The sequence below is a fragment of the Solanum dulcamara genome, chromosome 4 (genome assembly GCF_947179165.1).
Source record: "Solanum dulcamara chromosome 4, daSolDulc1.2, whole genome shotgun sequence".
Taxonomy (NCBI): domain Eukaryota; kingdom Viridiplantae; phylum Streptophyta; class Magnoliopsida; order Solanales; family Solanaceae; genus Solanum; species Solanum dulcamara.
In genome coordinates this window covers 20,076,176-20,199,515 of record NC_077240.1, presented here as the reverse complement: position 1 = coordinate 20,199,515, position 123,340 = coordinate 20,076,176, and the positions used below count along the sequence as shown (strand labels likewise).

General features: G+C 33.4%; 13 protein-coding genes and 1 pseudogene across 18 annotated transcripts; 11 read left to right on the top strand and 3 right to left on the bottom strand.

Annotated features, from left to right (window-relative positions):
* The first annotated feature begins 2,069 nt into the window (after nucleotides 1–2,069).
* Nucleotides 2,070–6,785, top strand: LOC129886848 (pentatricopeptide repeat-containing protein At4g02750-like). Of its 3 annotated transcripts, none has more exons than XM_055961723.1 (3): nucleotides 2,070–4,487; nucleotides 4,576–4,712; nucleotides 6,700–6,785. In XM_055961723.1, exon 1 carries the CDS (start codon nucleotides 2,331–2,333, stop codon nucleotides 4,350–4,352), a length of 2,022 nt encoding a protein of 673 aa, XP_055817698.1. In that variant the 5' UTR covers nucleotides 2,070–2,330; the 3' UTR covers nucleotides 4,353–4,487; nucleotides 4,576–4,712; nucleotides 6,700–6,785. The 3 variants fall into 3 exon arrangements, with proteins under 3 accessions (XP_055817698.1, XP_055817697.1, XP_055817696.1); XM_055961722.1 differs by lacking the exon at nucleotides 6,700–6,785 and adding an exon at nucleotides 6,309–6,396 and having other exon boundaries at nucleotides 4,599–4,712; XM_055961721.1 differs by lacking the exon at nucleotides 6,700–6,785 and adding an exon at nucleotides 6,309–6,396.
* On the top strand, nucleotides 6,518–7,376 carry LOC129886849 (uncharacterized). Its single transcript, XM_055961724.1, has one exon. It carries the CDS (start codon nucleotides 6,564–6,566, stop codon nucleotides 7,002–7,004), a length of 441 nt encoding a protein of 146 aa, XP_055817699.1. The 5' UTR covers nucleotides 6,518–6,563; the 3' UTR covers nucleotides 7,005–7,376.
* Nucleotides 7,377–11,504: 4,128 nt separating this feature from the next.
* On the top strand, nucleotides 11,505–13,437 carry LOC129884831 (F-box/kelch-repeat protein SKIP25-like). The gene is made up of 2 exons (XM_055959109.1): nucleotides 11,505–12,384; nucleotides 12,858–13,437. Exons 1-2 carry the CDS (start codon nucleotides 11,635–11,637, stop codon nucleotides 13,272–13,274), a joined length of 1,167 nt encoding a protein of 388 aa, XP_055815084.1. The 5' UTR covers nucleotides 11,505–11,634; the 3' UTR covers nucleotides 13,275–13,437.
* A 6,161-nt stretch (nucleotides 13,438–19,598) lies between these two features.
* LOC129886847 (uncharacterized) lies at nucleotides 19,599–26,536 on the top strand. The gene is made up of 5 exons (XM_055961719.1): nucleotides 19,599–19,816; nucleotides 19,900–19,949; nucleotides 20,220–20,325; nucleotides 20,423–20,481; nucleotides 26,207–26,536. The coding sequence occupies exons 1-5, from the start codon at nucleotides 19,709–19,711 to the stop codon at nucleotides 26,256–26,258; spliced, it is 375 nt and encodes a 124-aa protein (XP_055817694.1). The 5' UTR covers nucleotides 19,599–19,708; the 3' UTR covers nucleotides 26,259–26,536.
* A 462-nt stretch (nucleotides 26,537–26,998) lies between these two features.
* LOC129886846 (uncharacterized) lies at nucleotides 26,999–28,972 on the bottom strand. Its single transcript, XM_055961718.1, has 4 exons — nucleotides 28,834–28,972; nucleotides 28,118–28,244; nucleotides 27,973–28,045; nucleotides 26,999–27,362 (listed from the first exon to the last, which is right to left on the bottom strand). Exons 1-4 carry the CDS (start codon nucleotides 28,859–28,861, stop codon nucleotides 27,090–27,092), a joined length of 501 nt encoding a protein of 166 aa, XP_055817693.1. The 5' UTR covers nucleotides 28,862–28,972; the 3' UTR covers nucleotides 26,999–27,089.
* A 579-nt stretch (nucleotides 28,973–29,551) lies between these two features.
* On the top strand, nucleotides 29,552–38,375 carry LOC129886845 (DNA-directed RNA polymerases II, IV and V subunit 8B-like). Its single transcript, XM_055961717.1, has 5 exons — nucleotides 29,552–29,677; nucleotides 35,720–35,827; nucleotides 36,499–36,653; nucleotides 37,160–37,248; nucleotides 37,896–38,375. Exons 2-5 carry the CDS (start codon nucleotides 35,755–35,757, stop codon nucleotides 38,011–38,013), a joined length of 435 nt encoding a protein of 144 aa, XP_055817692.1. The 5' UTR covers nucleotides 29,552–29,677; nucleotides 35,720–35,754; the 3' UTR covers nucleotides 38,014–38,375.
* A 173-nt stretch (nucleotides 38,376–38,548) lies between these two features.
* LOC129884830 (BTB/POZ domain-containing protein At5g17580) lies at nucleotides 38,549–41,643 on the bottom strand. The gene is made up of 2 exons (XM_055959108.1): nucleotides 41,533–41,643; nucleotides 38,549–40,839 (listed from the first exon to the last, which is right to left on the bottom strand). The coding sequence occupies exon 2, from the start codon at nucleotides 40,121–40,123 to the stop codon at nucleotides 38,705–38,707; it is 1,419 nt and encodes a 472-aa protein (XP_055815083.1). The 5' UTR covers nucleotides 40,124–40,839; nucleotides 41,533–41,643; the 3' UTR covers nucleotides 38,549–38,704.
* Nucleotides 41,644–53,508: 11,865 nt separating this feature from the next.
* On the top strand, nucleotides 53,509–56,155 carry LOC129884080 (S-adenosyl-L-methionine:benzoic acid/salicylic acid carboxyl methyltransferase 3-like; annotated as a pseudogene).
* A 5,612-nt stretch (nucleotides 56,156–61,767) lies between these two features.
* Nucleotides 61,768–65,227, top strand: LOC129884829 (uncharacterized). Of its 3 annotated transcripts, XR_008765987.1 has the most exons (4): nucleotides 61,768–61,870; nucleotides 63,519–63,836; nucleotides 63,958–64,045; nucleotides 64,783–65,227. XR_008765987.1 is itself a non-coding variant. In XM_055959107.1 (3 exons), exon 2 carries the CDS (start codon nucleotides 63,536–63,538, stop codon nucleotides 63,794–63,796), a length of 261 nt encoding a protein of 86 aa, XP_055815082.1. In that variant the 5' UTR covers nucleotides 61,768–61,870; nucleotides 63,519–63,535; the 3' UTR covers nucleotides 63,797–63,836; nucleotides 64,783–65,227. The 3 variants fall into 3 exon arrangements, 2 of the variants coding, with proteins under 2 accessions (XP_055815082.1, XP_055815081.1); XM_055959107.1 differs by lacking the exon at nucleotides 63,958–64,045; XM_055959106.1 differs by lacking the exons at nucleotides 63,958–64,045; nucleotides 64,783–65,227 and having other exon boundaries at nucleotides 63,519–63,954.
* Nucleotides 65,228–66,089: 862 nt separating this feature from the next.
* LOC129884079 (pentatricopeptide repeat-containing protein At1g08070, chloroplastic-like) lies at nucleotides 66,090–67,598 on the top strand. Its single transcript, XM_055958446.1, has one exon. It carries the CDS (start codon nucleotides 66,090–66,092, stop codon nucleotides 67,596–67,598), a length of 1,509 nt encoding a protein of 502 aa, XP_055814421.1.
* Nucleotides 67,599–74,170: 6,572 nt separating this feature from the next.
* On the top strand, nucleotides 74,171–77,809 carry LOC129884828 (transcription factor bHLH91-like). Its single transcript, XM_055959105.1, has 5 exons — nucleotides 74,171–74,388; nucleotides 74,509–75,418; nucleotides 75,510–75,911; nucleotides 76,000–76,129; nucleotides 77,588–77,809. Exons 2-4 carry the CDS (start codon nucleotides 74,543–74,545, stop codon nucleotides 76,099–76,101), a joined length of 1,380 nt encoding a protein of 459 aa, XP_055815080.1. The 5' UTR covers nucleotides 74,171–74,388; nucleotides 74,509–74,542; the 3' UTR covers nucleotides 76,102–76,129; nucleotides 77,588–77,809.
* A 4,651-nt stretch (nucleotides 77,810–82,460) lies between these two features.
* On the top strand, nucleotides 82,461–84,933 carry LOC129884827 (transcription factor bHLH91-like). Its single transcript, XM_055959104.1, has 3 exons — nucleotides 82,461–83,338; nucleotides 83,956–84,375; nucleotides 84,709–84,933. Exons 1-3 carry the CDS (start codon nucleotides 82,598–82,600, stop codon nucleotides 84,793–84,795), a joined length of 1,248 nt encoding a protein of 415 aa, XP_055815079.1. The 5' UTR covers nucleotides 82,461–82,597; the 3' UTR covers nucleotides 84,796–84,933.
* A 5,472-nt stretch (nucleotides 84,934–90,405) lies between these two features.
* On the top strand, nucleotides 90,406–94,714 carry LOC129884826 (replication factor C subunit 3-like). Its single transcript, XM_055959103.1, has 12 exons — nucleotides 90,406–90,783; nucleotides 90,879–91,409; nucleotides 91,495–91,608; nucleotides 91,910–91,942; nucleotides 92,112–92,283; nucleotides 92,378–92,556; nucleotides 92,645–92,781; nucleotides 92,935–93,030; nucleotides 93,402–93,471; nucleotides 93,559–93,636; nucleotides 93,743–93,824; nucleotides 94,467–94,714. The coding sequence occupies exons 1-12, from the start codon at nucleotides 90,406–90,408 to the stop codon at nucleotides 94,553–94,555; spliced, it is 1,959 nt and encodes a 652-aa protein (XP_055815078.1). The 3' UTR covers nucleotides 94,556–94,714.
* Nucleotides 94,715–95,876: 1,162 nt separating this feature from the next.
* LOC129886843 (protein transport protein SEC23 C) lies at nucleotides 95,877–121,948 on the bottom strand. 2 transcript variants are annotated; one of them, XM_055961715.1, is made up of 13 exons: nucleotides 121,327–121,945; nucleotides 114,696–114,974; nucleotides 113,850–114,023; nucleotides 105,517–105,678; nucleotides 104,235–104,377; nucleotides 100,582–100,657; nucleotides 100,336–100,511; nucleotides 100,161–100,242; nucleotides 98,500–98,577; nucleotides 98,183–98,344; nucleotides 97,828–98,091; nucleotides 97,099–97,203; nucleotides 95,877–96,322 (listed from the first exon to the last, which is right to left on the bottom strand). In XM_055961715.1, the coding sequence occupies exons 1-13, from the start codon at nucleotides 121,774–121,776 to the stop codon at nucleotides 96,179–96,181; spliced, it is 2,295 nt and encodes a 764-aa protein (XP_055817690.1). In that variant the 5' UTR covers nucleotides 121,777–121,945; the 3' UTR covers nucleotides 95,877–96,178. The 2 variants fall into 2 exon arrangements, with proteins under 2 accessions (XP_055817690.1, XP_055817691.1); XM_055961716.1 differs by lacking the exons at nucleotides 97,828–98,091; nucleotides 98,183–98,344 and having other exon boundaries at nucleotides 121,327–121,948.
* Nucleotides 121,949–123,340: the final 1,392 nt, after the last annotated feature.

Below are 123,340 nucleotides of genomic sequence, written 5' to 3'. Positions count from 1 at the left end.
CAGCACAAAAAAGTAGAATACCTTGTTTGGTACACTTTTTCATTGCATGTATAACTAATGTAAGCATTAGTTATACACTCTATTGTGTATTATGACTTGCATTACTAATACCGTGGATTTTTAGATATTAATAATGCAAGGAGATTTAATGCTTGCATTATTATAATTAAACACTCAATTATCTCTCAAAACTACTTTTACATCTTTTCCATCATAATTATTGAGGATATTTTTGTAAATAAATATTTTTATGTAATACATGTTATTTTTAATATATTAAATCAAACAATGCATAAAAAATATTCTATATATAATTAATGTAATCATAACTAATACAAACATTATTAATATATTCTATTTAGTATTATTTTAATACACTCTACCGGACGATCCAACGTATACAGATATTCAAATGTTTGGAATTTTCTTCCGCCAGCATATTTTGAAATTTAAACCAAACTCTGATGTAAACCATTGCGTTACAAAGCGTGTAAATTTCTTAATAAGAGGACAAATATGAATTTCTCACAATATAAATTATTTAGTGATAATAAAAAAAAATTAGTAAAAATATTTATTATTATAAAAATCTAGCAGTAAATTGTATAGTTTCTTAAGTCTTAGCGACACAATTCCCTCTCTCTCATAACAGATTAAAAAATAAAATAAACAAATTAAAATGATGGGTCTCACTATAAACACACAACTCAAATAGGCATATCATCTATGAGTTGTGTACTTGCAGAGTCTTATATGTAGTAAAAAAATTGCAAGGAATCAAATGGTAAAAGCCTTTGAAATCAAGACTTTTTGTTTGTATATAGACTTACTTTTATATTTCATGAATTTCAACCTGAATAGAAAAAAGAATTTAATTCAAGATGTGAATAATTGAACGATATTGACAAATTTTGTCAATTTGAATTTAGCGAAATATTGTTAATAATTTAATAGAATAGGTAAAATGTAAATAGAATTAAGTCTGGTTAGCTCAATAAAACTTAAGAATAATTGGATGATAGAAATAAGTTTTCCAACAATACTTGTGAATAATTTTATAAGATACGTAGAATATGATTATACTAAATCTTGATAGTTCAACATTTTTCAGCAATTGAACAATATAAACAATTTTCCCTATTCAACGGAACTTTTGAATTTGTGAACAAGATAATTTTTTAAAATTTTATATGGTTTAGCAAGCATGTACTATATATTTATAATTATAGCTATACTTTAAAAACTTACATTTTATAACTAAACTTCACTTTTTTTTTAGTATTTCTCTCCTCTCTCATCTAATCTTGTTCGCCTTCTCCTATATCTCCCTCCTCTCACTCCCTCTCTTTTGTATTCTGTATGATACTACATAGCAGAGAGACATAATTCATTTATTTGCACTAATTGTATCTGTCAAATACAGGGAATAAATACATTAAAACGAAAAAAAGAAAAAAAAAGATACATGTATCAATTGTTTTAATATAATGCTTGTATCAACATACAATATTGTATCAGCCGGTATATATCAAATACAATCTGCATTCTTAGATTTTGGTATTACTAATGAATACAAGCGATACAAAAACTCGCTCGCTCGCCTTTTTCTTCTCTCTTCCAATCTCGATCGTGTTTCTCCTCTTGCTATAAATGGTAAATATCCAAACTATAGTTATATATTTTTAATTAAGCTCAAATTATAGTTTTTTTTGGGAAATTTTTCCAATTTTTTCCATCCCAACTTGGGAACAAGTGTACCAATAGTCACTTTGGTGGTCTAAAATCGGCTAGTCAGAAATTTAAAATTTAAAAGAGTAGTATAATAGAGAGAAATATTGAAAATACTTCTAAACTAGATACGAATTTAGTTTCATTCTCGAATTATTGACAATTTTAAAAATATCCATTTAGTTGGCTAACCATTTGTAATTTTAGTGAAATACACCTCTAAATTTTAAAAATATTTTAATTACGTCTCTCAATTTTTAATTAAAAGTCTCATATTTTTATAAGAATTTGAATTTGAGACCACTTATGATATTATATTTGCATATGGAAGATGTCTCTAAATTTAGTTAATACTTTTATCTCTTTAGAATACAAGGTCATAGAAATGGACCATTTCAAATGGTCACCTTGTGTAAACAATTCCCACGGGAATACTTTCGTACTCCTATTCTTTTGCAAGTGAGTTCACAAATTTCAAAATCTACCAGCAACAATTTGATTTCTACAATTAAAGCAGACATTTTTACTATAATATTTATCCTTGATGATAATTGAATATTAAACCCAAAAAGAAGAAGAAGAAGAAAATTTTATTCAGTATAATGTATAGACGGCTCAAATGGTTTTCACAAATTTGCTTTAGGAACACAAAATCTTATTTTTGGATTCGGTATGTGAGTTCAAGTGTAAACTCGTTGTTCAATTGGAACTCAAGAATTACTAGTTCTTTCAAGAAAGGTGATGTTGAGGGGGCACACAAACTGTTCGATGAAATGCCCCAAAAGAATGTAGTAACTTGGAACTGTATGATATCTGGGTATGTAAGAAATGGAATGATCCATGATGCTCAACTAGTGTTCGACACAATGCCGAGCAGAAATGTCGTTTCTTGGACAGCCTTGTTAAGTGGGTATGCGAAGAATGGGAATTTACAAGTGGCACGGCGTATGTTTGATGGAATGGACGATAAGAATGTAGTTTGCTGGAATTCAATGATCTCGGGGTACGTGAGCAATGGGAGAATAGAGGAAGGTAGAGCGTTGTTTGATGCAATGTCGATTAAGAATGATGTATCGTGTGCGATTATGATTGAAGGCTACTTCAAGTATGGGGATGTGAGTGAAGCTGAGAGGTTGTTTAGTGAAGCACCAGTGAAAAGTGTGGCACTTTGTAATGTTATGTTAGCAGGTTATGCTGAAATGGGGCGGACTGAGGATTCGTGTAAGTTATTTATGAGAATGGCTATGCGTGATGTGGCATCTTGGACTAGTATGATCACGTGTTTCTTAAGAGCCAGGGAGGTGGAGAAAGCTAGAAGGTTATTTGAGGACATGCCTGACAAGGATGTCGTGGCTTGGACTGCCATGATTAAAGGCTATTGTGAAAATAACAACGTGGAGGAGGCAGGAAAACTTTTTGCTGCAATGCCTCAAAAGGATATTATTGCATGGAATTCGATGCTAAGTGGTTATCTGCAAAATGGAAGACTGCAAGATGCTCTACATCTGTTTCATATGATGCCATGGCGGAACACAGTATCATGGAATTCGATGTTGTGGGGTTTCATACAACAAGATGATATAACTAGTGCTCGAGAGTTGTTTGAGCAGATGCCTAGAAAAGATGAAACCTCGTGGAACAGTATCATTTCCGGATATCAAAATGAGGAAGCTTTGGTTTTATATGTCCAGATGTTGCAAAACAATTACAAGCCAGATCAGATCACATTTTCCAATGTGGTCTCGTTATGTGGAGTTCTTGCTTTGTATGGTTGGGGAAGAGCTTTGCATGCCAGTGTAACTAAGAGTGGCTTTGAAAATGACACCATGATTATGAGTGCATTTATATCCATGTACTCTAGGTGTGGATTTATAAATGAAGCTTCCTCACTTTTCAGAAATATGAAAAAACCAGACACAATAGCATGGAATGCCATGATTGTAGCACAAGCATGTCATGGTTCGGTTAAGGAAGCCCTCGATATTTTCCCTTGTATGATTCAAGCTGGATATGAACCAGACCATGTAACTTTTCTTGGTGTCCTAACTGCTTGTGCTCATTCTGGATTAGTGGACGAGGGTTGGAGCTACTTTATATCAATGGAGAAAAGGTGGAGTATAATTCCAAAGGCTGAGCACTATAACTGCATGGTTGATCTCCTTGGGAGATCAGGGATGCTAGCTGAAGCCTTTGAACTTGTCAAACAAATTCCTCTTGATCTCCCTGCTCATGCTCGGGAGACATTACTTAGTTGTTGTAGAGTCCACGAAAATTTTGATCTAAGTGATCTTGTAGAGCAGAACCTTCTAAGCCTTCAGCCTTCTAATATTGGAATGTGTGTACTTCTATCAAATATGTATTCTGCAAGAGGAATGTGGAAAGATGCAGCTTGTGTGAGAGCACTACTTAAAAAGTATGATTTGAAGAAAGAATTGGCATGTAGCTGGATTGAGATAAATGGTTGTATTTCTCAGTTTGTCTCAAATGACAGATGCAATCCTAGAGCATTGGACATATACAAAGCCTTAGGAAGTCTTTCTGCACTGATTGAAGATAGTGGCACATTAGTTTATCGGGGATGTTATTCAAAATTCGGTTCTTCAGAAGAAAGTTATGTTCCCTAACATGTTTTCCCTTTATTCCAGTCTATAAAAGTTTCATATTAGAATTTTTGGTTCCCTCATGGTGAATCCCTCTGGGATTGGAAACTTACTCACTAAAATGCCCTTCAAAAAGATATTGTGAAGTCTCATCTAGAGGTGGGTTCTTCAAACATCTCTAAATTGAAGTTCTACGCTTGTGAATTTGTGCACATGCATCAACTTATATCTTCCCTTTCTTTGACAGATGTTGTTTGATATCTCTCACAGGTGCTAGCCCAGTATGTGCTTCTATAAAGACCTGAAACCTAATGCTTGACGAAAGTATTCCCGCGATAGCTAGATTTGGGTGCAATTATTGGTGATAGCTCCTTGTCTTGGAAGGTAAGTTCAAAATTAAGCAGTTCTGGATTTTATTTATGAGTGCTAGATGAGAATCTTGGATATAGTTGTACTTGACAGAACTGAAAATTGATTTAAGCTCTTGCAGACCAATAGGGATAAATTTTCCAATGCCCCGGTTTAGAGGAACTTTTGAACTGGATACTAGTAAGTTTTCACATACAAGGTAAGAGATGTAGGATAGGAATCATATACACTTATGAACTTAGTAAATTAAGCATGAATTAATACATAAAACATATGTATATGTATATATATGTGTGTGTGCGCTTATATATATTGACGCGCACTTACACACACAAATATACACATATAGAATCTTCATACATACACGTGTACACGTACTGAGAGCATATATTTATATACACACATATACATGTTTGGGTAGGGAAAATACATATTTTCCTCCTTAAACTTGTCCCAAAAAATTTCTTATAAACCTGAACTTTGCGGGCAACCCTTTACCTACCCGATCATGTTTGAAGAGAATCAGTTACCCCCTTGAGTGATGATGTGGCAGAAAAAGCACGTCATCCGATGTTGGAACATCAAACCATCGCTTAATCTTATTTAAGCTGGAACAATTTCATTCCATTTACACTTCATTAAAGATTAAGATGTTTGAATTTGAACACATATCTTGATTATTAAAATATTATCTCCAAATTTGAACAGTGAACAATTAAGACAGTTTATTTTTTCTCAACTCAAGAATGTGTAATTTATCTCTGTTTAAACAATAATAAATATAAAATTCTGTTTAAACAATAATAAATATAAAATTCCAACATACTTATAACTAAATGTTATATAAGCAAATATTTGGAGAAACCTTTAATATGTGGTGTTGTAAAAACTATTTGTTTGATGAAAAACAAATTCTAAAATATGTATGATTGCCATTTATTTACCTTGTTTTATTCCATAAATAAAAATTGACCTATTATATAGTCAAATCAAACAATTTAGATAGAAAAAGAAATAAAAAGAAGTATCATATTATTAAAAATATGCACATAGATAGAGGTTGATTATTTAGAGTAAAAAATAAACATGGATTTACAAAATCACCAGTCAATTTAGCGCCCTTTAAAATCATTTTAAAGGTAACACATTTAAAATCATAATTTTGAATAAGATATGTCATCATATGAATTGTAGACAAATTACATATTGTGGGGATTGAAAATCTAAACGCGAAATAAACATTGCTTGTGATAGGGGAGAAAATGTCTATAGTTTAAAATTGGAGGGAGAATTTGATTAAAAGGCAAAAGGAGAGGGACAAAAATGATTTTCACCCATAAAACATTTCTTCAAAGAACGAATATTTCATAGAATATTATTACAAACCAGCATTTATACCATTTTGGTAGGTTTTAAAGATTTTGTATTATTATTTTTCTATATATTTTGTACCATCAGTTGTTAATTTTTCTGTATTTTGTATTAATTTGATTAAAACAAATTGATGAGCATTATCATTTCATTTTTTTGTAAACAACCTTCCGCTTTAAACGCATTTCTTCTTTCCTGTCTGAAATTGTCCATCCTATTGTTTCTCATTTGCATCTCCAGGAAAACAGGTTAACCAAAAAAAAAGAAAAGAAAAAAGAGAGATCTTGATTGCATGATCTCCATTAGAGGAGGAGGAGGAGGTGGAGGAGGAAGAACCTGAATGAGAGAAAAATGATGACAATGAAAGAAAAGTAGAGAACATATTAGAGTAAGGGAGAGGAAAAGAAAGAAGAGAAGAAAAGAAACAACGGAAAGTAAGAAAGGCGAATCAATCCTTTTGTAGAGATATAAAAGGAGAAGATTTGACGTAGGACAATGGAGGAGAGGGTGGGGGATTTGAGGGTTCCTCTGATCTCTTCCTTGTTCTGTCTTTGTGTTTTAACTGGTGGCGTCCTCCTTGTTCTCTACCTTTTCGTGCCAGATTACTCTCAGCCATGGTTTGCTCCTGCAGGATTGATCTTGGTTGGTTCTCCTTACATATTTTGGCTCCTGACTTACATTTACACCTTCTTGAAACGCTGCTGTTTTGGCGACAGCAACATTGATGACAACTGCCAGATTTCAAGGCGTACCTCAAGAGCTGCTACGATGGGGAAACCTGGGGTTGCCAGGACTGATTCCAAGGCAAACTCTGCTACTTCTAATAACAATAACATCAATGATGGCAAACAATCAAGTAGCCATGGCCAACAAGATGGAGGAGATGCATCATCTGTTAACTCTGCAAAGGAAATTGAGATGCCTTTAGCCGTATGAATATCATTATAGAAATGATCACGCGGCATTATGCATGAGCTAAAGCATGAAAGAGAGATTTGGATTGCAGAGATATTATTAGTAATATATAATTGAAGGATTATGTCATCACTCAGGAGCTGTTTAAGGATGGCGAAGATTGCCCGCAAATGGTGAATGTAAGTAGAAATAGCAGAAAGAGATATTTAACTTGTCTTAGCATTTACAAAAAAATTGAACAAACAAAAAAAATTGCTCTTCTTTGTTTCCTAGGCAGCTGTTCTCTCTTATTTCCTATTATTTGTTCCCCTCTTCGCCTCCACCCCCAACTTTTCTCAATTTCTGTTGAAACTTCAATTTCAACTGAATACAGTATGAAAGATAAATTTAACATATAGCATATCTATACCTTCTTGTTTTACATATCTCAGATTCCTTGTTTGATCAGTCTATGTGGTTAATTACTATGAAGAATGTGAAGAATTAGAGTAGTATGGAGGAAAACATTTTTCAATTTTTCAATGTTTGGTTGGTCAGTTTTTTCCTAATGGAAGTATAAAAAACAAGTTTCACAAGTGACATTCCACGTTGATTGTGTCCTCCCCCATCCTCCAACACACCTCATCTTCACCTCATCCCCACCACAATCCCTATTCCCATCCCACCTGTCATAGTATTTATATAGATTCTATACAAATATTTTTAGAATAATATTTTTTACTTACATACTAAATACAATTAATATGCCTTTTCTATGATGGAAATTAGAAGTGGACTGAGAAAGCCTAGCTGGGGGAAATATGACCACCCACAGGTAGGGGTGTTCATGGTTCGGTTTGGATCGGTTATTGATTAAAACCATAACCAAATCAATTTAATCGGTTTTTAAATGTCTAAAACCATAACCAAACCAAGTAAAATAATAACCACCGGTTTGGTTATTATCGGTTCGGTTTGGTTCGATTATTTGATTTGTGACTAGTCGGGACAATTCAAATATTCTCTCCCTACATTCTTCAAATTTTTTATTAATGTCTTTTTTCCTCACGACCCACAAGAGCGAGCATTGCTGTATATTGAGGGAAAGACATGCTGATGGCAAATCAGGTGGACCAAACTTGCAATGCAGTTTAGATTTAAAAGAACAAGTCAAACAGAGGTTCTAAAATACAAACAACTTTGTCGATTAAAATGAAAAAATTACATATTTAAACTAAACTAACTAGAGAATCCATAATATAATCAAAAGTTGGGCTTGGATTGTTGGACTTGGACATATGCTGCTTAGTGCTTACGACTTATTAGAATTTAGAGTAGGGCTTGGATTGTTGGATTTGGACATATTTTTTTAAGACATGGGCCTTAAAAATAAGTAGATCAAAATTAAATTAATAATTAAAAGGTATAAAATATCTTTAATTATTTATGAAAAGCTAATATTATACATATAAATAATTATAAATTTTATATATATAATTATCGGTTTGGTTCGGTTATTTATTCGGTTATTTTTTACTATAACCATAACCAAACCAAATATTATCGGTTTTTCAAATTTAAAACCAAATCAAACCAAACCAAACCAAATGTCGGTTTTTTTATTCGGTTTAATTAAATTTTTGATTTGATTTTGATTTTAACCAAAATTGTGAACAGCCCTACCCACAGAATTGAAGCATTTGCTTGCAATTAATATTAGTGACACACCATGACAGCATTCCAAATTCAATCAAAAAGCCAAGCTCAGTATGAAATTAATTATTACTACCTTCATTGCCTACCCTTTTTTTTCTTTCTAATCTAATGGTGGTTTAGCTTTTAAAAAGGAAAGAATGATTTTAATAGTACTCAAATTTATATTTTCAAAAGTATAACTAATAAGGATAATTTAGTAAAATAAATAGTTTCTGTCTTTATGAAGAAGAATGTCAAGCAAAATAAAATGGGGAGGTAGGTGCCCTCTAAATTGACCACCCTAATTATTAAAGGACTATGATGACGGGGGCATGGCGGGTGGGGCAATACATGCGGTCTCTTTTTAACCAAGGAACAAAACAAGATATGTTACTTACTATATGTACGAATATACTATAAGTAGGGATTTTTCGAAGAAAGACAAAAGCAAGCGTGAACCTAAGCCAAGAGCCCACTTTAGATTCATGACATCTTCCACCCTCTGAATCAAAAAATTACCTACTGCCAATAAAAATATATACTACTATATTTACTAGAAAATATTTTAATGAAAAATAAATGATTACTTATTTTTTTAATGTTTCATAAATAAATACAAAATATTATTTGAAAAACTTTATATATAATTTAGATAACCATTATAAGGGTGGAGGTTGGGTGTTGGGAGTGGAAGTGGGGGTTTGATAGATGGAGTGTTAGTGAGAGAGACAAATGAACATACAATTGACAATATCTAGGCAACTTATTTTTCTCATTTAAATCACAAAAATTATTTTCATAAATATTTAAAAATCCTATTCTTCTAAAATTTCGAAATATCTTTACCAATGTATATGTCATACCTGAAAATTTAAGTTTATGTGGAGTAGATTTGTAAGTTGAAATTCAAAAGAATAAAATTATTATTTTTCGGCAAAAAAATTTCAAATGCACGTAACTGAAATTTTAATCAATTTTAACATGTATTTTAGTCATGTATGATACACATGAAAAATTAAAAGGGTGTTAAATGAGTTTATTAGATTTGTTGTTTTAATAAATCTGTAGTTGAAGTTTGTTTTTTATAATATATGTAACTTATGTTTTAAATTTTAGTTTATTTGGAGTACACTTAGGTGTTGAATTATGAAATTTTTTTAAAAATTGGGAAAACAAATTGACACATAATTGAAATTTTAAAAAAATTTAAGACGTGCTTCATAAGCGATTTTCAATTTCAAATGCGTATGTTTGAATATGAATATTGAAATTTAAGAAAAAATAATTTAAGAATGGAAAAACAAATTCAGACACACATAATTGGAATTTAAGAAAATTTTACAACGTCCTTCATAAGCGATTTTCAATTTCAAACGCGTATGTTGAATTGTTCCAAAAGTGAATAAGCTTATTCAATTTTTATTTTAAAAAAAATATAAAATTAAATGACGATCCAAAAAAATGTGGAACTAATTTTTCCAGATAAAGTAGATTTTTGACTATATTATGTATAAAATCTTGAGGTGTTTGTATCATGGATCTTCCTCATTTATGGAGAAGTTGCCCTCTGATAGCCGTTTAGCCTTTCTTTTAGATATTTTTCCATTTCAATTTTGTAAGCAATAAATACGTAAAGTTGTGCATTCATTAGAATGGGCAAAGTCCAACCGCCTACGTAACTCAAGTACTTCAATTATGACTTCAACTGCTAGCCAGCTAGGATGAATATGTCCTAGAAATTTTGAGATTTAAACTTTAAAAGAAAATTTGATGTAATTGTCGAATTTATTATCATGTAATTAGGAGATTATGATTTTAAGTTGTGAAAATATTCTTTTATAGAAATACAGAATAAGAATAAGGTTACGTACAATATACCTTACAATGACAAATCTAGAATTGTTAGAATGTGAGTGTACAAGAAGAAGGAAAAAATATATTTAGTAGAAATTGATCCCTAGTCTTCAAGATAAATAACTCAACATTCAACCAAATGCGTCATTTAGTGGTATTGTAGAATATAATAGGTGTCAATAGATAATAATAATAATAATAATAATAATAATAATAATAGGCATAATGCATAAATATGCTCTTTAACTAGGTCTCATTCCATATTTATGCCCTCCAACTTTGGGTGTGCACAAGTAGACACTTAAACTTGGATAAAACTGAACAAGTAGACACACGTGTTCTACGTGACATAATATACGTAGGATGCCATGTGGATTGCTTTGTAGGATGCCATGTAGGACGAATGTGTCTATTTGTTCAAGTTGTGGATGGTTAAAATGCCTACTTGTGCACTAATAAAGTTAGAGGTCATAGTTGCCAGCTGAAGCCAAGTTAAGAGTCATATTTATATTTATGTATTATGCCGATAATAATATTATAACAATTCTAGAAAAAATATGTATATAAATACCTAGTTTTACAAAGAGACCACGATTTTACGTGCTTCAATTTTTATAAATTCTCACCTGGACCTTTGTGATCCAGCCTTTCTCCAAATCCCACGCATAGCAAGAACTTTCGTGAATCAAGTTGTTCTTTAAACTTCTAAACTTTGACCGTAAATTCAGACATAGAAACTTTAAGTTTTTTAAAATAAAAATTATATATTTAAAAATGAGTAAATTCCTTAGATAATCACCCATATTTGAGAATTTAACCTATAATATCACTTTTATTTCTTTTAGTTCCACAATATCACCAACTATTCATATTTTCCTCAAAATATACTCATCTCTCCTAGTAAGATGTCATGTCACATTATTAAATTTAAAACATTAAAAAAAATCTATTAAATTTCTTTTGATTACTTCTAAAAATTTCAATTATGTGCCATGTAAATTGGGACGCATATTCCATTGTCTAGTCCCCTGAAAGGCTATATATGAACTTAAAAATGGCAAGCATTTGAAAACATGATCTTAAATCTTCGTGAGCTTAAAATAGATCTAGTACGCTAGCTGCCATGGAAGAAAACGCCTTAAAGTGCGTCAAAATTCAACAACACAATGAAGATCAAAACGACGAATCATCAATATTGATTCCTGGCTTGCCAAAGCACTTAGCTCATCTTTGTCTTTCCAATCTTCATCCTTCACTTCTTTATGGCGTTTGCAAATCATGGCGACGCCTCATTTACACCTCATCTTTTCCTCCTTTTTACTGTCTTTATGTTGTATGCTCTCGAAGTACTGTTACTTCGAGAGCATACAACAACAACCGTACTAGCACTAGTACTGTGGAGTTTTTCTGCTTAGATCCAATTTCATCTAAGTGGATTCCGTTACCAAATCCACCTACATCAGATCCGCCAATTTCTATACTACGCCATCATCCGTCTTTTATATCAAGGAGTCTTTCGATTCAATCGTTAACGGTTTCAGAACGAATGATTCTTATTGCAGCAACTACTCATAAATTTCTTCCAGCACTTGAACGTCCCTTGGGATTCGATCCGTCGTGTAATGAATGGTTTTTGGGCCCTAGGTTGTCTACGCCGCGGCGATGGTGCGGTTCGAGCTCTATAAATGAAAATGTGTATGTAGCAAGTGGTATGGGTTCAGCATATCATGGTGATGTAGCAAGGTCTTTAGAGAAATGGGATGTGAAGGAGAAGGCTGATCAATGGAAGTGGGAGAAATTGGAAGGGTTAAAAGATGGAAGCTTTTGTAGAGAATTTGTTGATGCTATTGGATATAGAGGGAAATTATGCATGGTAAACATCCATCATCTCATCTAAAAATTAAAACTTTTCTTTATTGAGTTAAGCACTTTAAAAAAAATCCTTTTTTTTCTCCCGTTATATTAAGTGGCAATGAGATTGTGTAATACCATTGTTACAACTTTTAACTAGGAATTTTGTTGAAGGTATTGCACAACTCTGTAGCCACTTATTAATTAACTGCTTTGATCAGTTGTCAAGTCAAAAGTTTCAAGTATATTGAAGATCTTTAGTTTAAAATCAATAAGTTTAAAAGATTTTCTTATTTCTTAAAACACCAAGTCAAACCAAGACATATAAATGATGCGCATGGCGTAATATTTAACTACATATATTTTACTATAATTTTCAACGAATAAAGGGTGTTCAATTGACTTTCCTTGAATCTTTGTGGTTCTGGCGCCATTGACTTTGATACTATTGAAGTTGATAATATCTTTTTACTAACTTAATTATATTTTGAACAGGTAAACATCAAAGGACATGCAGTAAAACAAGGCATAGTTTACGACGTAACAAAAGATGAGTGGAAAGAGATGCCAAAGGGAATGCTAGAAGGATGGAATGGGCCATCATCATCATCAACAACAATAAATGATGAAAGTGAGATGTACGTAGTGGATGAGACAAAGGGGTCATTGAGCAAATATGTATCAGAAATTGATCAATGGGAAGAGTTGATTGAATCTTGTGATGATTTGAAAGGAGCTGAGCAAATTACTGTTGGACGAGGACGAGTTTGTGCCATTTGTCGTGGTGGACGACTAATAGTTGTGGTGGATGTTTCAACAACGCCAGCTAAAGTAATTCGAGTCGTGAGTACTCCCCCGGAGATTGAGGCAATTGCTTTGCATATATTGCCAAGAATTAGTGTTTATGACTGATATATATGCATAATAATATTGATTGATTTGTTAGTAGTTACCTCCAATTATTTTTAAATTACTTGTAACATATATTTTTCATCGTACTACATAAATCTTAAACTCTATAAAAAAAAAATATTTCTTGAATCTACCACTATTGAGAAATTGCCTCAAACACCTCCCACTTTCCTGGTATCCTTTTACTTTTGGACACATAAGGATATGTTGTACACTATTAAAATATTACTACTTCTCTATTGGAAAATGTTAAATAATTATTTTTACAGATATTTTAATTGAAGATGAGAAAGTTTCACACTATTTTATTGAGATTCTTGTTTCTCGCTATGCATTTTTCGTCAGTGGATTAATCGGATCAATCTGTTTCAAATTTAGCAACATACATATAGCTAGCTATACCAAAAAGAAAAAGCTATACCAAAAAGATAACCCTGTTCTTTTTTTTCTTCTTCTTTTTTTTTGGTACATTGAAAAGAAGAAACTCTCAAGTGTTCCCTGCACGTATCAAATCAAAAACATATGTTTTAAGACAAAAGTTTTAGGAACTTTATCTCTTTTGATCTTTAGAGAAAACCTAGACATCCAAGCGATACTTTTGACACGAGTATATATTTATATATAAAAAATCATTAAAATAAAAATAAGTAGTATGTAAACGAATCCATAAGGTAAGAAATATAATGGGTTCATTGATAATAATAATTTTAAATATTAAATTCATAAAATTTAAATTTTAAATTTACTTATTTGCTGAATATATAAAAGGAATATGCACCAAGTGTAGTAGCTAGCACATACATACAATATTTTTTTAATAAGAAAAAGATGGAGTTTGTTATATATTTTTAGCACATGGGGAACACTTATTACATTTAGGGGTTGTTTGGTTCCTGATTAGAGTTAGTAATACATATATTAGTTATGCAGGATTTAATTATGTATATATTAGTAATACATAATTTAGTTATGCAGAATTTATTTATACAGGATTAAGTTATGTGAATTTAGTTATGCAGGATTAAGTTTATGTGCGGTTTAATAATTTCAGGTAGGTCAAGAACACAATAATATTTCTTCCAATTAAAAACAATACCAAAATTCAATCTTTATACAAATCAGTCAACCCCATCTGAAATTCTTTCTGAGATTAATCTCCAAATCAAACAAAAAAAAAACCACATCAAATTTGAGTGTACTCAAAGTTCAACTTATGCCTACAATTTGAAGAAAAAAAAAGCTTTAATGAGAATTAAATTTTTTTTGACTTAATTAAAGGGAAATCATGATGCCTGCAGGTTCGAGTTTAGTGAGACGTTGGCAGCTCTTATAGTGTCGGCGCCATTGCTGGAGGAGTCCTAGAAGGTTTGTGGCTTCACCGATGCATCAGTGGATAGCAATTTTCAGTGACTCGAGTTGGTGGGACAGCATATGTAGGCTTCTCCGGCGTTATAGTAGGCGTCGGAGTTGACCAAAGTTGCCGGCAGAATATTCTTATAAATTCTAAAAGATGTAGGTGTACTCAAAATAAAATTTTCAGTTTTTCCAATTTAGAATTTAAGTCAATAAAATTCAAATTGCAGAAAACTCCAAGAAATGTGTAGGGGTGATTTCTAAAAAGATGCAGAGTATATTTGATTGAGAGTGAGGGTAAAATTGTCAATTTGTATTTTTATTCAGGTATTAGTTATTCAGGTATAACTTATTCTATCTTCTACCCCGCATAAAATAATACATAGATTGACTCATAACTTATACATATATTAATTATGTGATTTTCTAATTTTCTAACTAAACATAATATTATGTGTGTTGAATTTTATACCTTACACAAAAATATTATCAAACATGATAAAATTTATACAATATTTTATATATAAATAAGTCAATTCTTATCTAGTAACCAAACGACTCCTTAGTGTCTTTTCAAGGTAAAGCATGCTCAACATTCAACAAACTTTAACCTCATGCTCAAAAAGTTTGTCACCTATATATAGCTACCTAGCTTTAATTTGCAGCAAGACCATTAAATTATTATATAAATATATTTGTACAAGTGCGCTCTCGAAGATAAATATTAACAAAAGCTGTGACCCTAAATTAAATCAACCAGGACCACCTAAAATTAAGTCAATATGTCATCATTCACAATTAAAAAAAGAAAGAAGAAGCAACATATTGAGAATATTAAGGAATTAATCAATGATTATATATATTAATCTATGTATACCAAACCACGATCTTTATAAAAACACATCATCACAAGGAATTCAAAGTGTTTTTTTAAATATATGTGGGGTTTTTGAATTTTGATCTAATAATATGACACAAACCAGCATAAAGTGCAACATATATAAACCTTAATCAATCGACTTTTCTTTTTGTCTCTTTCTTCCTTTTTTCCTTTGTAGTCTTTTTGAAAACCTAGTAATTAAAGTGGTATTAACAATAGAACTTAATTAACTATATATATATATATATATATATATATATATATATTAAAGTGGATCAAAATGGATTGAATAACGATTTATAGAACGGATCAAGACCCAATTCAATCTAATTTTTACTAAATTTTAATTATTTAATTATTCTTTTATAATATTTTAATACCTAATAGAATTATTTTATTCTTTATTATGGCTATATATAACATCTCAATTTTTTTAAAAAATTAAAATATTTTGACAAGATTTCTCTAGAACCAATTTGGATTATATATCAACCAAATTTTTAATGAATTAAAATAGTTTAAGCTAATAAATGAGCGAGTCAATAACTCATCCAAATTTAAATAAATTGAACAAATTAAATAAATTAAATTTGATTTTGCCGAACCTTTTACTGCCTAACAAATGCCAAGAAGATAACTGACACTGGCAGTGTGACAAAAAGGTAGTTGAAAAGCTAAACTTCATTCCTTATGAAACTTATATTGACAAAAACTTTTCCTATATCAACCACTCCATCATAATATTTAACTTATTTATTCTTCCTTATTAACCACTCTCACATATTATTATTAATAATAATAATAATTAATAAAATACATTGTTAAAGTTATCAGTTTTGAATTCCATCCAACTTTTTATCTGCATCTTTATTTTTAATCTATACTATATTAAAAGTATGAAAATCTTTAAAATATTGATTGGACTTTATTAGACTCTATTTTAAATAAAATTATCTTTTTCACTATTTTCTTCAAAATAAAAATCGAACTTAAGAGTACGAATTATTAGACTAGCCACTTAGCTGATTTAATTGTTTCCATGTTTTAGGAGTCTTTTTGTAGGATTTGTCCTAATTTTATATTCTAATTAGCATTAACTTTTTTGATGAAAAAGTTTTTTTTTATTGGAAAATACCTCCTCCATAAAATTATAAACAATGTCCAACTTAAAATAGAATAGTACATATATAAGACAACTTTAACAATAACCATGCGCAAAAGCACGAAGGTCCTTATAATGTTGATTGACATTTTTGTCTTTCATTAAAAAACTTCGCTTTAGATAAAATTATTTTTTCACCATTTTTTAATTATTATATTATTATTTTAATGATATCAAATATTAGCACTAATAAATATAGTAAAAATTGAATGGAAAAGAATTTCTTATTATGATTAAATTCCTGGAAAAACAATTCAACTAAAATCGACTTGATTCATAAAAAAAATAATCAAAAAAACTTCCAAAATAATAAGTAAAAAAGGGGGTTTAAAAACCTTCCCAAAAAAGAGGACAAAAAAACTTTCGAAAGATAAGCAAACAAGATCAACAAAAACGTCCAACAACCCCCTCCCCCCCCCCCCCCCGCCCCCCACACAAAAAAAAAAAGGCAAAAAATAAGCAAATAAATAAATAAACGTCCAACAAAGAAACCCCCCCCCCCCCAAAAAAAAAAAAAGGTAAAAATTTTCTACTAACAATTTAACTAATATTTAGGATTGAAATAACTAATTGAGTTTCTATTATTTAATGTAACATAAAGTTCTACAATTCAATACTAATTTCAATTGGACAATAACACTAAAACACATATTATCTTATATAAAGAGTAAACTTATATTCATGCCAAAGCAACGCATTTATACACCATGATTTTAGAGGTAATAATATGTTTCACCTTTTTTGTAAGATTATATTATCCTGTAATTTATATGCATGTTGATTGATAAACTTCTCTACATCTTTATTGACTTCATTTTTGATTTGTGTGTATGATACTTGGAAGGGATATGTGTTATTTAAAGATTAAAGAGGCTTTTGGAATACGACCCTACAAACTTTACAAAAAACATAGGCTTCCTCTATTTCTACATTTTCTTCTTATTTTGATTTTAATTCAAATAGCCTTTTTTGCATTCACCATCATCATTTTTTTTTGTCTTTCTATATTTGTTTTTTTAAGTTAATAGCTTTAAAGATTATATATAATTATATACATGATTAAAAATTGACAATGATTCTCCACTTTTGATATTTTCTCATGGTTTTCTTTCAGCTAAAATGTTTGATTGAAAATTAGAAGAAACAACCATATTGCCCCGAATGTAGCCGAAAAATCAAAGGTCTCTTTAATTTATTTTTTATTTATTTGAAAGAGATTCACAATTTTAAGAAATTTTTTAACCTTCATATATGAAATTCTCATAACTTAAATAGATATAATATTTATTTTACGTTAATTGTTTTTTAAAACAATTTTTTTCTTCTCATATATAATTTAATTGATTGACATGAGACACACGTACAAAAACACGTATACTAAACTAGTAGTAATATAAATGCACACCAAAGGTCACTGAAGCCACATGCAAATGCGTCCCATATTTAATATGTATAACTATGTATCAATAATGTATATATTCATTCATACACGTTGTTATACAATATTCACATCTGATTTTGCTTTACTTTGTTTTTAGTAAATTAAGTTCAACAAAATAGAAGATGTCTTGGTTTTTATATTAATACTAGAGGTAATTCAATTTTCTTAGTAATTTCTTCCTACCTTTTTCTGTTTTCACTTTTCAACGACTCATAATTAGAGTTATTTGAATACATGCTTTTACTTGCCAAATTTTCCAATTAATTTTAATTTTCTTTATATATCTAACAACTATATATGTACTCAAATAATTAAAGAAAGATGAAGAACGTCTGGTTGTTAAAAAAACATGTTTCTGATTGTACTTGGAAGATCAATAATAAATCTTAACAAAAACAAAAATCATAGAGAAGGAAGAAGTAAGAAAAAGAAAGATCATATCTTCCTCCCTTTTAACTTCTGGCCCAAGTACTTTTTCAGCATCTAGCCCAATAGAATAATTATAAATGGGCTTGTGTTCACAACGTGCCACTAAAGCCATTTGCACCATATTCTTGGTCTATTTGCTATCGGGGCAAGTTACATATTTGATTGATCAGCCATAGAATTATATTTGATTGTTCAAAGAATTGAACAAGGGAACATGCGGGTAAATAATTTGGGTCATGGGTTCAACTCGGATAAATAATTTAGATTGAATCCAATTTAGGTAAATACTTTGTCTAATGTTTCATGTAGTTTTCTGTAAAATTAACTTGAATTCATAATTTATTTAAGTTCGAGAGGATTATTAATGATCCGCTTATTCATTAGACGTGTCTAATTTTATTCTGGACTATATATGTAGCTCAAATATAGCAATGAGAAACTTTGTGAAATTTTTTATAATTTTCTTTATAATATAACCACAAAAAATATTATTAATTTAGTTTGATCATTAATAAATTAAAACGTCCTACATCACACAAATACAATTTTACCGTTGCATTAAAACTTTCCTTCATTGTCTAAAAACAATAATTTCTAAGAAATTTACAAACATATTCAACTACATTTTTCGTAACCGAATCAAATCAGACTAAAATTGAAAAAAAGGACAAATGAAGTAAAAGATCAATGCAAACATCGTTACTTAGTAGGCGCTTGACCATAAAATTTAGAGCTCAAATTTAAAGTTTTGATTTGAAATTTGAACAAAATTTCAAATTTGGTTTCAAATCAAAACTTGAAAATCCAAAATTTCGCCCAAAAAAATTTAAGAATTTTAAGTTGTAATTGTTTATGAACGGAATGCCCTCAAACTATTAAAAATGGTACAAAAATGTCAAACGTGTCGTCTATTTGTCTACTTGATCTATTTCAAATTTCAACATGTAGTTCCTCCATTAAACTAAATTTTAAAAGTAGTGATTTCAATTTTCATGGGTGAGTCAGAAAATTCCAATTCTTTGGAGGGATAAAATGACATCTCTCAAGAGTATGTGGGTCAATTTGATATTTGTCCAGAAAGTATGAATCTTGGATTTCTGAGCTCATAAGCTGTTATTAACCAAATCATTGAAATTACAGGTTTTCTAGAAGAAATTTTCACCTGGGCTATGGCTTCCATACACAATAACCAAAAATTTATACTTCTAATAATTTTTTCTCTACTTTTTCTGTCTTCTTCTCACACAGTACTTGCTAAGTCTCGTCGCCCAATCTCTGTAAGTTTTTTTTTCTTCTTATTAATCTTTTTCTTGTGGTTGATGTTACTCTTTATCTTTGTTTTGATATTGAATACAAACAGGATGCAGAGATCAGAGAGAAGAAACTCCAATGTTATGCAGACATCGAGAGGTACTTTCAAGTTTTAACCCACAAATATATGTTGAATGTTACAACTTCTCTTAATTTATAATAGACACAGAAAAAGATTCCTTTTTCTTCTCTACAATTTTGGTTTTGAGAGAGAAATAACCCACAAATCTTTGAATTTTGTGTTCTGGGTTAATAATTTTTGTTTTGAATTATGTGTATTCGATTTGAGACCCCAAATTGCACCTCTTCATGGAAGGAATTGTTAAAAGATTTTATTAATTTTTTGTATATTTCTTTGTCTTGGATAAGTGGGTTGTGGGGTCAGAAGTGCATCGCTACAGCAGTAGATAAGGAGAATTGTGCTCTACAATGCTTGTCACCAGTTTGTTATGAGCGCGTTTATCAAAGTGATCCTGTAAGAAGAATTTATTTGGATGTTTCTCCTGGTATGTTGAGATGTATATCTTTACATTCATAATCCTGAGTATATGTATCCGTGTGTTTTGAATTAGTTGGAGGAAGGGGAAAAAGATACTGTAAGGAGTCAAGAATACAAGTACTGCATGCACAAGTAAGAAGCCTATAACTTTTATATCGAATGACATATACGGTTGCTATTGTCTTTGTTAATTTGATGATTTAGTGTGAGAATTATGAGTTGTTAGAGAAAGTAGAATTCTTTGATATTTTGCGTATGAAACTCATTCCTGTCATGTTGTTACCTTCTGCCGTCTTCTCTCTTTTTTGGTTGTCATATTTGGTGATGCAATTTGAATCTGCAGTGTTGTCAAAGCTCAAAAGTAACTTTATATGCTTTTTGATGAGGATATAATCACAACTAGGACCTCTATTTACATATCAAAATATCCGTGGTCACCATGGGTTTGACTTTTCAGTATTGCTGCCACTACAAATGGCAGAATTTGTATGATGATACTGGTTAAGAGTTGCCAATGGGGCTTATTTCTATTTCGTAATTTCTTTTCCAAGTTCCCGATTATTTGGTTCAGGTGCAACTTCATTTGTCAAGCATTAGGACTTGGGATCAACTCTGTTTTGCAGTTGTTATTTCTAAGAGTGTTAGGTTGTCATTAATGTGATCCAAGATTTCTAAGAGCTACTATATAGCTTGCCCTATTTTAGGCCTGAGAGATCTGGTAGTTGTATTAATGAAGGTACCCTTCCATTTCCATTCTCTATTATTGATTCTGAAACCGGTGAGCTCCTCTGTATGAATTTTGTTCATTTTTCTCCGTTGATAAACAACATAAGCAACAAAATGAACGTTACAGAATCTGCCAACAGAGTAAGAATGCTTAACGCCGTTTGGACATTTCTTCTGGCCTTTCAATGGGTATTGTCTAAGACTAAAACTGATATGGCTTCTGATGCGTATCAACGGAAAGTTCTGAAAATATGTCATAAGATATAAAGTCCTTAGTGGTGGTATATACATTCAAGATGTTTTCTAGTTTTCCATAGCCTCGTAGTTGCTAGTGGGTGCTGCAGTTTATGGGGTCCATATATGTTACTTGGCCTTTTTTCTTTAAATCCATTTGCACTTGGTTTACTTGTGGAATTTCTAATGTGCTTCTGTGGGCCTATGTATACTATGGGTGTAAGAAAGCTGAGAATAATATTATTCTCATGTTGTGTTAGTGTTGCTACATAACCTTTCAGAGAGTCATAAAAGGTCGCTTTGGGCAAGTAGGTTAAGTTACAATTTGTTGCTATTGGTAGGATGGGTCCAATGGGATAAGGAAAAAATTGAGGAGGATGATAGACAGTCGTCTTCAAGGGTTTCATGAAGCATGTTCCTGATGTTAGCTTGGGTTGCAGAATATAACACTATAGTTAGTATACTCCTTAAAAGATAATTTTCAGCTTGAATTTGAAGGTGAATGTTGAAGTTTGTATACTCAATAGCCTTACAATTATTATATTCAGAGTGTTAACTTAAACTTGACAGTGAAGCAAAGGCTAACAATAGTACGAATTGCACGTTGTATTGATCCAGCAAAAAGACATTTTCATGACCAAGTTAAAGTTTATCATTTTCCTGCTCAAGTTGTTAACAAACACACATAGAAGTACAAATTAAGCTGAGCTCCTCAGGTTTAAGAAGATAATTTTTGTGAAAAGCAAATGTATTGACTTAGGTGATTGCACTAGAGTGGGATTCAAATTTCTTTTTTTTTTGATGAATGCTCTGGTTCTTTTAGATAATCTATGCAGAAAGTGGATTATTTCGTGTCATTTTTGAGAACTTCTATTTCGTTGAGTGATCAATAGGATTTAGACATGCCAAAGATTGGTAACAATCTGCATTCCAGCTTAAACACATATTAGAGGGTAGTTTTTCACATTATGGTAATTATCTGTACATTTATAATGGTTTCACCATCTGAATTTAGATAGATGTTAATCTCTTATAAAAAATCCACTTTAAGGGGTAGGGATGGTGGTGGTGTAGGATTGTTTTGAACTTTTAAGCAATTTCCACCATCTTCACAAGAACGTCAAAATCTTGCTTGTTAAATTAGTTTTTGTGTGTGTGGAGGGGGGGGGGGGGGGGCGTAGTTGTTGTTGTTTGTGTGTTCTTTTTTTTTTTGATAAGGTGTGTGTGCGCTTTCTTTATACTTACACTCAGATTAGAGACAAACATCAGGGACTACATACTACTGACTTGTCCCCACCAACCATGCTATATATTAACTTTTTAGTTCCTACATGCACCAATAATCTACCTTACGGCAATTAAGGAACCAACATGAAAAGCTTAAAAAGCTCTTGAAAACGTCGTGTCGAACAAGGAGTCAACACGCCTTTCTGAATAAATGGGTGATATATCCACTGAAACTTTCTTTTGTCTGCATGGATGCCTCAACAAAAGTTAGTTAACATTTCTTCCAACTAGTCAAAAGTATCTAAGCATATTATCGTTTTGTATAAACATTTTAGCTATTTGACTGCAAATTGAACTAGAGAAAGAATTGACAGTTTGACAGCATGAAGACTATTATCTCAATTTAGAATAATCCTATGCCCATTAGGAGTCACATAGGCGCCTCTGCCAGGTAAAATAGTCTTCCTTCGCCATCAAGAATTAACTTTATAAGAAGACTATTCATTGTCTTCTTCACACGGTTGCTTGCTTTGAAGAATAAATAATGAACATATATCAACCAGCCAAGTAATGATAATAAGTGAGATTAAGGTGCTATTTGGAACCCTAGTCAAAGTAGTTTGACTTGACTGTTTAAGACCTCAGAGGTTAATCCAGCTTGTGGGCTCCCATTGAGGACAATTAATCTTATTTTGGTCAAACAATGGTATTTTATAAAGGATGAAACTAATCGTCGCTATCAACACAAGGATGGCAACTTCCATGAAATACTTATATGAGGTGTAGTGCTTGCTGGCTTATTCCCCCCAGCCATGTCACCATCCATTACCGGTTATCATGCCTAGTTTGTGTTAGTTCCTACAAGCACTAGCAGACCTTACTGCAATTGAGTAGAACCAGCATCTAGGCCTATAATGACATATGGTTGTATAAACTCCATTGACAATGACTTTTTCACATTTTTGAGTGAAACATGGCTTTAATGATCATAAAACAGCTTCTTGAAAATAAGGACAAGTATATCAGCTGTCTTAAGCAACCAGCCAGCATGCATTAATAATCAGCATCCTCCGCAGTCAGGTGCAACTTTCCACTGCCTTCATTCACAAATTTCTTTTATCTGCAAATGAAAATTCCATTATAGCAAAACAGCATTATGGTGGTTGCTGGACTATCTACATAAGGATCAACCAGAGACGTATCCAGAATTTTGAGAGAATGGGTGCACTATTATGAAAAGATGGATCTAAGATATACATTTAATCAGTTTGACCTTAGGTTCTTAACATCTAGATCGGTTGAACTCATTGACTGTGTGCTATATCATCTAGTACTATTAGTTTTAAATTTTAACATACACATTTGGTTTAATTATATAAAAAATTTATAGTGCGAAAAAATTTAGTAATTTCCAATGGTCCACTTGAAAATTTTGAAAGATTAAAGCAAAAAAACAAAAGAAAAATTCATTGAAACGCCAAAAGTGTTATCGATAAGACGATAACCACTTGGAGATGTGTTACTCAATTTTAGAAAGAAAAAAACATAAATATAAAATATAAATTTCTAACCTCATTTAGGGAGGTGCACCCAATCATCATCACATTATGTGATACTTTGAACGTGGGTTCACACATCTATATTTAAGTATTTTTAAAAAAATATAACACTACTATATATGATTTAGGGAGGGGAGCATGGGTTTACGTGAACCCGCGGAACCCTCTAGATACGCCCCTGGGATCAACCTTCAGTTTGCATGTTATAGTGTTAGTTAATGGATTCACTGAACCCAACTATCAATTAAAAGATTCTGATACCCTTGTTGAAGTCATTCAGCCGATCCGTTAGGACTCAAGAAACCTCAAGTAAGATGCATAATATATTGTTCCTGCTATTGCCCCAAGGGCTTTTTGACTAGTGGTAAGAATTAAGATTGCAATACTTGATATGTAGGTTAGGCGCATGTCAGGGGTAGGAACCCCGTCGCAGGCAAAGGCCTCGTATTTAAGTGGATAGGGTAGAGGGTAAATTCTTTATCCACTGCATTTCAAACCGTGCACTATTGAACCTCAGGGATTTCGTAGTTATAAAAAAATGTGTTTTTCCCGCTGTAGAAGCTTCTTGGTATTCCTAAGCAATTTGTTCTTATCTGGGGGAAATAAGATTCTAGTTTCAGGACTAGTTATCTTCTCTCATGCTATCCTACAGCAGCTATATCATTAGACTGCTAATTCCTCCACCTTTCCAAATTCCCATTTAGTTCATTCAATTTGATTTCTAATAGATTGCTGCTCTTGCATACTATGATACTGATAAGTTAATTTTTTTATGAAATCTACTTTTTCCTTTTGTTGTGCTTACCCTATTTCTGAGTCATAGATACACCTTTGTGCCTGTTCATAAAGTTTATCTTCGGGGAAGAGTGGGTGAGGGGGTAGTACCCAACTATTCATCCTAGAAGAGCTATATCACATTTTGTGGTGACAGCTTGAAAAATCATGAATGTTAAGACTGAGAACCAGAACAACTATTGACGCCTCAATTCTAAACTTCTTTATATGAATCCTCACTATCCATGTCAGCTCCATTTAGATCTGTCTCAGTCTAATATTTGATAATTTAGGTTCTGAAGTTCTCGAACAAGATTAAGAGAATCCTAGCTGAACATTGGACCTAAAGTCAGCGTACAACATGATAGTCTTGATCAATTAATCCTTACTAGTCAGTATCACCTATGTAGATTATTTTTCAGTTGTGCTCTACTTTCTGATAAATCTGCATGGATTCCAACTTCCAAGAGATTCCATTTGTTTCACTACAATATCTTTTCTTGTGATTTTAGGTTTATGTTGTCCCTATTTAATACCTGCAACTACTATGGTTTCATACATATGTACTGGAGTATCTAAAGTTCTGCGTAGCACGACCTAACCATCTCAAAACTTCTCTCATTTTATCCCCTAACCTCTATATGTGCGCAGTATGGTATTGCACTTTTGGCCGAGCATGGGTTTCTGGTCATGCCTAATAGTAGAATAAGAAAACAAAAACGAAAATGTAAACAAAAAGAAACAAATAAAGTGCATTCTATAAAATGTTGATGCTATGAATCAAGAAGTCTTTTATGTGAAGTTGATCTCATATCCTAGTTAAATTGATGCAAAACTTCCCAATAGACTTTCCAAATATTTATATCCATTTGAAAATATCGCAATCAGTTCACTACACCTTGATATTTACTTCCCACCTAATTATAAGCTACAACAGTCTTAATAGGCCCGGTTCACATTTATCTCTCAAAATATTGTCAGTTGGCAGATTTAAAGCTTGTATGGATGGTACTAATACCAGGCGCTTTTACAGAGTGCCAACTCATGTCTGAACTGGTAACAAGCAGATGAAACTAGTCTCTGGAAAGAATTCTTTAAACCTTTTTTCTTCTACTGTCTACCCTCCTCTTGTTCCTTTCTGTTGAAACAAAAACTTGAACATATGATGTCTGATACCAGATAATGTTCGGATACACAGCATGGTAAATATTATTCACGCGAGTCTTACTTTTTGCAACCTTTCTCATTAAATTTGCTTCAAAGCAAATCAAATGAGCTCCTTTTACCCTTTGCGATGCAATCTGAATCTCTACTTTGTACTTACTCTCTTTTGGCAGGTATTCCCTTGGGCAGAGCTTGGATGATATTAAAGGTTCCTTCGAGTGGTAATTTGGCAAATATGCCAGCATGGCTTGTGAATTCCTGCGTCTTTTCCCATTAACAACTTCCTGTTGTATGTATGATGTTTGTCGTGTGGATGCTCATTGATTCATACTAATCTGTAACGAAGTACTCCTTTCAGAGAGTAAAGCTTTTGTATCCATTTCTTTCCCTTTGGATGTTTGGGAACAACTATTTTTCTTTTAAATTCCCTTTCTCTTCGTAACACTGTGAGGGTAATGCTTGTACAAATCTATTTCAATTCAACCAGTTATCTCATGTTATTACTCCATTTTTCATGTTACTATATCAAGCTTGCGACAAAGAGGTCAAACTTAACCGGATGGTTTAAAAAGACTTATACATGTCAATGCACATACTTGAACTCTTCAATAGTGCTCAAAAGTGGCAAAAGAACAAATTTTCAGCCATTGGAGCAAATAATCTGGCGAGCTAAGTATTGACAATTTGTAGAGTAACCAGCTCAAGCTCAAAATTGATTATTTGTAAGAGACGGTAAAAAACACACGATGTATCACTTTTTTGTGAGTTTTTATATCTGAGCTATCAGGGATTGTGTTTCCTAGTGGTAAGAAAACTACTCATCACCAATTATGCAAAACACTGTGAAAGTTGTGAGCTGCCCAACCAAAACATGAACTCACATATTAGACTAATGCTAGGATTTACATGAGCAAAATTCCCAAGAGACTTTTGGAAATTATGTAAAATATGTGCAAACAATGAGATGAGTTGCTCAAAGATCAACTAGAAAGTGTAGCAGATGTCTGTTATCTTATACACATAAGAAGAAATTTGGTTCTGTAAGCAAAACAAATTTCAGATTTCCTTAGCCTCAGCTGCTTTCTGAAACATTACAATTGTGAGGGTAACCAGGGAGGCATAAACAGCATTTGGTATTTTCTGCACTACTTTTCCAACACCAGGGACTCCTTCTGTTGTCCTCTTTGTTAGAAGAGCAACCGTTGGTGCCACTGCTAAGGTAATAATCAGTCCCTGACTGACAATGATGAAGGTATCCTTAGTTAATCTTTTCACAAATTTGACAAATTCTTCATGATCTAGTTCACCATCAAGATTCATGTCACATTCCTGTGCCAAGGAAAAACAAGAAGATAAATAATACTGTGATAAAAAGGAAACAATCCCCCCTAATACCATAATATGGAATGATGAAAGTAGCTACATTCCAGAGAATACAACAATCCAGAAATAAAGAAAGAAGGAAAACACTAATTCTCAGCTATGTTGTTTGGAATCTCCAAAATTGATGCCGCACCCCTGTCTAAACTTTCAAAAATACACTACTTTGGAGGATCTTGACATTTTTGAAGAGTCCAAACAACATAGATTCTCAGAGAAGGAATGCAAGATGCATTGTTGGGACTATTACTATTAGAGGTGGAACCAGAATTTGAAGTTTATGGATATATTGAGAACTTGCCACCTAATTCATAGCTTGTTTTAGTTACTGAGTTTGTAATATTTGTACATATTTATTGGATTCCCTACCCTAATGCATGCATAGTCTAAGCAAAAGCTATTAGGTTTGTATGAACCCCTACCTACCTAATACTGCAACTCTGCCTCCCAGAACTATAACTCCAGTTTCCAATCTAAGAGTGTGTGGACAATTAACTCTACCTAAATGATATGTTGTGCAAAATGGTTCTAGTGACCAACCAGTTAACCTCCACCATACCTGCATCAAGGCTCTAATTTCTTCTTTAGAAGGAGGATCAAAGTGAGGACCAGGCAAAAGCTTGTTGATATCACTGCAACAACACAAGTCATTAGATGTAGGGAAATCAAAGGATTTGGCTAAAAAAGAGCAAACAATGACTTACTTGTAGACAAGTAGAACAGCAATGTAAAGGTCTTCAAACTTGAGATTAGATTTTCCCGTTTCATTTTTGAAACGATAAAACACTTTATCTGTTATCTTCCGTATCTGTTTCTCTCTCCATTGCTTGCCTGCAACAAATAGTCAACAACAGCGGTAGAACGTATGATGGCCTTATCCTACCTCGTGGAGGCAGAGAGTTTGTTTCTGATAGAACCTAGGTTCAAATATCGTATAACAAAGCAGTATGAAAAAGAACATACACATTACATAACATTCAGGTAAAAAGAAATTAACTTTCTTCTTAGTAGTCATCTTGTCCCAATAAATTGTACATCCCCTTTATCAATTGAAATTGAATAATCATAACAAAACTGCAATTGATTGTTTGAATTAAAAAATCAACTCAAATGGTTTAATTTGTTGCTATTTTTTATTCATCCAAAATCAATAAGAGTGTGTTTGGAAAGCTACATATGAACTGTAATTACACTACTCGACTTGTTTATTTGACCAAACAATTAGTTGGTCAACCATAACTATTCGATAATACTCATCGATCTAACACAATAATTGCTCTATACAAACTCCAAACAAGCAGAAAATTAAAATATAAATCTTAGTATCAATATAAGTTTGAGCTAGGATGGTTGATGCAAGCTACATGATTTGTCTATTAAAGAAGCAGAATTGTATAAGAACATGATATAAATTAATTACCTTGGATTTTTTCAAGAATCTGTCCCATGGCTTATAGATAAGATGAGTGAATTGAAGAAGGCCACTATTCTATTTTTCCTTTCATATTACTACTCTGAAGCCAATGACATTTTGTCATGTGGCACAACAAACGTAAGATCCACTTCAACTGCGATATTTTTACAAACACAAGCTAGGAAAAGGTCGCCATCAAAATTAATTTTTTTTTTAATTAAATTTTTGCGACTTCAAAATATATATAATTTTATAAACATTTAATAGTCAATAGTACGTCTTTCATATAGTAGCTTGAGTCTCTTTTTTGCAAAATTTCAAATGATGTGTCAAGTTTTACGAACATAAATTTATGGATCAAATTTTATATTTAAAAAGTAATTGAAATCATGATTTGAACCTAAATCATACCTTTTGAAGGATTTGGAATACAAATTTAGGATATTTCAAATCTAAGATATGGAAATTGCATGTCCTAATGCAGTCTTAATTTTGTTTTTTGTTTTTAAATTTTAAAAAAACAACTCAATGTACTAGAACTTTTACTATGCACAAAATGTGAAAATGGCTGAATGGCAATGTACGAAATCTTACCCAATATTTATGCAAAATACTGTTTGTTTTCTCCTTGTGAATCACGTGACAATAATTTTTTTTTTTAATAAAAAATATTGATTGCGTTAATTGTTTAACTAAGTTAGTTTAAATTTTAAAGGATCAAATTCACATAAAACTATAAACTTAGGGACTCAAAATCACAATAACTTAAACCAACGCCAAAGCCCACCTTAAACCCTCTTGCTTCCTAGGTTCGCTGCTACCTCAACCTAATTATCTCCGAATTCATCAGGTTGCCTCTCTTTTTCTCTCAACTCCCTTTTTCCTCCACTGGTGAGAGTGTATTGGTTCTTAAATCTTGATTATCTATGTGTCTTACTTGTCCTTTTTTTTTTATAAAAAAAACATCACTAGTCCAAATTTGTATGATTCTTTTGATGTTTTGATAATTTCATAGCATAGAACTTGTTAATTTGTTATGAATTTTTACAATACTGAATGTAATGTTTGTACTGAATGAAACGGGTGAATATTTAAGTTGAGATTGAGGCCTTCTTGTAGAAATTAAGGTTGCCTTAGAGGTCAATCGTTCCGAGTTGGAAATTGTCTGCATGACCTAAAATGTAAATAGATTTGCTTTGTATATGCTCAGGCTTCTTTTTATCATAGTTGATTTTCTTCAAGAAACTATGGAAAGCACGGTAATTTCTAGTTAAGTTGTTACAATTACTATAAAAGGGATTATGAGAATCACATATTCCTCAAACTATGGTGGGTGGGTGGGGCCTAAGTAATGTTACTAAAAATAGTAAAGAATACTCCCTTCGTTTCAATTTGTTTGGCCTATTTTGATTTGGCACGGAGTTTTAGAAAACAAAGGAGACTTTTGAATCTTGTGGTGTTAAATTAAAGATATGTTAAATGTACCAAAATGTCTTTTAATCTTGTAGTATTAAACATGCCATGTGAAAAATTGGAATTAAAGAGTTATTAAGAAGGGAAACAGTCATTCTTTTTGAAATTGATTAAAAAGGATAGTAGGTTAAACAAATTGAAAGGGAGGGAGTAGCTTATAATTGTGATTATTAATTTGACGATCTTATGAAATAGCATATCACAATTCTCAATTTGCTTGTGTGGCTACTCTTTCTGAGAAACTGTATAAGCCTTGCGTTTGTGGGAGATAGCAAGTACTGTGGAATTAATTGAGGTGCGCCTAAGTTGGCCCGGACACCACAATTATACGAAAAAGTGTTTAAGCTTTCTGTTACATCCTTTTTTTAAACTGACTAGAAAAGTAAACTTTCCGAGTTGTAGTAATTTGAACTTGAAAGTTTTTCATCACTAAATGCTGGGATTTTGATATTGGATGATCACTAGAAGTTTACTGATTTCCCTTTATTTCTTACTTAGTTAGGTTAAGCTCTTGGTGATGGATTTAGAGATCAAGATGACGAGGAAAAAAAGGGTCGGGGATGACCGACCTAGGATCAGATGGGAAAGTTTGACCACGGCTAGTGCCCTGGAGATGGGAGAGAAATTGAAGGATATAAGGGCTTGTGATAGTAGTGGGGATGCGAACAGTATGTGGGATAGGATGGCTAGTTGTATTAGGGTTGTAGCAAGGGAAGTGTTGGGAGTCTCGATAGGTAGTCGTAGTCGGCATCGAGGGGACTGGTGGTGGAATGGAGAAGTGCAAGGGAAGGTGGAAGCAAAAAAGATGGTGTATGCGAAGTTGATAGAAAACAAGGATGAGGTGGAGAAGTGGACGAATAGGGAACTTTATAAGATAGCGAGGAAGGAGGCGAAGTCGGCGGTTTCAACGGCAAAAAAGGCAGCTTTTGAACGCCTTTATGCTAAACTAGAAGAGAAAGGCGAGGATAGAAAATTGTTCAGGATAGCCAGAGCGCAGGAGAGAAGGGCACGCGATGTGGAGCAAGTGAAGTGCATTAAGGACGAGCATGGAAAAGTATTGGTAGAGGAGATCCTCATTAAACCGAGATGGCAGTCATACTTCCATAAACTCTTGAATGAAGAAGGGGACAGAGAGATTGTGTTGGGAGATTTGGAACATATAGGGAGGCATCACGATTTTGGGTGTTGCTGGAGTATTACGGTCGAAGAGGTTAAGGGTGCTGTGGTAGGATGCGCTGGGGAAGAGCGACCGGACCTGACGAGATTCCTGGGGAATTTTGGAAGAGTGCGAGCTCGGTAGGTTTGGAGTGGCTTACTAGGTTGTTTATTGTTATCTTTAAGACGACAACGATGCCCGGAGAATGGAGGTCGAGTGTAATGATCCCTCTATACAAAAACAAAGGGGATATCCAGAGCTGCAACAACTATAGAGGTATCAAGCTTCTAAGTCATACTATGAAAGTGTGGGAAAGAGTGGTGGAGATGAGGGTGAGGAGAGGCGTGTCTATTTCAGAGAACCAATTTGGATTTATGCCGGGTTTGGACATGTGAAGAGGAGAGTCCCAGATGCACCAGTGCGGAGATGTGAGAGGCTGGCCATGGATGGTTTCAGAAGAGGTAGGGGTAGGCCGAAGAAATATTGGGGAGAGGTGATCAGACAGGACATGGCGCATTTACGACTTACCGAGGACATGACCCTAGATAGGAGGGTGTGGAGGACACACATTAGGGTAGAAGGCTAGTACATAGTGGTTTTATTCTCCCTTATTCGTAGGCGTATTAACGCACTATGATTTCTTGTACTCTTGTACTCTGATGTATGTTATTTATGGTATTTATGTTATTATCCAATAATAATATCTACTATTTTTTGTGCTTGGATTATACTATTGTTTGGCCCGTTTTCGTCATCTACTTATTTACTCTAATATTCTTGTCTGACCTTTTTCTATGCTTTTATTGAGCCGAGGGTCTTTCGGAAATAGCCGTCCTACATTGGTAGGAGTCAGGTCTGCGTATACTCTACCCTCCCCAGACCCCACGATGTGGGATTTCACTGGATTGTTGTTGTTGTAATTTGGATTTATGCCGGGACGTTCAACTACAGAAGCCATCCATTTTATGAGGAGACTGGTGGAGCAGTATAGGGAGAGGAAGATGGACTTGCATATGGTATTCATTGACCTAGAAAATGCTTACGATAAATTTCCACGAGAGATACTATGGAGATGTTTGGAGGCTAAAGATGTACCTGTGGCGTACATTAGGGTGATCAAGGACATGTATGAGGGTGCCAAAACCAGGGTAAGGACAGTATGAGGGGACTCAGAGCACTTTTCAGTTGTGATAGGGTTGCATCAAGGATCAGCTCTTAGTCCGTTTTTATTTGCCTTGGTGATGGATGGATTGACGCGACAAATTCAAGGTGAGGTGCCATGGTGTATGCTTTTCGCGGACGACATAGTCTTGATCGATGAGACTCGTAGTGGAGTTAACGCTAAGCTAGAGGATTGACGACATACCTTTGAGTCTAAAGGGTTTAAGCTGAGTAGGATCAAGACGGAGTACTTAGAGTGAAAGTTCAGTTAGATACCTCAGGAGGTTGGCACGGAAGTTAAGCTTGGTGACCAGGCCATCCAAAAGAAAAGTAGTGTCAAGTACCTTGGGTCTATCATGCAAGGCAGCGGGGAGATTGACGATGATGTCACACATCGTATTGGGGCAGGGTGGATGAAATGGAGGCTCGCTTCCAGTGTGCTATATGACAAGAAGGTGCCACCAAAACTTAAGGACAAGTTCTATAAAGTGGTGGTTAGACCGGCTATGTTATATGGGGCAGAGTGTTGGCCAGTTAAGGTCTCTCATGTTCAAAAGATGAAAGTTGCCGAGATGAGAATGTTGAGATGGATGTGTGTGCATACCAGGAGCGATAGGATTAGAAATGAGGCTATTCGGGACAAGGTAGGAGTGGCCTCGGTGGAAGACAAGATGCAGGAACTGCGACTGAGATGGTTTGGACATGTGAAGAGTAGAGACACAAATGCCCCAGTGCGGAAGTATGAGAGGTTGGCCATGGATGATTTCAGAACAGGCAGGAGTAGGCCGAAGAAATATTGGGGAGAGGTGATCAGACAGGACATGGCGCAGCTACAGCTTACCAAGGACATGACCTTAGATAGGAGGGTGTGGAGGACCCATATTAGGGTAGAAGGCTAGTACAAAATCTCGTTATTCTTCCTTATTAGTAGGAGCATTAACGCACTATAATTTCTTGTGCTCTGATTTTTGTTATTATATACTACTCTCTGTATTTTGATTACTCTATTTTATCTGTGTCGCTTTTGTTATTTGCTTTCACAAAACGCTTTAAACTTCTTGTACTTCTTAGTAGTATCTGACCTTTTTTTATGCTTCTATTGAGCCGAGGATCTCTCGGAAACAGCCGTCCTACCTTGGTAGGAGTAAGGTCTGCGTACACTTTACCCTTCCCAGACTCTACGTTGTGGGATTTCACTGGGTTGTTGTTGTTAGGTTAAACAAGAAATGAATAAGTTTTGAGCCAATTGCTGGTCTGACTTGGTATGCTATTAGGTCAGTTGCTTTTTATAGATGTTACAGGAATAAGTTTTGGAATGACTAGGGAGGGATAGCCTAGTGGCAAGGACCTTTTGCTCCAACCATAAGATTGGGGGTTCGGCTCACCAGGAGAGCAAGGTAAAAGGGCCTTTTGGTAGGGGTTTGGGAGGGAGGAAGAATCTGGGATTTACCATATCAATGGAATAAAAAAGGTCGTGGAATAGGTTTAACATGTTGGCAAGTTATGTAAAGGTATGGACAATCTAAGTTGTGCGAACTCTTCATTTTTGCTACCGCCTCCGTGTCAACACGAGACGGGTGCGAGTGCGGGATACGTGTGAGATTCGGTCAACCTACATGGACAAGTTTGGGGGGAAATTGAGATTTTCATAAAAGATAAAATAGATTTAAGACATGAGAAATGGCATACCTTCAATATTGTGGTCCTGCTGTCTCTTTTTTTAGCTTTTACTCTTGGTTAATATTCGATGCTTCATGTTTCAAGCCAAACAGAGAGAAACTAAGAATTCAAGCGGTCGTGTTCTAACTTTTGGTAGAAAGTAGCAATGATCTGTAAGGAGAGTTGGTGGAAGACTTTGAATGACTTCCTTTTTCTTTTTTGAGGGGAAGAACCAGAGAGCTTGAAAGAAGTTGGGGATCTCGGGAAAGATGACTTGGAACATCTTTCAAAATTTAGAATATCTTTATAGCTAGCTCTATTTTATAATTTTGGATTTTTTAGTCGAATCCTAGCACCCGTATCCATACCTGTATCTGCACGCCGAATCTTAAAATTTAGATTTTGCAGAATCCGACCCTTGGATTCGCACACGCGTTGGATGCCCGCACTCGAGTCCGAGCAATTTAGTAATGACAATTAGGGTGAGAAATTGCAAACTTCTCTCTGAGAAGAATCTTTTTTTTTTTTTGGAGACGCGTGGAAAGTTTTTAAAACTTGATGTAAGAATTGGAGAAATAAAAAACTGGAAGGGCTTTCCTTGGCTTAGTTCTTGTTCTTGTGTAGCTCATTTAAGTTTAGAGGAATAGTATCGATGTTTTCTTCAGAATGGGGTAGGTTGGATTTCAAGATCATTAGATTGTTTTCTTCTTCGGGTACTGATCTTATCTAGGAAAACATTCATAAGTTTTCTTCTGTTATCTGGTTATTATAGTGCGTTTAAAGATTTCTAAATATTACACATACTTGTGCTGGATAACTTCAGTCTTTTTTTGCTTTGCAACTTTCAGGTACTTTCTTTTTTTTCCCTTTGTTGTTTCTATGTTCTCTGTTTCTTTTTCACCTGGTGTGATGGTCAGTTCTTAATAGTGTATTTCTCAACTTAAGAGGCATAGATTTATGATGAAGTAGAAAAACTTGTTAAAATTGGTCAAAGTCTGCTGTTTGTTTCTGCTTGGAAAATTGCTGAGAGGTTGGATGTTAATCTCTCTGAAGATTGAGAAGGTTCTTCTGAAAAGATCCTTGAGTGTTCCTCTTTTCTTTTTCTTTTCTGATATCCATTATATTGTCTCTTTAGATACTCCATTGTAGTGATTTAAAAACTGGTCTGGCCTGTGCCTTCAGAAAGACATTTGGATTTAGGCATTTTTTAAATCCTGTAATAGTTTTAGGATGTTGCTGACTTGTCTTTCTTTTTTCTTGTAAAATGTTCACAGTTGTCAATTTATATCTCACGTAATGGATAAAAGATTGGTCAATTTTATCGGGGACATCTGATAAAATTATTTACTGAAGAAGTCAATTTATCTCTCACCTAATTAATGAGACATGTATGATTGTCACTGATCATGACTCTCCTTTGGATTCTTTTCCTTCTGCGATTAGGCAACGTTGTCTCTTCAGGAAGCTTACCTCTGAAAATGGATGCGTTTCACTTTGACGAAATTATTAAGGTTCTAAAGGTGGATGCTGATGGCAAAAAGTATGACAAAGGTAATACCTCTTTCATTTACTCCACATGATATTGATATTACATGCAATGCTGTTAAGAAACGTTATTACCATGCCGATTGTTGGTCTCCACGGACTCCCTCTGTGCTATCTTCCTTTATTCTTCTACGAGCTCGCATCTTTTCTCCTGGAGAGGGAATATGTGGGTATCGGAAAATAAATGGGAAAGAATTGATAATTTGATATCTCCTATTGATGCAGCCCAGTTAGAGAATTCCTTGAGATCCCCTGTGTTGGAACAAAAGTTTTTTTAAGCTGTGCGTTTCTGTAGAGAAGAAGCCAATAATTAATTGGTGCCATAAAAAAAGAAACAATTTTAATGTTAGAATGTCATTCAGTTTTCCATCTCAAAAAAAAAGAATCAGTTTCATGTAAAGATCTTTCTCAAAATCAACATTGGCTGTTAATTATTTTATAGCTGGATTTACTGTGGTTTCTACTTTCCATATCCACATCAAGTTCTCTTAACGTAAATGAGAACTATCTGTGTATTTTGCTGGGTACAGTATGTTTGTTCTGATTTTGTTCTTGTGAGTGATAATAGATGTGTGGGGAGGCAAAATATTATCATTATCAACTTTACTGATGTTCTGCTGTTGCATTTCCATTTCTGCATCATTGATTTTTGGACTAAAATCTGTCGATTTCTTTAGTTTCTCGCATAGAAGCAGAAAGTAGTGATGGTGAGACATCAATCCAGCTAGATATCAACTCAGAACTATACCCGATGAAGCGAAAAGAGTTGTATAGGATGGTTATATCAACGACACTAATGGAGGGGTCGGCTGTCACTAGCTATCCTCCTGAGGTATTTGTTCCATTTAATTATTTGAATATTAGTGCATCTTCCTTGTTAATTGTTTTGAAAGGACCATTTGATGATATAGAAATATGGTAATCTTCTCTCCGTGATATGGTAGATATAATTTTTTATAAGATTTAAGTAGCCTGCTTGGTAAGTCCATAAATCTTGTTTGGGGTGGAAGCTGTTGATTTTTGTCTAGTAGTTATCCAGACTACGCATTATCATTGCTGTAAATTCTTGAGTAGGTTTCCCTTTTATTGTCATTTTGGTTGATGATCTCCTAATTGAAGTAAAGGTATTTATGAAACCAAAACAACCACTTCATTTTCTTGAATTTGGATAACTTTCATTATTTGAAAAAGAAATGTTGGAAGCTTCTTTTTTATTATTTATTTTTGCTTCTCCAAGGCCTTTTGGCGACAGTAATGTGTAGATTGGGAGGTGTGGCTGCCAAATTTCGATTTTCCCAGACTGGCTAATGGCTATGCATTTAACTTCTTCAATTGCAGGGAAAATCTCTTCTTGACAAATTTGAATACATCGTGCATGGGTTAGTATATAAGGTCTCAATGGAGGGATCAGGACCTGACAAGAAAGTGTATGTACTCGCTCGTCCCTTTTCTTCAATGTATTGGTTTAATTTCTAGATCTATCTAGATCTATCTATAGGCTGGACGGGAAAAAAAATCAGCTCAGGCAGCTTTGCAGCAGTCCACCAGCTAAATTTCACTTTGGATTACATATCACCCACTAATTACACTATAGTAGATATATGCCCAACAAATCCAATCTCGTTGGCGAACATTGTGATCTCTCACCAGTTCATCGTGCAGCAATGGTGCCAGATATTTTGTTTGGATTGGAAAAATGATTAGTTAAGAATGGAAAAGGGGGAAAGTTAGATTCACCAATTTCTCTCCTCTCTTCTAACACACTTGACCCCTCTCTCTATACTTATGTTCACAGAAAGAATTTTTTTCCTCTTTTTTTCATTCTTGTATTTATTCTCCAGTTCTTGCTGAACATACAACTCCAGACCTCCGGGCCTGTGGTCAATTAACACAACTAAAAGCTCCCTTCAGTACGGTTGTAGTTTGTAGAATGATATAAAACTTCTCATGGCCTCTCATAGGAATAAGTTTGTGGCAGTGACGTTTTTCAGATTTTCAAAAGTCAGTAAGTTTAGAGATTCAAACTCTTTGACAGTCTATTGATTTGTTCAATTTTTCCTTTTCCTCATGTCAGAGTGGTTTATGTCTCCTTTGGAGGACTTCAGTTGATGCTGAAAAGTGATCCCCTCAAGGCACAAAAGTTTAAGCTTGATCAGAAGCTCTTTCTTCTTTTGAGGAAGATGGTGAAGTGACTCCATTTGTTGCTCTGGAATCCTTATGGGAGCAGGGACTTTGTGTAGAAGGTTTTTAGCTATCAACATGAAACCTATGCTGTTGAACTGCATCTTTGTTGGCGAAATTATGTACAGTTCTGAACTTAATTAAGATGTATCGACTCTGCTCTTGGAAAAAAATGTTTGTTTTGCAAGTGTTTACTGGAAAACAGGTCTCTGTGAACGCACTTATGTTAAACATTTTGGCTTTGTTGCAATGAACCAGTATGCGTCACATGTGAAGATAACTGTTTGTTGTACTGTCATTTTGGCTTTGTTGCAATAAACAAGTTGCTTGCACTTTTGCTATAAAATATGGTTTTAGGCCTATTCTTGCACCATATCGAAGTCTATGCAAGTGTGTGCACCGAGTTAGACACCTAGAGTTGCAAATTGGTGAAAGTTTTTTTGCTTTCCTACTGGGAGGAAAACTCATCTTTACGTTCTATAATGCGTGTTTATGTTTAACTAATAATTCTTCATGGAAAAATAAGTAAGGATATGCTTTAAACGCAGAACATTAAGGCCCATATAGGTCTGGATTTGTTTTTTTTAGAGAAGCTACGAAATAATAGTCCTACCAACCTCATGTTATTTTGAGAAAGAAAATATGCATAGAAATGGAAGGTGCACAAACTTCTATGTTGAATAAAAGAGCATAAGATATCTTCTATCTTGGATGAACTTTTTTCTTCTTCACATGGCAATTTGTCTCATGCAAGCTTGTCATACAACCAAGCTTCCTCTTCATTTCTTTCCACACGCTTGTTTTCCCCTTTTGAATCTTGTGCTGGTAACTACCTCTTTGAATTTCCCTTCTCATCATATCACATTCTTTCTCCAGCTCAATCACCTTGCTTCCCATCTTTTCCATCTCTGCTTTCATCATTTCCTCTTCACTATGGCTAATCTCCCTTGCATCTTCGTCGTCTTCTTCTTGCTTCAACAATCGGTTATCAAGACTCCCCTTTGTCCTCTTGGACACAGTATCCTTCAACTTCAGCTGCACAGAAAACAGAATCTGCACCATCACTCGAACTGGTAGTTTTTCGTTCTGTGCAGCATGCTCACAGGCTTCAGGAGACATTTTGCTGCAATCCAACACCCTACAAACTTCCTCCCTTTCCCAATCTGTGAGATATCTGTGCTTGTCTAAGTATATATCAATTGCTCTATACATACCATCAGAATTTCTATTAGTTCCTCCTGTTGCTGCTTGTGATAACTCTGCTAGTGATAAAAATGTGTTCAACTTCAAATCTATGTCACTAGAAACCTCAGCCAAGAAGTCATCGACAAGTTCTGCTACCACGACTAGGCCAGATATATCCGTGCTTGCGTAATTGCTGTAGAAATTCTTCAATATTCTTTTCACACTTTCAGTGTCATACTGCTCTTCTTTTGCATATCCTTGTGCAGGTATTAAGAGGTCCTTGACAGTCGCCTGGTCTAGTTGCTTTCCTATTCTAATCTCCAACCCGGTTTTGCATTCACTATGAGCATCCAAGATTAGTGCGGATTGCAGCATTTGAGAGAGCAAAGAACTGGGGATCAGCCCCCTTTCTTGAGGCAACAGTCTCTCCACTGCCTCAATGATCTCTTTCCGAGAATTCCTTTCGTAAGTTGATGGATCATCAGCTTCTCCTTTAGTGTCCGAGAAAACCCATTTGTTGAGATAGTGAAACAAAGAAGATGCTACATATTCCAGAGGGACTTTTCGATGAACCATTGCACGAATTATGGGCTCGTAGAGAGCAATGGAAAGTAGTGTCAAGTCCTCTGATTTCCAGTCAAGTACAAAAAGCCTCCTCCTGACATTTGGCTTGTAGGCATTTTCACCGTTCTCACTATCATCATCTGTTGTTGTTACATTCCTCATCGGCTCTCCAAGAAGACTTGGATCATGCTGTACTTTGGCGATGATAGACTCTGCACAAGCATCAACCAGGGCAAGATCCGCGGCTTGTTGAAGAACGGTTTCTGCAGATTTGAGAGCTTTAATACTCTTGTTCCAGCTAGGAAGGATATTGTTTTGAAAGTAGAAACAAGCCTTCTTTACGAGGTTGTTGGTGTTATCAATCTCGGACATTCCAAGATAGTGAGCAAGACAAAGTACTTTAATGACATTCTCAGGTGACAAGTTTATGTCAAAGCCATGACAGAACCTTGCTACAAGCTCAAAAGTTTCAGAATCAGTAGGAATATCTCCTAGCAAATGAGAAAGATCATCTTCAGGATTCTCTTTCAGCAATGCAGCTATCTTTGAAGATCTTGCAGCCAAAAGTTCCTGTAAGTTCAACACAAATCAGCACCTTAGGAAAGTTGAAAATTAATCACATATTAATCACATATTATTAAGAGTCTATTTCCTACCAAGCACTGAGACTCAAACTCGAGACCTCTGATTAAGGGCAGAAGGCTACCAAACATCCCTATATATCCCTTGGTGTCTTACACGACACAAGAATCACACACGGTTACGCTAGAAGATCATTTCAGTGTTGGAAGATTATCGTAATTCTTACCCTATTCAAAGAGAATGGCACTCCATAAATGTTGAACTGAACATCTGATGATGAAGCATGCATTAGTTTCCTGAAAGAAGAAAAAAAGTGAGAACATGACTGAGAATGATTGTTAACTAGTATATAAACTTTTACCTGGATGGAGATCCTATACTTTTGCTTTTGCTCATTTTATAATATTTTTGTTGTTTCCAGGTCATCAAGAAATCAAATTTAGGGTCTCAATTTCAGGCTAAGATGTTGGAATCAGTAGATTCTGATTGCTAGTACTCTGATTAACCTGCAAAACATATAGCAATAAGTAAAAACTATTTTATATCTTTACAGTGACGTTAGTGGGGGCGGGGGGGGGGGGGGCGTTTGGTTCACGTTCTAGTTAGAGAAAATATTTTTTGATCAATCGAACATGAGAAAATCTAAAAACATTTTTCAATAAATGTTTTCCTACTTGCTGAACACACCCTAAATGATATGTTGTTTACTTGGGAGACGTATCACTTTTCTTTAAAGATTTATAAGAGAATTTAGCAGAAAATTTTGATTTATTTCATTGTTCATCTTCCATTCTAGGTCTACAGAAAATTACTACTCTTACTACGGAACTTTTACTTAGCAAACGCTTAAATTTGTATGTACCCAAACTTTTCTGGTTCACTCCAACATTCCTCACTTGTCTGACTGTTTGACTATTATTGATATCAAACGAGATTAATTCAAGAATACTCAAATTCAAAGCTCAATTTTTAGTTTTCTATGCTCTTAACGATTTTTTGTGGATTTGTTCTCTTTTGTTTACCTTTTTCATTTTCTTTAACCGTACTAATAACCAAAAGAAAATATAATTAAAAGAAAAAACATGCATCATACAATAATAATCACCTGAATGAGTGCATAAAATTGATGAAAATCTTATACTTAAGTATGTTAAAACCTTTTGGGATTGTGAAATAAAGAGCATAACAACAAAACATACCTGAAAAATCTTGAATATTTTCCTTGTTGTTGTAAATGTAAAGTATAAAGGAGAATTAAAATAAAAAAGAGATAAATTGAAAAGAATTAGCCTGCAATTACTTGAGGTGTGATTTTTTGTTTAGCTTAAGTGTTCAATATTCAAACGTTCAAAACCTAATATTTGGAGATTCCGTTATTTTTAATTAGAGTTTCATATGAGATAAACACTCCAAAACCCAACTAAAATCTCCTATATTTTAGGAACTACTCTCACATATTATAGCCGCCTCCTTTTTTTTTTTACAGAAAATTATATTTTCATTCTTCTCATATAAACAATTTTTATAAAAAATGTTTTTAGGTGGATACGTGTTTAGGACTTTCTTTGTAAAATAAAACTTCATTTTCCTAATTTAAAGTAAATAATTTTGATACGAATTATTAGTTGTATTTTTAAATTATTTATAGTTTTAATTGTCTGTCTATTTGATAGTCAGGGGTAATCTCATCTCACGTAAGTGATACACATGCCTGCCACGTGGAATTTTTCGTCCTCGTGATATTATTTTTTAAGAAAAAATATAGCACATATTTTTTTATCTTTTAAAGTCATATTTTTCGGGGTCAAATTTTACTAAACAAAACTTGTTTTTTGAATAATATATGTCTTTGATTAAAACTAGTGGAGCTCCAAACTAGTGCATTTTCTCATATTATTAAATTTTTATTATAATTGTATCCTTTGTTTGTCAAAAAATTAACACATTAATTTGTCTCTCTTCAAATGTGTTTAATAGTGATCTGGTTGACATTCAGTAAATATCTAAAGTCTTCAATAATTATACTTAAAAGATAATATTGAATGTCCTCGTCCTTAATAAGCTTGACAACAAGGAGATAGTTTCCACATCTACTTGTTGGTAGCTCATTATCTTAGCTATCTTTAGCCTTTTTTAATGCTCCACAATTGGCTAGATGTGAATTTCACCAAGTACGTGATTATCCCAACAACCATTTTACTTGATTATCTCTAAAGAATTCTTCAAAAACGGCATCTAAAGCTCCACAAAATTAAAAGAACAAACCTTCCTTCAACATATAATTACTCTCATGTTATAGTGAATATAATTGAAGACTTAGAATAATTTCTTTGTCTCAACTCTCTCTTTTGAAGACTTATAGAATAATTTCTTTGTCTCAAGTCTCTCTTTCACTACATTAACCTCAATATAAATTTCTCATTTTTCTTATACTCATTTTATCTTATATCTTTCTTGTGCACAAATCCATCACTGTTTATAGGTGAGGTTTTCTTCCTTAGAATGAATAAGAAGATTATGGGTAGTAAATTGGCTAAATGAATGACCAAATGTTACATAGGTTACAAGAATAAATAGGTAGAATAATGATGAAATGAAGAGTTGGTGGTTACAAAAGTTATTAACAACTAATAACCATATTCTACCACAATTGATGAGAGTAAAAATGCATAAATGTAATGTCCACCAATGAACATAACATGATCATAATGTGACATATGATATATTAAAATGTCAAACTAACCTATGATGATATATCATCGATAATCTAATTAAGCCATTCAAGCATAATTTATAATATTAATTTCATTTTATGAGATAAAATTATTATTCTATATTTGTTTCGATTTTGGACATATTATCATAATATGTGAGGGATTCTCTACATTATCATCACACTATTCTCATTTCGATGACTCAATGATTCCTCTAGTAAATCCAAGTTCATTTGACATAATTTATTATGTCTCATAATTAAGTCATAAAATGCTTTAATTTTTCAGGTTTCAATGTTTTCATAGTTTAATCCATATACTATCATTTAATGAGATAAAATAATATTTTTGTTAGATTGATGAAGTAAAGGAGCTATATAGATGGGAGATTCCATTTGCCATCTAACAACACGTCAGAAATTGTTAAAAATGTATCAGTATCAACCTGTCTAATATCAATAATAATAATGTTATAAAAATAAACTGTATTTAACAAAGAAAAGCGGAGAGAATAAAAGAAGAGAATGAAGAGCAGAAGAAAGAAAGATGAAAGCCGTGTATGTATTATGTTCACTGTCTCTATATTTTACATTGCAATTGGGCATATTTATAGTAGTGCAAGAAAGCAAGTAGTGGACAAGTGGGCCCCACACAGAAGATAAAATAATTGAAGTGGACAATCCACTTGCCCATTTGTTGTTTAACACTCCCCCTTGGATGTCCACGTAAAAAAAATTATTTTACAATAAACAATAAACATTATTACACTGAACATCCATAGATACTGTGCCTAGTTAAAACCTTATTAGAAAAACTCAGTGGGAAAAAGCCTAGTGAAGAAAAAAGAGTACACACATTTGGTAATATGCCTTGAGTGCTGCCTCATTAAAAACCTTACCAGAAAAACCCAGTGGGACAAAATTTTGGTTAAGGAAAAAAGAGTGCATCGCGTATTTTCTCCCCTGATGAAAACTTCATTTGATATTTTGGAGACGACGCATTCCAATCTTATATCTTAGCTTTTCAAAAGTTGATGTTGGTAATGCCTTTGTGAATAAATTTGCAAGATTATCACTTGAACGAACTTGTTGTACATCTATATCACCATTCTTCTGTAGATCATGTGTGAAGAATAATTTTGGTGAAATATGTTTCGTTTTGTCTTCTTTTATGAAGCCACCTTTTAATTGAGCTATGCATGCGACATTGTCTTCGAATATAATTGTGGGTATTTTAACATAATTTTTCAGATCGCATCTTTCTTTGATGAACTGTATCATCGATCTCAACCACACACATTCTCTACTTGCTTCATGAATTGCTATTATTTCAGCATGATTTGAAGAAGTAGCAACAATAGACTGCTTTGTAGATCGTCATGATATAGCAGTTCCTCTGTGTGTAAACAGATAGCCTGTCTGAGATCAAGCTTTATGTGGGTTTGATAAATAACCTGCATCTGCATAACCAATAAGGTTTGCGCAACCTTTGTTAGTATAAAACAAACCCATATCAATAGTACCCTTCAGGTATCGCAAAATATATTTGATACCATTCCAATGTCTTCGCGTTGGGGATGAACTATACCTTACCAGCAAATTAACTGAGAATGTTATATCAGGCCTCGTTGCGTTAGCAAGGTACATAAGTGCACCAATAGCACTGAGATATGGTACTTCAGGACCAAGAATTTCTTCATCCTCTTCTAGAGGTCGAAATTGATCTTTTTCCACTTTAAGTGATCGAACAACCATTGGAGTACTTAATGGATGTGCTTTGTCCATGTGAAATCTTTTTAAGATTTTCTCAGTATAGGCAGATTGGTGGACAAAAACTCCGTCTACTAAATATTCAATTTGCAGACCTAAACAAAGTTTTGTCTTTCCAAGGTCTTTCATCTCAAATTCTTTCTTTAGATACTCAATTCCCTTTTGGACCTCTTCAGGGGTTCCAATGAGGTTTATGTCATCAACATAAACGGCGAGTATAACAAATTCTGATTCCGTTTTCTTAATAAAAACACATGGACAAATAACATCATTTATATAGCCTTTATTTATTAAGTACTCACTTAGGCGATTATACCACATACGCCCTGATTGTTTCAGACCATATAATGATCTTTGCAGTTTTATTGAGTACATCTCCCGAGACTTATTACATGCTTCAGGCAATTTTAATCCTTTTGGGATTTTCATATAAATTTCATTATCAAGTGAACCATAAAGGTAAGATGTAACTACATCCATTAGATGTATATCAAGATTTTTATGTACAGCTAAACTGATGAGCTATCGAAATGTTATTCCATCCATAATGGGTAAATATGTCTCTTTATAGTTGACTCCGGGTTTTTGAGAGAATCCTTGTGCAACAAGGCGTGCCTTGTATCTTACAATTTCATTTCTCTCATTTCGTTTTCGCACAAAAACTCATTTATAGCCAACTGGTTTCACACCTTCAGGGGTTTGGACTACAGGTCCAAAAATTTCACGTTTAGAAAGTGAGTCTAATTCTGATTGAATTGCCTTTTTCCATTCTGGCCAATCACATCTACGTTGACATTCTTCGACGGATTTAGGCTCAAGACTTTCATTATCTTGCATAAGGTTAATTGCAACATTATATGCAAAAACATTATCAACTGTGATTTTCGATCAATCTAAATTTATCTCATCACCGGTAGAACTTATTGAAAGTTCTTCATTCACTTGAGTCTCGGGTTCACTGATTTCTTCAGAAATATTAGGATTACTCAAATCTTGACCTCGTTCAAGAGGTTCTTGTGCAGTATCATCTTTATTATTTTTCACGCTTCTCTTTCTAGGATTTTTATCCTTTGAACCTAGTGGTCTACCACGTTTCTGGCGTGTTTGGGATTTAGAAGCCATGATACTTGTAGATGGTCCTTTTGGGACATCAATCCGGATAGGCACACTCTCTGCAGGGATATGTGACTTAGTTATCTGTTTCAAATCAGTAAATGCATTTGGCATTTGATTTGCTATTCTCTGTAAGTGGATGATCTTCTGGACCTCTAGCTCACATGTGCGGGTGCGTGGATCAAAATGAGATAGTGATGAAACTTTTCACGCAATTTTTTTCTTTTTCGAGTTCCTTTTTGTCTCTCCCTAATGGCGGGAAAATTGTTTTATCAAACCGATAATCTGCAAATCGAGTAGTGAATAAGTCTCTAGTCAACGGTTCAAGGTATCAAATTTTGGAGGGTGAGTCAAACCCAACATATATGCCCAACCTTCATTGAGGGCCCATCTTGGTACGTTGTGGTAGTGCTACAGACACGTATACCGCACAATCAAAATTTTTTAGATGGGCTATATTTGGCTCATAACCAAATACTAATTATGACGGAGAGTATTTATTATAATATGTCGGTCGGAGACGTACAAGTGCTGCTGCATGTAAGATAGCATGACCCCAAATAGTAATTGACAATTTTGTTTTCATTAGCAGAGATCTTGCTATCAATTGTAGGCGCTTTATAAATGACTCTGCAAGGCCATTTTGAGTATGAACATGAGCAACAGGATGTTCAATTTTTATCCCAATTGATAAGCAATAATCATTAAAAGCTTGGGATGTAAATTCTCCAGCATTATCAAGGCAAATGGCCTTAATTGGATAATCTGGGAATTGCGCTCTCAATCTTATTATTTGTGCTAACAACTTCGCAAACGCCAGGTTGCGAGATGATAACAGGCACACATGAGACCATCTAGATGATGCATCTATTAGGACCATAAAATATCTAAACAATCCACTAAGTGGATGAATAGGTCCACATATATCTCCATGTATACACTCTAAAAAGTCAGGAGATTCGATGCCAACCTTCAGGGTCGATGGTCTGGCAATTAATTTGCCTTGATAACAAGCAGCACATGAAAATTCATCATTTGTAAGAATCTTCATCATTTGTAAGAATCTTCTAGTTCTTTAACGGATGTCCAGTTGAATTTTCAAGAATTTGTCTCATCATTATTGATCCAGGATAACCTATTCGATCATGCCATATCACAAATATATTTGGATCAGTAAACTTCTGGTTTACGATCATATGTGTTTCAATTGCACTAATTTTTACATAATATAGGCCAGATGACAGAGTTGGTAATTTTTCCAAAATATATTTCTAGCCTGAGACATTCTTGGTTATACCAAGATATTCAATATTCATTTCATTTAGTGTCTCAACATGATATCCATTTCTGCGGATATCTTTAAAACTTAACAAGTTTCTTAGGTATTTAGAAGAAAATAGTGTATCTTCTATAACAATTTTTGTCCCCTTAGGCAGAATTTTAATAGCTCTTCCGGAGCCTTCTATCATTTTTGAATTACCAGAAATTGTAGTAACATTTGCTTTTCTTCTTAGCAAGTTAGAAAAATATTTCTCGTCTTTAAATATAGCATGGTTTGTTCCACTATCAATTACACAAATATCCTCGTGATTGGTCATTGATACAAATAAAATTTGAGGCATTTCTATATTTTTTTCAATAAGAAATAAAATAAGTATTAACACATGGTACATTACACAAATTTTATTTATTTACATTGACTAGGAAAATACAAACATCATATTTAATACAGATAAGAAGAAAAATATTTACATATTATTAGTCCTATTAATATTCATATTTTCGTCTGAAAAATTAAAGAAATCAGCTACATCCAAATGCATGGGCTCAATATTATCTTTAGAGATAAAATTTATCTCTGGATTATTTTTTCCCTCTTTAATGATGCCTGATATAGCTGAACCAGATGTTTTGAGGACCGGCAAGTCCGCGATCAGTGCCCCACACCTCCACATCTATGACATACATTTTCTGAATTATTATTCGGTAAAGCTTCTGGCTTTTTACCCTGCCTTTTATATTGCTGATCATTTCTCGGTGCCAGCCGAGTATCATGATTAAAATTCCTTCTTTTACCACGATCACGACTGGAGCCATGACCTTTTTATTAATAGTTCATTTTGACGTTCAGCAATCAGAAGGTGAGAAAGTAATTCAGAATAGTTTTTAAATTATTTTTCGCGATATTGCTGCTGCAGGAGCATATTCGCGGGTGGAAATGTGGAGTATGTCTTTTCAAATTTATCTTGCTTAGTGATCTCTTCTCCGCATAAATTTAACTGAGCTATAATTTTAAACAGAGCAGAATTATATCAGTTATATTTTTAAAATCCATTAATCTCAGATTTAGCCAATCATGACGAGCTTGTGGAAGCATGACCAACTTCAGGTGGTCATATCTTTCTTTTAAATTTTTCCATAATTTAAGAGGGTCTTTTAATGTGAGATATTGTAATTTTAGCCCTTCGTCAAGATGGTGACGGAGAAATATCATGGCTTTAGCACGGTCTTGATTGGATGCCATATTGTCATCTTTAATGGTATCTGTCAGACCCATTGATTCTAAATGAATTTTGGCATAAAGTGCCCATAATGAGTAGCCTTTTCGAGAGATATCAAGAGCAGTAAATTCAAGTTTGGAAATATTTGTCATTTTATGAAAAAATAAAATTAAATGGAATTCTTACCGCTTTTTAATGAAACTCTTACCGCTTTTTGTTACCTTGAAAAAAAAATAGTCGGAGTCTCGTGCTGATAACGTGTTATAAAAATAAACTGTATTTAGCAAAGAAAAGCAGAGAGAATAAAAGAAGAGAAGGAAGAGCAGAAGAAAGAAAGATGAAAGCCGTGTATGTATTGTGTTCACTGTCTCTGCATTTTACATTGCAATTGGGCATATTTATAGTAGTAAAAAAAAGCAAGTGGTGGACAAGTGGGCCCCACATAGAAGATAAAATAATTGAAGTGGACAATCCACTTGCCCATTTGTTGTTTAACAAATAACAACTTTTAAAAATAGCAAAGATTTAAAACATAATTAGACTCTTTCGGTACAATTTGCTTAATTAAGTTTTATAGCTATAGTTTCAGCTGTTATTCCAATTTTCGTTTATATATCTCACTGCATTATACAAATTGAGTTTTCTTGTATATCTCGCTGCATTATACTAATTGAGCTTTCAAAAGAGATTGTATATATTCACTTTCAGATTTGTATATTCGCTTCCAGATTTGCCTTAGAGATTCATACATTCGCTTCCAGATTTATATATGAGCCCTCAGATTTGTATAATAACAAATTTCATTAAACTATAGTCAATTCGCGCAATTTTTTAAAACTATAACTATATTAAATAATATACTAATAATATTTGTCAATTCACGTAATTTTCAGTTTTATTAATAAGTGACCCATTAGCACACCACCAATCAAGCCAGAAGTTGATAAATCTTACGTGTTACACGTTCCATTTTGCCTCTTTAACCAAAAAAGACTTGGCTTTTAGAAGATTTTTCCAAAAATATGATGCATTTTGCTTATTTGAAAGAGTGTGATAATGAAGATATTTGCTTCTCACGACACTAGTCCTCAGTTCATTAGAACCTACAGCTAGTTTGAAATCATTTATATTTTGCTAGCGTTGCAATTTTGATTTCCAACACTGACTGATACTCAAAGTTTCTCAAACCATCTTTTTTATTATAGAGAAAAGGCCCAAATATATCATCGAATTTTGAGAAAAGACTCATTTATGACCTTCGTTAAAAGTTTACCTCATCTATGCCATTGTCATTTGAGAAAAGATTCATCTATGCTATTATTTTTTAACTCCGATTTTGCAAAACCACCTAAACAACTTTTAAAACTTTCTATTGAAGTTTTGAATCAAATGTATTTTTTTGCTTCTTCTTCTCCAAGAACACTTGAAGAACACCAAAAATTCAAATTTTCAACTTCTCCAATTTTTTACGAAATCACTTCAAATTTCAATAGTAGCAGCTCTTCGAACTAGATATCAAAACTCAATATCTTTTAAGCTCGAATTCAACCTAATCCAAAAGACACACTTAAAATTTCTTCAAAGTTTCAAAAACTTTAACCTTCTTTAATGGTGGAATTTTCGCCACAATTCCAAATTGCTTGAAATTTTGAACGTAGACCCAAAAAATACTTTAAAGTTTACTATTTCTATGTTCAACATTTCAAATGATTTGGAGTTGTGGAGAAAATTTTACTATTGAAAGAGGTTAAAGTTTTAAAACTTTGAAGAAATTTTAAGTGTGTCTTGTTGAGTTAGGTTGAATTCGAAGTTAAAAGATATGAGTTTTGATATCTAGCTCGGAGGGATGTTAATATTGATATTTGAGGTGATTTAGTGAAAAATTAAAGAAGTTGAAAATTTAAATTTTTGGTGTTCTTCATGTGTTCTCGGTGTTCTTGAAGAAGAAGACAAAAAAAGTATATTTGATTCAAAACTCCAATAGAAAAGTGTTAAAAGTTGTTTAGGTGGTTTTGCAAAATCGGAGTTAAGAAATAATGGTATATGTGGACATTTTCTCAAACGACAATGGCATAGATGAGCCAAACTTTTAACGAATGACATAAATGAGGCTTTTCTCAAAATTCGATGACATATTTGAGAATTTTCCCTTTATTATATTACAATTAACACTAAATAGTCATAGGTTTAAATTATGATGTTATTTAATCTGTTATTTGGTTGACAAGTCCGTGATAACTTACCTCGGGATTAATATTTAGTATCGGGATAAGTTATCCCTCTCTTTGGATGGTATAGTAATCCGGGATAAGAATCCCAATATAAAATAGGTGAAATGGCAAAGCTATCCCTTTATAACCCCTTTTATATATCAATTTTCACATTCATGTATATTCACATTATTTTTAATAGCATGTATAATAACATTCACAATCTTCACTACTTCTTATTTTTATGGTAATCTTCATATTTTTCTATTAAAAAATACATTATATAAACATAATTTTTATTTATAAATATATTTGACTATTTCTTACGTTTATCTATATTTTGATTTCTCTACTAGTGAATTACATATTTTTAATTATATATTATTTTAGCAACTTGAAAGATGATGTTTTATATATCAATTAAAATGAGCATAACTTTAATAATTTACAATTTAAGAGAGATATGTGCTTAAGTGAAGTGATATAAATAATATATTCTCTTTTACTTTAACAAACTTAAGATGAAAGTTTTATTTTTAAGATAAATAAGATGAATGTTTTATTTTTAAATATATACGTACATCATGAGAATGCACATACAAAAATATTTAAGCTAAATAAGATGAAAATTTTATTTTTAAGAATGAATAACTAAGCTTGCAAAAAAAATATAAAAAATTAAATAAAGTGAAGGGTATTTATGTAAACAAATACCTTGTTTTTAAAAATTATGTAATGTATATTATTTTGAATATAAAAAATCAAACATTCAAGAAAAAATCGGAAAAAGAACACTTATACTCCAAAAAGGAAAAATATTTACCCTTAAATACCCCATTACTTTCATACACCTTTTTATTTTAAAATGACATAAATTTATTTTAAAAACTGCGCGCTAACGTCACGCTGATCTCAACGCCCACACTATATCACTATATGATACCTATAAAGTATCAATATATCGACGGAGTATCACAGAGGATTAACCCCAGTCTTATATGATACCGGTATAATATCAATATACAGATAAAGTTTCACAAAGAATATATTTTCTACTAATTTAGAGTTTAATAAATAAGATTGTCACTTTAATAATTTTTTCTTAATTGTTTTATTTTTAATTCTTAAAAAAAGAGCTCAATCCTATGTGATACCGATAGAGTATCAATATACCAATGGAATAGTACATAGAATTAAGCCCAGTTCTATATGATACCGATATGGTATCAATATACCGATGGAGTATCATATATGATTAATTCATAGCAGTGATGTTGACGTCATGCGCAAAATAAGAAAGAAAAAAATGGGGTAAAAGGGTAAATAGTTTGGATCATGAGTCCATTAATGGTAAATAGTTTGGGTTAGGTCCAATTTAGGTAAATAGTTTCACAATTTGGTCTATTTTGTATAGTTTTTTCTAAAAAAGAATCTCAGCATAATTTATCCTATTACAATTAATCTCAACATAACTTATCACATCATAACTTGTATTCAACTCATACAATCCCTAAAAGTATAATCTTGACTTTTGACCTAAATGAAACGTTCTACAAAAGGTTGTCTCCTCACAAGTTTATTTTATGTGATTTTTTTTAATTTGTCTAAAAAATAGTATTTTTTATATTTAATTATTAATAAGATAATTTATAATATTTAAATATATATTATTATTTTTAGATCATGAATTATTTAAAAATATTCTTTCTTAAATTAAATTTTATTCTCTAGCTATGATTAGCGGAAAATAATATTTAGTCGAATAACGTCATATACGTTAGGCCGGACAGTGTTTTGAAGGCAAAAGCTGCCAACATTTTGTTGAAGTCCATTTTTGAACATACCTTTTTTAAACCTAATTAATTAAAAGTTAATTAAATGACAAAGGCCTAAAGTCGTTCGGTTGCCAATGGCTTAGAACCTAAGTTATATTTATATTAAAAAAATATCATAAAATATATTTATATATTAAATATATTATTAATATATTAAAATATATTTGCATACATATAAGTTTATTTATGAATTAAAAAGACTATTCTAATTATTTGAAACGGTTATATGCTTAAATAAAAATCTACGATTTTATTGAAAAAGGATATAAATCAATTCAATACGGTTTTTTCTTTTGACACCCCTAGACGAGGGAGCCCGGAGCTCCACTTGTCCTTGTACTTTTTGCGTGTGTATCTCTATTGTAATATGTATTTAGTTTGGTGTAATCTCCAACCACACACACAAAAAATGTTTGGTGTGTTAGGAAAACGCAGACTAACACGAAAAGATATATGATAAAAATAATAGAAATAAAATGAAAAAATAACGATATCAAGAATTTACGTAGAAATTCTTTTAAATAAGTGTAAAACCACGGGCCAAGAGGAACAACTGATATCACTATAGTAAGAAATTTTACATTGGGTAGTCACGAGTACAATACTTAAAGTGACCACAACACACTCAAAAGAATTAATACTCTTTTGATTTCCCACCTTACTAAAATATCGCCCACACTCTATTTTTCTTCACAAACTATTTTTTTATAGTCTATGGTATACCTCACTTTGCTCTCTAATATTTTTTTTTCTCTATCTTGGTGTACATTCAAATGAGCCACAAGCTCTCAATTTATAGAGAAAGAAAGAACATGCCTATGTCACTGATGACATACGTCAATATTACAATTTCAACAAAGTGTGCTACAAATCTTACCCAACCTACAAAAGAAAAAATAGCCAAATATCTGTCCAATGTATAATTGGATTTTCAACTACATATTTTATCTTTATGGGAGTCCTATAACCCTCCTGAACCTTTTATTTTTTTTATTTAGTGATATGGAAGGTGAATGCACCTCTTCTAGGCGTGTAGAAAGCTGCGTAAAACTCCACGTGGAGTCCAAATCACTTTCCAACTGTAACTAAAAAGCTATTAAAAGCTTTTTATCTGGAAAAAAGCTATGATTTCCGGTTCTCTTCTCTTCCTTTCTTCTTCCTCTTTTCCACAATTTTTCTAAAAATCAAGCTTTCCACCATACACGAAGCTTGAATCTACTTGTCACTGCTTTTAATTTTATCTTTCGCTACAAAATTCTCAATTTTAGGGTTCGCAATCTTCCCCAATTTCATATTTAGAATTCGAAATTTCTTCACCTATTTTCTCGCTTTTGGTGTTGTACGAAATTTCTTCTTATAACAATGGATAATAAGAAGGGAACTAACCTTAACTCAGAGAAATAGCCAAGCAACTTTAATCGTCAACCAAATTTTAATCGTCAAAACATGCGAAGGGATTTCAAAAGTCGTGGAAGAAGAAGCAGATTTGAGAGAATGGAATTGAATGAAGAAGAAAAGGGTTTGAGAGAATGGAAGAGGAAAAAGGTCCGAGCAAAAAAGGGAATTAATTAGGAGAAAAGGGATTTCAAAAGTCATGGGATCCCAGTCATATGTGGCCAGCGCGTGTAAATAAATATTTTTATTTATCTAATTTATGTGGACACATCACCGTATAAGGGTCATTAATAAAAAAGTTAAAAGGTTCAGTGGGGTGATAGAACTTCCGTGAAGATAAAGTGTGTAGTTGAAAATCTGACTATACATTGAGAGGGTATTTGACTATTTTTTCACCTACAAAATCTACATTTCTTTCACATTTGCTGCATGCCAATTAATTAGTCAATATTTGTTGCATGCCAACTTAAAGACTCATCTTATGCTCTCTTTCTTGGAAGCTTGAGAACTTGAAGACTCATCTTGTGCTCTCTTTCTTAGAAGCTTGAGTGCCTTTCCCCCTTTTTTTTCTTTGGGAGTATGGAGATTGAACTTAGAGTCTAAAGAGTTCAGGTTGAGCAAGACTAAGATATAGTACTTGGAATATAAGTTTAGTGACATACCAACAAGATATACAGACGTAAAAGTGAGAATTAATATAAGTCAATTCCTAGAGAGAAAGTTTCAAGTATCTTGGTTCAATAATTAAATGTAATAGGTAGATTGACGATGATACTATACATTATATTATTGGAGTGGAGTGGATGAAATTGTGGCTCGCATCCAATGTCTTGTTGTGAGAAGAATTTTCCACCAAGACTTAAGTTTCATACCTTTATTATATATTGTTCCATTATCTACCTAATATTAAAACACGCCTCCATGTTGAGCTGTTAAGTTTTCCTCCATATCAAACACCCTATATGTTGCAATATATAAAAGAACTCCTATGCACAGAGAGATAGATCCAAGAGAAGAAAAGATGGATGTTGCTATTGTTCTTCACATGACTGAAGGAATTGGAGACTCTAGCTAGGCAAAGAATTCTCTGCTTCAGGTATCATCACACAGTTTTTTCATTTCTGTAAATCAAATATTCAAATTCTAATAATATACACTTGAATTATGTATAACAAAAGGTGATCCTCATGACAAAGTCACTAACAGAGGAAGCTATGTCTGCTTTGTATCGCAACCTTTCTCCCGGAGAAATCATATGCATTGCGGAGTTAGGTTGTTCCTCTGGACCTAACGCTTTCTTGCCAGTCTCCCAACTCATTCAAACTATTCAAGAAGAATGCAAAAACAATGGCCAACAATTGCCTGAATTTCATGTTTTCTTGAATGATCTTCCTGGCAATGATTTTAATACCATTTTTCGATTGTTGCCAACATTCCATCAAGATTTGAAGAAACAGAATATGGGATTATTTGATCCTCCAAATTGCTTTGTCGCGGGAGTTGCTGGTTCATTCTATACTAGACTTTTTCCTTCAAAAAAATTACATTTTGTTCACTCTTCTTACACTCTTTCATGCGCATACATATATGAACTTTTATTTTTCGAACCCATTCCTCAGATTCCACTTGTGAAATTAGACTGGTATGTTGTCGTATTTAATTTTGGATGATATATAGGTGCCTGAAGATGGAATTAAGAATAACAAAGGGACTATTTATGCAGCAAGTACAAGCCCATCAAGCGTATTCTGAGCAATATGAAAGAGATTTTGGGACTTTTCTCAAGTATCGCTCGGAGCAATATGTCACTTCATGTTGGAGCCTTTGGCCATCGCGCTCAAAGACTTGGTTGCAGAGGACGTAAAACCAAATTAGTCATGTTGAAATTTGTAATTTTAAACATATGTATGTCATGACATTTTTACGACTATATATAAATGGTCTCGAATGCAGGGTCGATAGAAGAAGCGAAAGTGGATTCATTCAACTTTCCTGTATACTGTCCATCTCCTGCAGAAATAAAGTATGCAGTTGAGAAGGAGGGATCTTTCACCATTAATCTCTTGAAAACTTTACAACACCAAATGGATACTTGTGAAGGTTACAATGAGGCACAGAGTGTAAGAGCTTTTGCTCAACCTTTACTTGTTAGGCATTTTGGTGATGCTGATAAATTGATGGATGATGTTTTTAATAAGTGTAGAGACATCTATGACAATATTATGGCCAAAGAGAAGAATATTTTCACAAATGTCACAGTCTCTTTGATTAAAAGGAGCGACTAGCCCAATTCTATATGTCTCTACTTTTTAAGTTTTAAAAATAATCACTTGTCATGTATAGGGGTGTACATTAACCGGGTTGGTTCGGATTTTTTACAAATCAAACCAAACCATTTGTATCGTGTTATTACATCTATAAATCAAACCAAACCAATAAAAATCGGGTTTTTCGATATCAATTTTTCTCGGGTTTTTCGGGTTTTTCGGGTTTTTTGGGTTTTTTCGAATTTCTCGGGTTTTTCATAGTATCTAATAAAAAGCACAGAGCAGTGCTTCTTAAAAAGAGTTCTAGTACAAAATATCAACATATAAGATGGAGGCAGAACACTGTTTGAAGTTTTAACTTTATAATATAACTTTATAAGATGAGTTTTTTTTGTATATTATTTAAATGGGCTTCTCAAGTTCAAATCTAAATGTAAGAAAGAAAATAAAAATTATGAAAAAATTTTAAAAAATATTTATAAATTACATTTTAATAAATATTTTTATGTATAACATAATTTAAAAGTAGTATATCTATAATCGGGTCGGTTTGGGTTCGGTTTGACTTTTTTTAGTTAAAACCAAACCAACCCTATAATGGTCGGGTTTTTTTTTCAAACACCAAACCAAGTCAAACCAAACCACTAGTCGGGTTTTTTTTCCGGTTTGGTTAGGTTTGTCGGTTTGGTGCGGTTTATCGGTTTGCCCTGTACAGCCCTAGTCATGTAATAATACTCGAAATCAAAGATATCTTAGGAAGTATTTGTGCATTAAGGTTTTCTTCTATTGCATTCAGTAGCAATTGAACTATGTCATTTATGATACCACATGATATATTATATACAGACAAGATATCATAGATCGAGGACTGATAACTCATTCCTACAAAAACACTCGATAGTCAATCTTCTATGACACCAAACCTAGTATATATCATATATTGACAGACAAAAATGGATCCACAAATGCACTTTCGGGTGCTCGAGCTCCCATTAATATCGTTGTAAAATTATTTATATATATATAGTAGTTTCTTCAAAACATGACTATGTTAAACCTTCAACACCCAGTGATCAAATCTCATATTGGGTGCTTGAGTCCAATGGATAGTTTGAAGGATGTGTCTTTAGCAAAGTCAAGGGTTCAATTATCACTAATAACAATTATTTACACAGTTTCTATTTTTCTCTTCCCCCACCCCAATATAAACTCACATGTTCTACTCTTTTTACTTTTCTTGTATACTTAACTTTTAGTCCTAATTACATTTTATGAATTTCTTGTGACATGAAAAAATTAAAAAGTCATGTCCAATCACTCTTTTCTCGAGATATTTTGGCTACATATTTAGTTAAGAAATCCTTCAAGCTAATTTTTTCGCTCAAAAACTAAAAGTTCCTTTTTTTTTTTGTAATGATAGTATTGATCTTATTTTTTCTCATTAATGTTTTAAATATCGTGTTTAAATAATTTTCTACTAAACAAATGAACACTCACAAGCTGAAAATTCTGAATCCGCTGTTGATTACAAATAATTTTTCAATTGACAAGGTGTATTTTTTTCTCCTCATATCATTCCATAAGAAAGTTTTTGTAGTAAGTCAATCGTCTTACACACCGTTACAAATAAGGCATTAGTATCCCTCATTTTTCTTAAATTAACCGATTTCCCTTTTTTTTCAAATTTCTGATACATTACTCACCTTCCTGATACATCAGTTTTTGGGTGTAAGATAATTAATGTTTGTGAGTTATTTATGGATAGTAACGTAATTTAAGTTATGATTGATTGTTTCAATCAATTAGAGTGCTAAATAAGGTAAAGAATCCTTTTAAGAACAAAACAGTTATGAAGATCAAGGAAAATTCTAAAAACAGAGCATCAGTGCGGAAAAAAAATTCAATTCAAATTTCAATTTTCATCAAGCGATTCAAGATAAATATCGCGATACTACTAATTACATGTTCTTTACAAGATTAATCATTCAAAATTTCTCAAAACATCTGAAAACAAGAGGGGCAGAAAAAAATGCATTTTTTTCTAAAAATAATCTGCGAGTCGTGCAAGGATCACAGATGGTATAATTTAAAATGCCTAACAATGTCAATGCTCTATGAGAAGTTATGGTATCAATATCATCAGACCATTTTTGTGACTGTAGGTAATGTCTTCAGAAGTGACGGGGAAGGTCGTCGCACAATGTGATTGAGCAAAATTATGAATGTTAAAATAGTCAATGCTCTATCCTGATGAGCAGTTCCTAGAGAAACTGGGACAACTTTTTACAGTTTTAGAGGCTGTATTTGATACATATTTCAATTAATCAGAATAGTATTTGAATATCAATAATTGATACATGGATGGTTGGTAATTATTTTCATTGTAAGTTACTTGGTAGTGATGTAAATTCAAGTTCGACAAATGAGGATAGCTGATACATAATCATTCGATATATTCGACATATAAAGGGTTGATACATTGAAGATTGTTTTATTTTTTTCAACTGAATTGTGGTTGATACATAACATGTATTGATATAGGTTGTATATGTATCAGAATCATTAAATATAGATACATGGGATGCTGATACATAGACAATATGTATCAGAATAATTAAATATTGATACATGATAATCTGATATATAATCAAGATGTATCAGAAGAACTAAATCTTGATACATGAGATTCTGATACATAAACAATATGTATCAGAATAATTAAAGCTTGATTTATGAGATGTTGATACATAAACATGATGTATCAGAATCATTACATTTTGATACATGAGAATTTAATACATAAACAAGATGTATCAGACACACTAAAGGTTGATACGTGAGGTGTTGATAAATAGACAAGATGTATCAGAAACATTAAATATTGATACATGATAATCTAATATATAATCAAGATGAATCAGATTCATTAAAGCTGATAAATGAGATTCTGATACATAAACAAGATGTATCAGAATCACTAAATCTTGATACATGAGATGTTGATACATATACAATATTAGAAGCATTCAAGTTTGATAAATTAGAATATGATACATTAACAGTATGTATCAGAAGCAGTCAAGTTTTATACATTAGAATATGATACATTAACAGTATGTATCAGAAGCAGTCAAGTTTTATACATTAGAATATGATACATTAATAGTATGTATCAGAATCAAGAAGCAGTCAAGTTTGATACATGATAATATTATATATAAACTTTCATCTTATATTAGAGTTTCATACATGAGAAAAACTTAAAAGTCTGGTAATTGTACATTCTTCTAATACAAAATTCAAAAAACAAAACTACTCGACGTCCATCGGTTCTCCTTGACTAGGAGATATGAAATCTCTCTTAGGTTTTTTAGGATCATTGTTATCGCTAACATAACCATCCTTGGCCTTCCGACAACCATAATTCCACAATAGTGTGGCATATCTTGAACTGAAGAATTCGGCATGTAGTCCAATATTTGGAATAGAAATTCCATTCTAAAATCATCAAGAAAATTAGCCCTATATGCCGTGCCGAATCTCAATGGGTGGGACGGGATCTTCTTGATGACGTATTTCATTTTCTGCATTGACATGAAAAATGGTTAAATACAACTTGAACTTTATACATAAATACGATGTATCATATGCATTAAAATATTTGATACATGAGATTCTGATACATACAGAAGATGTATCAAAAGCAGTAAGGCTTTATAAATTATAATCTGATACATAAATGTAGATGTATCAGAATCATTAAAATTTGATACAATAGAAACTGACACTTAAACACGACGTATCAGAAGTAGTAAATCTCCAAAAAAATGGCATTTAAAAAAACACTATGTATCATAAGAGTTAGCGCTTGATACATGATAAGCTGATACATAAACGATATGTATCAGAATCAAAAAACCTTCATAAAAACTTAATTAAAAAAAAACCTTAATTGAACCCATACCTTTGGGAGATTAGGGCATGTTGTAACCCCTTCAATCTTGTTGTCTAGTTCTTTGGGTGCATGTTTAACTGGAGCTTTCGACTTCAATTTGTCACGTAGCTTATCCATCACTGCTGGATCTTTACGATGTTTGGATCTAACCTCGTTGTAACCTTTCCAAGATGAATCAGAACCAGGTGAAACAAGAATTCCTTGATTTTTATTCGACTGTTTGAGACCATGAACGGATTCCATATGTATCATTGAAGATATGAGTTACAAAAACAGAAAGATTTACAGAAGAAAGCAAATGATATCAATTTTAGAAGATTTTTCAAAGATTTACAGAAGAAATCAAATGATACAAATTTTAGGAGAAATCAGATTGAATGAGGATGAAGTGAAATTCCATATAAGGATAAATTAAAATATATCTTAGTTAGAACCTTGAAATTGAGTAACAGATGTACTCATAAATTCAAAATCTCAAAAACTGATGAAGAGGAGCGAATTAGGGCGAGGATTTAGGGAGGAAGAGTGATGTATCAGTGAGGGAGAGAGAGTTAAAGGAAAAAGAAGAATTTTAGAAATTTTTTGGTATAATAGGGAATACAAGTAAATATGGTATTAGAATATGTGTAAAAGGGTAATTTTTCCTTTTAAAAAAGTAAAAACTACATACTTGATACATTATTATTTTAGCTACTATCCTTCATGTGCGCACTATGAATTGCGCTCCAATGTAACAGCCCATAATTCATAGTGAAGAGGTAAATGACATCATGCAAGCTTCATATATCGATCAAGAAATCATATATGAAATTTCAAATTTATGATCTCATTTAGGAGATTACCTGTTAAAAGCTTTCTTGTATTTGACTAAAGTGATTGAATTTTAGCTAAGTTATTTTTAAAATTTTGGTCCAAAAAATAAGAATACAAGTTGAAATTAATTATCATTTCATTTAAGAAAATAAAATTTAAAATGCAAAGCTAGATAAAACATATGCAACTAACCCTTGGAAAATATTTCACCTGAAGGATGATTTTTCGATTATTTTTTCTCCCACTCTCATATGCCTAAAAATATATATTCAAGCTCTATCACATTAACATCGAAACGCAAAGTAAAATTATCTCAAACAACCAAGCTTAGGAATGTAGTTAAAATAATAAATAATATAAGTGTATAACAATAATCTCTCCAAAATTAAAAGTTTTTTTAGATAATTTAAATGATGATAATGAAAAAAAGATAAAGATTAAGATGTCAAGGAAAAGGTGAAACTTATCAAATTCAATGTTTATACAAATAAATAAATAAAATACGGACAAATTAAAATTAATTATTTTTTTTATATTCATTCATTTTCAATCAATCTAAATTCAATTCATTTGTCATCGCTATACTAAACTATCATGTGGTCTTATAGGTAAAAACACATGAAATCGATTAATATTCTCAAAAGCGACTAATGTTCGCTAAATTTTATTTGTAAAATATGTATTTAATAGATAAATGCATAACAACATAAAGTGTGCAATATGTCTGATCAAAAGTTAAAGTGTCAAAAAGAAATAGTATAAAGTTTAAGGGGGACATTGATGTATTTGGCCTAAATTTTGGGAGAATTAGACTTTTATATCAAACTACAGGTAAGAAGTGTTATTTTCAAATCTTTTGGGTAAATAAATAAACGTTTGCCCATTTACATTACAAATTACAGTAAGCTCTCTAAAGCTTCAACCAAATCGCCGGCGACTGTTGGAGTTTCTCCGGGAAGCAAAAGGTAAGCTGTTATCAGATTTTGTATTTTGCATTATAGACAAATTCCTATTGATGGGTATCCAATTCTTGGAGAAGTTTCATGTTTTAACATCAGCATTCACTACTGCCTACAAACTGTTTGATGAAATTCCTAAGCCAATTTGTCACCTTCAATTATTAAATACTTACTATTTGATTGAATAAAATGGACCATTATAAATTGTGGGTATTCTGCATTTTGTTTTTTCATTCATTGGAAATGATTGAGTTACTCTTAATTGTTTGCTCAATTTTGTTTTGAACCAACATAAACTAGCATTTTGTTTCATTATTTGGAAGTAATTGAAGTACTGTAGTTTTTCTGCTCAATGTTGGGCTATATTGTTTCCATAAGCTTACTCTGTTTCAGATGAATGTGAATCTCCATTCCTGTAATGCAACTAATGGCATGAAAGTGAGAAATCATTCTAAAATTTGTCTTTTAATGAAAAGATGCTATGGATGAAACCATGTATTAAGTTGTTCCACCACCTGGCACATTTTGCTAGGGAATAAGTTTGCTCTTTCTATCATCAACAAACAACAAAAACATACCCATTGTAATTCCACAAGTGGGGTCTAGGGAGGGTAACATGTATGCAAACCATTCCCCTACTGTTATGGGATAGAGAAGTTGTTTCCGATAGACCCTCGGTTCAAAAGAACAGTTTTTGAGGCAGAATTGCAAGAAAACATGACGCTCGTTGTATCACCCAAAAGATAATAAATACAAAGAAGAAGGTTTGAATGCATTACATTAGTTTATGTTGGTCTGCTTCCAGTTTATTTGGTTATTCCTTCTTGAAGGATTAACTCTAGTAAATTTTAGTTCAAAAAAATAAAAATAAGTGCAAAATAAAAAAGATAACTTGAGAGAGAGATTTCTTTTGATTGTTATTGTTGTAAATAATGGAATAGCAATGTGTTCAAAGACATTCTAGTTGGTTTTGAAATTATATTCTGGAATTATCAGTTCATTTGAGGGTAGTAAGATGAGGAAACTAAAAGTTTTACAACTTGTGGTTAGATTTTCAAATCGGCTAGCAAGTTTGGCCAAACTACTCTTAGATTTTACTTTATGGGTTGTGGTGCAATATGAAAAAAAAAGTTGTTTATAGTGTTTAAGTTATCCTTTTCTGTGCTAACCAATTTCTTTTAGTACAATTGGTCATGATTATAACAAGAAAGTTTCAATTTTGTTCATTTGGTAATTGTTTTTCCTCAGCAATGTAATTCATTCAGGTCTGTCATACTTATTAATTTTTCTTATTTATTTGATTCATCTGCTCATTAACTGTTGTTTCTGTTTCTGTGTATATGCCTTAACTAGACATATGGAAATAATGAAACTAGACAGGTAACCGTGTTCTACACATAACTCGAGAGATGCCTAACACCTTCTCCCTTGATTAAATGAACCTCCTGAACTTAGAATCTCAAGTTATTAGACTTGAAGAGTCATTTTAAGGGCTCTCTCTTTCTCTTTTCCTTTATTTTTTATTACTCATTTAAACAAAAAAGTAAAATAAATTAGGTGACCGGGCGGCTCCAAAATAATTAGAACGGTAGAACCCTTAGGAGTTACCATATTGTCACGCATATTTAACCTTTTCTTTATTCTTAAACTCAAGGTGTGCGACCGAGAGAAATGGCACGAGGGTTGATATGGGCTACAGCAGAAGACTTGGCAAAGAATAGGGGAAGAGTTCTGTCTTTGTATAGGCAAATCTTGAGGAGCCTTAACTCACCAGCTTTGCCATTAAGCTTAGCAGTTAGACTTCAAAAGAAAGCTGAGGTCCGTGCCATGTTCATGTTGGGTTCCGAGGAGCAATCTATTCATAACATTCAAGATCTTATTGATGCTGCTGAATACTCTCTTTCCATTTTAAAAAAAGGCAAAATTCCATAGCACATTCAAGTTTGTCAATATAAGCCCGGACAATTTTCTTGTGAGTGCAAAATGTTGTCGAAAGGATCTTTCGCATATTATTACTTCCCTTTATGCTTATATAAATCGTACTGTTTCATTCAGCTGAAGTTGAAGTATGTTGGTTTTTCTTTCTTGTACAGTGGTCTAAATTTGAGTATTATCAAATGAGAAGAAACAAAACATCATTCTGATGAAGAGAACAAGATAAATAACTCATAGAATTCCAAGGTAAATAAGTAAGGACAGAACAAGAATTTATATTTAACTGGTAGCTACTAACAAGAAGACAATCCCATTCTCTTAAATTTGCTTGATAGCATGTATATGTTGTCAGCTGCTTTGCACATGAACTTTTGTTAACTGTAAAGATGGATCAGCTACACGAAAATTTTGTTTGGCGCTCTCTTGATCTAGCAGTCTATTTTGTTCACACTTGGAGGTTGCTATAAGCATGTTGCCATTATTTTGTTCAGGCAAGCTGTTATTGTGGGAGGCTTGGAGCTCCTTCTCTTTGTAACTAGGGGTGGTCCGGTGGCAATCACATAAACTGTCCATTTTGAAAGTTCCTAGATTTTTCTCACGGTGTTTGCATAATTAGTTGAATTTTAAAGTGTATAATGAACAAAATTTAGCATATTTGAAAAACATTGATAAGATGATCAACTACTTGCAGAAAACTAGCTACACTTGAAATTCCAATTACAGACGGGATCCCAAGCTTATAAACTCATTGAAAACTTGATGCATGTGAATAACTTCAGCTTCTGCATTTCTCATAGTTTTCTGTTTTGGCAACTTTACTGTAATTATCTCCCTATTTCTTCATAAGTAATAGCACTTCCCTTGTGTACAACTCTAATAAAATGGCAGTATCAATTCTATCAGGGGTACATGGACATACATGATTTATTTTCCTACGAGTTGCAACCTGTCATTGACTTCTAAATACTGACATGTATGAACAGGTTTGAAGCAGATCAAAGTGATATCTAGTACTAGCAACTTAAAAGTCTTTGCTGAAGATTTCTCTTGTGCAACATGAGTCTCTAATCATCTCCAAAGAGGCTTCAGCAGCCTGTAAATTATACCATTGATGGAGGTAGACGATATATGACATTATTCTGTTGCAGACTATACACACGAGGATATCAGTATGCGTCTGAATTATTTATCATTTTTTGTCCCCTGCATACAGGCTGAATTACAGAGATGGAGAATGACACAGATGTTTATATATGATAAAACAAGAAGTTGAGACCTGAGAATTATTAGTATTTGTAGTGATTTCTTCTGTTTTGTGCTATCAAAGTGTTATTGATGTGTTTTATGTGCATTCCAAAGTTAGTACTTTTGCTTTGTTTGATACTTGGCTCAACTGTTTCCTGATGTTAAAATGGTTTATTTCGTATAGATGCTATGTTTTTTTAAAATCTGGTAAAGGCCCTGTTTTAAGCTTATACTGTATGTACATTTTTTTTAATAAAAACTTATTAGAAATTTCATGAAAACAACATAAAGTGAAACATTTTAAAAATATTCTGAAATAAAAAGGATGTCATATGAATTAAAAACTTATACTGTGTGTACATTTTTTATAATTATTTTACGCACTGAATCGTGTTATTAGGACATCACCTCAAAACTTCTCTAGGCTCACTCGAATTCTCTAAAATTATTGTCGCACTTGCGTGGAATCCTTCAAATATGCTCTATTTTTGAAGAATTCGAGACACAATTGATAACATTTTCGAAGAGTCCGAACTTACTACTTTTGGTTGGACCAAAGTACTTATGCCCAATCAACACGCCGTCCATTCATGTAATAATCTGTTCGACAATTCTTCCCGTCAAAGTCCCTTCAGATTCATCTGAGTCCCAATTACAGTGAACAGTTTCAATTTATGGAGCTCTGAACAAGAAATCAAATGTTATACCGACCATGGCTTCTTACCTGTCTTTAATTTTTGGTTGCACTGTAAATTCTCAAGACCCTTCTGTCTTTCATAAACTCCAGACCAGTAAATCAATCAAACAATTCAATTCTTTGATCACGAAAACTAGTTCCCTACAGCACACCCAACAACCCCTTTGCGCCAAAATCATATCTTTATGTTCTTCTGCAATACCTTCTAAGGACATGAGCTATATCCACTCTCTTTCCACTCAAATACATGACTCAGATATCCATCTTTATAACTCCTTAATGAGATGTGTCTTAAGTTCTAAATGTAAGGAAAATGCTTTACTTGCTTTTTTGATGTATGTCGAAATGATGTGTAAAGGGTTAGATTTGGATAAATACACGTACCCTCTTGTGATAAAGGCGTGTGTAGAGTTACGTGAGCTGAGAGAGGGGAAATTGGTTCATGCCCATGTGATAAAAAATGGGTTTGCGTTGGATTTGTATGTTGTCAACAATTTGATGCGTTTGTATGGTGTTTGTGGGTGTGTTGGGAGTGTCAGGAAGGTGTTTGATAGAAGTCCTGTGAGAGATTTGGTATCGTGGACTATTTTGATTCAGGGGTATGTGGACAACGATTATTGGAAAGAAGGCGTGGATTTGTTTTTTGAGATGATAGAAGATGGGTTAATGGCTGACGAGAGGATGATGGTTGTTGTGATATCTGCTTGTGCGAAATTAGGGGATTTGAGATTGGGACAGAAGTTGCACAAATACGTGCAGTGTCATAAGTTGAATTTTGATGTGTTTCTTGGGAATGCATTGGTCGATATGTACTTTAAATGTGGTGAACTTGATGTTGCTCTTAATGTTTTCAGAGAGATGCCGATGAGAAATGTGATCTCTTGGAATACATTAATATCTGGATTGGCTCAGAGAAGGGAGTTTAAACAGGCCCTGAGTGCGTTTAATGAAATGCAGGATCAAGGAGTAAAGCCTGATGAGAATACTTTAGTTGGTGTTCTAAACTGTTGTAGCAATTTAGGGGCGCTGGAAGTTGGGAAATGGGTGCACACATATATTGATAGAAATCGGATACAAGTAGCTGGGTTTGTGGGCAATGCTCTTGTAGATATGTATGCAAAGTGTGGAAGTATGGACGATTCCCTTGGAATTTTTGGAAATATGACTACTAAAGATGTTTATTCATACACATCCGTTATAGTTGGTTTGGCCGCACATGGAAAGGCATGGATGGCACTTAATTTCTTCTATGAGATGCTTGATATTGGCATACAACCAAATGAGGTCACGTTTGTAGGTGTTCTCACAGCTTGCAGTCATGGAGGACTAGTGGAAGAGGGCCACAAGCTTTTTGCAGATATGTGGAGAGTGCACAAATTAAAACCTCGAATAGAGCACTATGGCTGTATGGTTGATCTGTTGGGTCGTGCAGGGTTGATAGATGAAGCAATGGAGTTTGTGGAACACATGCCAATTGAACCTGATGCTACTATTTGGGGATCGATATTAGCAGCATGTAGGATCCGAGGAAAAGTTGAACTCGCTGAGCATGTGACCGAGATACTTGTCAATATAGAGTCTGGAAAAGATGGTTCATACATACTGATGTCAAACACATATGCTTCAGTCGGTAAATGGAGAGATGCTTTAAAAGTAAGAAAAGCAATGAAGAGACAGAAAATAAAGAAAGTTCCTGGATGTAGCTCCATTGAACTTGATGGTGTTGTTTCCGAATTTAGGAGATGTGACAAAGCCCATCCACGAAGTAAAGACATATATGCGATGGTTGAGCAATTGACATTTCATCTAATTGGTACAGAGACCTTATCAGACGGAAGCGAGTCTTGCATAGTTTGAATGGTGCAAAGAAACTGCAATTATTCCCTTGGTCGAATGGTTATTTAGATAGGACACTTGTTCAATCACTGCTCTTCTATACGTTGCTACTCTGTTTTACTCAGCTTGCCTCTTTTACCTGAACGAAGCCCGTGTAAATGCTCTGATGCAATGAAATAAGTAGCTTTATCTGAAAATGAAATTTGTCAAGTTGATCCCGAGCTTCAATTCTTGACTTCTATTGCACAAATTATTTAGAAGCTTTGCCTCTTGAAAAGCTTTAGGACAATTCCTTTGTACATATCATAACAATTTTTTTTAGAATAATAGAGTATTTACACATAGCTGGTGAGTCGTGCTCATTTCGTTACAAGAAACTTTTGTGACATCATCTATTTGATTATTGTTGTGATACCTGCACTTTGCAGTTTGCTCATCTAACATTACATATATAAGTAAATACAGCTTGCCGTTAGAATTAACATTATCTAATTGCTCATCTAAGCAATATGATTTGAAGTCCAGAATTGCCGGTTAAAAGGCATAAGATCTTGCTTAGCCCCCAAGGAGATGGGAAGTAGTCGAAGAACTGGAGTGACAAGACAGGGAACAAAAGTTCAAGCCTCAGCAAAGGTAACAAACACCAAGTGTTTTCTTCCCGGTTACCTTATCTTATCTGCAAAGGACTATATCTTAGTTTACGGCTAAATCTAAGACAATGTGCACCAAATCTCACAAAGTTATTAGTAATGCTATTATGAATTCGATGGGGTTGATGTATTCAAGTATATAAATCTTAGTTTATGACTAAAACACGAAAAATTCGATGAGCATGATACTGATAACTGCAAACTCAGCCTCAAATGGCTTGAGAGGTTGTGTTGATTGCTTGCCTGCCTGCAAAGATTTCTTGTGAAACAAAGACAAGAATATTGTACTCATCCCGAGATGTTTGAGTTGTGTTGGTCACCTAAATTCTTGTGAAACAATAGAATTTGATCGATCCAATTTTCTATCTTTAAGGTGAAGAACTGAATCTAGAATTCTCTTTTCTTCATCATCAATCGAAAAGACAATAATTGACGTACAAGGGAAACATGCAGTTAGCAGCAGAGTTCTAAGGTGGTAGAGCACTGTGACGTATAGGGAAGCATCTCAGTTAGCTTCTTGAAACAACAGAAATATATCTTCTGATCTCCGTTAGCTACGGGTTCGGTAAAAATACTCTTTTTTTAGTCGTTTGAAAAAGAATGACTCTTTTTTTTAGCAACTCTTTAATTTCAACTTTCTACGTAACATGTTTAAAACCACAAGATTAAATGATATTTTGGTACATTTGACATATTTTTAATTTAAGATTATAAGATTCAAAAGTCTTTTTTACTTTTTAAAACTCCGTGTCAAGTCAAAATAGGACAAACAAATTAAAAACCGAAGGAGTACTAATTAATTAAGTTTGAGAGGACTCCTCAAACATTACTTGTTATTTAAGTAGGAAAAGAGTTTGATTTTCTTCTACATTGATAGATTGATTTCTTGCCTTGTATAATTCTAATTTCTAAATAGAAAAGTTTCGAACCATGCAACCCAATTGAGAGGTATGTTCAATTCTTATATTCACCCATTATCAAAAAGGAATAATTTTAACGTGATTGGCCTATAGAAAAAAATAAAAATAAGAATCATACGTGAGGGGATATGTTTAGACATAGTATGATTAATTAAAAGTTATATTTTCTAAAAGCTCTTTTTAGTCCCTCTGCAACTCATTATCAAAAAAAGGGTTTCATATGCTTATATATAGAAATGCTTTATCTATATGATTTTGTAGATCAACAACTTAACTAGTGTAGGTGACTAGGTGAGCCATGAACCTGCAGCAATAGATAATTAATAATAATAATTATGCAGTGTAATTAGGGATGGCAAAATTAAATCCAATCCATTTAAATTTGGGTTGGTTATTGTCCTGCTTATTCATTAGCTCAATTAATTTCAACCCAAACTCATTTCTAATCCATTAAAAAATAGGTTGATATGTAATTCGAATTGGCTTAAAAGAAATCTTGTTAAAATATTTTTAAAAAACTTCTTTTTTTTCAATTTGATATGTTATATATAGCCATAATAAAGAAAAAAATAATTTTATTAGGTACTAAAATAGTTTAAAAGAACAAATAAAATAATTAAGCTTAGTAAAAATTGGGTAAAGTTGGGTCATAGGCGTGGAAAAAAGTCTGCAACAAAATAAATTGAATAGATAGAGAAGTCCGGTAAGCCTATCGATTTATAACTCATTATCTACCTCATTTTGACCCAACCTATTTTAACCCAAACTAATTTGGGTCAAGTTGGGTCTTGATCCAATTGTTGTCTTAACCGATTATGACCCACCCAAATTTGACCCAACCCACCCAATTGCCACCCCTGAGCAGTGGCGGAGGTAGAAAATTTATTAAGGGGTGTCAAAATATAAAGTAAAAAAATAAATATGACAACAAGGGTAGAACACACAACCTCAAACAACTTTTGCAACCCCTTAACCACTACACTAAACCTTCAACTTGTATTAGAAAGTGCCAATACTTATATATATATATAAATAAAACTAAATTTTGACTTATACATACAATGTAATTTTTCGACGAAGGGGTGTCGCTTGACACCCCTCAGGCAAGGGTAGCTCCGCCCATGCCCATAAGTGTAACAAAATAGTTGTGAAATATGTTCTGCATTTTCTAACTGGACAGATAAATTGGTGACAACTACTTAGGTATATTTTGGGGATCACCTAATTAAAAAAAGATATATGAAAATGTAGATTTTACGCAGATCTTATCTTTACATTATAATTTTTTTTAAATGAGTATTATAATTAATATTAGTGAGTAACTGCATTATCCAAGTTGGGAGTCACAAGAAATGTGTGATCGACCTTTCAGCATATATTATATCCAATGATTGAGCATCTACAGCTAACAACATTACTGGAAACACTTTATTTTTGGCTCTCCCACAAGCTGTTCCCTATTGCTGTTACAATATATGGGTAACAAAATTAAATAGTAATCAAATTATTCTATTGCTAATTTATATTGAGTTTTTTTTTTCAATCGAGCTACTTTAATTTGAATTTGTGTCAGAAAGTCTTATAATATAATTTCCATCTTTCGTTATGATGCTTTGCAGCTAAAAGTTAGATGAAAATTAGACGTACAACAACTAATATTATTACATTTTAATCTCATGCTAGCTAATCGGAGCCGGCCAGCTGTGTAAATCCTCACCGTCCATTGTAATCAACCAGATTTTAGCTGGCCGTTAACTGATCACAATTCAAGAAAATAATATTTCACCGTTTCATTTTATGTGATGTAATTTAACTTGACACAAAACTTAAGAAAGAAAGAGTTATAAAATTTGTTATTTAAAATAAGTCATAGATGTTTGTATTGCTATAAATCATTTCATTAATGAAAAAATGTGTATTTTAAAGTTAAATTATTATTAAATATAAAAATGTATTTTTTTTTGGTAAAATTTACCTAAATCTCATAGTGATTCTTTCCAATTACACTATACATCATTTATGTATCCGACCACACATCGCGTAAAGTGATATATCTGACATCCTGATACATCATGTAAAGTAATGTATCTGACCGATACACCGCGTACAGTGATGTATCGGAAAATAGGAAAAAGTAGAAATTTTTGTAATTTTTTCAAATGGTAAGAAATTTTAGAGAATATAGTAAAATAAATTGTGTATTTAAGTAATTTTTCCTTTTTTTTTTGGACGGACTAAAAATGAAAGTGAGTCATATAAATTGAGGCAAAGAAAATACTACCACTGCTCAATGTTCTTATTAATCATCTTATAGTTATTCGATCACCAAACTTGGGAGGTCACAAATTAAACTTAAAAAAAGGCAACATAGTGTCGAAAACATCTCACGACTCACATTCACGTATGATTTAAAAAAGATTGCATTCTAAAAAGTTGTGATATAGACAATTTCCCTATTGTGACCCAAGCATTAAATGATGACTTATTTCATACATGACTCAAATCCATAACTTATACAAATCACAGAAAAATAATTAATTTTATCGCTACTTCAAAATTCACTTTTTCACGTGATCGCAGACTAACTAGGTCAAAGGAAAAAGGGCAACGGTTCAAATTATAAGCTAGCCACTGATGAGAACTGGCAGCAAGTCATGCCTAAAAATTCTTACATCAACTTTTTATGATTTCACATTGAACGGCGATAAACTTGCTTAATTCTTCAAATAAGGTTTGATAAACCCTAGTGATGTTTATCACTTCCCAATTAGGATTCTTAAATCCAAATATAATCATAAATTCATAGTATTATGTACATTAATTAATTGGACATACAAATTTTAAATTTAAGGCCACTGAGTTAACATTATATATAGGTATGGGTGGAAAACAGATAGGGTCGAGTCAGATATGAACAGATTAAAAACGTATTAGGTAAAAACATATTCGTTCATATTTTAAATATGGTTAGAAAATAAGTTAATTGGCGATTCCATATTATTCATTACTTTTTAAATAAGATGAGAATTTCTTTTCTTCAATACTACCTTCGTCTCTTTTTCTTTTTCCTTTCATTTCTTCCAATTGATTATTGTTCTTAGCTTTTGTTTCGATTTAATTTTAGGATACTTTTGGTTGAGATTCTCCCCATGGAATAATTGTTTCCATTACCTATATGAAAAAACATGTTTTCAGATAAATTAAAATTCATATGTTAGCATTTTCTTCTTTTCATTTTGTTTGATCCTTATATTAAAAATAAATATTTTATTTACTTTTTCATCTTAATAAAACGAGTTTTTTTTCTTTCAATATTATTCTTAATATCAAATAACTATATAAAATAATAATAATTAAATAAAATTAATTTAATAAAATACACCTATAATTAAAAATTTCTTAAAAGGTATGTTGATTCTGACATTGACTATTGTCGTTATGATGTACCTGTACATTTATCTGACATGAAAAATCAAGCTAGCATTCTAAATAGCTTAACTTTTTTTTCTTTGAGAATTCTTAGGAAATTTGCAGTGGCTATATTTTTTCAAGTGTGCATGAGATAAATTTGCTTTTATGTAATAGTTTACATAATAAAGCAGAGATAAATTTGTTTTTATGTAATAGTTCACATAATAATGCTTTTAATTATACAAGATAAGTTCGATGCTATATATATATATCGACTGAGTCAAGGAAAATTGATTTCTGACCAACTTCCTTATAGAATACCACTTGCTACCCCAAAATTAACTTTTTCCTTGTTTGCCTAAATATTTTGCTTATAAATGGAAACATTTGATAAAATATATTACTACTATTTTATCAAACTTTGATTTCAAAAAATGTTTGGAAGAGTAATACATATTCACGCAAATAGTGATATTTGTGGAAATATTGTTAGTTGAGAGTAACAATTTGTTTATCATTCTAATGACATGTGGTAGTAGGACCCACTCTTCAGTAATTTCCTCCATGCAAACTGCCCACTCCAACTAATTTAAACAACCACTCAGCCTTTCAACTGACAGTAAATCACTCATATTTATGCCTATTAAACTTATACAGCAACAGTTTAGATTTTATTTTACTGTTGTAGATGGTAAAAAAAAAACATGAAAAAATTGATTAAAAAGAAACTTGATTGGTATAGTAAAATAATGTTAACAAAGATTCAAGTTTGATATGATATGATACGGTATTGAAAACTTTAGTTCTGTAATTACTAATTTTGGTTTGTAAAAGTTCTTTGTTATTATCATATCAAATTAGTTCTAATTCTGTATTTTGCGATACGATAAATTAGAAATTATAGTTTGTTTGACTTTGACTTATATTTACTCATATAAATAGAGAATTATGACTTTGAATTTTTAAAAAACATCTTAATTATATTATACTAACACCTTACACATGTAGAATATTCAAAAAAAATAAAATACAAAGCAACTTTCTTCGTTTGTCGAAATTGTAATGTCTAAATAATTAATTTTGTACTAATTCGATTTTATATATAGCTGTTAGTATTATATTACTGTATTAATAATATATATTGAGTCGTATGCATAACTTTACTTTTCTTCTTTTTTTAACCCTTCCTTGGAGCTTCCTACCCTTTTTGCTCCTTGGCTAACTTGAACGCACAATCTTTAGATTGAAGCAAAGGATAATAATCATCCGAGCAACTCCCTATTGTCGTATACATAACTATATACTTCTATATTTTCGGTATTGTTTTTACAACTACCAAATACCAAAAAAGTTTTAAAATGCATCTCAAATACCTTAATATTGAAACCGTGGTATAAAAAATTTCAATTTTGATATGAAATTCAATGTCTACTGTACCATACCATGCCCATTTCTATTGGACACCGCATGGAAAATAAAAATACTAAAAAAATATATTAGTGGTCCCCACTGACCTGGAAATCACAGTAACAAACTTTCCTTTCAATGAGGAAAAACTGAAGTATACAAGTTACAACTTTATATATATATATATATATACAGTTTTTAGTCTCCTAAACCAAAACCAACCAACCAACCTTTATTTGCCAATCCCAAAACAGCATCTCTCATTCTCTCTGCTTTACTTTTTCTCAAATTTCTTCCTTTTTTGTTTTCTGTTTCATCTTTTCTTGTTCATATTATGGAACTGTTCAACAGCTTCCCTTGTTTTATCTGATTAAGTTGATCAGCTACTTTCTTGATTGCAAACTTTTAGTACCATAAGTTTAGGTAAAGTTTTACTTTTTTTTTGTTTTAGTTTCCCAGATCAGTGATGTTTAATTTCTTGAAAATGGTATCTTTATTTACTACTTTTGTGTCCTTTGTTCTGTTCACTTTTTTTCTTTACAGGTCTGCAGAATTAGTAAAACAGAAAATCAAGAAAATGTATGTAGAAGAAAGTGTTTGTTTTGATGCTGCTACTCATGTGCAGCATGAAGGACTAGCAGAAGATGTTTTTGGTATACAAGAACATACATATCACAATAATAATAATAATTCCTCCCAACAAGATGTAGCTGCAGCAGCCGCGGCCGCGTTGGAATTAGAATTTCAGCAGCAATTGAATCTTGAAATGGAACAATGTTACAATAATAATAACCATAACAACAACATACAAGATCAATCTAATAATATTATTAATCAAGGGTTGTCATGTGATCAATCAAATTGGGGAGAAATGAATTTTCCTCCATACCAAAATCAAGAAGACAATAACACTAATAACAACTTTCATCAGCAAAATTTCCCAAATCCAATATCTGAAGCTTCTCCATATCTAACAACCCCTGATCTTCTCAACATGTTTCCTTTACCAAGATGCTCACAGTCATCTTTACTTCCTCAAAAATCTACAAATTTGTTAACTTCACTAGGCCTTATTGGTGACATTGATGGTGGTGGTGCATCAACTTCAAGTGCAGTGTTTGACCCTTCTTTAGTACTTCCATTAAATCTACCTCCACAACCCCCTTTATTGAGAGAATTGTTCCACTCTTTTCCACATGGCTATGGCTTGAGAAACTTGAGAAGCAACAATAATAATACTTCTTTCTTTAATGGATTGGAGGAGACAGATCAGGCTTTGTACCAAGATAATGGAGAAACAAGGCCTTTTGACAATGGGATTTTTGAGTTTTCTGCTGTTGCCAAAAATAGAGATGGTAAAAAGACTAAACATTTTACTACTGAGAGGGATAGGAGGGCTCAGTTAAATGACAAGTTCCAAGCTTTGAGGACTATGGTTCCCAATCCTGGCAAGGTACTAGTTCACTCTTTTAGAATATTGTACATTGATGTTTTAGTTTAATATGATCGACTATTGATCGATACCTCTTTTTTGTTAATAAAAGAATGATAGAGCATCAATAGTGAAGGATGGAATTGATTACATTAATGAGTTGAAAAGGGGAGTGAATGAGTTAAAACTTATGGTGGAGAAGAAGAGATGCAGCAGAGATAGGATTGTGAGGCAAAAGACAGAAGGTGATACTGATGCAAAACAAATAATGGATGAAGTAGAACAATCATACAATGGGAATTCATTAAGGAGTTCATGGCTTCAGAGAAGGTCTAAGAATACTGAAGTTGATGTTCGGATCGTAGACGATGAAGTTACTGTAAAACTTGTTCAGCAGAAGAGGATTAATTGTCTTTTCTTTGCATCTAAGATTCTTGATGACCTTCAATTGGATCTTCACCATGTTGCTGGTGGACTTATTGGTGATTACTACAGCTTCTTGTTTAACTCCAAGGTTGGTTTGGTTTGATTTCAAGGTGTTTACATTTAGAATTTCTGATGTTGTGTAGAATGTTTTTGTCTAATCCTCAAATCATGTGCAGATTTCTGAAGGATCAACTGTGTATGCAAGTGCAATAGCCAAGAAGCTTATTGAGGTTGTGGACATACAGTATGCAGCAATTGCACCAACTAACAGCTATTAAATAATTAGTTCAGCTCTTTAATTTATGGGTAACCTTTCTTCTCCCATGTTATCATCGTATTATTTGTTGGTGGTACTTGATATTCTCTACTGTATTCTCTTTCCTTCTTGTTTTGTTGAAATAGTCTCTCTTACCTTCATGAGCTAGGAAAAAGGCTGCGTACACACCATCATCTTCATACCCCACTTATAAAATTTCAGTGAATGTGTTGTTGTTGTTTATATTAAGGAGTTTACAAATTAAATAAAATGAACATAAATAAGGGGATTAGATCCCAACTAGTGGCTGATTTTTTAAAAGTCTGGGATACTTATACTTTTGTGTTTTTGATCTCTGTCCTGATTTGTGATATGTTTTACTTGAGTCGAGGATCTATTGAAAACAGTCTCTTTAACTTTACAAGTTAGGGATAATACTGTGTACACACAATCCTCTCTGAATCTCACTTGTGGATTACACTGAGTATTGTTGTCTATGTTGCTCGGATTCTTCGAAAATATTGATGGATGCATGTCAGATACACTAAAAGTAGTGCATTTTAAAGAATCTGACATGAAAGTGACAATAATATTAGAAAGTCCAAGCAACATAGATTGTTATTCATTTCTCTTTCCTATCTAGCACATTATTGGAATCATCTTCTTATGAGAAAGATTGACAAAATTGTCCTAAGCCTCTTTTCTTCACCATATTCATAAATATAAAGTTGCAATTATTATATTGGTATAAATTAACTACATTATTTGAGCATCATCAAAAGGGAAATTATGGATGTCTCACTGTCTTCATTCAGTTTCAACAATTTACATTAGTGGGGGCCATGTAATAATTAATGAAGAATATGTATATAAAGAATTCAAAAAATGAGTCAAGTGAAGATTTCTGAGCTTTCAATTTCTAAATTTGGGCATGTTTTCTGAAGTACATACAGACAAGCAGTTAGAACTTAGAAGTATATGCACTCTGATTTTTTTGTTTTTAAATATGAATTTTGCTAAGCATTTAAAAAGTGTAAGAAAGCTTCTTTTGTCCACTTTTACCAAAAAAGGACTTATTTCTCTCAATTGCTGGACCACTTGTTGTACAAAAGAAATGGTATACCTTGCATTATATCTTACTCTACGTCTCAATTTACGTGAAATCTTTAGAATTTTGAGAATAGAACGAGTTTTTCTTTGACTATGATTTTTTTTCATATTCTTTTAAATATTTTAAATTGTTGGTTATTAATTATAATTTATAATACTTTTTACGTAATTTTTAAATATGTAAACTTTATTTTAAATTTTTTTTTTGAAGATTTTATGTTCAAATGCACAATTAAAATTAAAAAATTTGACTCTCGAAATTCAAACTGCATCACTTAAATTGACACAGAGAAAATATTTATAATTTTCTTCCGTTCATTTTTTCTTCTTTGTTTCATGTTATATATATCTTGATTTTCTGACTATGTCCTCATGTTTCTTTGGTATATCTATTGCAGATTAATTTCTAGAAGGTTTAAGCAGATTCATCGGCCAGAGTGGATTATAGTGTTTAATTTAGTGATTTAAGAGTAATAACTTTGTTGAAATCCATGGGATGAACTCAGGATTGGCTAATTTACTCAAGTTTAATTTGACATCTTCAATCTCTAAACTGTTATAGACTCATATAGTTAGTGACTTTAGTATAAACTGTTAACAGAAAAATATATACTCCTACACATACTATCATATCGCCACAGAATTAGTGGTGGAGACAGAATTTTCATTAAAGGGTTCAAAATTTGAAGAGTAGACATATACTATATATACATAAAAAATTATTTTAACTATGTATAAATAGTATAATTTTCCGTCGAATGGAGTTCGACTAAACCCCCTAAACTCAAGGTGGCTCCGCTATGCATGGAATTATTAGCTTATCTTTTGTATTTAACTTATATACACTCACAATATAATTTCCTTTTATTATTTTAGCGTGTCTTAACATATTCGAGTTGAAAGGGGAAAAAAGACCTAATCAGTTACCTATAATTAATTATCTTTTAAATTATCTCATGGTGTTATAATTCGTAAAACCTATTAATTACAACCGTTAAACAACAATAAATCAATAATGATATGTTTATCATAGTGATAACATTGGAAGATGTGGTTGAGAAAACAAAAGGCTTAATACATGGATAATTTCCAAATATTTAGTTAGACATTCAAATTAAAGACTTGTTTAATTGAACACCTAATGGACACATGATAAAGTATTATTTTTATTAGAGACTTTCGCATTATAACCAAAGAAATATTTAGTGCCAATAAATTTTCCTTTTAGTATTACTGCAAAAATATTTAGTGTCAATTAAGTTAATTTCATCGCAGCCAGAGTCGCTAAAGCCTTTTACGATATTTATATAGAGTATTGATTATGAATATACTCATATTTCTTATTGCCGCTAAATATAATGTAGCAGAAATTGTATTATTGCAACTAAAATTACTTCAAAATCCTTTATTTATTATAGTGTCGGTTTATTATTTATTTATTTAGCGCGAGTTCTCAAATATACCCATTACGTAGATAAGTTAAAATATATCATCTCCTTTAATGATGTGAATTAGTTTTAATATGCTGTAGAACCTTAGAAATTCTCCAATTGAGGATAATGTGTATAGTTGAAAGAGACGGCATATTTTAATTAATTTTTTTGTTTTTTGTTAATTAAGTGGTTAACTCACCTACAAAATGGGGCATTCAAGGTCACAAACTTAAAAATAATCCAAAATTTAAACAGAAATTATCTAATAAAAACACTTTACATAATCATGTGTTTAAGTACTCAATTAAAATAAGCCAACTATTTAAATGAAATTTATTGACAAATTTGAGAGGTCGTCCATATATTAAGCCAAACACAAAAATAGTGAGTCAAAAAATGTTGATGCAGACCTTTACCAGTTTTAGATAGACAAGGGTACAGAGAAAGGATGCTTGCAGGCTGCAGCTTCCAAAGAAAAATTGTGCTGCAGAAGATCTGTGTCTATCTACTATTAATGCAGTTACACTCTTTTGGAAAAACCCAAATGTGCACCTTCCTTTCTTATTTACTGTGGCCTTGTCTACCTACACATGTAGTTTTTTGCTAGTTTACTATTGTTACCATTAGGGTTTTTCATTTGCTACTACAATACAAGGTTTTAACCATGTTTGAATTGGTCCAACAACCTCAATATATAGATGTTGGATTTAAGTGGAGTGTGAATGAGAAAGAATGAAAAACAAAAGTTGGGAAATGTGGGGAACCAAATGAAGGGAAAATGAAAAATCATTTCTCCCTCATTGGTAAAAGAAAGAAAAAGTTTTGTCCTTATATTAGGAAATACTTCTTTTAACTCATAAAGGGTTAAGTAGAGGGTGCCTCCTCGCGCTGTCATTGTTGTCGCTTGCTCGGCTTTGGCTTTGGCAAATGATTTGATTGATAATTTTTTAGACAAAATTTATTTATTAATCTCATTATTTGATTTCCTTCTTTTGAATATTAATTCGGGATTATTGATTATTAATTAATTAATTCGCAAAATTAACTAAAACAACCGAAATAACTAAAAATGGGATTTATTTTAAATTTTGCAGAAATGTTTCGAAAGGACCTGCTCCTTCCGAAAAGACACTTTCTTCCCAAAAGACACTGTGCCTATTCTGAACAGATGAGACTGTTTTGAACAAGCATATTCTAACCCATTGTTGGCTATAAATAGAGAGGCCTTCTCTCAGTTTTAGATATAGAAAAATTCCTTCTCTTCTGCATATATTTTTTTACAAACAAAGTTGTGTCTTTGTGTGATTACGTTGTTGTTTTTCTGAGTTCACTGTTATTATCAAAATTTGAAGTACCGCTACTTCTTATGTTCTATCCGTTTTATCCTGAGAGGAAATAATTCATAACCTTGGGTACAGTGAGGGGATTAAACTCTTTAAGGACACACAGTGAATTCTGTGGACTCGAATTCTGTTTTAGTTTTCATATTTAGTGTTTCTGATTTACTAACCTTAATACATGAGGAATAACAAACTTAAGGAATTTAATTTTTTTTCTCTTGTATCTTATGGTTCTTGAGATTAAAACTTTTATGGTTTTCTACTCTATCTGAATCTAATACTGATTTGAAGAGTATAAAAACTTCATCAGTATTCAAGATTCATTCGGTTAACGATTGGAAGAATAAAAAAACTTCATCGTTAAACTAGAAATAGGTTGTATATTTTTGCTTCATTTTATATTTTGTCTGGGGGGCTGGAGACTAAAATCGAAATACTTTCTACTTCAGTGATTAATTTGGTTCGAAAAAATAAAATCTTTCTCAAGTTAATTGAGTTTTTGTTTTTCTCGGTTTGAAGAATATAAAAACTTCATCGAGTTGAACAAAAATCCCTATTTGGTTTTCCTGTTGTTTAACACTAGTTTTGTTTTGTCAAACAGAATGGGAGATACAAATGTATCAAGTTTTGAAGCAAACACAATGCCTTCAACTAGTAGAACACCAGTTTCTACAGCAATGGCTACTGCAAAAAAGCCTAGAAAATTTACTGGTATTGACTTCAAACGTTGGCAGCAGAAAATGTTCTTCTATCTGACTACACTCAGTCTACAATGGTTTATAAATGAAGATGTTTCTATGGTAGAGGAAGGAACTCCTGACAACGAAAAGTTTATTGTGATTGAGGCATGGACACATTCTGATTTCTTTTGCAAGAACTAAATACTCAATGGATTGGAAGATGGCTTGTATAACGTCTTCAGTGTTTGTAAAACCTCTAAAGAACTCTGGTATGCTCTTAAGAAGAAATACAAAACTAAAGATGCAAGCTTAAAAGAAGTTTGTGGCTGCAAAAATTTTGGACTATAAGATGGTTGATAGCAAGACTGTCATGTCTCAAGTTCAAGAACTACAAATCATTATTCATGATCTCCTGGCAGAAGGCATAATCAAATTCAATAGTTTTATTGTTAAAATTATTGAATGTGTTATTGATTTTAAATTATCCATTGTAGGTATGATCATAAACGGAACATTTCAAGTAGTGGTATTAATCGAGAAATTGTCTTTTTCATGGAAAGACTTCAAAAATTATTTGAAGCACAAGCGAAAGAAGATGACTCTTGAAGATTTGATTGTTCGTCTTAGGATCGAGGAATACAATATGACTGTCGAAAAGAAGGCTAGAGGAAACTCAAAAATAATTGGAGAAAATATTGTTGAGGATGGTCCAAATAAATCAAAAAATAAGAAGAAACTTTCTGGACCGAAGAACTATCCTAGTAAAAAGAAGTTCAAAGGAGACTGCCACAACTGTGGAAAAACTGGACATAAGGTTGTGGAATGTCGTGCTCTCAAGAAGGAAAAGAAGAAAGGTCAAGCCAACATGGTTGATACAAATGGGGATGTTGAAAACTTATGTGCAATACTAACCTTAATACAGGAGGAATAACAATAGAAACAATATATAGTTGCAAACACAAAGTTGTTTATCTTACTTTTTTTTTCAATCTGTTTAGAAAAGACTTTAATTTTGACTTTTAATATGATATATTTAATATTAGAAAATTAAAAGATATTTTGTTACATTCTATATATTTTTAAGTTAAGACCATACTTTCTTAAATATCATGCCAAGTCAAAATCTGATAATCAAATTAAAACGGAGGGTACATATTAGGAATTACTTGTGGATATATTCTCTGAAGACTAAAACAATGGACTTTATATTATAACAAGCTAGCTACACAAGCAAAGTTTTATTAGTGCAACAATTTTCAATGTCATAATGTACATACTATAACTCCTCTTTGCACCAGTGGAAATTAAAACTTATTAGAATCAGAGGCAATACTGAATTAAAAAGAGAGAGAGAGAGAGAGAGAGATTTTTTTAATGTAATTATCAATGTTACCAGGACCAACTATACATACATACATACCAAAAGATTAAAGAAATCTGTACTGAATTGTTACTGGACACAGAAAATAAATGGTGATCTTTTTCTTTAGAATGTTCACTAAAATAAGTCTCTGATAATAAAATATGGGTAACCTTTATTCTTTTCGGACTCAACTTCCAAAACTATTTGGGTTATTGTTGTTCTCGTCGTGGTTGTTGTACTGCAAATCAAGTTGCAGAAACAGAAACTACTGGAGTACGGAGATCATCAGTGGTCCCCACTCTAATATTTGGAATCTCAGTAACAAACTTTGTCCCAAACACACAAGAAAAAGCCATTACTGTCCTTTTTTTCTTTCTTTCTTCTTCTAACTTATAAAGGCTATACCTCTTCACTACTTTTCTGATTTGCTCTTTCTTTTTCTTTTTGAACTTTTCTTGTCAAATACACAACTGCTCCGTTCTTGATTTTTCCTGCTTCAAACTTGAAGTTTTTTTCTGCTATTTTTCACTGTTTTCAAGAACCAGAAGTAGTACTAGTACTATCAACAGTATTTCATCAGAAAGTTAAAAGAATGTATGCATCAGAAAGTTTGTCTTTTGATCCTACTTCTGATCAGCAAGATGAAAAGGGTTTTCTTCAAAATCATATTGCAACAACTTGTGTTACTAACTTTCCCATGAGATCAATGGAACTCCAGCAGCAGCAGTTGAACCTTGAAATGAGAAAGTTTCATTCTAGTGAAAACAATTTGAATATGCAATTAGAATTTGGGCATGAGCCTAATAACACAAGGTTTCATCCAAATTGGGAAGAAGTTGGTTTTAATCCTTACAATAATCAACAACTTAGTTACCCCATTTCTAATACATCAAATTTCTTGACTAGTACTCCATCATCATCATCACTAGGCCTTTTGGGTGGGTTTCATCAAAGAACAGAATTAGCATCAACTTCAACTAATCTTTTTTATGAACCCCCACAATTGAATATGCCTCTAAATCGTTGTACCCCACAATCTAGTTTATTCAAAGAGTTGTTTCATCTTTCCCCACATGGGTCCTCTTATGGCTTAGGAAGCTCCGGGACGGGTTCTTTGTTTAGCCATGGTCATGATCAGGAAGAGGTAACTGGTAGTTTGTACCATGATGGGAGTTTTCATGAATTTAGTGGAGATATGATGATCAATTCTGCAGCTATTAAAAAGAGGGAATTAGGTAAAGATATCAAACATCATGCCTCTGAGAAACAAAGGAGAGTTCAATTTAGTGACAAGTTCCAAGCATTGAGGACTTTAATCCCAAATCCCTCAAAGGTATGTATGTAATTTAATGGTCCTTAAATATTTCATGTTTGGTTTTGATGAAAAGATGTCCCCAAGTAAATATTACTACTAGTAGTAAGACCAATGAGAGCCGAGGTTCTTTTGAAAACAGAAAGTCTGCATTCGCTCTACACTCCGCAGATTCCACTTTGTGAGATTTCATTGGTTTTGTTCTTATTGTAGTACCAATGAGCCTTTTAGCACCAAATCTTAAATATTTTTCTGTTGGTAAATTTCTTTTTATTTGTGTGTATGTAGTGTGAGTTTTATATGCTTTTATCTTGTCTATATTGTTCTTAACTTCTTGTAGAATCAAAAGCAAATGAACTTGTTGGATTAGGGACTACATAATCAATAAAATTTGCTGTGCAATTAGTCTACATGATTTTGGGAATTGAAGAATGAAGGAGCATCAATTGTTGTTCTAATTAACAAAATATTGAATTTTAAAAAAGGGTTAGCTTGTTTAGGGATTAATAAATTAAAGTGTTTGATAGGTATTGACAACAGCAACATATAGTGTATAGTGCCACAAGGTGGGGTCTGAAGAGGTAGAAAGACTGTTTTCCGAAAAAATTATTGACAAAATTTAATTTTTTGAATAGCAGAATGATAGAGCATCAATTATCGCGGATGCTATTGGCTACATCAATGAGCTGAAAATGAGAGTAAATGAGCTAAGGAATCAAGTAGATTTAAAGAAAGAGCAAATGAAAAGGCAAAGATCAACAGTAGAAGAAGATGGTGCAGTGATCATGGAGGGTGAGGATAATGATCATCAAGTGATGATGAACAAATCTATTAATTGTCATCATCAAAGAAAATCTTCCAAGAATAGTATTACTGAAGTTGATGTGAGAGTTATGGAAGATGAAGTAATTATTAAACTTGTCCAACACAAGGAAATGATCAAGAGAATGAATTGCCTTGTGTTTGTATTAAAAGCATTTGATGAGCTTCAGCTGGATCTCCAACATGTTGCTGGTGGTTTGATTGGAGATCACTATAGCTACCTCTTCAACTCCAAGGTGCTTCACTTTCCCCCTTTCTCTACACTATTTACTTTACTCCTTTCGTTACAAGTTGTTTGTCTAGTATTCGCTTGACACATAGTAATCTAATCTGAATGTGTCAAAATATCATTTAATCTTGTTATCTTAAATGTATCATGTGGATAATTAAAAGAAAGAGTTGCCAGAAAAGGAAAAAGAAATTTTTTTGGAAATGGACTAAAAAAAAAGTAAGACAAACATATTGAAATGGAGAGAGTAATATATATTTTTGGCTTGATGGTGTCAAATACTTGTGATTTTATTATATGTATATGTTTAAATTAAATATTATTTGACAATTCTTTGCAGATTTGTGAAGGTTGTACAGTGTATGCAAGTGTAGTAGCTAACAAGGTTATTGAAGTTTTGGACAAGGAACATGCAGACATTAATTAAGTTGGAGTCTTTGGTCTTGAAATATAGACTTCCTTTAATTTATAATTTCTACTTTTGTAATACAATGAAAGGTATAACAATATTTCTCTGATTTGTTGAAAACTAATTCGACTACAATATGACAATTTTATTTAGTGATTATTTACAAAGATCTAGTGTTAATTACTGCATGATTAACATTTAATATTTATATTATACTTACACTTAGAAAAGATATCTACTTATCAACATGAATTGTAGTGGAATGGTTAAGTTTCTTTCATTATTTTTAATCACAATTCTCGGGATCGAGCTTATGGAAATGGAATAAGTTTTGTTGGGACTGTCTCCCTCCTCCTCCTGAAATGGGTCATGCAATATGCGTATTCAAATTTAGTCGATTTCGATACGAACCGGACATCATATGAAACAAACAAAAAAAAGAAAAAGATATCTTCTTGCATTATGCACAAGTTTTTTGGGGAGTATTTGATTTATTAATTCTTTTATCTTATGTTGAAAAGTTATTTAAGGGTCGATATAACTGAAAATTTTCAGCAGGATAAATTCTGAATTTATTTCTAATAATAAATGTATCAAACACTATTTCATTTCTATACAAATTTCACAATCTTTAAAGTTGAAAGAATACCAGCAATAGATCTCCATCGAGGCGATTCAGAATTTAAAGTTTATGGATTTAAAATTTTAATCTATTTAAATTATTGAAGTCTAAATTAATAATTTATGGAAAAATTAACTAAATACACATCCTATTTAATATAATTTCTAAATTTCTCTATTATTTTAAAAAAAATTCAAAAATTCTCTCTCGGATACATCACTCTCTTCTCGCTGATACATCTCTATCCCCCATTCGGATACATCTCTCTCCTCTCTATACATCCCTGCTCTCTCGGCTACATCCCTTTCCTATGTATCCGGATGTCTGCTGTTGTATCCGGAAGTCCAGTGATTAGGGGTGCTCACGGTTCGGTTTGGATCGGTTTTTATTTAAAAAATAACCAAACCAATTGAGTCGGTTTTTCAAATTGTCAAATCAAACCAAACCAAACTATATCGGTTTTTACTATTCGGTTTTTGTCGATTTTTATCGGTTTTTTTCGGTTTTTGTCGGTTTTTAAAATACCTTGTAGTCACTATTTGAATAAACAGAAAATAAATTTCAAAAGTATTTTCTTATTATAAATTTCATTGTAGCTAGTAGCTACTAGCCAAGATTGACGTATACATGTTTAATAATAGAGAATGACTCACCTAAAGTTTTACTATTTGTAATTGTGAGTAGCTTTTCTGCGTATGAAGTTTATATTTTATTTATTTTTACTTTATTTAGTATAATTCAAAAGAATGGCCCAAGATCAAAAATATAAAAACTCAATATAAATTGTATTTTTTTCATAAAAAAATTTAAACACACACATATATATACAAATTTAATTTTTAAAATATGTATATATAAAGTCGGTTTGGTTCGGTTTTTTCGGTTTTTTTTAGACTTGAAACCAAAACCAAACCAAATATAGTCGGTTTTTAAATTTAAAAATCAAACCAAATCAAACCAAATAAATGTCGGGTTTTTTTTCCGGTTTGGTTTAGTTATCGGTTTGGTTCGGTTTTTTGATTTTTCATGTTCAGCCCTACCAGTGATGTATCCGAAATGCATAAATTTTAAGAGATTTTTGTAATTTGAAAAAGAGTAAGAAAATAATGTAATTATCTTTTAATACTATAAAATTTATATAAATAATACATAATTTATACATATTCAATAAATTTCTTGTGACAAACATGAAATTTTGACCCAAATTACTGAGTTTGCTGAACTCATAATTCATATACTCGTGCTTGACTCTATCTATGAGACAGGTGTGTGCAGCCACTTAGTGATCGCAACCCCCCCCCCCCCCAAACCAAACACACACGACTTAAGTCCCCTCAGATTAGTTTGGCATAACTAAAACTTCATTCAACTCATGTCAACAATCTAAAATGGCATTGATAATGATTAGAGCAACTTTTATGGAAGCTAGAGGTGTTAAATGGGTTAATGATAATACTGAATTAATAAATGAATGAATTTTTATCTTACCACTTGTGTATCCCAAAGGGAAACCAATATTTCCAAAGCATCAAATTTCTTAGTTTGACTTTTGAAAAATAAACACATTTCTTCTGACTTCAGCAAATTACCTTTTAGTGTGTTAATTAAAAATATATAGATAATAAAAGAAACTAATTGTATCCTCCTATTTTCCTCCTCTTTTCTTCATTTTTAATATGCCTTATTTGGATCTCTTGTGATCAAGACCAGCTCATCATGATTCATGGTAAGTTAAATATCACAAATTCTAATTATTATTTTTTTACTTTCTTAAACATTGTGTAACAGTTAAATATGAAATACTTTCACGTAAAATGAAACAAAAAGAATAATTATCTAATTTAATGCAAACATCGGGTGCTGATAATTTTTCCGAGATAATAACTCCTTTCTTTTTTTCCTTTTTTTTTAAAAAAAGTTGTCCCCAAGGATAATTGTCAAGGTAGGGAATAATCATAGATGATCTCATCTGAAAGGTTAGTCCCCAAGTGATACGCTGCGGCAACTATTTTCACATTTCTTGCAAAGACATGTACACATTTGGAAAATGACATAAATTATTAAACTAAAAGTATTTTTAATACATTAACTACATAAAATATATATATAATATGGGGAGTTCAAGCTGTAATTTGTAGGATTTTCTTTCAAAAAAATAATTGAGGAAATCCCAAAGTTCCACCACACGTACGTATCCTTCGAGATATACAATAGTTAAGACTATGGGTGTACATGGACCGGGTTGATTCGGATTTTTTACAAATCAAATCAAATTATTTGTGTCGAGTTATTAAATCTATAAATCAAATCAAACCAATAAAAATCGGGTTTTTCATAGTATCTAATAAAAAGCACAGAGCAGTGCTTCTTAAAAAGAGTTCTAGTACAAAATATCAACATAAAAGATGGAGGCAGAACACTGTTTGAAGTTTTAACTTTATAATATAACTTTATAAGATGGGATTTTTTTGTATATTATTTAGATGGGCTTCTCAAGTCCAGATCTAAATGTAAGAAAGAAAATAAAAATCATGAAATTTTTTTTAAAATATTTATAAATTACATTTTAATAAATATATTTATGTATAACATAATATAAAAGTAGTATATCTATAATCGGATCGGTTTGGGTTCAGTTTGACTTTTTTTAGTTAAAACCAAACCAACTCTATAATGGTCGGGTTTTTTTTCCAAACACCAAACCAAGCCACTAGTCGGGTTTTTTTTCCGGTTTGGTTCGATTTGTCGGTTTGATGCGGTTTATCAGTTTGCCCTGTACAGCCCAATTTAAGACCTATATTTGTAACAATTTTGACCCAATTAAGTTCTAGGAAGTAGGCTGTTATTCTCTATCGAGGGTCTTTTTCAAACCAATTTTGATTGCAATGGAATGATTGAGATTCTTTTACTTTTAATTAGAGATTTTGGGTTTAAATTTCTAAATATGAAAAAAGATTTTGTTGAGAATGTCTCCCTTTGGAAATGAGCGATGCAATATGCAAATCCTAATTTAATTATTAGTCTGACCTCAAGAATATTCAACATCCAGGAAAAAAAAAAAGTTTGTTTGGAATCAGATGATGATTTAAATATTATTTCGAGTCGTGATATGTTAGAATTGATCAACTTTTGACAGCTACTGCATTGACAAGGTTATTGTTTGTAAAAATAATAATAATAAAAAACCTCTTATAAAGAAAACAATTTAATCCAGCAAGTAGAAAAGCTGTTTTTTTTCTTCCTTTTATATTACGTAAAAAGAACTGAAAATTGTGTTTGTAGGATAAGATGTGTACATCATAAATGCATTAATAGAAATAGTGACGTCTACTTATCTTTCTTTTAGTTACTTGTTTTTCTTAAATGAAATTTAATACAATTGTATAAATGTTTACCCATCGTAGATGAAGAAAACTACTTATGAATTTGTGAAAAAAATTATTTCATCAAGGACATTTGATAATAAGGTTTCAAATTTAGTTGGAATACAGGTAGATCTCACATAAAACTTTTTTTATTATCTCTATTTCTTTCTTGCTAAGGTATGAAGGAACTTTCTTGCTTTGTAGCTCATTTTGGTGTCAAAAGGGTTGACTCTCTAAAGGAGAAGGGCATCAAGCAATTCCAACTCTAGCTACGAAAGGCTTCGTATAGCAGGAAAATGCTCATGTCCATCTACATGTGATTCCTCATTCGATTCCTGAAACATAAAGTGAGTTGTTGATTCTAGCTACTCTTGAAGTGACTCAACACTGGAGCATTACACAATCAGGTTACTTAAAAGAAAATTAGAGATAAACTTTGATGGTAACCTAATATAAAATGACAACTCATTAACATGACTATTTTTTTAGAAGATAATCACACTTATAATAAACCTAGGGCAATGTGTTTGGTATGGAGGAAAATATTTTCTAATTTTCTCATCTTCGGGAAAACAAGTTCCTCAAAATGAGGAAAAAAAATGGCATCCCTAACAATCTATGTTGCTTGGACTCTTCAAAAAAGTCAACGGGTGCGTGTCTGATTCTCCAAAAATAGTGTATTTTTGGAGAATCCGATATCAGTACGGCATCGAAAGTAAAGAGTCTGCGCAACTTAGCTAATAATAGTAGGAAAAACAAGTTTTGTAAGTGACATTCCAAGTTCATTTGTCTTCTCCCCACGACCCCACCCACTCAACGCCCCCATCCCTTGGCTTCCTCGAACCCTTACTCCCAACCCCGTTGTATTTTACTAGACTACATATAAATACGTTTTAGATATTATTTATTTATTTACTTATCAAATATTAAATTAAAGTAATAAATAAGAAATCTAGTTATTTTTGAAGAAACCATTTTCTTTTAGCAAACACGTGTTTTGATGGTAGTTATAAGCAAGCTAACCAAATGTTGAGTGACTTTTGTGAATCAATATGGATGATTACCTGTAACTATCTCTTAGCTAAAATTTATTCTTTTATATTTATAGTGTTTAATACATAGACATTAAGCCTAGTGTTAATTAGAATATGTGATACAGTGCACAAACATCCCTACAGATGGAACCAAACAATAAAGTAGAAGACAAACACATAAATTAACCTCAAGTAGTGAGCTGTTTTTGCATGGACTAATAGTACAGCCATGCAAAATGATACATTCAGGTGCGGAGCTAGGTAGGACGGATGGAAAATTACACTATTTATACAAAATTAAAATTATTTTTATGTATATATAATAGATGCTGAACTTGAACCCCTTTAACTGAGTCGTGTGTTTACTTCTTCATATTTTGAATCACCTTAATGAAAATTCTGATTGCACCACTATATACTGATGATCAAGAAAGAAGAGAAACATTGTTAATAACGTAACATCTCTAGATGATCGCCCATGGACCTACTGTAGAAACAAATCTTTTTTCCCCATTCACATTAAACATCTTCATTGTGTTAACTTCCATAGTCCTTTTCAATTGATCCCCTCCTTAATCCTCTAAATTTCAATCTCAGCTCTTCAATAATGTCGAACAATCCATCGATCCCGCGTTCAAAATCTGTTCCCTGCAGGATATCAAAAACTCAAGATGTCAGATCAACAAATTCAGCTGACTCATTGAAACCATCGTGGCATAAAAAAATAGATGAGAAAAGAAATGGAAGTTCGTCTTCAATGAACTCTAGGAGTACTAATAACCTCGACGAATTCAACAAAAGAAATGTAATTCAAGAAGAAAAGAGATACTCTGCAAGAAGTCCATATTACAAAGGACTTACTGATTCATCCAAATTGATTAATCGACAGAAGTCGTTAGCAGAGTTTAGTACTACTCCTGGAAAAGATAGCAACTTATTAGCTTCTTCAACAAGTTACACTTCTAAATCAAATTTTGTTATCAAGGTATTAATTATTGAAGTTTCTGATCATCTCATCTTGATTGTTAAAGAGATCCAGAGCACGTAATTTACTTAATTATATTTTGTTTTACGATATAGGTACAAGAGTGGAGTGCCTCTTACTTTGTACGAAAAAGCAAAGAAGAACGAGCATCTCCTTCTTCATCAGAGACAAAAGCAATCAGAACGACAATCGGAGAAGAACTTGGTATACATTCAAAAGGAGTTAGAAGAAGTGTAAGAAAAACCAAAAGTAGAATTTCACAATTGGATCAGGGGAAGCCTTTGAGGGAGAGAGCATCAGAAATGCAAACAAATGATAATATACTAGTACTACTACCATCCCCTACACAGCCATTAACGTCACCGGAAAAATTGTCATTACCATTACCATCACCACCACCAACTCCATTAATATTACAAACATCATCGCGAGATGAAGAAATTGAATCAGTAGTAGTACCATTACCAGCTTCACCAACTCAGAACGTTGACGATGAAAAAGATACCATAAAGGAGAAAGATAAGACAGTATTTGACAAAAGATTTACATGGGCTGATAAGTATAGGCCTAATGATCTTAGAGATTTTCTATGCAATCGAAATACCGCACTAGAATTGAAGACTCTGGTATGAAATTTTTCCAAATTTTCCTTATTGATAGCAAAAAAAATACTAAGACATTACAATTCTTTTGGATCATAAAATTTTGCAGGCAGAAATAGATGGCGGTAATCGCCATTTTATATTTGCAGGACAGCCAGGAGTAGGGAAAAGAACCATGATATTGGCTCTGCTTCGCGAAATTTATGGACATGATAAAGTACAGGTATATATATAGTGTACGTTTATGGATTCTCTTAAAGCCTACAAAAATATTTAAAAGTTTAATCCAGAAACTGTGTTGCTTCGACACCTCAGTAATAAAACCTTGATGTGAGTAACATAAATAACACGATAGTATTAAGTCACCTCAAAGATAACTACAAATACTGTGCATACTAGTGGAATTAGCAACCCCAAAAATAAGACAGGATACATGTCATAAAAGGTAAAAAAAACAGTGATCCGATGGAAAATTAATTAAACTTACATTTCCATGATTCGTGATGGTTTCTTTGGTTTTACAGGCAAGAGAAAAGCACAAGGTGTTCCACTTAAAGGTATCAATCCTCCTGCAATCTTTCTTTCAATTGTATTTCTTTCCATAAGTTAGCCATACAAAACTCGGAAAACAGAGGTTCAGAGTCCACCAAAATTCCTCCGTAAATTGGTGGCCTTTCAATACATGAAAGATGTTTTGCATTATAAGACAACATGAATGCATTTCAGGGAGAAGCAGTGCCCAGCATCCAAGTAAATGTGAAGGAATCGAAGAAACATGTTGAGATCAATCTCTCCGAAACTAAAGGCTATGAGAAACATGTCATAGTAGAACTAATCAAGGAGAGAAAGCACAAATCATCCAGCAGATCTGCACCTCTCAATCCTGATAACTGTAAAGGTATTACCGCCTTTTTGCAATTTCTAGCACCGAGAAATGAACAATGAAAATCTTGATAAAATTAACATATCACTTTTTCCTGTAATGTACACAGCTATCATTCTTGGTGAGGCAGACAAGCTATCGACAGATGCATTGCTATATATCAAATGGATGATAGAGAGATATGAAGGTTGTTACAAGGTCTTCTTTTGCTGCAGCGATAGCACAAAGCTCCAGCCAATTAAGTCTATTTGCAAAGTTGTGCATCTCCAAAAACCTTCAGATGATGAGGTGGGTACACACAGTTCCAATATATACATTGAGAACATAAAAAATAATTTAGCACAAATTAACTTGAAAAAGCTTTTCTTGTTAACAGATTGTAGACGTCTTGAAATTCATAGCACAACAGGAAGGAATAGAACTACCACACCAAATGGCAGCGAGGATTGCTAGTAACTCTAAAAGTAACCTACGTCAAGCAATTCGCTCTTTTGAAGCTACTTGGCACTTCAAGTAAAGTTTTTATAGAGAATTGAATTTTATACATTCCTTTATCTGGATTGGCTATTTGCAAACAGATTCTTCTTATCTGGATTGTCTATTTGCAAACAGATTCTTCTATTGTATTGTCCACTCACTAACTATAGGAGAATGTATTATTATCAGCACTTCCTTGACTGAGAATCAACAAATCAAGACAGGGTGGGAAGACGACATTGCAAAGATTGCTAAAAACATAATTGAAGAACAAAGCCCAAGGCAGTGAGTATATTTTCACACCATCAAAAACTTACTCCCTCTCCCATTTATGTGGCACTCGTTTTTTTTTTTAGTCTGTTTTAAAAAGGATAATACCTTTCTATATTCAAGAACTCTTCAAAATGACACGCTTTTACAGCCATATAAATGTTACGATATGTTTAAGCCCAAAAATCATTCCTTTTTCCTTAAGCTTTGTGTCCAATCAAACACTATCATATAAAATGAAACGAAAAGAGTACATTAGAACTATTTAGAAGGACATTTCTATGACTATGAGGGCATTGTTTACTTCATATTGAGGCTCTTTTACACCCCAATAAAGAGTTCCAGGCACTCATTTTAGTTACATCAAGCATTTGTTTCTCTCTCAGGCTATACGATATCCGTGGGAAATTGCAGAATTTGATAGAACACAACGTATCTGCTGAGTTCATCTTTAATGTAAGAGCTTCTTAGTCCTTATACCTCCGGCTTGAAATAATTGAAGCTTTTCACTAACTTCGTTTTACGTCATTTTGTGATATGCAGACTGTGTTTGAAGAACTGAAGAGTAATTTGGATGACCAGTTCCACAAAGAAATGGACACTCTGAAAATGAAGTACAATGTAAGGAAATTTACACATTTCACTATTAAATACTCATTATATGTTCGCCATTAGATTATCACAAAGCTAAATAATTAACTCAACATTTCATTATTCCTTCGCACAGATAAATTCAAATGATCTCGAGCAGGGTAAAAGTGATAATGATGCAGTGAAAAAGATTGTTCACAAATTTATGAAAATTGAAGGTAAGACAAGCACTTGAATTATTTATCTATGTTGTCATTATCTTGGAAACAGCCGCCCTATCTTTTAAGGTGGGTTAGGTCTGCGTACACTCTACCCTCCCCATACCCCACATGGTGGGACTATACTGGGCTTGTTGTTGTTGTTGTCATTATCTTGGAGGACTAAACCTAGATATCAAAAGTATTCGTATTTAGGCACCACAATCCCATCGAATCTTATTTCACCCTTATTTTCTATGGGAGCTGACCTTGCGGAGTTAGTATCTTGTCCTACATCTATTTATCCTAGAAGAGTGTGTTCCTCTACTCCAACATTTGGTTAAGTCATCTGCTAGTTTCGTTAATTGTAACAATATCATCCGTAAATAACATGCATCATGAAAACTTAGCTTGTATATTATTATTTATCTCATCCATAGCAATGGAAAATCTGGATAAAGTTATCAAATTGAAAGCATTTAACAGGACAAACATAAAATTTAAGGATCATATATTTTCACCTATATATGCTTATACTTTCTTGATACTTAGATTCATTTTTAGGCTATTTGTATAGCAGTGCACCGGTATCTCATACATCGAGTTTATATGACATTTGATTTATACAAGAAACATGTTCATTGACTCTCTTTTTCGCTGCAGAGTTCACAGCTAAATTCATGAGCTGGTATAAGATTTTTGTTTTGAAGAAAGGAAATAACAACCCCATCCTCAGCAAAGGGGGTATATAGTTTGGAAACAATTTCCATTTGAGTGACAAAGAATTTATTGTACTTTTCCCTATCACTTTGCTTGATTAATAATGGTGTTTCAGTTGTAAAATAAAGTCACAATCTAGCCCAAGCACACATTTTTATGAGCTTAAGAAATTCTATCATCCTGTAAAATTATGTAAGATAAATAAAAAAGCACTCAAGAAGTCTATGACTCACTTGTGAGATTTCACTGGGTATGTTATTTGTTTGTTTTTACTCAAGAAGTCTATGTTTTCATTATTTTCGTCGTAAAAAGAACGTCACCTTATCAATGTTCAATGCGACATCGACCCTCATTGTGAAAAATCACAATCGGTGTATGCAATCTCAGCTCGTCCTCTCTCAATGTCCTGCACATATTTCATCAACATCAATAGCAATTCCATCAACTACTATGAATTGCATTCAGTAAAAAGCTAGACTTTGAGACATTTTTCTGAAAAAGACTATAAAGGAAAGTAAGACAAATAAATCTAAAATAATAAATGAAGAGCATATTTGACCATGATATTCATATTAATTGGTGTATAATCTTTAATAAACTTGAGAAATGATTTGGTATGAATAATTAATGTTAAAGGTAGAAAATGACAAAGAAATTGTCACTATCTTGATAAGTTAAAGTGGACAAGTAAAAGTGAAAATTATAAGAAATACTCTTTAAAAAATAGAAATAGATTGAGACAATTACCAAGTAAAAGTGAATGGAGAGAGAGTAGACAGGAGCACTGATGAGAGTGATGGGAACACTAAAATAGTAAGTCATAGTTGAAAGCTATTTTTTTTAAAAGACAGCGTCGTATCAAAACCCAAATTTGATTAGTTGAATATATTCAAAGCTGTATAAATCTCATAATTTGTAGAATAGTGTCAAATACTCTCAATATAGAGATAGTGAAAATTGACAAATGACAATCCATAGGTAAATGGCCTTGAGGCCCTTTACTTGGCTATCTACATTTGAAGGCACCAAATGAAACACCTCATTACCTCAGTGTGTCCCTAGAGGACGAGTGAACAATCTAACCAACCTGATGAACTTTTGATCTTCCACATCTTTGATTATAAGAGTTAAAAAAAATAATTAATGAGAGATCTTTACAGTTGTAATATCTTTAATCATTGGTGGCAGAACCATTGGGAGTACTACAGACTTTTTAAACAACAGTTGCGAAAAAAAAGAGCAAGAAACAGTAAGCAATATTTTAGTAAGAGAAAAACCTCTTAGGAGATATGACCATAGCACCAAATGCACTTCAAAAAACGATAAAGGAGTTACATATTTTATCCGACTTAATTGTCGTGTACAAGTAGTTAATTTTGAATTAATAACATAACTCAGCCCCTAATAAATTGAATCAACTTGCTGTATGTTCTCACCCCAGTGTTTACAAGTTTTTTCTTTTCTTTGATGTCTAACAAAACCTCAGAGATTTCATAATACAGAAACATTACAAGATGTTGTAAATAACTAAGCCATGTAAAAATGATTTTCAAAATTAAATGTCAAATTGTCTTGCTGTACAATCAATCCAAATATAAAAAGTTTACAAAATTCTCCGCTTATAACTGATAGACTCTGAAGATGTGTCATGGACTCTAATGAACAGCCAACCGCTGCAGATGATCCAAGAAAACCTCAAAACTAACGTCATCCGTGAATATGATATCTCCACCAGGAATAGGAGGAGCATCAGAGTTGTATGTGGCAGAAGGATTCAACTTTGCTAGCATAAAACGGGCCTGTACAATATAACTACAAGTATCAGCACTATAAAAGATTTCTCTTGTTATAAAATTACTTTTGCCTACAAGAAAGCCAATGTTATTCTACATATATACAAGCAGAAGACAACTTCATGTTCATAATCAATTTTGGAAAAGGATAATGAATTCTTTCCAGGCGTGAGCAACTTTATCACAAAAAAATGATGTCCAGATCTAATTTTCAATTGGGTCACCAGATCTTTCGACAAAGAAATGAAGAGAATGCAATAGGCAACTTGAAAAAAGGATATATCAAGCAGGTAAAAATTGGACAAACTGAAAGCTCCTTATTCTACTCTGCCTTTTTCTACAAAAAAAAAATTCATGAATACTAGACATCAAAAAGTACTTGATCGTTTTCAGAATTTTTCTACTAAAGCTGCTTAAACAAGCAACACAAACAAATTCTTTCCATATAAGTGAAACATGATTAGCTTTTGGGCCAAGTTTCAAAGGAAGAAAACATGTTTAGTTAGAAGAAAGCTAACATCTTTAACATGGCATTTTAGCACAGATATCAACTCAAGGTGTCAATCCAAACCTTTTGTTCAGAACATAAAATACGGACAAAAATGTTAAGAAAAAATGTTAACTACAAACCTCTTGCTGTTTAAGAAAAAATTTCAAATATGTAAAAAAGAATTACAAAACTGAAGAATTACAGATAAAATCTGAAATACATTCACATGCATCAAAGACACTAAGAATATATATACATTAAGGAGGACTAGATAGAAAGCATAGTTAGTAACCTGAGATCCATATTGATCGCAAATGACCAAACGTGGTACTGGAAATCTTTCGCGAATAATGGCCTCTGCATCTTCTCTAGGAGATTTTAATAGTTCAGCAAATGCCTGCCAATAGAGTAACAGAAATGACGAGAAAACTCAAATCAAAATCAACAGGAGTTTTGCGCATAATCACATAGACAAGAAGACCAAAAATCGAAATGGACTCAGAAATAAGATTAATTGTTTAAAGCAGGCTACAAAGCAAAGTGTAGGTCACGAAACACAAGGATGCTCCGGACCCTCTTCCACATCATTGCTGATACTACACTTCAATTTTTGTATCAAACAAAAGAAACAAAAAGTAAAAGCTGGTTTATGGATTTTCAATTATCCAAGTCCCCCTGACTATTATCATGTGTCTGATGATGAAAATAAGATTAGATTGAAGACGTGTGCAACCAGTGTTGCGTCTATCCAGTCACGGTGATTCTTTGAAGTGTCTGCATTTGATGCAAAAGAGCACTAATCGTTCCCTTAAACGATCTAGATCCATGAATCAGTTGAAATTTGAAGTTGCTATTTACTCTCACACATGTGTCTGTGAGGTAATCCTATATATCATGCTCAAACCAGAGACGAAAAGAAAGCTGGTCTGAGATTAAATTACTTGACATAAAATCCGAGAATCAGCAATTGATAAAAGTTCTTAAATCTTTAGTGTTTAGTTCGGACTGAAAAGAAGGCTACCTGATGTTCAGGCTGTTCATGATATCCCATTTTTCTCCATTGAGCAATAGTTGATCCATGAAATACGACAATGGTAAAATAAGAATCTAGAAGAAGGATTCTATCAGCAGCAATTGCCGCCACGTCAAGGAGGACTGGTTCCGGACCAGAATGAAAAGAATAAGATATCAAAGAGGGCTGAATCATCACGACTGAGTTAGCAACATTTTCCCGGTTCAGAATCATTCTAAAATATGCCGTCTCATCTGGACTGTTCCCAAAGACCTGAGCCAGAATTGATGCTTACAAATTGGCATGATCGTAGAGACAGAAGAAAGTAATATGCTCGATGTTTACAATCAAGATGAAAATATACCTGGACAAACTGAGACCGCCGCAAGTGAAACATAAACTGGGGAAATATTGAAAAACGAGGAGATAGAGTAAAAGAAGATGGAGTGTCTTTTTGGTAGTCACCGAACCGAGAACATATATGTATCAATGACTTATCCAGCCATCTGATGGGATCAAAATCAGACTGCAGAAGAAAGTGGAAGTGGGTTTTCAAAAGGTAAAGAAACAACAGTGCAAAATAGCAAGACATAGTAAAGAAAGCAAAACTTCTTGGACAGAAACCAAAAAACAACCAGATATAAGGTTAAATCATCTGTAATAAGACCAAGAGGATGATACCTCGGTTTCCATTTTGAAAGAAACTTGCCGTGCCATTACCACAGCAGCTGCTTCTTGATCAAATCCAGCAATGAGGTCCTATAAAATACAGAAGACAAACTTTTCGCTGAAACAGTGAGACAGATAAGCATAAGAAACTATATCCTGTTTACTTATCTCAAAAGCGACCATGAATAAATCTATAAGGTTTTCAATTTTTGTGGCATAATTGTCAACAAGCTGATAAATAACTTTGAATAAGAAAAACATACATTAAAATCCGACTACGAATTTAGTCCCCTCAGTCCTCTGTACCTTTTCTAAACGAGTACAAATATGATTTTAGATATTTAGCAAAGTAATTCTAGTACCCAGATGGTTTCAAGACATCAACTCAAACATCTGACCTAGTAACATACCTACTTATGATGCGACGAAAATTGTTTCAGTTAGCAACAAGGTTAAGTTTAGTGTCACATAGCAATAAAAAGGACAGTGTCTATTAAAGATTGAAGGACATTGGTAGTTACTTGAACTGCATTTCAGTGTTCACAAGTTTCTGATTTGGTTCGAATTCAACTAGAATAATGAAAGTTTGACTTCTTATTGTAGCTAAATTAAAATGGGCAGAAATATCAAGATAAAGTTGACTTTTCAAATAATTTGAATACTTTAAAAAAAAAAGTGATCCCGAAGTACTTTTATAAGATGATCCCATAGTACTTTTTAAAAATAAAATATTAGATGAGTATTGATAAGTGCGGAGAAAAGGCTTCAAAAGTTAGAAAGTGGACAATTCGGGACAACCTAATATACAGAAGAAAAAAGTTAATGTCGGACAGCAGAAGTTAAAGGATACTAACCATTAGATCATAGTATTTATATTGTTGATACTTATTGATGAAACTTGTAACAAAAGAGGGTTACAAGTTGCTGCTAAAACTAGTGGAGTAACCGCAGACAAATGGACAATTAGATGACTGCAGAGAGCCTTATCTAAGGATCTAATTTCAACGGCCAGAGCTTACTAAAACTAATCTGGGGACCAACAGGGCGTGAAACCAAAACCCTCATTACCTTTAATTTCAGTATCATATGATTAGGTCTATTTAAGGATGAAGCAACGATCTCAGAGACTCACAATAGTAAATATTCAGACTCCTATAGGATTCCAAGGAGTTTGAGGTGGGTAAGCAAAGGATGAGCCAAGCATGCCCTGCAAATAGCATCTAATGACTCCTCAAACTATCAATCTGCACAGTGCACACACATCTCACTTAATACCACAAGGATTGTAAACGGAAGAGGCCAAAGAATGGTTAATTGCCTTCACACGCCTTGCTCAACTATGCCTACTTTTAGACGATTACCAAATCAATATAAATCCAAAAGTTATTTAACTTAAATATATCCTATTACATTCCCAAAGAGGATATTTGAGTACTTCATGTTCTTGTCGGAGAGAAAGGAGCTTGGGTTATTACAATCTAATGAGCAACTATCTTTCCCATCTCTCTTCTTATCCATCTAAACCACCCCAGTATCCTCAATTTCCTGATTTAAATACTGAACTCATCGGATTTTTACTTCTGTTTACATGGCAAAGCATAAAAGATAAAGGAAAGGCAAAAAAAGCACCATAAACAGAAACAGACAGCATAAAGTGCATAAAGAATCCTTGCCTGTACACTTCCAGGTCCAGCAACCCATCTTCTAGAAAGAGTAGTAACCCGAAATCTCATTTGTCCGCTAGGGTGCTGATAACTGGAGAAGAATATTTTTGATGTTAAGAAATGGTTGATCATGGCCAAACAAACTGGTCAGTACTTCTCAAGAAATAATAAGCTAAGTTCATACTATGTCAAAAACTGGAAATAAAACTGTGAATTGGCAGATTGAGCAATTGCATCTGGGCTCTCCTTCTTGGCAACTTCAAATATTAAACAAAATGTTGAAGTTTTATCAAGACCACACATCTTCCAAGCTGTTGTATTTCCCTGACCTACGACAACCTCAGAGCACAAAGGACCTTTCTGTAAAAATACACCATTGATGAGTCGCTAAAAGCTTTGAGATAAAGCACTTACATTAGTATCAACATACCTTTTCAAGTGAAGCACAAGGACCAATAACTCCCTGAACTTTCATATCTTTAGAGCAATTGACCTCAAAAATACCACTGCAGACAAACAAAGATACTACCTAAGTTGTAAGACAGAGTAAGAACTTGATAACATATCAATGCTAAATGAAAACGTTTCAGACCACTCATCAGCATCTGGAGTGGAATTTTGTGCAGAACTATGTATAACATGTTAATATTGACACAAAAGTAACAAAAGAAAGTGCCAGTCAATGGTCTCAAAATGGTTTGTAATCAAAATAAAGAGACTTATGGTAAACATAGTTAAGTTGAATTCATCAGGTTGTGTATGAGAGCTCAATGTTCACGGGCAATGGATCAAATCACCTCGTATTGTCAAGCCCAAGCGAGTTTGCTTAGAAGCTGATTTGAAGCTCTAAACTACCCAAATCAGTTAGACCCCCTCTATACCCCCCCCCCCCCCTTTTCTGGTTACTCACATCATCATTCCCAACTCTTGGTTGAATTGGGCTTTCGCCAGCAAGCACTTCCTCTGTGATAACACATTTCCCATCATCTTTATCCCACTACTATATAGCCTTTGAATGTTGTTCTCTCTAATTGCCCAAGTTTGCCCATCATTTCCTCAACCAAAAACTGCATCTAGTTTATCTCTCTACCATATCATCAGACTAATAAATTTAATATTTTGGCAGAATACCTAAAGACCCCCCCCCCAAACTTGGTACGAATTATTAGTTACACACTTAAACTATATTTAGCCTTAATTACCCCCTGAACTTGGCTAATTGATAGCATTTACCCGGCACGATCTCATCCTAAGAAACTAGGGGATACACTCGTCTGCTATGTGGATTCCCTGCCCACATGGCATTAAAAAAATACTTTTAAAAATTCCTTAATTTTTTAGATGTTTAAAATAACTTGGCTAGAACTCAACTTTTTAGGCGAAAATTTTTATGTGGCTAAAAGTAATAATTTCAGTCAATTCTTTTGTTACAGACACATCTAAATAAGATAGAATAAGAATATAAAGTTGGAACTTCATTATTTTACTTAAAATTTTTTACTTCACTGAAAATAAAGGAGCTCTAACCAAGTAGTTATTTTATAGATTTGGTCAGGAAAAAAAAATAACAGTTGAGTCATCGCATCTAAAGAAGAAACAAAAAAGTAGTACAAAGTTGCAACTCCATTATTTTGGTTAAACCATTTTAAATTTGACTAAAAATAATGGAGCTCTTCAGTTTTTCTTTAATTGATTTTGGCCTGAAAAGAAAAAATACACAATTGAAATACATAGCAATGGCATCTAAAGAAGAAGCACACAGTTGGTACTTCATAATTTTGGATTAAACTAATTGTATTTGGCTAAAATGGAGGAGTTCGAGTCAATTTTTATTTTTTTACAAGTTGGCCTTAAAAAGAAGAAATATACAGTAGAAACAAATAGTTGGAACAAGTAATCATTGCATTTAAAGAAGAAATTTTAAAAATGCAAAGTTGGGGTACATTTGCATTATATATTAAGCTAAAGCAAAAAGAAATAAGCAATTGTGATAAATAAACCATAGTATATGACTATGTGGCAATTAACGGTTGAAAAGTAGCCTACTTGGGAGCTAATTTTTCAATTTTTTCCGTCTCCATGCACCTAAAAGAGAATGTAGTCATGCTTGTTGTCACATCAGCGTCTAGGGGGTAAAGACTATCAAATAGTCAAGTTCAGGGGTAACTTAGAGCCTGTTTGGATAGGCTTTTTTAAGTACTTTTAAAGTTAAAATAGCTTTTAAGCTCTTTTATGGTGTTTGGGTAAATGAAGAAAGTGCTTTTGAACACTCATTTTAAGGCAAAACAGCTTAAAAAAAGCTCAAAGTAAAAAGCTAGGATTTCCAACTTAAAAAAGCAGATTAAAAAAGCATATCCAAACAAGCTCTTAGACTATTGATAGTTTAGATGTGCAACTAATAATTCATGCCCAGTTTCGGTGCTTTTTAGGTATTCTGCCTAAATATATATGCTATGAAAAGGAGAAGAGAGTTCTAGAATTCAAATGGTGATAGATTGCTTTCATACTTGACAAGACTCATCCATATGTGAAATTTGCTGAATTCATCTGCTGCTTTTGGACATTTTTCATCATCCAGATCCTTCTCATTGTAGCAGACACTGGCCGTTTAAATTAGCCGACAGATATTGCTTAAAAGAGACTGAACTTTAATAATATATAGTTTTAAGAAGTTTGGAAGTGGTGATGTTGGAACGAGCATAGAACTGTTTCCATGATTAAGGGGGTGTTTGGATTAGCTTATTTTTAGGTGCTTTTGTCTTTTAAGCACATTTTTAGTTGTGCAGAGGTGTTTGAAAAAGTTAAAAAGTGTTTTCAAGCACTCACCTTTAGGCCAAAAAAGTTTTAAAATAAGCCTAAAGCTAAAAGTAGGGTATCCCCTACTTATGGATTTTAACTTTTGAATTATAAGTTACTTTTTATTAGCTTATCCAAACGGGCACTAAGTCCCAAGATACCTTTCCTTTTTTCTATTTTTTAAAACCAAAATATCACCGCACACAGTTCAAAACTCGACTCATAATGGGCCCAGCTCTCTATCCTTCTCCACTTAAATACCACACTTTTGCATGCAGCGAGGTTCTAACCTTAACGAGCACCTAATCCACACATCACATGCTGATCTTACCACTAGACCAAAGACCTGGGACAAGATACCTTTCTTTTCTTCTTTTAGGAGACAAGGTACGGTTAAAATGCCAAGCAGCTAGTTAGGAAGTTAGTGATAAACAAACAGATCCCAAAAAGAAAAAAATCAATTTCTGCTATTTCATATCCTCTTCTAAACCAAATGCTCTTACATTTTAGTCCTATTTTTTCTTCACACTCAATTTTTTGGCCCATTCCCTATAAAATTTACAATTAAGAGTGCCAAAAGAACGAAAAATATCATCTCAGAAAAATGAACTAGTAAAATGAAACAACTACTAGATAATGTTGACAAACCTCATACTTTTAAATAGCCCAAACTCCAATACCGATTTGTAAGTTTTATAATCCTTAACTTAATAACAAAAATCGTCAACTATAAGTTGAGTCGTCAAGCAAAAAAGGAACCTTGCAAGCAAGAGTTTGGAGAGTTGAGAAAAAAAGGACAGACAACAACTTTCTTAAGATATTTAAGTTTCTTATTAAGTAAAGCTTATAAACGAATTTGCAAAGATGGATAAGCGAAGGAAATTCATTAAATGGGGGGCCACAAAGATTGATTGTAACCAGATCAAGTAAGAAATAAGTGTTTTCAGATTCACAAAAAATCACAACATCAAGATTCTTAAAGGAATTGGCAAAGAATTGAGTCAATATACTGACTTGTGTGCACATTGTCAAAGTGGAAAGAGAAAAACCATAACACGTTAATAGGCTTAGTGCCATCATGATTACTTGGCAATGACGGAATGATAATGAGATGTCATTAGAGGTTTGGAAGTAGAACAAAACATAACAAAGAGACATTACCCAAAAGCTAGATCAGAAATTAGAGGTTCTCAAGTACTAGATTTCATCTGGAAATTTCTTTTTCTTTTTTTCAAGAGGACAGGGTTGGGGAAGCAACAAACCAAAGAATGTTCAATCAAACCTTACTTTGATGACAGTCCAAGATCATTGCCACCTGACTGGAAAACTTGTTTCAGAGAATCCTTGAAAACACTATGGCCAAAACTTTCTGCCAGAACAACAAGTCCACCAGTTTTCTCACTTGCAACTTTAATTTCAGCAAGGCCAACCTAGCATGCAACAGGTTCCATATAAGTAAAAGAGAACAGCCATACAGAAAATAGAAAGGGGTCACAAGGTGGAAAAGTAAGGAACAAAATGTGGTTGCATGATCGAGCGTAGAAGTAGAATATCAAGCTATGGCAGTGGCTACATAAGAACTCAGGGGGATTAAGCAACTACTGAAAGAATTAAATTTAGAGATATTGACAAAAAGGGAACTTCTGTGTAATAATGAAGTTGCACTTCACATTACAACGAATCCAGTCACTTCCAGTGTTTCAAGAGAGAACCAAACACATAAAATGATTTTCATTTCATCAGAAAAAAAGCTCTCAAGAGACATTGTCACAAAGTTCATGCAGTCAAATGATCAGCTTGCAAACATATTCATCAAGTCCTCGCGGTCCAAGAATAAGTTATATATGTAGCAAGCTTGGCACATATGATTTGTATGCACCACCAGCATGATGGGAGTTAGAATCCTAGGAATATTCTAGAGTAAGTGTAAATATAGTAGATAGCTTGGTTATTCCTATCATACTTATGTAGTAATTTTCTTTTCTTTTTAGAGCATGTAACATAGTTAGCTATTCACCACCAAAGGATGTGGTACAGTGGATGGGGCTGCTATCCCTTAACTAGAGGTCTCGGGTTTGAGCTTGGTTATGAAAAAATTCTCTACAGGGAGCGCTCCCCCCCCCCCCCGAATGGGACCCTACGTAGTGTAAATCCAAATTAGTTGGGGTCCAATGCAGGCAGCGGACACTAGATGGGAAACCGAAAAAAAAACATAGTTATCTATTTAAACCCCAAAAGCTTGAGAAGTATCAAGATGTATTCTCTCTCAAACTCTCTTCTTACTCACAAACTACATGTGTCATTACAGTTGAAAATCATCGCTTATCAATTGGTTATACTTTAATCTATGAATGATTGAACTTATTACTTCTTTCACTGTGTTTATATAAGAGCCTGGTCATATAAATACCAAATCTCTCTATAAAAGAAAATCCCCCGGTTATAAAAAGGAGAAACTTAAGCACTCAACCTAGAAGTGACTTTCAATCATCCATTTTATAACCTTGGAACTGATTAAATAAGTGAAAGTATTTATATCAAATTCTGGTGAATAGTATTCAATTGTTACCTGTTCAAGTGCACAAGCAAAAACATCCAGTACATGCCCTTGATGCACAAGTTGCTTCGAAATTCCCTCGTAAAACTTCACAGCCTTATGATACAACGGTGCAGAATCTTTGTCCAGATCCTTGTGAGACCTTATGGGCTCAGACAAAATCTTCGACACAATCTGCAGCATTCAATATTAAGACAAATCACTAACAAGTACATACATGTCAAGTTGCAATTGATAATGAAAATGACCAAAGATAGGAGTAACATGCACATGATACAGAATTGATATCCGATATAGACAGGCTTAATATTTTGTTGGCTCTTGTTACTTTAAACTTTATCATAAAGAAAATGAAAACCCTCAATCCAGGTGATAATAAATTAATCATCATTCTAACAGTGAGGAACAAGCAATCAGAATCAAAGCAAGAAGCCATTGCTTCTTTGGATCCGATTTAAATGATGAAAAATAAAAAGATAAAAAGGAAACATATGACTTCTATTTAATTTATGTATTAGGACTCCTCTTCAAATATGCTTTGTCTGTCCTCTACTATGTTGCTTCTTCCTTTTTTAAGTAAGGTAACAATACTTTTTTGTTGTTTTTAATACTTATCTGGTTAGCAATGACTCTTTTTCTTCTACTAACTATATTTCTTTGCTTCTTTTGATTTTACTTCTTTCTTCTCCTTCTGGTGTGCAACAATGCAAGTCCTCTTTGTTTGCTCCTGCTTCTGGAATCTTGACTTCTCTTCCGCTTCTCTCTTCTACTCACGTACTCTCAACGATTCTTTTTTCGCTTTATTGTATCTCCTCCATAACATTTTCCTTTCTCTTATTCTTGATTTATAGGCTGATTATTTGGAAACAAATAAATCAATTGCATGCTATAAAAATAATTTTTTTACAATTTTATTGTTAGTTATTGGGAACTGAAAATCAATTGATTGCAGTTGTATTTCTCCAAAATTGTAGAAATTACAGTTTTGTGATACCTATTTTGGAACTTGGAACTAATATTGTCATTATAGTCCCTCCATTCTTGTTTATGTGACACAATTTCTTTTTTAGAATGTTCCAAAAAGAATGACACGCTTCTAACTTTGGAAACAATTAGTTTTCCACTTCTCATTTTACCTTTAATCGGAAGTTTTTATAACACACAATGTTATGACATGTTTAATGCCACAATTTTCAAAAAGTTCATTACCGCACAAATGCTATGGTAGGTTTAAGACCACAAGTTTTAAAAGCTTTCATTTCTTTCTTAAACTTTGTGCCAAATAAACTATGCTACAAAATTAGAAAGGATAGAGTAGTATTTTGGAAGCTGATACTATTAATGTCAATTGCTATTTTGACATAATAAATGCTAAATTCATATATTACACCCAAGTGATTTATTCTCATATATTATGAAATGTCAATTGCTATTTTGACATTATAAATGCTAAATTCATATATTACACCAAACTCATATGTTATGACATGTTTAAGGCCACATTATAAAGGCTTAATTCATATATGACATGTTTAAGAAAACACTAAGTGATTTGTTCTCATCTGCCTAAGCTTTGGTGGGCACCCGGTGGAACAGTCGAGGTACGCACAAGCTGCCTTGGACACCGCCATTATAAAAAGAAGTGTTATATTCAAATATTATGTAACTTTCGTTTTCTATAAATTGTGCTCTTCAATTCAAAGAATCTTTTGGTTTGCTTCTCGCTACTTGTTTTTAAAGCCCTAGGAGCCTTGTCGTTTATGTGGTTTTGCCTTTTAGAAACACTAAGTTTTACCTCCATCTGCACAGAGAAAAGATAACAAAGGAAAATGTAAAGCTATTCATCCTAGTTTTTGAATGATATGCCATGATTTTTTTGAAACTGGTAACTTTTGTATTCCTCGGCATTAAGGGTTATGCTGACCACCTCCAAAAGATGTTACAAGAAAAGAAAAAGACATAAATACTTACAAAGAGCCTATGAAGTCCAATAATTTGATCTCCTCTTCTATATCCTGTTCTTTACACCAAAATCCTAGAGTATTTATAACTTTCCATTTGATCTTCTGTATTGCACACTCCTTTCCTTCAAAAATTCTTTGATTCCTTTCTTTCCATATAATCCACCAAATACAAGCTGGAATTGTTCTCCACCATCTTTTCTGACTCTTACTTCCTCCCTTTTTGATCCAACGGCTTAGGAGATCAGCATTGTGTTCTAGCATAGTCCAATAGTCATTGGCTATGCTAGTAAACAAATCCCACACCTGCACAGTTACCTTACAGTGCAGGAATAAGTGCTTGTTTGTCTCCAGAGCCTTCTTACAGAGGAGACATCTAGATGCTATGTTGATGCCCCTCTTCTGCATTGCATCATGAGTCAGACAGCTCCTCCTAGCAACCAACCAAGTGAAACACTTCACCTTGGAAGGGGCTACGCTTTTCCATATTGTGCTCCAAGGTCCCTTTGATCTTCCTGCACTTCCAAGTCCCCAGTTGTATAGTCTGTTCACAGAAAATATCCTATCTCTGTGATATCTCCATGCTAATTTGTCTGGCTCTAGAGTGGTATCAGGGAATCCACCAATCAAACTCAGGAGTTCCACCACTCTATCTATCTCCCATTCATTAAGCCTCCTTCTGAATACTAGGTTCCAACTTTGTAGGAACCACATCTCCTTTACCCTACTATCAGGATTTGTGCATATTGAGAAATGACCAGGGAACAAGTCTCTTAGAGTCCCATTTCCACACCAATCATCAATCCAAAACATAGCTTTGTCTCCTCTGCCCACAATAATCTTTGAACTACCTTGAGAGATAACCACGAGTTTTAGATGGTCCTTCATACACCAACACCATAAGTGTCATTGACTTCACTAGTGCACTAGTGGTCCTGTTGCCCATGTTTATGTTATATTAACTCTTTCCACAAAGCTTGTTCCTCTTGAACATACCTCCACAACCATTTTGAAAGTAGGCACTTATTATGTAACATTGAATTCCGCACTCCCAATCCCCCATTTTTCCTACTAAGTTGTAGTATAGGCCATTTAACCAAGTTAAAACCCTTTTCTATCTTATTTCCTTGCCAAAAGAAATTTCTTCTTAGTGTATCCAGACACTTGACTACCTTGTCAGGAATAGGGAAAAGATAAATCACATAAGAGGGTAGAGAGTCTAATACTGAGTTGATTAGTGTGACTCTTCCTCACAAGGATAGGTATTGGGACTTCCATATAGCCAGCTTTTTCGCAGATTTCTCAATAATGCCATCTCAATTTTTTTTTGCTTTGTGCTTGGATCCCAAAGGCATGCCTAAGTAGACTATAGGCAATTCTTCTATTTTGCACTTCAAAATACTTGCAAGAATCTCAATCTGTTGCACCTCCTTTATTGGAAAAATACTGCTCTTTCTCTAGTTTACTTTGAGTTCCGAGCATGCTTCAAAAACAACCAAGATCACTCTTAAATAGCAAATTTGTTCCTGCTCTGTTTCACAAAATACCACTGTGTCATCTGCATATAATAAATGGGTCGGTTCCATTGTATCATTTGCCATGTTCTTGATGGAGAAACCCCTTATCCAGTTATTCTGAACAGCAAATCTCATTAAGTTGTCCAGGCCTTCCATTGCTAATATAAAGAGAAAAGGGGACAGAGGATCCCCTTGTCTCAAGCCTCTCTCTGCAGGAAAAAAACCAGTTGGTTCTCCATTTACTAGAGTGGAGAACCTAGTGGTTTTAATGCAAAAAGGCATCCATCTAAGCCATCTCCAGCCAAACCCCATCTACCTTAGAATACAACAACCCAGTGAAATCCCACAACGTGGGGTCTGGGGAGGGTAAATTGTACGCAGACCTTACTCCTACTAAGGTAGGACGGCTGTTTCCGGGAGACCCATCTACCTTAGAATATTTATAAGAAACTCCCCGTTCAAGTGATCGTAAGCTTTCTCAATATCTAGCTTACACATTAGCCCAGCGATTCATTCTCTAATTCTAGAGTCAATACATTCACTAGCTAAAATAGCATCATCCATGATTTGTCTTGCCTTGATGAAAGCCATTTGGTGCTTGTTAACTAGCTTACTGGTCACCTTCTTCAACCTCTCTGCCAACACCTTAGCAATTATCTTGTAGACCCCTGTGACCAGACTAATAGGTCTGAAATCCCTTAATTCATTTGCTCCTACCCTCTTTGGGACTAAGGATACAAAAGTGGCATTAAAGCTCTTCTCGAACCTCTGTTGAGTATGGAAATTATGAAAGGTCTGCATCAGATCATCTTTGATACTTTCCCAGAAAGCATGGAAGAAGGCCATTGTGTAACCATCTAGTCCAGGTGCTTTATCAACTACACACAATTTTATTCCTTCCAGAATTTCCTCCTCAAAATCTCTTGACAACCATGCTTGCTCCTCTGTTGTGATTGTTTGAACCTCCATTGTGTTTAAAGATGGTCTCCATTTTTCTGTCTCTTTGTACAGAATCTGATAGAACTCCACCACTGCATTTCTAATATACATAGGATCTGAAGACAATTCTTCATCTATCATTAAGGATTCTATAGTATTGTTTCTTTTGTGAGTTGTAGCCATCTTATGAAAGAATTTGGTGTTCTTGTCCCCATTTTTTAACCACTGAATTCTGGATCTTTATATCCGGTGCATCTCCTCATTTCTAGCCACTTCCTCATACTCCATTGCTAAATGAGCCTTCAATAACTGCTCATCAGTTAGTGCTCTAAGAACCTGGATATCTTCAAAACTGCCAATTTGCCCCAATATCTGTTCTTTTCTGACCCTCTAGTTGCCTCTATTCTCCTTACTCCACTCCTTGAGTTTCTTTTTTAAGAAACTCAGCTTTGAAGATAAAATAAAATCAGGACTGCCTGTCACATAAAAGGATCCCCAACACTCCTTAACTCTTATCTCTGAAACCCTCTACATTTAACCACCAACTCTCAAACTTGAAATAAGATTTTTTGAAAGCCTCATCCCCACAAGTTAGTACTATGGGGTTGTGATCAGAACCTAGACTAGGCAGAGCACATTGTCTAATTTGAGTGAAAAGTTCATCCCATGAAAAGGAGTATAGAAATCTGTCAATCCTTAATGCATTTCTTTGGTTAGCCCCTCCTCTCCATGTGTAGGGACCCCCAAATAAAGGTGGATCCACCAATTCCAATTCATTGATGCAGCTGGAGAAATCAGACATGGCCCCAGACAATCTACTACAGTTGATCTTTTCTAAGGGGAACCTTGTGGTATTGAAATTCCCACATACCACCCATGGTCCTTCACAAAAGCTTCTCATTGCCCCTAACTCCTCCCACAATTCATTTCTATCACATGATGCATAAACTGCAGTAACAAACCAAGTGAACTCTTGGTTTAAATTACTAAGCTTGCATGTGATTCTCTGATTGCCACTTTCTACAGCTTCCCCTTTCCAGTTCCTCTTGTCCCACATTATCAAAATGCCCTCCTTGCTACCTAAAGATTCCAACCACCTTCCTCCCATCCACCTGTTACCCCCCAATTGTTGCAAAAATTCTCCCACCTTCCCATTAAGTTTTGTCTCCATTAACACTATAATGCCCACCCCCTCTTGTTGTATTCTACTCCTAACCAAATTCCTCTTATCGTCCATATTGAGCCCCCTCACATTCCATGAGAAAATTTTAAACTTCATGATAACTCAGAGGTTGCACTTCTCCCTCTGCTCCTCAATTCACTCCTAGGTTCCTTATCTTTGTAATTGACATCAAAGAGGAGATTTCTTACTTCTTTCGGCACCACCTGCTTATCACTAGATTCTATTGTTAAATCTTTGACCCTCCTTTGATCTATTTGTAGTAATAGAGCGAAAGCTTCCTCAGTGCACCCCCCAAAAGCTGCTCCAAAATCCTTGCTTAGCTTCAACAAATTATCATGTACCCATATATTTGCCTTGCTTTCAGCTTCCTTATTGCATTCAGAAGCATCATATTGGATTGGTGTTGGATCCCCCAGAATTGTTATCTGTTTCGAATTAATCTGCCCCGGCAGATTGATTTCATCTCCAGTTATTTCTTACAGAGAAAGGGATGAAATTTCTTCATGGGGTTGAGTTCCATCTCCCATTGGTAAAGAATTGTGTGTTGTAACCTTCCCCTTTGCTTCCTCCAGTAGATGTTGGTCAGTTGAAGAAAATAATGATCTTCCCCCATTGTTGTTACCTAACAGTTCTGCGAGCTTTTGTTCTTCTTCTCTTGAATTTTTTTTCCCGAAGATCCTCTTGCTTCACTCTCTACCATCACACTTTCTTCTCTAATAGCTTCTGGGTTGTTTCCTCCATGTATTTTATTAAAGATCAGTTGTCCAGCTCTATCTGGGCTTATACTTCTTTTCTTGGGCTTAGTACTCTTGGGCCTGGACAAGAGGCCCAAATCTAATTTCAAATTTAAATTAGTCATGTGCAAGTCACATGTCTCATTAAACTTAACCCCTCCAGCTGTCTCTCTGTTACAACCCACATGTTGTTTTCGACTAGAATCCCTTAATTGATGGGATTCTAGTACAGAATCACAGCTTGCACTTTGGATTATCCCTTGGGTAAAACCTTATACTGGATTCAGCCTTGTTTCTTCTCCATTGGTTCCATAACCTGATTTCGATGCTATTTCAAACCTGGGTTTGCACTCCACCCATATTGGAAAGTGGTAAGTAATTCCGTTTCGTTCTATGGAGACATCCTTGGATATTTTCCTACCATCGCTGGCCACCAGAATCCTTGCCCACTTCATGTGGTTTTTTAGCTCCTATTTCTTCCTCAATTGCAATCCATCCTCCACAGACTTCTCAAATTTCTTGGAAGACTTTCTGAGATCACAAGTGCAGGGGAATGCCTACCACTCTGATCCAAGTTTCTTTGCATGTTAAAGAATTTGAGATGCTTCCTATTAAAGGATTCCACCATTCCAGATGGAAGCTGCAATTCTTCCATACCCGTTGTCATTGTAAGGTTTGCTCTGCCATGTGTTTGTTTTGAAATTCAAACAGAAATGAGTCGCCATTAAACTCGTAGATGTAGACCCTAAATGCTTTCTTCCAGCTTGTTGAGGACCACCTTCTGATGTCAGCAAGTGTTGGCTTTTCCTTCAACTCCTCTCCACAATAACCAACAACAAATCTCTTGAGTAGGCTATTTTCCTGATCGTCCATTTCTATCAGTCACTTTTATGTTACCATTCCTACTCTTTATCTCAGCAGTAGGGAAACTTTGTGATTACCATTTACTCTCTTGTACAACTGCTGCAAAAGGGTACTTGACATCCGTCACTCTCGGAAGAGGTATCTGTACCTTTCTTCTCTGCCATTAATGAACCTTTCTATCTGTAATGCAATATCCATCCACCCAACATTCAATGATAGCTCTGGAATGATTAAGCCAGACCTCCAGCCTCCATTTAATGAGATTATGCTTATAAATCTCCCATGTTGATTGCTCTTTCTAGTGCAAAAAAGGTCCAACACCCTTTCTGAAAATCTCCATCTCCTGATCTCCTTCTTCTGATCTTTCGATGCTTCTTTCATACAAAAGCATATCCACTCTATAGCTTTTCTGCTCACAGTAGACCTTCGCATCATCTTCCTACTCCTTTCCACCCATTCATACCATTCAGACTTGCCATTTTCCCATAGACTTAAGCCCTACGTTGAAATAGATCCTATTGTCCTCCATCCTTAAAAATAGAGTTTCTGGTTGAGAGAAATGCTCAAAGAAGGGGAAAAAAAGGAGTAACCACAGAAGGTGATAACTTCAGGAGGTGAGAGAGAGGTTTTCCGGTAAGGAGTGCCGGAAAAGTGTCAAGAAAAAGATGTTTCTCCCTCCTAGGAAGTAGGAGAGAGTTTTTGGTTTTCGTGCCTGAGAGCATTTCTTTTACTGCCTAGTAGTTCCACTTGATATGCCATGATTCTAACATGAGAACCTAAAAACAACCAACAACATCAAAGAGCCTAAAGAATAGTAAACTTTTAACGAAGGGTGTGAATTAAGCAACCCTTTCTCAACAATTTAATTGAGAGAATTAAAATGATATGTACTAAGTGCGACCTTGTAGATTAAATGCAGTGTAAACCAGTCAATTTGACAAGTGAATAATGTCTTTTCAAATGTTTTCTTTTTGGGGATAGTTTCGTTCGATATATACTTTCACTTAGACGAAAAATGTGGCTTCCACCCTCAAACCTCTCAAAAAAAAATTAGAAAAAAGTCCTTATAACTTATCTTATTATAGTCTCAATGAGAAACTCAAATTAAAATTCATATTTAATAACTCAACAAAGGACTATGACTTACAGCACCTGGCCCTTCTGTTGAGGGCCCACCTAAGAATGCCATAATTCTGGCCCCAGAACCTGGAACACATATACCCAACAAATGAGAAGCAACACTCAATGCTGTACCAGTGCACCGTGCAGCTCGATGATCTGCTGGCACGGGCCAAGGATCTCTTTGAAGCTCTTCTAATATCTGAAAAAGAGAATTTCAAAAAAAAAAGAAGTCAGATACAAATCACAAATGTAGTCTACAATCTAATGGCTTGGCAAGGCTATTCACTTAGAACAAAATATCCTATTAGACCTTTCACACATTCATGAGAAAAAATTCAAAATTTTGTCACTTTTTGGATTAGAGTAAAGTATTCTTAAATTGAGAGGAATGTTGAATAAACACCACGTCATTATTTATTTACATTTCAGTTAGTATAAAGGTGGAATAAGATTACACATTTTATGGCACACAATAATAGATGAAATGTCTCATTTATAAAAACTGCCACTGAACTCCAAAGGCACTGGATGAAGTATATTTCAGAACATAGCACACCAGCAAACCCAAAAAAAATTAAAAACAGCACAATGGACAATCATAGAAACCAAGATGAGTGCATTCCGACATGTTCAAAGGTGTAAAATGGAACATTTCTTTTGAGTTTGGAGGGGGAGAGGAGGGGGTAAGTAGTATTCAAAGACATTCATTTCCACTAATAAATGCAATATATATTGTGAAAAATAAATATTTGACAAGACTTACAACCTGCATTCCCTTTTTCCCATTTACACATTATGACACGAGTTTTGACAAATGTGCGGCATGTATATAACAGTATTTACATATAAAAAGGCATGATTGAAACCATACCAAGTTAAGTGTAAACTCGCACTCAGATGCAGGCAACAAAAACCGAGAAATACTCTCTTGAGAAAGTCCATCTCTAACCCCAGCAATGACACCTGTGGTTGGTTTAAGCTTATTTGCAAAGAAGCCCATTTGCTCCAACACTTGATCTTTAGAAACTTCCTTTGACCCCTTGAACACATAAACCTTTGGAATCTGACCAAACCCTAGCTCATGAACATGCACGTAGGTCCCAAATGTGATTAGGCCAATTAAACAATTCTCAGGCAATGTGCCCACTACCTGCTATCAACAGAAGTAATCATGTCAGAGAAAAATTACTATAAGGAGAAAAAAGTTTAGGATGTTAATTTGTCACTTCAACAAAAAAGTAGAAACCGAAAGAATAATTATTTTCAATGAGACATGCTTGTATGACATTGAGGAAGGCTGTCTAGAGGAAATTTGTTCTATACCCAATACTTCACATTCCAGCTTGATCCCAACCTTTAACTGGTGAAGGAACCAAACTGGGGATTAAGGACCAGACATAAATGTTACCTAAAAATAGAAGGCTTCAGTTGGTGGAAGGAAGAAGACACTACCATTCACTACCAGATCATCTTCCCTAGATCATACCCATTTATATACTTGAAGTCTTGAAGAGACCCCAACCGAAAGAAGAACTATTTATTAAGTTATAAGAAACCCAGTAAATAAATATGGTAACCCTTACACATTTTGAAAAGTCTCATTGAGGCCCCTAAACTAATTTTGGACTCAAGTATCCCATTAAACTATGAAAAACAGCTCTGGATATTTATGGTCGGAACCAACAACAAGGTACCCTGGAGGAGTTATGATCTGCAGAGCGCTGGAACTTGACCGTTAGAAGACAGTTGTAAGATTGGGAGATGCCAAGAATAACAGATTTCTTCAACATGTTGGAGCAGTGCCATGGACTGCAGAAGGGGGAAGACACACTCAGATGGTAAAACCACATTGATGGAAACAATACAGTACTACAATTATAGCTCAGCTTATAAAGATTTCAATCAGGTGGTATCTCAGCTAACATTGTGGCCATGGAAACATATTTGGAAAGTCGAGGTACCATGTAAGGTGGCATGCTTTACTTGGTTGGTAGCTAGAAAGGTTGTTTTGACTCGGGGTAATCTCAGATAGAGGGGAATACAACTTTGTTTAAGATGATACTATTGTGGGCAGGAGGCAGAGACGATTAGCCTCTTTTTTTATATTGTAAAATGACCAAAATATGTTTATTAATATCAGAGGTATTAGATGGGCAATGCCAGGAATGAATACTGAAACTTTGTCATGCTGGAAATAAAGGGTAAAACAATACTAGATACAAAGATAGATAGAAAATTGTCCCTGCTAGCACCTGGTGGACAGTCTAAAGTCTGGAAGGAGAGAAATTAAAAATGTTTTGAAGACACAACAGCTCCTGACAGAAAAATTAAGATGAATCGTATTCTTCTTACCGGTTCTATGGAAGGAGGTAATCTTGAATAAGTATGGCCAGACAGAACAATGGTGTACCAATGCAGTATCAACCACCTATGAAACATCGGTATGGAGATCGATAAGGAATCTTTGGCCTAGACTAGTAAAGTATTCATGTTATGAGGTGGGTGCTGGTAATAAAATACTATTTTGGAAGGACTTATGGATTGGACAAGAAGTTCTAATGCAAGCTTTCCCTGATCTGGCCAATATATGCACTAACCTTGAGGCTACAGTGGCTGATAGTTGGTCCCCTCACCCTCAGGGATGGAACTTCTTCTTCTTAATGACTGGGAAGTAGGCAAATTTGTGGAGCTATTGCAGATGATTGATGGTTTCAAAGGCACCACTGTAGAGGATGACACTTATAAATGGAAACACGATAAGGATGGCAAGTTCTCTGTAGGTAGAATTTATAGGAAAGAGGTATCCAGGGTGCCTGAGAACAAAACAGGTCCTTGGAAGCATGTATGGGAAAGTATGGCTCCTACTAAAGTTAAGTGCTTTGCTTGGTTAGTAATCAGGAAAGCTTGCCTCACGCATGAGATCCTACAGAAAAAGAGATTGCCAATTGTGTCCAGATGCATGTTATGCAGTGAGGCTAGAGAGACAAATAACCATATGTTTCTCCATTGTAAAGTCACATCTCAGCTTTGGACTATGTTCCTCAGTTTAACAGAGACCAAATGGTCAATGCCAGAGCACACAGCAGACTTGTTAAGTTGATGGATTAGGAGAGGGGGAAGCAGGACACAAAAGAAGGTGGTGGAGAATAATCCCACACTGTATCTGGTGGACTATCTGGAGGGAGAGGCATGGAAGAAGCTTTGAAGATAGATTCAACAACATTCAGAAAATCAAAGGGAGCTGCATTGCAACTTTCTACTTTTGGTGTAAAGAACATTGTATAGAAAATGCTGAACAGTTAGTAGATCTTTTAGGATTATTGTAATCAATCTATTGTTTTAGCCTGTTGCTACCTTTTTGGAGGTCTCCAGCATACCTTAATGCTGAGGAATACAACATTACCAGTTTCAAAAAAAAAAATCAGAACACAGTAATGCTCTATAGTTCATCTTCAACATATTCCAAAAGGTCATCCCTTTTCTTTTCAAGCTTAATCCTACAGTTGAGTAAAATAAACTTCATCTTCAACATATTCCAACAAGTCATCCCAAAATTTTCTTCAAATTTCTGTCTTTTAGCATGGGATAATGTTCATCAAAAAAGCCCTTTTTACAAAAATCAACTTTGAAATATGGTCAATGATGGCATTTTTGGTAATGATGAGATTAATATACCACAATTTACTGCCTATCAAGCATGAATCCAATAATTGTAAAATTAAAGATCTATGTCATATTGCTAGTCTTCCGAACTCTTAACTGTCAAAAGATCTATAGAATGGCTTATAGGAAGACATTTTAGAGTCCGCAATGATACCAGGTCTGCTCTTGAGGTGGTGTAAAGCAAAGAAATAGGAAGAAAACTTGTGTTAAAAGTTGAATCTCTACACACCAAACATATATGTGGTAAAGTATATTTAAGAAGTGGAATCAGAAACATTGTCTACACTTACGTCCTAACTCTACTTAATATCCACATTTAATACTCAGCCTCAAGAAGGAGTATATATGTGACCAGGAGGTCACGGGTTCAAGCCTTGAAAACAGCCTCTGGCAGAAATGCAAGGTAAGGTTGCGTACAATAGACCCGTGTAGTCAGGCTCTTCCTCGGACCCCGCGCATAGCGGGAGCTTTAGTGCACCGGGCTGCCCTTTTTAGGACTCTTAGCGAAAATAACTAACAATTGATCATTTAACTAATAAATATTATCACAATATCCCAGAATTGCAAATTTTCTCAAATGAAGTGACCATCAACTTCAATTGTTTAGTCCTGTCATGAAAAATCGGATTCAATGACAATGTGTAAAGCTGCCAGATTATCACAATATAACTTCAAAGGATGAGATTGTTGTACTCCTAACTCCTCAAATAACTGCTTCAACGAATACATATTTGCAAGTAGCAAAGGCCATAACCTTGCTTCGACACTTGATCAAGCAATCATGTTTTGTTTGTTTTTTTTGTTTCAAGAAATCAGATTTCCTCCAAACAATACATAATAATAACCTACTATGGACCTCCTCTCCGAGGCGCCACCAACACGATCAGCATTAATATGTCTAACTATTTCAGTATGACCTCTATCACTAACATAGTAAGCCTCTCCTCGGGGCATAACCTCTTTCTAGGGCACACTGAAGATACTTCATAATTTGAATCACCACATCCCAATGAGTCATACTTAGCAAATTCAGAAATTGGCTTACAATACTCATGAGGAAAGAAATATGTGATTGAGTGATGGTAAGATAATTCAATTTGAATCAAATAGTGTGGCTTAGTGGCCAATGAAATGAGTTGAGAACCATGAGATCTTCGATTCAAATTCCAGCAGCGATAAAAATACTAGGTGATTTCTTCCATATGTTCTAGCCTTGGTGAACAAAGTACATGTTGTTGGTGAAGGTGGAAGGTATTCCGTGAAATTAGTCGAGGTGCGTGCACGCTAGCTCGAACACCACTATTATTAAAATAAAAGATAATTGACTTTACCAATGAATCAACAATATCTCCCGACATTACTATTGGTACCAGTTTGACATTAGGATCCATCGTCGTGTCCATAGCTTACATGCAATAAATCTATTTTTTCTAGGATGTCTAACACATACTTTCTCTATGATATGTAGATACATTACGGGGCAACCTTTAATGCCAAGAAAGTACTTCAAGGATTTTAAGTCTTTGGTTTGAAACTGCAAATGCAAGAAGGCCTTAAATTGGTCGATACTGACTACATTATTTTTTTACTGAAAATATCATCAATAAATACATTTAGAAATGATATGCTTTTCATCACAATGTAGGAAGAATAACAAATATTTTGATTGACTCCTTATGAGACCAAAGTTAAGAATTGTTCAATTTAAGTGAATGAACCGTGTTCGAGAAGATTGTTTGAGGCCATATAAAGAGCTTTTAAAATAAAATAATTATATTTTACCCCACTTGTAGAATTACACTAGGTATGTTGTTGTATAATTTATGGATCAAAAAAGACTGATAATTGCACCACGTAAACATCCTCTTTCAAGTACCATGCAAAGACATTCTTGATGTTCCAACTATGCAAGCGGCCACTGGTAATACCAACAAACAAACTAACACAACCTTAGCTACGGGAGAAAGTGTATCCCCATCATCCAAACCAGAAACCTCTACAACTCTTAACAACAAGACGATATTAGTCAATTGTACCATTAAGAGACACTTCCACTGCATATACCAAACGACACCTCACTGTAGTCTAGCCGAGAGGCAACGACACAAGCTCCCATGTACCTTTAGCATGTAACATGCTCGTTAGCCAGTACGTGACAGTGCTATGGTAATAGACAGGTATGGAAACATCGTCCAAAAGGAGAGAATGCTATATAGTGCGCAGATAAACAAGTGGTATCGGGTAAAACGAGATGAGATACCTCATTCACGATTCGAAATGTTCCATCTACCTTAGATTCGATTCAGTTGCCCTTGGTCCTATTACTGATTTGTGATCCGAAAACATATTACGCATCCTATTTAACCCTTCCACCCATGTTATTACCATTCTACTCCCAGCCCATTGCAGATGGAGCATCTAATATATGCCATCAATTTGACACGCACAACTATTGCAAATGAAACCAGGCCCATAAGATCGGCAACGAAGGAAAGCACGAAACGCTAAGCCACTACCATAGTAATATACTTTGGACATGCATAAGACGCATTCTACACCATACATCTTTTCCTATTGCCAATAACACAGACATGCTCATTAGTCGGTTACAAATTAACCTATGTGTATACTCAGAATCACCATAAGTGACCGTTTAAAAGTCAAACTTCCTACTTATCAACTTAGGCAGAAAATAAACTATTTTCCATTCAAATAGTTTATGGTGTATATGGTTTGAAAGGAACAAGGGATGTTTTGATGGGGTTTCAACACAAATATGCACTCACTAAGGATTACTGGTCTGGTTACCCTTTTTTTTTGGAATTTGTCAGCTCCTAAACTCTATAAGTTTTTTTGTGCTTTTTGAGCTGAGCACTCCTCTTCTTTTTTTCCTGATAAGGTAAAGACGACTTCTCTTCTTCTGTAACTTTTGCTTCCCCTGGATGCCTTTAATGATATTCCACTTACATCATCAAAATAAAATAAAAACTATTTTCCACAAAACATGCCTACACAAGAGCTGTACAAAACAAAAATTTGACATAAAAGGCTCCCACAAAAGCTGTGTTTTAAGGCGCATAGGATAGACAAGATCCATTAGATCTAAAGCAAGAAGGAAAGCACATGTTTCTTTGAAGTAAAATGCACTATTTATGAAAAATAAAAGGTAATATATATAAATGAATGTAGTACAATAATAATCAAATTTCAATTTAAATAACTAACGTCAACATTCAATTCACATTAATATTGATATTAATTAAACTCCTCAAAGTTGATAATCAAAGGATCACTGTTCCTCAAACAATATATATAGCTAATACTATTCCACTCCATTTGAACCCGTTTCATTCCAATACTCAATAATTTGCCTTTTCAAATATATGCTTCGTTAACAATAGATATTCTCCACATTTATGGTGACATATCGTATACGAGTCTTTAAACAAGCTAAAATTACTTAATGTAACTGTATCAACAAGGGGCGGAGCTAGGTAGGCTTGAAGGGTTTCGTCCGAACCCCCTTTGGCAGAAAATTATAGTCTATACATGGTTAAAATTACTTTTTATGTATACATAGTAGATGTTGAACCCTCTCTAGCTTCTTCATGTGTTTAATTATTCATATTTTGAACCACTTAGTAAAAATTCCGCCATTGGTATCAACACTACTAAGCCTTAATCATGACAGCCTATGTGGACACTTTCTCTACTGCAACAGACTAGTACCATGATCAGAACAAATGTAACAAGTAAAAGTAGTAAAAAGAAAAGACCTTTCAACAACACTGTATTAAACTAAACAGTTCTCAAACACTAAGGAAGAAAAAGCACATAACCTGTAGCAAAGATGATTTCAGGTAACCAATCTCCTCTTCAATAACACAAGTATCGATCACGAAAAGAAAAACCGGGTTCGTCATCGAAGCTTTTTCCGAAGGACTCTCGTACTCAATGGTAGTATACTGCGGGAACAACTCAGCCGGCATATTAGTCTCCGATATAGACTGATAACTCGGAGGAAAGTGATTACGCTGAAGACAAAAACAGCAGATCCAGATCTTAGTAGACGAGAAATCAACGATGGAGAAAGGATTGAGAACCGATCGGCAATTGCGGCAACGGAGTGGTGCGTAAGGAAGAGTAGGAGTGTTAGGGAAGGGTTTTAACGGTGTGTATATTGCGGAAACAGGAATTACGCATTGCGCGGCCTCCGATTTGCTTCCCGGCAATACGTTCCACGGCATCCTAACGGCGTCTTGTGTTTCTAATTCTAGGAATTCCGTCATTGTTGCGGCGAGTGTTGGTGGCGGAGTGGTAGTTTGTTGATCGGATCTCCGGGAAGTGGTGGCACTGGCCAGCTCAGGGAAGGAGTTTTTAAGTGAGTCTTGGACCTTAGTGATTGTACGTTTTTTAGTCTATAGTTCTATTAAGGCGTTGTTTGGTAAAAATAAACAAAAGAATGAAATGGGAAAGTTCTTTGTTTTATCCTTTAGGAGTCAACTATGTTGAACTTTGTAAAGAATTTCACATCGACTTCACCTTGAATTTGTTATAAAATTTTATTTAGATAATTAAATTAGAATTATTTTTTTAATAATCATAGTGTTCGGATCAAAGTCTATATGTACGTTAACTAATTATATGAGATATTTATTATCTTTAATTAATTATAAGTATCAAGTAACTTTGTTCATCAAAACTAAAAACAGATGAGAAGAAATCATCTAAGGTTTTATATGATAAAGTATTTTAATCAAATACTTTTAGCCCATAAATTTTAAATATATATTATGTAAATAAATTAATCACTTAAACTATGTAATTTTATTAGATAAGTGTTAAAAACACATCTAAACTATTTTATTTTTTTTGAATTTCATACCTAAACTATTGGGAGTTTAGTTTCATACATAAACTATCACTTATTACTATCTACCACTTTCTCTCACCATATCCCCCACACCCACCCTAATTTTTTTGTTTTATTTTTATTTATTAAATTTGTTTTATAAAAAATTTTTAAAAAATTCTTACTTCATCTCCCCTCCCCCCCCCCCCCCCTTCACACCCTTCAAATAATAATTTAGATATTTTAATTTTATTTTTTAATAAAAAATTCTACCCCGCCCCACCTAATCCTCCGCTTTCAATTTTTTTTTCTCGTTTTGTGTTAGATATATACATATGATTTTAGAAAAATATTTTTTACTTGCCACAAGACTTTTTTTAAAATAAAATTTTATTTATGTTATATTCGGTAAGTAAGTAGAAAAAAATGTAAATATATATATAGCAGAGGGTTAGATGGGGTGGTTATAATTTATTTTTCTTAAAAATAAAAATAATAACATTTTTTAGGAAGAAAAGGGGGTGAAGTATGAATTTTTTAAAAATATTTTATAAAAAAAAATTTAAAAAAAATAAAAGGATGGGGATTGTGGTGGGGGGAGGCGGTGGACTGCGTGAGTAAAATATTTTAAATTTTATTTTTTAAAAAAATAACTTCTTTTTTAAAAAAGTAATTTCTTTATAAAAAATAATTTCTTTTTTTTGAGATAGAAATACTTTAGTCTTTAACTTTTAACTAATATTAATAGTTTATTTAATTTTTGTCAATATGGAATATTTTATCAATGTGGCAAGATTTTTTTAAAAAATAGAGAGAGTATTACATTTCTAATAGTTTAGATATTACACACATCACTAATGTGTGTTTCTCAAATTAATAAGTAATAGTTTATGTATAAAACTCACATTTTCAATAGTTTGGGTATTACACACATCACTAAGGTGTGTTTCTCAAATTAAAAAGTAATAGTTTAGGTATGAAATTCACATTTTCAATAGTTT

What these genes read in the sequence shown, in the direction of transcription:
- LOC129886848 (XM_055961723.1), top strand. Translation starts at nt 2,331, where the DNA reads ATGTATAGACGGCTCAAATGGTTTTCACAAATTTGCTTTAGGAACACA.
- LOC129886849 (XM_055961724.1), top strand. Translation starts at nt 6,564, where the DNA reads ATGGAGGAGAGGGTGGGGGATTTGAGGGTTCCTCTGATCTCTTCCTTG.
- LOC129884831 (XM_055959109.1), top strand. Translation starts at nt 11,635, where the DNA reads ATGGAAGAAAACGCCTTAAAGTGCGTCAAAATTCAACAACACAATGAA. An exon ending in ATAGAGGGAAATTATGCATG is followed by an intron (nt 12,385 to 12,857) that starts GTAAACATCCAT and finishes TATTTTGAACAG; the next exon opens with GTAAACATCAAAGGACATGC.
- LOC129886847 (XM_055961719.1), top strand. Translation starts at nt 19,709, where the DNA reads ATGGCTTCCATACACAATAACCAAAAATTTATACTTCTAATAATTTTT. An exon ending in AGTCTCGTCGCCCAATCTCT is followed by an intron (nt 19,817 to 19,899) that starts GTAAGTTTTTTT and finishes GAATACAAACAG; the next exon opens with GATGCAGAGATCAGAGAGAA. An exon ending in TGTTATGCAGACATCGAGAG is followed by an intron (nt 19,950 to 20,219) that starts GTACTTTCAAGT and finishes GTCTTGGATAAG; the next exon opens with TGGGTTGTGGGGTCAGAAGT.
- LOC129886846 (XM_055961718.1), bottom strand. Translation starts at nt 28,861, where the DNA reads ATGGGACAGATTCTTGAAAAAATCCAAG. An exon ending in GATTCTTGAAAAAATCCAAG is followed by an intron (nt 28,245 to 28,833) that starts GTAATTAATTTA and finishes TATTTGTTGCAG; the next exon opens with GCAAGCAATGGAGAGAGAAA. An exon ending in GCTGTTCTACTTGTCTACAA is followed by an intron (nt 28,046 to 28,117) that starts GTAAGTCATTGT and finishes GTGTTGTTGCAG; the next exon opens with TGATATCAACAAGCTTTTGC.
- LOC129886845 (XM_055961717.1), top strand. Translation starts at nt 35,755, where the DNA reads ATGGATGCGTTTCACTTTGACGAAATTATTAAGGTTCTAAAGGTGGAT. An exon ending in TCACTAGCTATCCTCCTGAG is followed by an intron (nt 36,654 to 37,159) that starts GTATTTGTTCCA and finishes CTTCAATTGCAG; the next exon opens with GGAAAATCTCTTCTTGACAA. An exon ending in TCAGGACCTGACAAGAAAGT is followed by an intron (nt 37,249 to 37,895) that starts GTATGTACTCGC and finishes TCCTCATGTCAG; the next exon opens with AGTGGTTTATGTCTCCTTTG.
- LOC129884830 (XM_055959108.1), bottom strand. Translation starts at nt 40,123, where the DNA reads ATGTCCGAGATTGATAACACCAACAACCTCGTAAAGAAGGCTTGTTTC.
- LOC129884829 (XM_055959107.1), top strand. Translation starts at nt 63,536, where the DNA reads ATGGCACGAGGGTTGATATGGGCTACAGCAGAAGACTTGGCAAAGAAT.
- LOC129884079 (XM_055958446.1), top strand. Translation starts at nt 66,090, where the DNA reads ATGTGTAAAGGGTTAGATTTGGATAAATACACGTACCCTCTTGTGATA.
- LOC129884828 (XM_055959105.1), top strand. Translation starts at nt 74,543, where the DNA reads ATGTATGTAGAAGAAAGTGTTTGTTTTGATGCTGCTACTCATGTGCAG. An exon ending in TGGTTCCCAATCCTGGCAAG is followed by an intron (nt 75,419 to 75,509) that starts GTACTAGTTCAC and finishes TGTTAATAAAAG; the next exon opens with AATGATAGAGCATCAATAGT. An exon ending in GCTTCTTGTTTAACTCCAAG is followed by an intron (nt 75,912 to 75,999) that starts GTTGGTTTGGTT and finishes AATCATGTGCAG; the next exon opens with ATTTCTGAAGGATCAACTGT.
- LOC129884827 (XM_055959104.1), top strand. Translation starts at nt 82,598, where the DNA reads ATGTATGCATCAGAAAGTTTGTCTTTTGATCCTACTTCTGATCAGCAA. An exon ending in TAATCCCAAATCCCTCAAAG is followed by an intron (nt 83,339 to 83,955) that starts GTATGTATGTAA and finishes TTTGAATAGCAG; the next exon opens with AATGATAGAGCATCAATTAT. An exon ending in GCTACCTCTTCAACTCCAAG is followed by an intron (nt 84,376 to 84,708) that starts GTGCTTCACTTT and finishes AATTCTTTGCAG; the next exon opens with ATTTGTGAAGGTTGTACAGT.
- LOC129884826 (XM_055959103.1), top strand. Translation starts at nt 90,406, where the DNA reads ATGTCGAACAATCCATCGATCCCGCGTTCAAAATCTGTTCCCTGCAGG. An exon ending in CAATCCTGATAACTGTAAAG is followed by an intron (nt 92,284 to 92,377) that starts GTATTACCGCCT and finishes TAATGTACACAG; the next exon opens with CTATCATTCTTGGTGAGGCA. An exon ending in CTGCTGAGTTCATCTTTAAT is followed by an intron (nt 93,472 to 93,558) that starts GTAAGAGCTTCT and finishes TGTGATATGCAG; the next exon opens with ACTGTGTTTGAAGAACTGAA.
- LOC129886843 (XM_055961715.1), bottom strand. Translation starts at nt 121,776, where the DNA reads ATGACGGAATTCCTAGAATTAGAAACACAAGACGCCGTTAGGATGCCG. An exon ending in GATCTTGGACTGTCATCAAA is followed by an intron (nt 100,658 to 104,234) that starts GTAAGGTTTGAT and finishes GTTTGTCTGCAG; the next exon opens with TGGTATTTTTGAGGTCAATT. An exon ending in CTTTCAAAATGGAAACCGAG is followed by an intron (nt 98,345 to 98,499) that starts GTATCATCCTCT and finishes TTTCTTCTGCAG; the next exon opens with TCTGATTTTGATCCCATCAG.